The 144,179-nt window shown below is 42.9% G+C and overlaps 1 protein-coding gene across 6 annotated transcripts; it reads right to left on the bottom strand.

The window, feature by feature from the left end:
- Positions 1 to 70,630: 70,630 nt before the first annotated feature.
- trub1 (TruB pseudouridine (psi) synthase family member 1) lies at positions 70,631 to 132,469 on the bottom strand. 6 transcript variants are annotated; one of them, XM_072239592.1, is made up of 11 exons: positions 132,316 to 132,402; positions 128,588 to 128,664; positions 127,269 to 127,364; positions 125,704 to 125,759; positions 103,959 to 104,089; positions 92,763 to 92,855; positions 88,702 to 88,794; positions 87,403 to 87,475; positions 77,659 to 77,798; positions 72,869 to 72,925; positions 70,631 to 72,769 (listed from the first exon to the last, which is right to left on the bottom strand). In XM_072239592.1, exons 3-11 carry the CDS (start codon positions 127,305 to 127,307, stop codon positions 72,564 to 72,566), a joined length of 888 nt encoding a protein of 295 aa, XP_072095693.1. In that variant the 5' UTR covers positions 127,308 to 127,364; positions 128,588 to 128,664; positions 132,316 to 132,402; the 3' UTR covers positions 70,631 to 72,563. The 6 variants fall into 6 exon arrangements, with proteins under 6 accessions (XP_072095693.1, XP_072095694.1, XP_072095691.1 ...); XM_072239593.1 differs by having other exon boundaries at positions 127,269 to 127,361; XM_072239590.1 differs by lacking the exon at positions 128,588 to 128,664 and having other exon boundaries at positions 132,316 to 132,404.
- Between the last annotated feature and the right edge of the window lie 11,710 nt (positions 132,470 to 144,179).

The following is a 144,179-nucleotide window of genomic DNA, read 5'->3' as shown; positions in this document are numbered from 1 at the left end:
CATCTCCTTTTTCCAGTACCCTATATGGTATACCCTGCTTGATTAACATAGCACAACCCCCTCCTCCCCCTAGATTTCTATCTTTCCTTATCATTGTATACCCATATACCACAAAGTCTAAAGTTGGTTTCAACCAAGTTTCCTGAATACACACTACATCCGGTTTTACAACCATTTCTTTAATAAAGTGCTTGAATTCCTGGCTATTGGCCAGTAAGCTCCTTGCATTCCATTGTAAAAGAATCACCATAATTAGTATTAACCAACACATGACACTTCCTGGCTTGACTGATTACTGAGGTTCTCCCTCACTTCCTCCCATGTCAGTCCTACTAACCCTAAATGGTTTACTGCTGTTTTTACCACCAGCTGAATTTTGTCACTTTTTGACTTTACCTCAGCCATACTATTAATCACTCCTGCAATGAATGTTACTAAAGCCTTTTTGTCTACATAAATCCTGTCATTTGTTCTCTGTTGCATCTCTCGTATCCCTATTGCTCCCTGTTCATTAGGAACATTATTCTGTTCTCTTGACATTCTTACAGCTTCTGCATAAGTGATCTTTCTTTTCGCTCTTATTTCTTGAATTTTAGTCTCCCGTCTCACAACCTCACACCCACTATATGCAACATTATGAGCTCCTCCACAATTGCAGCATTTTGGTTGAGCTCCTGTTCCGCACTTTCCATATTCATGATCACCCCCACATCTAGCACATCTCCTCTGCCTTTTACAGTTTTTAGCCACGTGTCCAAACCTTTGAAAATTATAGCACCTCAATGGCTTTGACACATACACCCTTACTGGGTAACTCATGAAACCCAGGAACACCTTCCTTGGCACTCTTTCTTCTTCAAATTCAATCAATACAGATTCACTTTCCTTTTTCATTCCCTCCTTTGTTGTTTTCAGTCTTTGAACATTCATTACTTTCCCTCCTTTGATATTCCTCTTTATCTCCTCCATATTTATACTCATTGGTATCCCCGTGATCACTCCTTTACAACCACTGTTTCGTGCTCCCACCCTCCCAGTGTATTCCACCTTGCATTTTCCTATCTCTTTTAGCTTGAGTGCTTTCTCAAGTTGTTCCTCATTCGCACATCTTACCAATAAGTTGCCATCATTAAGGACTTTTGCAAATACTATTTCCCCTATCTTATTTGTCAGAGTTGTTAGCACAAACGGGTTAATTTTCTTCATATGTCCCTGAGCCTTCTCATTAAACCTAATTATGACAACACCTCCTCTCTGAGCTTGTTCATCTTCCTCACTTTCAGAGCTTTCTCCACTATCATTTCTTATTCTTTTATTCCCTTTGTCTTGGTTTTTATTCATCCGACCCCTCACTACCTCCTCATTCCCTTTATTTCTCCCTTCACAATAATCCACCTCTCCCCAGCTGCCTACCTCTGGTCCGAAGTCTCTATCCCTCTCCTTCTCCACTTTCTTTCCCTCAACCCCGCCTCTTATCTTGTCCGCCATTACCAGACCCACACGACCCCCTCCCAGCAATTTCCATTCCTTCTCCACTCTCCTTCCCTCAACAGGTTCCAAAACACACTCACGCATCAAGCAAAACACAGCCAGCTTCCAGTCAAGCCAACTCCAGTCTGCTGAAGCTATTTCCGTCTGTCCTCCATTATGTCTGGAGTCAACATGGTAACTCAAAGGTTAAGTAGCCATTACAGGACAATTGGGAATCAGGCAGAGCACTGTGCTCAGCAGTCATGCATAAGCATTGCAGGTTTACTTCCTTAACAGACATACCCAACCGTATTTATAAAAATCCAATAGTTCTATCACCATTTTGACATTCGTTTAATTCTTAAGATTTAATTAACTGAATTTAAATTCCCAATGCTATGGTGAAATAGAAATTATTTATCCCAATTATTATTCCAGGCCTTAGGGTCATTACCCAATAATATTATTATTACTGCCACCACAGTGCTTCTTTATTCCAAGAAAGTACCAAGGAAAATCACTTGCATCGTACTGGGAAAAGGTATTCTACCTGATAGAATAGGTGTAATGCAATGACTGGTAAAATATTAAAATAAATTTAAAAGTTCAAAGCACATTTATTACTAATGTATGTACTGTTACTGTGTACAACCTTTAGATTGTCTCCTTACGGACAGCCACAAAACAAAGAAACCCAATAGAACCCATTAATGATAAGAAGCCTGTCAAACACCCAATGTGCAGAAATGAAAATTGTGCAAACAATGAAAGTTAGCAAATAACATTCAGAACTGAAGTTCACAAGCCTGATTCTACAGCCAAGAAGCCAGTCCCTCTGCATTCCTCACCTGCCTGCCACCTCCCCCTGATGCCCTTCCTCCTTCAGATTCCTTCTTCTCCGGCCCTGTGTTTTCCCAATTATCACATCCCCGCTTCTTATTTCATTCCCACTCGCCCACCCACGTGGCTTCACCTATCACCTTCTAGTTTGTCCTCCTTCCCCTTCCCTCAACTTCTTATTCCGACATCTTTCCCCTTCCTTCTGATGAAGGATCTCAGCCTGAAAAGTCAACTGATGATTCATTTCCATAGATGCTGCCTGACCTGCTGAGTTCCTCCAGCATTTTGTGTGTGATGACTTAGAATCAGATGTTTCAGGCATCCATCTTAATGCACATATTTCAACTAGACATTGTGTAGGTTATCAATTATTGGGAAGGGCATATTTTTGCCCAAGTCTTCACATAAATGTGTATCTGTCTGCTGACCATTATAGATAGCAACCTACTTAGTTAGGTTATCTGGTAATTATGTGTTTCTAGTAACTAAATGTTCAAAACAATCACAGTGTTTGACCGTAGCAATACCAAAACAGACAGAATGTAGGAGAGTATTCAAAATTAATAGGGCCAAGAAATTATGTCATATCATGTATGAATGATATCTATAGAAAAGAATAACTGCAGTTACTGATTGTTGGAAAATGTTGTTCATTCTGCCTGCATTATTCTGATCTGTAATGGCTACATGCCAGGTTCTGACAGCACTATGAAAACTTGATGAATTTACCCCTATACTTCAAGTAACATGCCCAGAAATGGCCACAACTATCATAATAACCACTGAATCAGGAGAGAAAGAAACCTAGATATTGGTACAGAATTTGACACTGTAATGACAGTGAACAAGCCTCACCATAATTGTTCTGTAATGCTGATATCAACTTCAGGCACCTGCACGAGTGCGTTTAAACAGGGAAATCCAGAAGTTGCTTTCAGTAATACCTTTGTGGATGTAGATGCAATCAACACACACACAAAAATTGTGTTTTAATGCTTACTTTAAAATTAGAATATTTTTCACCGTAAAGACTACTTAATTTATTAACCTTCAATGAAAGAAATGCAGATTAATTTATTTCAAGGTAAGTTTATTATCGAAGTACTTACACATTCTCCAACGTTGGGATTCATCTCCTGATAGGCAGTCATGAAACAAAGAAACGCAAAAAAAATTTTAAAAAGAAGACCATCAAACTGTGCAGAGAGAAAAAAAACAAATCATGCAAACAATAAACGCAAGCATCGTCTAAACATCGTGTTCAGTGGCTCCAGAGTGCCCCAAAGTAACTAAACCCAAGTCTGGATGACGACTTAGGAGCCAGGCCAGATTAAAAAGGTCAGGGTGCCGGGGCCCGAGGTGGTTCAGCCCTCTGCTCCACTCTGTGCCAAACTAAAGGTCTCTGGACAGACTTCCCTTGTGTTGGGCACGTGGCCAAGTGGTTAAGATGTTTGTCTAGTGATCTGAAGGTCGCTAGTTCAAGCCTCAGCTGTGTCCTTGAGCAAGGCACTTAACCACACATTGCTCTAGTGTCTGTGCGAGGAGCGGTACCCCACACAGACTTCCAATCTGCACCTTGTAAAGCATGAAAATACCTGACGCAGGCCTCTCATGGTCTGAGTCGACGTTTCCCAACCCCCCCCCACCCCCGCACCGGTCAAAGAACACTGAGGCTGTCTACAAGAAGGGTCAGAGCCGTCTCTATTTCCTGAGGAGACTGGGGTCCTTTAACATTTGTCGGATGATGCTGAGGATGTTCTATGAGTCTGTGGTGGCCAGTGCTATCATGTTTGCTGTTGTGTGCTGGGGCAACAGGCTGCGGGTAGCAGACACCAACAGAATCAACAAACTCATTCGTAAGGCCAGTGATGTTGTGGGGATGGAACTGGACTCTCTGACGGTGGAGTCTGAAAAGTGGATGCTGTCTAAGTTGCATGCCATCTTGGTCAATGTCTCCCATCCACTACATAATGTACTGGTTGGGCACAGGAGTACATTCAGCCAGAGACTCATTCCTCCAAGATGCAGCACAGAGCGTCATAGGAAGTCATTCCTGCCTGTGGCCATCAAACTTTACAACTCCTCCCTTGGAGGGTCAGACACCCTGAGCCAATAGGCTGGTCCTGGACTTATTTCATAATTTACTGGCATAATTTACATATTACTATTTAACTATTTATGGTTCTATTACTATTTATTATTTATGGTGCAACTGTAACGAAAACCAGTTTCCCCCTGAGATCAATAAAGTATGACTATGACTTTGTGGACTTCAGTTCAGAACACTATTAAGATATTATTATTGCAGAAGTGCTGGAGAAACTCAGACCAGGCAGCATCTATGGAGAGGTATAAATAGTCAATGTTTTGGGCTGAGGTCTTGAAGGGTCTCGACCCAAACATTGACTCTTTATTCCTGTCCATAGATGCTGCCTGGCCTGCTGAGTTCCTCCTGCATTTTGAATGTGTTACTCCGGATTTCCAGTATCTGTAGAATATCTTGAGCTATTAATGAATAAGCCCCCCTGTCCTGAAAACTGATTTTATATGTTTTGTTAATATACATTTCTACAAGCTCAGGCCACATTATCAAATTCTTAAAAAATCTTCTGCAGTTTCTGTCTTATTGTCATGTGTACTTCCCAATCTTTATTGCATTTTCTGTAAAATGTTTAAGAAGTCAATACAATTGCCGTTTTTCACTTTTGGGTTTGATGAGCAGTGAGAATTTTGCTCTCTGACTGCTAAGTTTAACTGATGTCATCACTATTGCAGGATGCAAGGCATATTTTAGCAGTGATGTAATGGCACAACACCAGCTTAAAGTTTGTTGGACGTGCTTCACAAATGTTATCAGTAAATAACATTAACCAGTAAACTTTCACCATGGGCAGAATTATAAAGGTAAACTGCGTTTTTGCACAGTAAATACAGAGATCGAAGGTTGTGTATTAAACTAGTCCATAAAGATATTTTAATGAAAATGAACAAGAAAACAATTACTGATCATGGGAATCATAGTCTATTTGGCTCATTGAGCCGAGATCATTTCATTTTGGTTCCTTTAATATCAGGGAATGTGTACAGTAGACAACCTGAAATTCATACTCTTCACAGACATTCATGAAACAAGAGACCCCATAGAATGAATGTTAAAACATCGAAGCCCTAAAGGTCTCCCCTCCCCCCACCCTCCCCACAGGCAGATGTTTCATGGATGAACTGGAAGAAGTCACCCGGGTCTGCAAAAACCACTGGCGCCATCTTTCCTCGCTCCTCCCCACTCCCTGACAGGTATACTCTCATACATCCCTATTAACCTTCAACGTACTACACTGGACTTTTTTTTGTTCAAGTTTGTTCTTTCTTGTCCCATTTTGCCTAATTGATACTTTTCTTGTGAATGTTGTATCTCTAATGCAGGGGTTCCCAAACTGGGGTCCACAGCACAGACCCCTGGGTTAATGGTAGGTGCCCATGGCATAGAAAAGGTTGGGAACCCCTGCTCTAATGCTATGCATCCGAGATGGTGCTGAAAGCAAGCTTTTCATCGTACCTGTACACGTGCAGATAGCGATAAACTTGACCTTGATCGATTACCCAGTTCACTCAGGGCTATTTATAGCAGCAGCCAATTGGCATATTCTGCACTGTGGGAGAAACCTGGAGTACCCCAGGTAACCCATGTGGTCATAGGGAAAATCAGCAAACTCCACACAGACAGCACCAGAGGTCAGCATTGAAATTGGTTCACTGGAGCTGTTATACAGTTGACCTACCTGCATCAGCACAGCTCTGCCAAGTGACATCTACGCATAACAAGGAATGAACTAAGACATCTTAAGTTCAAAATCAATTTATTATCAAAGTACATATCTGTTACCATATACAAACCTGAAATTTATTTTATTGTAGGCATACCCAATAAATCCATAGGATAATAACCATAACAGAATCAATGAAACACCTCATCAACTTGGGCATTCAAACAGTATGCAAAAGACAACAGATTATGCAAACACAAAAAAGAAATAAACAATAAATAAGCAATACATTGTTATGGTTGTTATTCTATAGATTTACTGAGTATGCCTGCAAGAAATAAATCTCAGGGTTGTAGATTATGATATATAATTACATTGATAAAAAAATTACAGTACTTTGAACTTTGAACCAGTTGACTTGCAACTTTGATATCCTATAACATCGCATGGTGCCTTGTAAACTCACTGATTGTCTCCGTAACAAAGGAATTTACTTTCTGCAAATTGAAATATTTTGACATTGTCTGCCAAAGGCAGCTTCCTGGTTCGATTGCAACAAAGCGTTTCTCCCCAAGATGGTTTACTGTGCTGTCGAACCTCTGAAAAGAGACAATGGCACTGACTTTTCCATTGCTGAGAGAGAGTTCTGGTTTTGCAAGATGGTGAAAGAACCTGAATGCTATAGGAGCATAGATGTCCCTGAGCCTCATGGTGTGAGCGATTCTCTTCCTTTACTATAAAGAGGTGTTGTGTTGATTGTTATTCTTATTCATCTCTGTGCCTTGTGGCGCATCGGGCGGTAAAAATGTTGATTCTTTAGCAGTTGTCTGTATTTTGATGAGGTCGAGTTGCTAACTTGATGCTCAACCTGGCACACATGGAAAGCGAACAAGGAGCTGGTTAGATTCAAACCTGGGAACCACTCGCCTTGACCTCTCGTTCGGATGCTGCTATACCACTGGCTGAATGTGTTCATTGCACTATCCCAGTAGTACCAAAAGAGATAAATAACAGACTTTATGCAGTTTGAAATAATGAACAATATTAATATTTGACTGATGTGTATGTAATCTCAATCCAATTCAATTGAAATGCGATCTCCATTACTCTGCTTGGCTGCATAATCTTGGTTGATATCCTGTTCCACTCCTAAGGGGAGTATGTTCTGTTTTTGTTCTGTTCATGAATCAGAATCAGGTTTAATTTCACCGGCAACTGTCATGAAATTTGTTGTTCTGCGGCAGAAGTCTATTCCGAATGATAATAATAAAAACTAAATTACAATATATAAAACTAAATCAGTAGCGAGAAGAGTGAGGAAAAATACTGAGGTAGTGTTCACGGGTTCATTGTTAATTCAAAAAACTAAAGGGGAAGGAGAAGAAGATGTTCCTGAAACATCGTGTGTGTGACTTCAGGCTCATGTACCACCTCCTGATGGTAGAAACAAGAAGAGGGCATGCCCTGGGTGATGTCCTGGAAGTTGTGTTATGATTATATTGATTATCTGCTGGAGGAGGCACTTCACTGTCCAACACCAAAATGATGGGTTGGTGTAAGACCATAAGATACAGTAGCAAAGCTAGCCTATTTGACCCATCGAGTCTGCTCTGCCATTTCATCATGGCTGATCCATTTTTCCCCTCAGTCCCAATCTCCTGCCTTCTCCCTGTATCCCTTCATGCCCTGACCAATCAAGAATCTATCAACCTCTGCCTTAGGTATACATAAAGATTTGGCTTCCACAGCTGCCTGTGGCAAAGAATTCCACAGATTCACCATGTTCTGGCTAAAGAAATTCCTCTTCATCTCTGTTCTAAAAGGACTTCCCTCTATTCTGTGCTGTGTCCTCAGATCTTAGACTCTTTCACCATAGGAAACATCCTCTCCTCATCCACTTTATTAAGGCCTTTCACCATTCGATAAATTTCAATGTGGCCACCCCTCATTCTTCTGAATTCTAGTGGACACAGACCCAGAGCCATCAAACACTCCTCATATGACAAGCCATTCAGTACTGGTATCATTATTGTGAAGCTCCTTTGCACCCTCTCCAGTCTCAGCATATCCTTTCCAAGACAGAGGGCCTAAAACTGCTCACAATACTCCAAGTGAGGCCTTAACTGTCCTTTGTAAAGCCTCAACAATACATCCTTGCTTTTATATTCTAGTCCTCTTGAAATGGATGCTAACATTGCACTTGCCTTCCTCACCACTAACTCAACCTGCAAATTAATCTTTAGGGAATCCAGAACAAGGACTCTCAACTTCCTTTGTTCCTCAGTTTTTTGTATTTTCTCTCCATTTAGAAAATAGTCAACACTTTCATTTTTTCTACCAAAGTGCATGACTATACATTTCCCAAATTGTATTCCATCTGCCAGTTCTTTGCCCATTCTCCTAATTTGTCTAAGTCCTTCTGTATCCTCTCTGCTTCCTCAAAACTAGCTGCCCCTCTACCTAATCTGCAAATTTGGCAACAAAGCCGTCAATTCCATCATCCAAATCATTGACATGTACCGTGAAAAGAATTGGTCCCAAGACAGGCCCCTGAGGAACACCACTAGTCAATGGCAGACAGCCAGAAAAGGTTCCCTTTATTCCCACTCTTTGCCTCCTGCCGATCAGCCACTGCTTTATCCATGCTAGAATCTTTCCTGTGATTCCATGGACTCATAGCTTGTTAAGCAGCCTTATGTGTGTCACCTTGTCAAAGGTCTTCTGAAAATCCAAGTACACAAAATAAACCTATTCTCCTTTGTCGATTGTGTTTGTTATTTCTTTAAAGAATTCCAACAGATATGTCAGGCAAGATTTTCCCTTGAGGAAATCATGCTGACTACAGCCTATTTTATCATGTACCCTGAGAACTTATCCTTAATAATTAATTCCAACATCTTCCCAACCACTGAGGTCAGACTAACTAGCCTAGAGCTTCCTTTATTCTGCCTCTCTCCTTTCTTGAAGAGTGGAGTGACACTGCAATTTTCCAGACTTAAGGCAGAGATTGATAGGTTCTTGATTAGTCAGGGCATGAAGGGATACGGGGAGAAGGCAGGAGATTGGGACTGAGATGGAAATGAATCAGCTGTGATGAAATGGTGGAGCTGATTTGATTGACCAAATGGCTTAATTCTGCTTCTATATCTTATGGTCTAATCAATGCTAGGCAACCATGAGGCACTACAAGCCTCATACTGTTTCCATGACGATTGATAACTTTGTAGCACAGCTATCGTACCCTCTACCTGTCTATAGGCTTGTGGAACTGCCTTGACTCAGTGAAGAGTACAGAATGGCTGGCCAGAACAGTATCCAAAGGAAAGATGACAGCTTGATGAAGGTTTGATACTGGATAACATTCATGCAAAAGAGTGAGCTGCTGATGAAGTTAAGTCTGCTGACTGAGTCATAACTTTCCAGTATTGCTGCACCCCCTCACGAATGTAGGTGATAAGTTAAGTAACTGAAAGGAAAATGCTCAATTAATATTGTCTTTCTTGTTTTATTTTTTATTTAGAAATATACATGGTAGCAGACACTTCCAGCTCAATGAGCCCGCACCACCTGATTACAATTAACTGATAACTAGTATGTCTTTGGAATTTGGGCGGAAACTGGAGCACCCTAAGGAACACACACAGTCATGGGGAGAATGTACAGACTCCTTACAGACCGCACTGGAACTGTTTGTAGCGAACCTTGGAAGTGAATGCAGGAGGCGAGGCTAAACCTTTTGCAACCAGCTTTAGTCTTAAGTTTGAGGCAGCTGACCCATTTAGGCTTTCAGCTGAGGTTCCCGTCATCACAGCAGTCTGTCTTTGATAAATTAGGTACTCCAGGTAATATTAAGAATAGATTAGCACAGTGATTCTTGCAGAACCTTGGAAAACGCTCCAGTTGTACAGCTGGAGAAGGAATAAGTGATGGCTCTTGCCAACCTATTCCAGTGTCGCTAACACGATGACATAATGTGGAAAATCACATTTGGTGCATCTTGTTGATGAAACTCATGAAAAATACATTTTGCACCTTGAATTCACTGTCAATCTTCAACAGAGTGATGGAAGATATAATTAATTACCCAGCTATTGACCAGTTTCTTTCTCACTGATGATCTGTTTGCCTTTTGACAGGCCCATGTACCTCCAGACCTTTTTATAATTGAACAAATGTATTTTGTAGGTGAATTGAGAATAGCTACTCTTTCATTCAGGTCGCGGGTTCAAGTCTCGGCCAAGGCAGTGTGTTGTGTCTTTGAGCAAGGCACTGAACCACACGCTGCTCCAGTCCACCCAGCTGAAAATAGGTACCGGTAAATGCTGGGGGTTAACCTCGCGATAGACTGGCATCCTATCCGGGGGTGGTGGGGGGAGTCTCGCACTCTCAGTCGCTTCACGCCACAGACACTGACATAAGCACCAGCGTGATGGGCCACAAGGCTCGAGACAGACTTTCACTTTAACTAAAACTCTTTCATTCAGGCATTAAGATAAGAACTGGAAAGTTATTTTGCAGTCATCTACTGTATTGTGCAAAAGTCATAGGCACATATATATAATTTTATGTATTATTATTTTATGTATTAAACTCAAGTCATATATATAATTTTATGTGTTGCATTGTACTGCTGCCACAAAACAAAAATCAGATTTCATAACATTGTTTGGAATATATGACAGATGATATACGTGATTCTGATATGGGTCTCTATTGTGGACTGAAAGTGGAAAGGGAGCAGGGAGAGAGGAATCATGGTTGGGAAAAAGGGGAAGGGAGAGGGGAGGGAGTGTGAATCACCAGAGGAACATTCTGTAATGATCAATAAGCCAATTGTTTGGAATCAAATGACCTTGCCTGGTGTCTCAGGGCAGCGTGTGTCTGCACCCTCGCCATCTCCACCCCTGCTACCTTCACCTGGTTTAGCTGCCTGTAGAAGTGGTGTGCCTGGGTGAGGCCACAGCCACATGCCAACAGCTACTTGGAGCCTTAGGTGAGAGCTGAGTGTCCAGTAGAGTCCAAAGGTGAGTGAGCTGCCCCAGAATGGACATGATAAGCCCCTTCACCAGAGATGCTGCCCCTTCCTGGACACCCCATACAACCAGGATATGGGTGAAGGCAAATGGATTAGGGCAGACATGGACAAGTTTGGCCAGAGGCCCTGTTTTCCTGCTCTATGATTTCATGATAGCAAGTAGCACTTGACCAAATTTGGCATCAATGTTACCACATAACATTGAAGGCCATTGGAATCCATGGGGAAACAATTAACTCACTGGGTTTAGCCAAGGAATGTGGTTGTGTTCTTGGAGGCCAATATTCTCAAGCTAAGACATTGCTGTCTTTAATGGAAAATAATACTGGGAGACTGTTACTAGCTGCGCCAAGTGTGAATGGTATTTATGCTTGTTATGTTGTGTAACTTCAGCCAGAAAAAAAATCCCATCCTCGTCGCCAACATTATGTTTTATAACTTCGAAACATTAAACTAATTCAAAGGAAGACACAGGAGTCTAAAATGTGAGTCTAACCTTGTGGTTTACATTAAATGAGGCACGCGTGTATCATGTGAAGACATATGCAATTCACATATTTATACATATAACCATAATGAATTACTTAAATGAACAAAAATGCTTAATCAAGCAATATATACACAAGACTACTCAAATATTGAATGCACAACACTGTTTAATGTTGTTCCACATTGAGTTCTTCCAGGCAATGAACTCCTGAGGTGATAAAAAACACTTACAGCAGGACGTCACCCATGGAAACATACAGTGACTTCAATCTCTCTTCCTGAAGACACACCACCACAATGCAGACCTGTGAATCCATTTACTCCCCTCTGTCTTTTCCTAGAAACTCAATCTCAGGGCCACACTTTCATAATTTTGATTGCAACAACCGAAATTATGGGGTATTGCTTCATTTGCTAAACACACATGCTGCAGGGGACGACGCTCTGGGCCTGGTCATTTATCCTATTCAATGATACAACACAATAACTTCACTTTGTCAGAATAGTTTTATGCTTTCCATTCTCACCAGGGGTGTTGTCCAAGAGCTACAGCCTGTCAACTAATTGATAATATTTTTTTTACACAGTCAATAACGAAGCGTTTCTATGTTTTCCTTTGGAAATGTTAAAATCTTTTCAACTTGACCTTTCTTCAGAAATGTGTAGCTGACTTTGTTTCAAGTTGGCAGAAATATCGTTTAATCCGTTTATGACACCAAGCACTGAAACTAATTGAATCTGAGCTGTCTTAATCTAAGTTGCTGTGGAAACAGTAATTCATGCTTGATAGCACATGAACTGTACTTCTGTGGCTGTTGCTGTACATCTGTTGAAAATTCATTCAGAAATATATTAACTAGTGACATCCCACTCACATTGTCAGAATAGAGGAAATTGCAATGAAGATTTTTGTCATCTTATTTGATGAGGATGCTTCAGAAATTCCATTTGTTCATGTTATTTATGCCAGGTCAGATTATATTCACATCAGTCAAATATTAATATTGTTCATTATTTCAAACTGCATAAATCCTGTTATTTATCTCTTTTGGTACTATTGGGATAGTATAATGAACATAGTCAGCCAGTGGTATAGCGCCTCTTTCGCCTCAGACGGTTGAAGAAGTTTGGTATGGTCCCCTAAATCCCAAGAACTTTCTACAGGAGCACAATTGAGAGCATCCTGACTGGCTGCATCACTGCCTGGTATGGGAACTGTACTTCACTCAATCGCAGGACTCTGCAGAGAGTGGTGCGGACAGCCCAGCGCGTCTGTAGATGTGAACTTCCCACGATTGAGGACTTTTACAAAGGCAGGTGTGTAAAATGGTCCAAAGGATCATTGGGAACCCGAGTCACCACAATCACAATCTATTCCAGCTGTTACCATCGGGAATGCATACCGCAGCATAAAAGCCAGGACCAACAGGCTCCAGGACAGCCTCTTCCACCAGGTCATCAGACTGATTAATTCATGCTGACACAACTGTATTTCTATGTTATATTGACTATCCTGTTGTACATAATATTTATTATAAATTACTATAAATTGCACATTGTACATTTGAATGGAATGAAATTAATATTTCAGATTGTTGAGCCTTTGTCACAATGGTCAATCACTCATTTATTTTATTACTGAGTAAAACGCTTACTTGAAATTCCTTGGAGTTGCTGTTTGCACCTTTATAGTTGCCTGATTTGTTAACTAACCTATTTGTAATGAAAAGTTGGGTGGCAGGGTGGAGATATGTTTCTACCAAAGGAGGTGTAAATTGCTCCTTCCCTCCGCTAGCCTGCAGGTCACCCTTGGACAAGGTGTTGTACCTGCTTAGCCCCTGATCGGGGTCACATGAAGCCTTGGGAGCAGGTGGTGGATGGTCGTTTGAGCTGTGGGTGCATATCACAAGTCCCGGTTATGTGACCACTGACACCAGGCAGACCATCTCTGAAGAGAATTGATAATGGCTGGGGTAACCCATCTTGTAAAGACACTGGCCAGAAGAAGGCAATGGCAAACCACTTCTGTAGAAAAATTTTCCAGGAACAATCATGGTCATGGAAAGACCACGATCACCCACGTCATATGACATGGCTCAGAATAATGATGATATGAAAAGAACCATAATGCTTGGTAACAGCAATTATTTTTACAGTTATAATTGTGTCTTCAACAATACGTAGCAGAAAAATTTAAAAAAACACAGTAACATGACAATCAGCAGATAATCAGGTTTTGCGAGGTAGTTTGAGGAATAAGACTACTATAGGGCAAAAGGTTTAATATAACAAATTCAGAAGCTTTAAGACCCATTGTTATAGTAGAATATTTTATCATCCATTAGTAATTGTGTGAATAAAATACTCAAGAAACTTAGAAAACCCTAAAACTTTCAAAGTACTTTGAACTTTGAATCCCAAAATCCTGTTTGGTATTATAGACAATAGACAATAGACAATAGGTGCAGGAGTAGGCCATTCAGCTCTTCGAGCCAGCACCGCCATTCACTGTGATCATGGCTGATCATCCACAATCAGTATCCAGTTCCTGCCTTATCCCTATAACCTTTGATTCCGCTATCTTTAAGAGCTCTATCCATCTCTTTCTTGAAAGCATCCAGAGACTTGGCCTCCACAGTCTTCTGGGGCAGAGCATTCCATATATCCACCACTCTCTGGGTGAAAAAGTTTTTCCTCAACTCCATTCTAAATGGCCTACCCCTAATTCTTAAACTGTGGCCTCTGGTTCTGGACTCACCCATCAGCGGGACCATGCTTCCTGCCTCCAGCGTGTCCAATCCCTTAGTAATCTTATATGTTTCAATAAGATAAAATTACTGATTCAAACATTTCCATTGGGAAAATAAACACCAATATCATCATCAGTTTGTGCTGTGCTGTATGATGTGGGTGATCATGATCTTCCATCTGTCTTTCCATATGCGGTTTTTATTCTTTTCTCTATCCATAACCACGATTGTTCTTGCTAAATTTTTCTACTGAAGTGGTTTGCCATTGCCATCTTCTGGGCAGTGTCTTTACAAGACGGGTGACCCCAGCCATTATCAATACTCTTCAGAGATGGTCTGCCTGGTGTCAGTGACCACATAACTAGGACTTGTGATATGCACCAGCTGCTCATATAACCAGCCACACCTGTTCCCATGGCTTCACGGGACCCTGACCGGGGTGGATAAGCAGGTGCTCCACCTTGTCCAGGGGTGAGCTGCAGGCTAGTGGAGTGAAGGAGTGCCTTCCACCTCCTTGAGTGGAGATGAATCTCCACCCCACCACCCAACAATAAACTCCATTAGTATTTAAAAATTACCATCTTTTTTTAACTGCCATTTTTTAGAAACTCTGCCAGGGACGGTCCCCAGCCCAGCTGTGAAAAGAGGATGGTTGGGCACTGGGCTAGAAACCCCATCCCATAAAAACCCAGAGCTACAAAAACACCAACGGAAGCTCCAAGACCTCATCCCTGGGAGAGGAAGGATCTTCACCTGCAAGATGTATGAAACTGTGCGGTGAAAACAGAAGCCACAGGGCCGATCAATCTTCTTTTGGACCAGGAGAGAGAACTCTGGTGAGATACTTCAGCAGTCTATGCTCCAGTGGGGTAAAGGGCTTTAGCAAGCAAACACTTTTGAAAAGCTTAGATCATAAGCCACTTTTCTGTCATGTATAATTTTAAACTGCATTTTGCTCAATTTGAAGATCTTTATACTAGATCTCTAGAAAGAGTGAGCAATTTCACTCCCGAGTGTCAATATCTCTAAAGATCTATCTTGGACCCAACATATTGATGCAGCTACAAATAAGGCACAACAGTCGTCATATTTCATCAGGAGCTTTAAGAGAAACGGTCTGTCACCAAAGACACTTGCAAATTTCTACAGATGTATTGTGGAGAGCATTCTAACTGGCTGCATCACCATCTGGTATGGTGGTGGAGGGGAGTGCTACTGCACAGGATCAAAATAAGCAAATAAGCTGCAGAGAGTTGTAAACTCGGTCAGCTCCATCATGGGCGCTAGCTTCCGTAGTATCCAGGACACTTCAAGGAGTGATGTCTGAAAAAGGCGGCATCCATCAATCCACCATTAGGGACTCCCATCACCCTAGTCATGCTTTGTTCTGATTGCTGCCATCAGGAAGGAGGTACAGAAGCCTGAAGGTACACACTGAACGATTCAGGAACAGCTTCTTCCACCCTACCATCCGTTTCCTGAACGGACATTGAACCCAGGAAATCTACCTCACTATTTCTGTTTTTCCTATTATTTTGTACTGCTTTGTATCGCTTGTCGCAAAGGCAACAAATTTCATGACTGATGCCAGTGATATTAAACCTGATTCTGATTCCTTTGAAGAGGTATCCGGGTTCATTCAAATTTCAGCACCCACCTCATATAAAAACAATAATGATTTCTACCAATGTGAGTGAAACAGCGGGAAGATGAATTGTGCACAAAGTGATGGTGTTCGCAAACAGAAAGCAAGTGGTTCCAGCACCATATCATTTCGGGAGATTTTAGCTGGGTGAAGCAGCCTTCAGTTAAAGCAATCAGACTGAACCACACGCATGTGAGTTTTATTGCTTGGAGAAAAATTAGATTTTCAACAATCTGGGCTGTTTATTTGCATTGTTCAGATCTTAGGTTAATAGAGTTTGAATTAATGAACCAGCTGTCAGAATTCCATTAGCCATCACTGGTTTGGTATTTTAATTTAAGTAAATTGAATGGCATTCTGAATTTAAGAGGCAATTAAGATTCTTATCACACTGGCCATGCAGTCATCCATTCCAGCCACACATTTTCTGTTTCCTGGGTACGATTGCTGTTGGGTTCAGAAACCCCATATTCCTCATTCAGAAACTCCACTAAGCAAATGGTGCTGCTGGAGCTGACAGTCCCATGGGAAGATCGCTTGGAAAAGGCCTTTGAAAGGAAGCTGTCCAAGTACGCAGGACTGGTCAGCAACTGTCAGCAGGCTGGATGGAGAGCGAGGTGTCTCCCAGTGGAGGGTGGTTATAGGGGATTCGTAGCCCGTTCTTTAGTTAGAGCCTTCATCATTTTGGGCATCGAGGGAGAGAGGAAGAGGAGAGCCATCTGCAGTACCACCGATGCAGCAGAGAGGGCCTCAAGATGGCTGTGGCTCAAAAGAGGGGAGCCATGGAGTTATAAGTAGCTAGCCATCTGGACACAAGCTGGGGTCTGATCAGCCCCGGCTGGGTCACCTGGAGGAGGTTGTATGATGTTGAAAGACCCGAAACACCCGATGATTCCAGGAACATCACTGAAGATGTGTCCAGAAGCATCAGTAGATGTATGTACACAGCTGTTTCCTGGGTACGATTGCTGGTGGGTTCAGAAACCCCATATTCCTCATTCAGAAACTGTGGAATTTCTTACTCAATTGGCATTTACACACCAGGTCCCCTGTGGTAATGGGCAAGGTTTGGCCATTTCACTCAGGTCTCTGTAAAAGACCAAGAATTCCTTCCCAGACGAATAATATGAAATTCTTGAAAAAAATACTAAAGGATTCAACTGAAAAAGATACAGTGACACCGGCAATTCAGTTCAAGGAGAATGGTATGACTGCCAGGAGTTTGCCAGATGGGATGAATCATCACTGTTTGGTACGGGAATTGTGAGGCATCTGATCGCAACTCCCAACAAAGGATTGTGAGGACTGCTGAGAAGATCAGAGGGCCTTCCTTCCATCCATCAGGGATATTTATCAGGAGCACTGTGTATGCAGGGCTTTTGGCATTATCAGTGATACCTCCCATCTGTCTAACAATCTCTTTGACCCCCCACCGTCAGGCAGGAAGTACTGTAGCGTTAGGATAAGAACTGTCAGGATGGCGAACAATTTCTTCACCCAGGCTGTGAGAGTACTGAACTCCCTGCCACCACCCAGGTCTCATCATGCCTGAAGTGCCAGTAGTGTTATACTGTTTAGTTTTTTAACTTGTGTCATAAAAGGGTGCAGCTTAGGAGGACGATGGTGCCCAGCGGTGACTCCTTTGCTTGCAATCTTTGGGAACAGCTCTATTTCTGTCTTTAATAGCTCTATTTTTCCCTTTCAGGGTTCTTTTGAAGACCCTGACCTGGAGTTACACGCCGACTTTGGTTCTTGGCGGGAACGGGACCCGTTCTCGGGGTCTCACGACTGGCCACGATTCGATATACCAAGGACGCGGCCTAGAAGACCAGCGGGCCTTCAGAGCGCCGGATTCTTGTGGCTCTGGAGACGGGTGGATTTGTGGTCGGTGTCTCCGCAGAAAATCGGTGCATCGTGGGAGATGGAGATCGAAAGCAGCAAGCTACCTGCTAGCTGTGTGCCCAGAGACCTGAGTTCTTTGGGCACAGAACTCAGAAAATTCGACGCAACAGACTTTTAACATCATAAGTCAGTGAGTTGTTTGTTATGTCTCCCCTCTCGCTATGAAACAGGGACACCTCTTTTTCCCTTATTAGGGAGAGAGAGAGAGCCTTTGATATTTCAAATTACCGGGTGAACAAGTAGTCTTTGGCGTACTGCAAGTCTGTGTCTTTATTGATGCTTTGCTGCATGCTTGAGTGTTTGGTGGGGGGTGCCGATGCTCTTTTCGCTGGTGGGGGGGGTTGTTGCTTTGCTGCTGCTTATGTGTGGGAGGGGGAAGCTGGGGGGGGCTTTGGGGGTCTAACATTTAACTGTCATTCATTCTTTGGGGCACTCGTCTGTTTTTGTGGATGTTTACAAAGAAAAAGAATAATTTCAGGATGTATATTGTATACATTTCTCTGACATTAAATGTACCTTTGAATCTTTGAATATGCACCTTATTAATTGTTAATTTACTAGTGGGAATGTTGCTTTATGTGGTCTATGTGTGAGTTATATGTTCTGTGTTGGCCTGGAGGACTGTTGTTTCGATTGGCCATATACACATGTTTGATTGAATGACAATAAACTGGACATTGAACTTGAGATGGTTGTCAGCACTCACCTGCATCAGTGCTGTACCTTATTTGCAACCACAGAATTCTTTACTCTCGTCCCTGAAACAAGATCTACTTTGCCAGGCCTCTTACACTGCTGTCCTCACAGCTTCCTCTAAATCCCACATCCACACTTGGACCTTCCTTAATTGTTCGAGTGCTCCAGTACCTGGCATCTCCTCTATAATATTAACCACAGACAAATCCCTTCAAATTGTCTCCCAGCCTGCAACGTCCTTCTCAGCCCAGTGCACACAGATTGAAATGGGCCATTGATCCACCAAACCTCCAGTTCATCTTTCAGTCCTTCATGAGGTGGCTCTGGCAGCTCTCTGTGATCAGCTTCAGGCATATAAACTCAAAAGGGTTAACCTTCCACTACTTCTCCTCACTTGCTTCAGGAAGTTCACTGGCCACAACATTGCATGTACTTCTGGTAAGTACTAGGACTCAAAGGCTCTTGCGTTTGCTCCTAAAATATCTGTCCCCCTCTTCTCTCTCCTTTCTCTACTTTAAGATGATCCTGGCTTTGGTCCCCTTGCCCTAACCCAATTCGCTGTCGTAGCCTGTCTGATAACAATCCTGTGAGACCGTTACATTTGAAGCTGCTGACAGAAATGCAAATTGCTCATTGATGAAGAAAAATAGAAATGACATTCCCAGGTTCCCAACACCCTATCAACAAGAGCCAAAATATTCCCTCACCGGCCAATAAAGAACTGACGGAAAATTAAATTTGTCAACTGTGACAAATTGGACTGAAAACATATTCATCAACTTCCAGAAGGATAAAAAACATGTCACCGAAAATATACAGGTAAACACGTGTAACATTACAGTATAACCAGAAGTTAGCAACTAAACATGATTATAAAAAACTTAAAAGATATTTAGCTCACAGTGAAATGCAAGTGACAGCATATAATAGGCATAGCTTTAGATAATTTCAGTCTTCATTGAAAGTGATATGATAAACAGTATTGTTATCTTAACCTGGCTTGACAAGAAATGATGCTGCTTTAAATAGCCAGCTGTCACCAACCTGAAAAGTTGAATTTATTAATTAATGGCAGTCACAAAAGGCATGTGCTCATTGCAATGTGAATTTAAATGGAGGCCAAGAGCCCCTTCTGTCAATAGTCAGTGAAGGACACCTGCTGTGTAAAATGCACAGTGAAGTTAATTCATTTGCATTAAAGCTGCAACAGAGCTCTCCTTGAACAAGCTATCACTGGCGAAAATGAACTGATATCATATTCATTTTTCAAAAGAGTAATGCTTCAGTATGAAGTGCAGAACATTTTTCTCTGTAATATTAATCGTTAAACTTTGAAATTGAAAGTAAAATCAGCTTTAATTCAGGATTATTTTATTGTTATGAAATACAGTATCTTAAAGTCAAATTACCCATAATGATTACAAGACGGGTTCATATAACCATTTAATTATCTGATATAGAGAGAAGACACTTTGCCTATCATTCTTGTGTAAGGTCTCTTGGGAAAAATTACCAATTAGACCAGTCCTGAAGAAGGCTTTTGGACCGAAACCTCGACTGTTTACCCTTTTCCATAGATGCTGCCTGACCTGCTGAATTCCTCCACTGTTTTGTGTGTTTTGCTTTGGATTTCCAGCATCTGCAGAATCTCTGGTGTTTGCAATTAGACCAGTTCCTTTATTTTTCCCCATTTCCCAACAAAGGATTAACTCAATTTCCTTTTACAAGTTAATGGGCTGGAATGTGCTCCACTTCTCACACTTTGACTTTAAGATGATCTTTCAATTCTAGCTCTTTGATCAAGCTTTCGGTTTTGGTCTCTTGCCCTAATATTACTGGCATGACATGTTGTCTGATAATAACCCTTGATTTTAATGACATGATATAAATACAGATTTGCTGTTTGTAGAAAATAATATAGAAATTGCAATCTCAGATTCTTAGCAGCCCGTGAAAATATTCAGTGATAGATTTCTGCCACTGTGGGGAAGCAGGGGATGCACTGGAGGTGTAATTGGGTCCAATATGGAGACTGCTTCCTCCTAGTCTTTAAAACAAGTCACTGTATTTTTTATATGAAAAAGGTTCTCCTAACTTCCCCTCACCTCTAGCAGCCTGCTATTTATGTCATTTGTCTTTAAGCCACAGCCTATGGTTACCAGCGGTCCTCCAGTGAAAAATAAATTTGGACCTCAGCAGGTCAGACTGCAGCTGTGGAGACTAAGGGATGTTCTGGACATTTCAGACAGAAACCCTGTACCAGGACAGAGAGTGGAGAGGGAAGACAGCCTGTACATACTGTAGAAGTGAAAGGGAGGGATAGAATGTCAGGAAGAGCAAAGCAGCAGCTCACAGAACATAGAACAACACAGCACAGGAACAGGCCCTTTGGTTCGCACTGCTGTGCTGAACTAATTAAGCTCATAACGCTTAATCGCGTTTGCCTACACTTAGCCCACCTCCCTCAACTATGTGCCTAACTAAGAGCTTCTATTATACCTGCCTCCTCCACCAGCCAGGCAGTGCATGGCAGGCATTCACCACCCTACACAAAAAAAACTGCCCCTCACATCTCCAGATTGGACCTAACCAGAATCTTATAAAGCTGCAACGTAACTTCCTGATTCTGAACTCAATGCCTCTTCTAATAAAGGCACCGGCTGGCAGGGTTGGAGATAAGTCTCTACCAAAGGAGGTGTGAGGTGCTCCTTCCCTCCACTGGCCTGCAGGTCCCCCTTGGGCAAGGTGTAGCACCTGCTGAGTCCCCAGTCAGGGTCACATGAAGCCATGGGAGCAGGTGGTGAGTGGTCGTATGAGCAGCTGGTGCATATCACAAGATCCTGGTTATACAATCACTGACACCAGACAAACAACCTCTGATAATGGCTGGGGTCACCTGTCTTGTAAAGACACTGCTCAGAAGAAGGTAATGGCAAATCACTTCTGTAGAAATAAAATTGCCCAAAATAATCATGGTCATGGGACCATGATTACCCACATCATACAACATGGCACATGATGATGATGTCATATGACATGGCACATGATGATGATGTCATAAGATACGGCACATAACGATGATGATGATGAATAAAAGTAAGCATGTCATACATCTTCTTTACCACACTATCAACTCAAGCAGCCATTTTGGGGAGTTATGCACTTGGACCCCCAAAATTCCTCCCAAGTCTCTACTGCAATCTTTAGAAAGAGTCTGGGAGAACAATGAGAGAGCAACTCACTGAAGAGGATTTCAAGAACTTCTCCAAGCACACATGTCTTGAAGGAAATTCTTTGTGTAGAAGCAAAATGGAGACACAAGAGACATCAGATGCTGTAGTCAGGAACAAAAAAAATAAGCTGCTGGATGAACTCAATATTCAGGCAGTGTTCATAGAGGCAAGGAGATGGTTAACGTTTTGGTTCTCATTCTTCCCTCTCACCTCTTTATATTGGTTCTCTTCCTTCTGCACGTTCAGTCCTGAAACAGGGTCTTATCCTGCAATGTCAACTATTGTGGTAGTTCATAGTGTCATTCCTAAACCACTCCCACATGGGAGGAGTTCACAAGCTAGGTTATCAGTCCTCAGTAACAAACGCAACATCGACCACCCCTTTTCCTCCACAGATGCTGCTTGACCCAGAAAGTTCCATCACGCAATGCAGCAGTTCGATTTTATCTTCTAGATTCCAGCATCTGCAGTTCACACTGTCTCTACATTGTCAATGAAAACTGTTCTTCTCGATTCTGAATGTCTCCAGAGTGAGCCATTATCAGTCTGAAGGAGGAATCATTTGTGTCAACAGAAGTCTTATGAGGAGAAATCTTTTGGATTACAGGGAGAAGGCAGGAGAATGAGTTCAGTGGGGCAGGAGCAAGCTGAGACAATAGGTCTACTAGGACAGGCAGATTTGTGGATCTTGGGTTAGGAGGCAGAAACGGGAAGTGCGGGGTGTCGGAACTATGAGGTTGGTAGCAGTGGATGGGAGATCTCCTGAGTGGATAAAGTGGGTGATGGTGTGGGAGACGATGGCCTGGTGCTCCTTAGTGGGGTCACGATCGAGGGGTAAATAAGAGGGGGTATCCGCGAGTTGTCGCTGTGCCTCGGCAAGGTAGAGGTCAGTACACCAGACTATAACAGCACCCCTCTTATCAGCGGATTTTATAGTAAGGTTAGGATTAGTGCGGAGGGAATGGAGAGCAGAGCGTTCCGAAGGAGTGAGGTTGGAATGGGAACAAGGTGTGGTGAAGTCGAGACGTTGATGTCCCATCGACAGTTAGCCCACTGCTCTGCTCTCTCTACACCCATGTCTGTGTGGCTAGGCACAGCTCAAACGCCATCTATAAATTTGTTGACAATACAGCCATTGTTGGCAGAATTTCAGATGGTGAAACCTTCCTGTACCTAGGAAGTCTTCCTGTGAGATTTCCTGTACCTCCTTCCTGATGGTGGCAATGGGAAGAGAGCATGTCTTCATGATGAACGGCACCTTTTTGAGGCATCACTCCTTGAAGATATCCTGGATGCTGGGGAGGCTGGTGCCCATGATGGAGCTGACTAATTTTACAACTCTCTGCAGTTACTTCAATCCTGTGCAGTAGCAACTCCCCCTCCCCCACTCCATACTAGATGGTGATGCAGCCAGTTAAAATGCTCTCTACGGTACATCTGTAGAAATTTGGGAGTGTTTTAGGTGATATACCAAATCTCCTCAAACTCCTAATGAAAAATAGCCACTGCCAGTCTTTCTTTGTAGCTGCATTGATATGTTGGGACCAGGTTAGATCCTCAGAGACGTTGACATTCAGGAACTTGAGATATCTTATCTTTTCCACTTGTGATCCCCCTATGAGGACTGGTGTGTGATCCCTCGTCTTACCCTTTCTGGGGTCCACAATCAGTTCTTTGGTTTTACTGAAGTTGAGTGCAAGGTTGATGCTGATATATCTCACTCTTGTACACCTTCTCATCACCATCTGAAATTCTGCCAACAATAGCTGTATTGTCAGCAAATTTACAGATGGCATTCGAGCTGTGCCTAGCCACACGGTTATGGGTGCAGAGAGAGCAGAGCAGTGGGCTAAGCACACACCCCTGAGGTGTGCCAGTGTTAACTGTCAGTGAGGTGGAGATCTTATTTCGATCCACACAGATTGTGGTCTTCTGGTTAGAAAGTCGAGGATACAGTTGCAGAGGAAGGTACAGAAGCCCAGCTTCTGATCAGAACTGTAGGAATGATTGTGTTAAACGCTGAGCTGTCATCAATAAACAGCATTCTAGCATGGATATTTGTATTGTCCAGGTGATCAAAGGCTGCATGGAGAGCCATTGAGATTGTATCTGCCATTGACTTATTGTGGCGATGGGCAAATTGCAGTGGGTCCAGGTCCTTGCTGAGACAAGAGTTAATTCTAGCCATAAGCAACCTCTCTAAGCATTTCATCACCGTAATTGTGAGTGTAGAGCAGACTTGATGGGCCAAATAGCTTCATTCTGTTCCTATGCTTTATGGTCTTATATTCTTATTTTTCTCTTCTATATCTGTTGAAAATGATGTCGGTCTATAATTGCTGCAGTTCATCGTTTACTCCTGTATCATGATAATCCCTGCTACTGCATGTGGGTTGACTACAACAGATTGATGTAAGTAACACATAAATCTACACTTAAAGTGCTTGTTGATGTCACTCACAGTGCATCGTTTAGCAACCTGAATATTTATATGGAGTAGTCCTGGTCTGTTAGAGACCAGGCAAAAGCCTTAAAATAAGGTGAGCAGCTGAACCTAGACTCATTAAATATTTAGCTACTTCCTACAGTTATTACAAATCCAAGATATACATTTTAAAAGCTTTTGAATGTACTTTTTGGTTGAAGTTACTAAGGAGCACTATAAACATCATTCCACAATTTTTTTAAATAGAATTATAAAACATTAACATAGGTTATTCAGAAATGACCGCTTAAAGTTATTTTATGTTAACAGTATATTTTTCTGCTCTCAGAATAATGTGCAGTGTCCGCTGCGTGTGACTGTGGTCTGCGGTTTGCTGCTTTGTTTGGCTGTATTCATGTGTCTGACCATTAAACTTGAACTTGACACCATTATTAAAATTGCCTATAGTTTTGGAAAAACTTAATTTCAGTTGTTTTAAATCAACCAGTCCACTCTTAAAAATGAAGGACCTATTTTTAAAGCAAATTCCTTTGTTAAAATAAACATGTCCAATCACTTATTTAATTGCCTCAGTTGCTGGCAGACTTTGAATTTGGTGATATGATTTGAAAGAAAGCTGAGAAGAAAAGAAATTTTGTTAACATGGTCAGAGTTTTGATTGCAATTTGTCCTGCATCAAAACTGAAAAGACCCAGGACGTTGAGTGTGGAACCAACCCACTAAGGTTATCAACCCACAAGCCCCAACCTTGAAGGTTATGAATACAACCAAGGACAACTTCTAATCCAACCAGGGAAGAATGTCCTAGCCTGCATTCTATAATTTATTTGTTTATTTTAATTAGAGATACCGTGTGGCTTAGATGCTTCCAGCAACTCCACCGTCAACCCTGATTTAATCCTAACCTAATCATAGGACAATTTACAATGACCTATTAACTTACCCGGTGCGTTCTTGGACTGTGAGAGGAATCCAAAGGACCCAGAGAAAGCTTGTGTATTCTTCGTGGAGGATGTACACAGTCTATTTACAGAGGACTCCAGGATTGAACTCTGAATTCCAATGCCCCGAGCTACAATAGTGTCACGCTAACCATTCAGCTACTGTAGCGAACTAATTCACTTGGAAGTTTTAATGCCAGGATAGGAAGAGACACAATCCTCTTGATCAGCAGAAGCTAATCGGAAGGATCCTCCAGACAAAATGCTTGTCATCTCAGAAGTTGTTTCAATAGAGAGACAAACACACAGGACTAATAGCAACACACTCGATGAGACCTGTTAGTTTGTCAGACTGTCTGACTGGAAGACTGCAAGTTTGACTGCATTACTCACGCCAAGTCAGACAGCAGTAATCACTGGGCTGGCCTGCTCATTTGTTCAGGTAGCACTGCCAGACTGGCTCCAAAGGCAGCAATAGAATATGTTATCATAAGAAACATGGATGGTGGGGTGGAGATACATAGGAGGTGTAAGTCACTCCTTCCCTCCGCTAGCCTGCACCTGCTTAGCCCCCCAGTCAGGGTCATGTGAAGCCATGGGAGCAGGTGGTGGATGGTCGTATGAGCAGCTGGTGTATATCACAAGTCCTGTTTATGTGACCACTGACACCAGGCAGACAATCTCTGAAGAGTATTGATAATGGCTGGGGTCACCTGTCAAGTAAAGACACTGCCCAGAAGAAGCCAATGACAAACCACTTTTGCAGAAAAATTTGCCAAGAGCAATCATGGCTATTGAAAGACAATGATTGTCCATGTCATATGACACGGCACTTAACGAACCTGAAGAAAATCAATGTTGTGGGTTTTAAGGACCCAGCAGAAAGAGCTCTACTCAGACAACAGTTCTGAGTCTCAGCAGAGAAAAGCTTCCGTTGCAACCACATTTCCCGCATTTGGAAAGAGGAAGAAACGTTGGGACAGTTCAGTGACTCTGAAATCCAGATTATGTTCATGAAAGGAAGCAAATCCAAATGTGTAAGTGCAAAGGGACCTTATGGTTCCCTACAGCAATAAATATAACCACCAGTGTCCTTTCGCAGCCACTTAAACCACAATGTTGATTCTGCTCATCCACGGTGCTTCTGCTCATCAGAGGCACCGTGGATCAAATCTTCAATGTGCATTACATTTGAGTGAAATGCAGGGAGCAGCATTAATCATACCTGTTTCAGCCTCACAAAACCTGACTCCATCGGTCAAGAGAGGCTGTGGACTAATTCTCCCCAAGTTGGTAGGCCACAGAAATTCAACTCTATCTTACGTTTGTTTCATGTTAGCCTGCAGTCTGTGACTTTAATCCATGGATCCATAATGGAACATAGAACATGGGACATCACAACACAGTATAGGTGTTGTGCTGACCTTTTAACCTACTCCAAGATCAATCTAACCCTTCCCTCCCACATTGCCCTACATTTCTCTTTCATCCATGTGTCTATCTAAAGGTCTCTAAAATGTCCTTAACGTATCTGCCTCTACTACCACCCTCCCTGGCAGTGTGCTCCCGTGCAAATCGGTATCAAACCCCATGCAAGGCTTATTGAGAAAGTACGGAGGCATGGGATCCAAGGGGACATTGCTTTGTGGATCCAGAACTGGCTTGCCCACAGAAGGCAAAGAGTGGTTGTAGATGGGTCATATTCTGCATGGTGGTCGGTCACCAGTGGTGTGCCTAAGGGATCTTTTCTGAGACCCCTACTCTTTGTGGTTTTTATAAATGACCTGGATGAGGAAGTGGAGGGATGGGTCAGTAAATCTGCTGATGACACAAAGGTTGGGGATGTTGTGGATAGTGTGGAGGGCTGTCAGAGGTTACAGTGGGATATTGATAGGATGCAAAATTGGGCTGAGAAGTGGCAGATGGAGTTCAACCCAGATAAGTGTGAGGTGGTTCATTTTGGTAGGTCAAATATGATGGCAGAATATAGTATTAATGATATAATAATATACTATATTATTATATAATAATAATGTAGTAAGACTCTTGGCAATGTGGAGGATCAGAGAGATCTTGGGGTCCGAGTCCATAGGACACTCAAAGCAGCTGCACAGGTTGACTGTGTGGTTAAGAAGGCATACGGTGTATTGGCCTTTATCAATCATGGGATTGAGTTTAAGAGCTGAGAGGTAACGTTGCAGCTATATACGAGGGGTAATTGATAAGTTTGTGGCCTAAGGTAGAAGGAATCAATTTTAGAAAACCTCCCACATTTATTTTTCCTACATTTTCATACTTAGTCCAGCGGTCGTGGATCATACGGATCCCTTCTTTGTAGAGGTCGGCGTCTTGGACCTCCAGAAGTGGTCCACAGCAGGGGTGATTCATAAGTTCATGGCCTAAGGTAGAAGGAGATGAGTTATTAACTTCAAGCCTTCTGCATTTTCAGTCAAGGAGTTGATCTGCACGTGCATGTAACAATAGCTGTATAACTTGTAGGACGCTGGTCAGACCCCACTTGGAGTACTGTGCTCAATTATGGTCGCCTCACTACAGGAAGGACATGGAAATCATAGAAAGGGTACAGAGGAGATTTACAAGGATGTTGCCTGGATTGGGGAGCAAGCCTTGTGAGAATAGGTTGAGTGAACCCAGCCTTTTCTCCTTTGAGCAACGGAGGTTGAGAGGTGACCTGATAGAGATGTACAAGATAATGAAAGGCATTGATCGTGTGGATAGTCAGAGGCTTTTTCCCGGGGCTGAAATGGCTAGCACGAGAGGGCGTAGTTTTAAGGTGCTTGAAAGTAGGTACAGAGGAGATGTCATGGGTAAGTTTTTTACGCAGAGAGTGGTGAGTGTGTGGAATGGGCTGCTGGCGACGGTGGTGGAGGCAGAAACGATAGAGTCTTTTAAGAGACTCCTGGATAGATACATGGAGCTCAGAAAAATAGGGGGCTATGGGTAAGTCTAGGTAGTTCTAAGGTAGGGACATGTTTGGCACAGCTTTGTGGGCCAAAGGGCCTGTATTGTGCTGTAGGTTTTCTATGTTTCTATGTTTCAAACAAACTGTGTTATCACCCAAACACTTCTATCAACCTTGCCATATGCAATGTTGCATCTTACGTCCAATAAGATTTCCTCTAGAGTGGAACTAATCTGCACAACAAAAGAAAAACTGTTCGAAGTATAGTATTGTGCTAAAGTCTGAGGTACAAATGTATAGTCAGGCTGCCTAAGGCATTTGTACAGTACTGTACTTGTCAATGTGGAGTGGGGAGTGAGTTTGTAAATCTGGCAGCAGCAAAGGATGTTGGGAATGGTGAGGTGGAGTGCCACGGGAGGGTGTGGACAGGTGGTAGAGATCTAGTACCAAGGGTGGGGTGTGGTGTGGGCGCAGACACACCCCTCCCTGAGACACCAGGTAAGGTCATTTGATTCCAAACAATTGGTTTATTGATCATTGCAGAATGTCTCTCTGGTGCTTCCCACTCCCTCCCTTCTCCGTTTCCCCTCTCCCTGCCCACTTCCCCCTCTCAGTCCACAATAGAGACCCATATCAGAATCAGGTTTATCATCACTCACATACGTCATGAAATCTGTTTTTTTTTGCGCGGCAGTGGTACAGTGCAGTTCATAAAATCACTACAGAACTGTGCAAAAGTCTCGGACACCCTAGTGATATATATGTGTCTGGGAGTTTTGCACAGTACCAGACTAAGAGAATCATCATCAATTCATTTACTGAAATATCTGAGAGTTGTCGGAAGGAAGGGCTAGAATGATCGTGGCATAGGTTAAAGTGTCAGCACAACATTGTGGGCCGAAGGGCCTGTACTGTTCTATGTTCTATGAACACATTGCCACTACGTGCAACATCCAGAGAACAGCTGCATTGTATTAACTTACCGCTGCTGGGCAACATTGCTATCCAACAATAAAGTCCATGAGACCCAAAGAAATGTTGTCCATCGCCCCATACCTCAGAATCCACCTCTCTATCAAAGGAAATAGTGATACAGAAAATTACTGTCACTTTAAAACTGTCTGAGGAAAAGAGTTCTTAAAAATTAAACCTCCAGCCTAACACAAAGCTAACATAAATGGCCTTCCCCCTTCGGTATCCTTTTGTGACCTGGACTGCCTACAGTGAATGCACTGGAAAGATAACACCCAGTAAGATCCTTCAAACTGAATGGCAGGAAACGAGTCCTCGCCCAGGTGTGCGTCTTCAGCATTAAGCCCTTCATTGCTCTCACTCAGCATCAGTGAGCACAGTATTTGCATGTGTGACATCAGACATCAGATACCTGAAACCAATGCTCTATTACGAATTCTGGTACAGCTCCCCCACAGAGATGAGGAGATCCTCAGCCCATGCTGGCTCAAAATGGAGAAGGGATATTTGGAATGATAATGGGAACTGAATCGATCCTTTGTGTGAATAAGGAAATCCAGCCTGAACAGTGGAAGGAGTGCATCACCTCACAAACAACGCAACTGCTCAACCAATTAAATACCTCCTGTAACACGGACTCTGGGCTCCATATTGCCCATATTGACCACATGATGAATGGGTAACACTTCCTAGGTTCTCAGAAACCACAGAACTGGAGTAGAATCAAAGGATGGAGTTGGTGGTGAGGAAGTCAAATGCGATGTTAGCATTCATTTCAAGAGAACTAGAATATAAAAGCAAGTTTGTAATGGTGAGGCTTTTTAAAAGCACCGGTGAGGCCTCACTTGGAGTAGTGTGAGCAGTTTTGGGCTCCTTATCTTAGAAAGGATTTGCTGACATTGGAGAGGGTTCAAATGAGGCTTATGAAAATGATTTTGGGGTTGAAAGGCTTGTCAAATGAAGACTGTTTGAAAGCTCAGGGCCTGTATTCACTGGAATTCAGAAGAATGAGGGGTGACCTAATGAATATTGAAACCTAATGAATATTGAAAGTCCTTGATAGAGTGGATATGGACAGGATGTTTCCTATGACAGGGGAGTCTAAGATCAGAGGACACAGCCTCAGAATAGAGGAGCGCTCTTTTAGAGCAGAGATGAGGAGGAATTTCTTCAGCCAAAGAGGATGAATCTGTGGAATTCATTGCTGCAGGCAGCTGTGGAAACCAAATCACTGGGTATATTAAGGCAGAGCTTAACAGATTCTTGATTAATCAGGGAATGAAGGGATACGGGGAGAAGGCAGGAGATTGGGGCTGAGAGGGAAAATGGACCAGCCATAATGAAATGGTGGAGCAGACTCAATGGGCCAACTGGCCTAATTCTGCTCCTATATCTTATAGTCTTACAGATTGCTCATCGTGGGTCAACTTTTCACACAGAGAAGAGTCATTATATTTTTAATGGTTTTCCTGCAACTTGAGCATATTTAGGCATGACATCTCATTAACACTCTACATCAATGCAATAACTCAGCGTGCTGCACCAGACCAGTTATCTGCCTCTCTCCTTAATCACCAACAGGAAGCAAACCTTAGCATGGGATGATGAAAGGATTCTTCGTGTGTTTTCACATTTCACCCTCCCAGCTGAAGAATACACTGTAAAAACAGAACACCAGTTGGATGTTAAAAATAAATAAGATATATCAAATTAATTTTTAGTATTTTTTAGGGCTGACAGGATCAGTAATTGCTTACCATTCTAAAGCAGGCACCACTTCCAACATATAAAACCCAATGAGTACATTAATATTTACTCACCACAGCATGACCGACTGCTGTTGAAAAGAAGACACTTTTTTCTTTTTACAACAATGGGGGGGGGGGGGGAGAGCTCATTGAACCTATAGAATATTGAAAGGGCTGGATGAAGTGGATGTGGAGATGAAGCTTCCTAGAGGGGGTGAGTCTAGGGCCAGAGGTCGCAGCCTCAGAATAGAGGGACATCCCATTAGAACAGAGAAGAGGAGGAATTTCCTTCACCAGAGGATGGTGAATCTGTGGAATTCATTGCGTCGGACGGCTGCTGAGGCCAAGTCATTGAGAATATTTCAAGCAGAGGTTGATAGGTTCTTGATTAGTCAGGGCATCAAAAGTTGCAGGGAGAAGGCAGAAGAATGGGGTTGTGACAGGTAATAAATCAGCTGTGATGGAACGGCAGAGCAGAATCGATGGGCCAAATGATCTAAATCTGCTCCTACACCTTATGGTTTGTTGTCCCTTTTGGAAAAAATAACTCAGTGCCAATTTATCTGCAGATCCTGGCTGATAGCTCTTGTAGTAATGACGCCTAAAATGAATATTGTTGGAAGAATATGGTTGCTATGATATCCTCTAAGTTCCATGAAAGTCAACTTAAAATAGTGATTTTGAAAAAATAATGCTTAGAAAAATGACCTGAGATCACATGCAATACTGTATATTGGCTGTATAAATATTAAAGAAATATTTAATATTCAGTTAATGTATGATAGCTGAGTGGTACAGAGCATAATTTTTAAATGTTTCTTCTTAAGTGCAAAATCAAAAACACATAGACCTCAGCAAACCACTTGCGGTGTCCTATCCTGAAAAAGGGTCTCAGCCCAAAACGTTGACTGTGTATTCGTTTCCATAGATGCTGCCTGACCTGCTGAGTTCCTCCAGCATTTTGTGTGTGTTGCTGTGGGGTTGCTTGCAGGCTGGATTTTAAATATTCTTGGAGGTGCTAATTGTACCAAAGGCTACATGGTCAATGGTCCAAGCATTCAAATACTTCAATCATTCCCAGGGATCCACTTCTTGTACAGCTCAGGATCAAAGAGAATGCCTGGTTTTATCTTGCACTTTGATTGTTTCTTTGTATCGCTGATCTCCAGGGAGTTACACATTCTGGACTTATTAAATTGCCTGCTGCTTTACTCACGGGTGGTTTCACATCCACGGCTTTGCCATTCAACAAAAATGGGGCTATGTCACAATTGTTCCCGGGACCAAGTTGGAACTACACACAGAGGTCAGTTTATTAGCTACACTTGCTCATTAATGCAAATCAAGATTCAAGGTTCATTTAATATCAAAGACTGTATAAATTACACAGCCTTGAGATTTGCTTGCTCACAGGTAGCCACAAAGCAAGAAACCTGAAAGAACCCAATTAAAGAAAAAGAATAAAAATAAAAATGAAAGACCAACACTCAATGAGCAAGAGAAAGAAAAAGTAAACAAATAAAGATCAAGGAAATAATCGAAGCGGACAACAACCCAACCAAAGTTGAGACCTCAGATTTGAATCCCAGAGCAGCCCAAAGTCTCGCTCGTCATATTAGAGGGCACGGAGCACAGCTGCCAGGGCAGTCTTCACGGCCTCAGCACCATACAGATGACCATCGCAGGGAGCGAGTGAAATCAGCTCTTATCCCGACTGACACCCCGTCTTTTCAGCCTATCTGGGCTGGCGTTGAAATGGCCCTAACGACGGAACAGCGAGAGGCTCGCGCCCTGGTGAAAGGAGTGAGGATCGTGGAGAACGAGCAAAGTTAGCTCTCACCTCCGATCTGGGCCAGTGTTTAAATTATCTAAACACTAGGACCAGGGCACCACTGCTGCAAAAGGCTCCAGGCCAAGACCACGCTGTCCAACAACTCACTCTCGGCCCAGGTTCCATCACCCAGTCCTAAGCTGCTCTCAAGCTCTTCAGGTCAATTCAGGGCCCAGAGTGATCCAACCTCACACCCGGGCCAGTTGAATGAGCATTGGAACTTCTGTCTGGGTCCCAACTTCTTTCAGCACCCAGAGCGAGCCAGCCTTGCACCCGGCCAGTCGTACAGGCATCGGAACACCGTCTGCAATGATTCTGCAACACCCCATGAACTCACCTTGCCACCGCTTGCCCCTTCACTGTTTGTGGTGATAATTTTACATAATTTACCACAGAAAAGCTATTTTTTTAGTGATTTTTAGTCATATTTCTTAACTTTTTGATTACCAGAAGCTGTGACACACTTTCAGTAGCGCCATCTTAACCAGAATATCTACTCAGCCAATCATATGGCAGCAACTCAATACATAAAAGCATGCAGACATGGTCAAGAGGTTCAGATGATGTTCAGACCAAACGTCAGAATGGGGAAGAAATGTGATCTAAATGACTTGGTCCATGGAATGATTGTTAGTGCTAGAAGCGGTGCTTTGAGAATCTTAGAAACTGCTTATCTCCTGGGATTTTCTTGCACAACAGTGTCTAGATTTTAGAGAATGGTGCAAAAAAAGTCCAATCAGAGGCGGTTCTGTGGGCGAAAATGCCCTGTTAGTGAGAGAGTTCAGACGAGAATGGCCAGACTGATTCAAGATGACAGTAACTCAAATAACCATGTGTTACAACAGTGGTGTGCAGAAGAGCATCTCTGAATTGACAATGCATCAAACCTTGAAGTGGATGGGCTACAGCAGCAGAAGACAACAGACATACACTCAGTGTCACTTTACTAGGTACGGGAGATTTCTAATAACGAGGCCACTGAGGGTAGATCACTACAGAAAAGAAAGGTCTGCTGAACAAATAAAGAAGAAATAAAGACGAAGACTATTTTCTAAATGGGGACAAAGTGCAAAAATCAGAGGTGCAAAGGGACTTGGGAGCCCTCCTGCAGGATTCCCTAAAGGCTAAGTTGCAGGCTGAGTCAGTGGTGAGGAAGGCAAATGCAATGTTAGCATTCATTTTGAGAGGACTAAAATATGAAGGCAAGAACGTAATACTGAGACTTTATTCACTGGTGAGGCCTCACTTGGAGTATTGTGAGCAGTTTTGGTCCCCTTATCTAAGAAAAGATGCATTGGCATTAGAGAGGGTCCAGAGGAGGAATGAAAAGGTTAACATATGAGGAGCATTAGATGGCTCTGGGCCTGTGACTCACTGGAGTTCAGAAGAATGAGAGGGGATCTCATTGAAATCTATCGTATATTGAATGGCCTAGATAGAGTGGATGTTTCCTGTAATGGGGGAGTCAAAGACCAGAGGGCACACCCTCAGAATAGCAAGACGTCCATTAAGAACAGAGATGAGGAGGAATTTCTTTAGCCCAGAGGGTAGTTAATCTGTGGAATCATTGCCACAGACAGTTGCAGAGGCCACATCACTGAGTATATTTAAAGCAGAGGTTGATAGGTTCTTGAATAGTTAGGGCATTGAAGATTACGGGGAACTGGGACTGAGAGAGATAGTAAATTATTCATGATGGAATTGAAGAACACACACGATGGGCTGAATGGCCTAATTCTGCTCTTGTATTTTATGGTCTTATGAACAAAATACCTAGACTGCTGGAGGCATCAGATTTTATTTGTTTACCAGGCAGTCTGTAAAACAATATGACCATATGCTGAGCTGTTAAAACAAAGCAATAATTATGCATTCCATTGCTGGATGGAAATTCACAACGGCCGTTACATTTCAAGATTCATTCACTGTGAGGTATTTTAGAATATCCCAAGGGATTAAAGTTTTTTTGTTATCAATTTAGGGTCTGCGCCATGTATTATTTCAGGATGCAGTCAGTAAAGAAGGCATCAAAAAGCCTAGCGGAGAAGGAAGCTGAGGTGACTTGATAAAGGTGTATGGGGAAGTCAGAGTGAGCACCTTTATCCTATGACAGAAACGGCTAAAGCAAGCAGTTATAATTTTAAGATGACTGGAGGAAAGTATAGGGGGGATGGCAGAGGTAGGTGCTGTTTTTACACAGAGTGGTGGGTGCATAGATGGGGTGGTGGTAGAGGCCAATATGTTAGGGGCAATTGAGATGCTCTCAGATTGGCACACAGATTACAGGAATGTGCAGGGTGATGTGGGAGGAAAGAGTTAGATTGATCATGGAGTAAATCATAAAGCTGGCACAACATTGTGGGCTGAAGGGCCTGTACTATGCTGTATTATTCAATGTTCAATTAAAAACAGATAGCTACATTTCCCTTCATTCGATTGCTTCACCTCATTAAGAAATTTATTCAAATTTATTCAAGATCTCTTTACCTCATTATAAAATCTGATGTGTTCACACAGTACTACAATTTCACAAATTAATCACGTCTATTTCTTGGTGCAAATTCTGGAGACAAAGGAAAAAGTTTTTTTAATATTTCTATATGTTTGTGATAGGGATATTGCTGGCAAAGTCCCTAAATGCCATGAGCCATCTTTTCCAACCATTACATGGCCTGTGGTGAAAGAATTCTCACGATACTGTTGGGGAGAAAATTTCAAGATTAGAAACATCAATAATGAGGAAGTGGAGATATATTTTCATATGTCGGGAACCGGAAACCAGAAACCTGACACAAAACAGCAGTCACAGAGATTTCCATGAAATGTAACTTAATCTCTTGCAATGCAGAGCACACATGTACAGTTCCAAATGCAGATTTGGTCTTCACTTGCTAGGAGCATTAATCTTTCAGCTAACTTGTTCTAATCTCAAAAAGGATTTCCTCCTTGAGAATGTTTCCACTGCTACTTTGCGTCTACTGGCTCCCTCCCTTGTGCATTTCTGCATATTCTCTCTTAGCTGGAAAGGAAGCCAAAATCTTTGTTCACCTTTCAAAAGAACGCTGATCGGTTTGTGCTTATTTAATACAAGATTCCATGGTGAACTGACATGAGTGAAACAATCACATCACCAAATGTTTGCGTTGAGTTGTTCTCCAATCTGGCAATCCATTTGCAGATGTTTTGTCACCATATGAGATAATATCATCGAATGGTGATGAAATATTTGCAAATGGATTGCTAAAATCAGAGAACAACTCAACCTAACCACCAACCACCCAAGCTACACGTTTTCCGAGTTATTTCCAACATCATCAAATCTTTCTCCCTGTGAGAAAAGAAATCTGTTCAGAACGTGACAGAGGAGAAATACTACTTGACCTATAGTTAGGGGCGAGCCTTGCTCGATTTTCGTTCCCTGGAGAGCAGGTGAATGAAGGGTAACATCAGAGTCAGGATCAGGTTCAATATCTCTGGCATATGTCGTGAAAATTGTTGTTCTGCGGCAGCCAACAAGAATAAGATCCCCCCAACCATTGAGCACATCTATATGAAATGCTGTCGCAGGATCTCCCACTCCCACCACCCACGACAAGCTCTCTTCTCTCTGCTGCCATCAGAAAGAAGCTACAAGGGCCTTAAGACTCACACCAATATGTTCAGGAACAGCTATTACCCCTCAGTCATCAGGCTCTTGAACCAAAGGAGATTACTTCACTTAAATACTTACTGTAATTCGCAGTTTTCTTTTCCCCTCTATTGTCATGTATTGCATTGTACTACTGCTGCAAAGTCAACAGTTTCACAACATATTAAACCTGATTCTGATTCTGATCAACTTCACTTGCCACATCATTGTTGTGTTCCCACAACCAACGGACTCACTGTCAGGGACTCTTCATCTCATGTTCTTGATATTTATGCTTTTTTATTTATTATTATTTCATAGAAAAGTTCTTCCAGGAGAACGCCTTTGACCACAGGGCCATCAGGCAGTGGTCGGCATGTAATGTCCTGCAGGCACTGCAGGAGAAGGACGTGATGGACACAGTAGGGTGGTTCCCTGAGCAGACTGTCCAGTTTATCTGGCAAAATGCCTCATCGCCAAATCTCACCAACAGGCACCAGGACCTCGCCTGGCTGGCGGTGAGAGGGGCCCTCCCAGTCAGATCCCTCCTGTATGCCCGGAACGTCGTCTCCGCACCCCACTGCCCACGGGAGGACTGCAGTGAGGAGGAGTCTGTGACCCCCCTCTTTGCACACTGTCTGTTCGCAGAGAGGGTGTGGAGGAGGATGGATGGGCTAGTGTCACATCTCATCCCCAGCAGCTGTGTAACAGAGGACTCTCTGATCTACGGCTGTTCCCGGGGACGCACTCGGAGACCAACATCCGATGCTGCTGGCAGATCATCAACTCGGTGAAAGACGCTCTTTGGTCGGCCCGAAACTTGATGATCTACCAGCACATGGAGATGTCCGTGGGAGAATGCTGCCGACTGGCACATTCTCGGCTGCAGGAGTACGTGCTGAGGGACGCACTGAAACTCGGCGCAGCCACCACAAGGGCCCGGTGGGAAAGGACCACGGTGTAGGGTTCTTCTCCCGCAGGAGTGGGAAGGGTCGGGTGGCGGGGAGTATCCCCCTCAACAATGGTGTGGTAAGGTGAACAACTGGAGGGCCATGTGTGGATATGTACAGACCAGAATGGAAACGAATGTAAAGGATGGAAAGTTATTGAATGGTTTATTGTATATAATTTTACTTTTGAATAAAGTGTATTTTGAAATTTAAAAAAAATTTCTTCTGCACTCTGATTGAACACCCTAGTCGGGCGGTCTTTCATTGATTCTGTTATGATTATTATTCTACAGATTTATTAAATATGCCCACAAGAAAATTAATGTCAGGGTTGTATATGGTGATATATATGTACTTTGTTAATAAATTTACTTTTAATTTTGAACTATATATATATACATAAATAAAAAGATAAATTAAACAAGTAGTGCAGATAGAGAGGAAAAATAATGAGGTAGTGTACAGAAATCCAATGGCAGAGGGGAAGAAGCTGTACCTGAATCACTGAGTGTGTGTCTTCAGCTCCTGTACCTCCTCCTTGACGGTAACGATGAGTACAGGACATGTCCTGGGTGACGGGGTTCCTTAATGGCGGATGCCATCTTTTTGAGGGATCGCCTTTTGAAGGTGTTCTAGATACTGATGGTGGAGCTGGCTTTCAACTTTCTGCAGCTGTTTCTGATCCTACGCCTCATAAAAGTTTATAAGCACCTCAAAAAAGTTGATAAAATTGTGAGTGGTACGGATTACGTGGACGATCATAGGGCTGGGAGCACAAATACAACAGGGGAGAGCTTTACCAGACCTGAGAGTTAACTTCTTTCAATAGAAGGCAGTTATTACCTGGAAAGAGTGGCCACGCGAGGTAGTTAAGGTGGCATAATTGCAACATTTAAGAGGCATTTGGATAGGAACATGGAGGGAAAGGGCTTGGAGGGTTATGGGTTGAACGTGGGCAACGGAAATTAGAAGTGAGGGTGCTGTTGTGGCCATGGACAATCGAACCAAAGAGACGGCTTTCATTCTGTATTCCTCCACTGTATGACGCTATACTGTGGATAAACAATTTCACTGGATCATGATGACCTCTGATCCTCAATCACAATGCCGTTTGCTGTGCATTTATAGTAAGTCAGGCTAACTGCCCTTACTTGAAGGTCGCCAAGGTTTGATAGTCTGAAATAAAGAAACCGTTTCAGATATATGCACAGAACTTTAATGTGAAATATTAATTATTTTATTTCCAACCCACAGCTTAGGGCATTGGAGATCAAAGTTCAATTCCAAAGTTGTCTGTAACAAGTTTGTACGTCCTTCCCATGAGCACATGGGTTTCCTCCTGACCCCAAAGACACACTGGTTAATAGGTTAATTGGTCATTGTAAGTTGTCTCGTGATTAGGCTAGGATTAAATCGGTGTGTTACAGCGTGATGTGGCTCTCCGCTGTATCTCTAAATAAATCAAATAAAATAAATCACCAGTTTTATTCAGTCTCCGTCTTTTAGTCATCTGCATTCAGCACCTTTAGATTTAATGGGGCGGACCACACTTACAATTGCTGACGGCTCCAAACTTCACCACTTAAATAGAGGCACTTAAATCAAGGTCCAGAATACTCACAGATCTGATCCACCAGACACAGAATTTGCAGACTGGCTGCCAGGTTTAAAACATCAAATGTGTCAATTTGCTCTACCACTTGTCTTTCCATGGGATGGGGGTTGAGAACGGGTGGTGTAGGTGTCACATCTGACACAGGAACAAACACCCCACTGGGAATTTGTTTGTTTACTTAGAGATAGACAACACCGAATAGGCCTTTCCGGCCCTTTCAACTGTACCATTCAGCAACCCCGCCACAACCCCTGACTTAACCCTAACCTAATCACGGAACAATTTACAATGACCAATTAACCAATGAACTGATACATTTTTGCACTGTGGGAAGAAACTTAAGCACCCGGAGAAAACCCGCTAATTCCATGGGAGGACTTACAGACTCTCACAGAGGAAACCGGGATTGAACTCCAATCCCCAACGCCCCAAGCTGTAACAGCGCCACGCTAACTGATAATTGTAGGGCAAGGAGAATGTCAAATCCCTTTTAATAGTCATAGTCATAGTCATACTTTATTGGTCCCAGGGGGAAACTGGTTTTCGTTACAGTTGCACCATAAATAATAAATAGTAATAGACCATAAATAGTTAAATAGTAATATGTAAATTATGCCAGTAAATGGAGGGAGGAATTGTAAAGTTTGATGGCCACAGGCAGGAATGACTTCCTATGACGCTCTGTGCTGCATCTCGGTGGAATGAGTCTCTGGCTGAATGTACTCCTGTGCCCACCCAGTACAATATGTAGTGGATGGGAGACATTGTCCAAGATGGCATGCAACTTGGACAGCATCCTCTTTTCAGACACCACCGTCAGAGAGTTCAGTTCCATCTCCACAACATCACTGGCCTTAAGAATAAGTTTGTTGATTCTGTTGGTGTCTGCTACCCTCAGCTTGCTGCCCCAGCACACAACAGCAAATATGATAGCACTGGCCACCACAGACTCGTAGAACATCCTCAGCATCGTCCGGCAGATGTTAAGGACCTCAGTCTCCTCAGGAAATAGAGACAGCTCTGACCCTTCTTGTAGACAGCCTCAGTGTTCTTTGACCAGTCCAGTTTATTGTCAATACGTATCCCCAGGTATTTGTAATCCTCCACCATGTCCACACTGACCCCCTGGATGGAAACAGGGGTCACCGGTGCCTTAGCTCTCCTCAGGTCGACCACCAGCTCCTTAGTCTTTTTCACATTAAGCTGCAGATAATTCTGCTCACACCATGTGACAAAGTTTCCTACAGTAGCCCTGTACTCGACTTCATCTCCCTTGCTGATGCATCCAACTATGGCAGAGTCATCCGAAAACTTCTGAAGATGACAAGACTCTGTGCAGTAGTTGAAGTCCGAGGTGTAAATGGTGAAGAGAAAGGGAGACAAGACAGTCCCCTGTGGAGCGCCAGTGCTGCTGATCACTCTGTCGGACACACAGTATTGCAAGCACACGTACTGTGGTCTGCCAGTCAGGTAATCAAGACTCCATGACACCAGGAAAGCATCCACCTGCATTGCGGTCAGCTTCTCCCAGCAGAGCAGGGCAGATGGTGTTGAACGCACTGGAGAAGTCAAAAAACATGACCCTCACTGTGCTCGCTGGCTTGTCCAGGTGGGCGTAGACACGGTTCAGCAGGTAGACGATGGCATCCTCAACTCCTAGTCGGGGCTGGTAGGTGAACTGGAGGGGATCTAAGTGTGGCCTGACCATAGGCAGGAGCAGCTCCAAAACAAGTCTGTCCAGGGTCTTCATGGTGTGGGAGGTCAATGCCACCGGTCTGTAGTCATTGAGGCCGCTGGGGCGCGGCGTCTTCGGCACAGGGACGAGGCAGGACATTTTCCACAGTACATCATGATATAACTAGTATAATTTAACATTTCAATTAAAAAACTTCTAGTTATTTAATTCCATGTGATATATTTGAATGCCTGGCCTTACTAAGTGTGCAGCCAGACCTGACTCTACCTAGCCCACACTTTATGAAGCTGGAACTCTGCAAGGAAGTTACTGAACCCCTCTACTCTTGCAACAATTAAAAAAAAGGCACTTGAACTCCAACAGCAACATTTGAGCCTTCCCAATGGAAGCTCAGCTTGACTCAGTTCTCTTGTCTTGGACGCAGGATAAGTGTGCGATTTAAGGCTCACTTTAGGGGGCTATGCATATCACTAATACAGCGGGAAAATGTTCCGCAACCAGAGACACTATCCATGGATATGATGCTAAACCATAAGTAGGGAGTAAAAAAGTCTATTGTACAATTTAGAATTATAATCAAGTTTAATATCACCTGCAAATGCCGACAAAATTGTTGTTTTGCGGCAGCAGAATATTGCAATACGTAGAAATAAAAACATACATATGCATACATTAAATTAGTTCATAAAGAGGGTGAAAAACACTGAGGCAGTGTTCATGGGTTCATGGTCCATTCAGAAACCTGATGGTTGAGGGGAAGAGGCTGTTTCTGAAATGTTGAATGTGTGTCTTCAGGCTCCTGTACCTCCTCACTGATGGCAACAATGAGAAGAGGACCTGTCTTGGACGATATGGGTCCTTAATAATGGATGCTGCCTTTCTGAGACATCATCTTTTGAAGGTGTCCTGGATGCTGGGGAGATTAGTGCCCATGGTGGAGCTGGCTGTCATAGTCCCTTCTGGCAATCCCCCACCTTGCCATTTGCCTCAAGAATTGGGCCTCAATCACCTCATTTAGATTCCAATCATTCCCAGGTTCCATTAACTGCACACACCTGCTTCCCATCAGAAACGGCAGGATAAAAACCCTGGGACCACAGCAAGAAGCTGCTAGTTCATTGGTTGACTCTTGTGAGAGTAAACCTTGTTTCTTATTCCTGAGAACTGTTAGTTCTAAGCTTTGCATCATCTCCTGGATATTGGCTCCCTGTTTGTGGTGGTGCTATGCCTAATGACTCTGCCTCAGCATCTGTGTCCTGCACTTGGGTTTGTCCCTAGCCACATCCTTGCAACACTGGCTGAGTTGACAACTTTCTACAGCTTTTTCTGATTGTGACTGGTGGCCCCTCCACACCAGATGGTAAGGCAGATAGTCAGAATGCTGATGCATCTGTAGAAATCTGGCAGTTTCAAGCAAGGACTGTGTTTATTTTCATTCCTGTCCACTTAGGCAAGTTTCTGTTCATGTTCACAATCCCATACCCCACTGTTTAAAAAAGATTGTTGCTACTTCACATTGGACTGTTGTAGCATATCAACTGTGTTATCTGTATGTTCTTCAAATGACTTCAATCTCTTACTCAAGCTAATATCCTAACTGTTCATTTTTTCACATTGTATCACCTGCAGGATATTTTGCTTTAAATACTATTCACTTACTGCTCATTACATCACTAGTACTTAGGGCAGCAATGAAGGTCCTCTTATCTCTGTCTGTCCTTGACCATCTTGTCTATTGTGGCCTGGGTGTGGTTGAGTCCTCATTTCTGCCTCTATGGGTACAGTGCTAAGTTGCCTTTGGTCTCTCTCATCTCCTCTGCCCCTTCAGGGGTCTAAATACTGTTGCACATGGATATAGAAGGATTCATTGTTGCTGTTTCTGTAACATCATCTTTCTTTGACCTGTTGGGGTTGTTAGCCCTGAGCTGAAGCCCTGAAACTGGGAGGACTGGTGGACCACTCAGTCTGGCCTCTGCCCTTTGACCTGTTTGGCATGGGTGACTACTGAGCCAGTAGTACAAGCAGGTCCTGGACTGCTTTAAGGCAGGCAATCTGACAAGGTAGTGTAAAGTTACAACAAATTTTATTAACAAGTTTTGTTAAAAATGTTGTATATGGAGGAGAAAATCAAGCAAATAAAATACAGGTCCTGAGTTATTAGAGTGCATAAAGTGTGAGGTAAAATTACTACATCAGTACTGTATAACTTCAGGTTCAGCTGGAGATCTAAGACCAGCCATATACATACTACAAACTCAAGTTAAGCAAAATGCACTAAATGAACTGGCTAAATCAGTGACTCACATAAAGACCTACACAATCCTGCAATATAGAAAAGGAGCTCATGTGGGTGCACATGGTCACTAAAATAAATCAACCAAAAGGATCAGCCTTGCTGCCTCACCTCCCCTTACGGATTTGACACTGGCCCAAGTATGTGTGGGAGGGTGCTTTTAAGGCCTCTTGGGAGGAAGATCCCATGCTATTTCTTCTCTTCCCCACCACCACTAAAATGACAGGTACAATCCTCTGCTCTGCCTGGCTACACATGGGTGACCTTACCAAGAGCTAAAGCACAAGGCCCTGACTCCATCCAACATAGCTTTCCATGCAAGTCTCCAATTGCTATGGCAAGTTTGTGTCCTCTTGGAGGATTCACTTTAACTGCTGTTTCATTTCTCTTGCACCTTATCTCCCCTTAGTTTAAAGACTCCATGTCTGTTGTTAGCCTTGTAACATAGCTTTCACTTACCCCCACAACTGAGGATCTATTGAAAGAAAAATTCTACACTGACATGATTTTCAGACTGATATTAAGCTCTTTTGATTTACTGTTTATCATTATTGGAAACTAACCACTCAAGTTCTCTTCCTAAAGATAATTAACACCAAAGTTCTTTTTTAATATATCGCTGAACCTTCCTATCCTCATCTGGTTCAATCTTCATACTGCCAGCATGTCTGCATAAAGACAGCTCCACTCATGAAATTTTGAGGGAATCTTTACTGTTAAGATCTTTTTTTTTCCATTTCAACAACCTGTATACAGATCAAGGAATGTTGCTACCCAGCATCACTCATCTTTGATTAAATGCAGCTTCAAGGATATAAAAAAACAAATCATTTATCAGTCTTGAGTGCTAAAAAAACACACAAGTTTGTTCCCCATGCAATTCAAAGTTCAAAGTACATTTATTATCAAAGTATACACAACCTTGAGATTCATCTTCTTGCAGGAAGCCACAAAACAAAGAAACACCAGAGAACCTGTTAAAAAGTGCCCACAACAAAGATTGTCAAACACCTGATGTGTGATTAAAAGAACAAATTGTGCAAACAATAAACATGTAAACAAATAACACACCAAACATGAAATGGGGAGTTCCTGAAAGTGAGTCCACAGCCACAGAACACACACAAAATACTAGAGGAACTCAGCAAGCCAGGCAGCATCTATGGGAAAGAGTACAGTTGGTGTTTTGGGCCGAGACCTGATAAAGGGTCTTGGCCTGAAATGTCAGGTGTTTCCTCTTTTCTATAGATGTTGCCTGGCCTTCTGAGTTCCTCCAGAATTTTGCGTGTGTTTCTTGGATTTCCAGCATCTGCAGATTTTCCCTTATTTGTGATTGGACCACAGCCACAGAGCCAGTTTGGTGCATAGGTGAGTGAATCTGGCCCAGGAGCCCAATGGCTGCTGGCCACAACCACAGAGCCAGTTCAGCACTGAGGCGTGTGCATCCATTCCAGGAGCCTGGAGCTCCACTGTATCATGAACATCTCGGGCTCACTCTTGAATAATTTACATCTGAATTGAACTCAAATGGATTGTCTCGAACATAAATGATATGAAATTGGTTGTGAGGCAGTGTTATAGTGCTAAGACATAAACTCACTATAAATTACAAAAATCAATTAAATGGGCAGAGAAAGGAATAACTAAGTTGTGTTCATGGACCATTCAGAAATATGATGATGGAGGGGAAGAATCTGTTCCTGAATATTTGAGTTTTGGTCTTTAGGTTCCTGTACCTCCACCTCCATGGTAATCGTGAGAAGCCATGGTAACATAGTGGTAGCTGTGTTGCTAATACAACTTGAGGTGTCAGAGTTCAAAGTTCAGCCCCGGTGTCCTCTGTAAAGAGTGTTTGATTCTCCCCATGGAAGGCATGTGTTTTCTACGGGTACTCCAGTTTCCTCCCACAATCCAGTTAATAGGTTAAAAACGCAAACACGAGGGAATCTGCAGATGCTGGAAATTCAAGCAACACACATCAAAGTTGCTGGTGAACGCAGCAGGCCAGGCAGCATCTCTAGGAAGAGGTACAGTCAACGTTTCGGGCCGAGACCCTTCGTCAGGACCAACTGAAAGAAGAGGTAGTAAGAGATTTGGGAGGGGGAGGGGGAGGGGGAGATCTGAAACGATAGGAGAAGACAGGAAGGGGAGGGATGGAGCCAAGAGCTGGAAAGTTGATTGGCAAAAGGGAAACGAGGCTGGAGAAGGGAGAGGACCATGGGACAGGAGGCCTAGGGAGAAAGAAAGATGGGGGGAGCCCAGAGGATGGGCGAGGAGTTATAGTGAGAGGGACAGAGGGAGAAGAAAGAGAGAATGAATGAATAAATAAATAAGGGCTGGGGTACGAAGGGGAGGTGGGGCATTAGCGGAAGTTTGAGAAGTCAATGTTCATGCCATCAGGTTGGAGGCTACCCAGACGGAATATAAGGTGTTGTTCCTCCAACCTGGGTGTGGCTTCATCTTTACAGTAGAGGAGGCCGTGGACAGACATATCAGAATGGGAATGGGATGTGGAATTAAAATGTGTGGCCACTGGGAGATCCTGCTTTCTCTGGCGGACAGAGCGTAGGTGTTCAGCGAAATGGTCTCCCAGCCTGCGTCGTGTCTTGCCAATATATAGAAGGCCGCATCAGGAGCACTGGACAGAGTATATCACCTCAGCCGACTCACAGGTGAAGTGTCGCCTCACCTGGAAGGACCATCTGGGGCCCTGAATGGTGGTGAGGGAGTGACGAAAGGTCTCGGCCCAAAACGTCGACTGTACCTCTTCCTATAGATGCTGCCTGGCCTGCTGCGTTCACCAGCATTTTTTATGTGTGTTGCCAGTTAATAGGTTAATTGGTCATTGTAAATACTCCCGTAATTAGGCTGTTAAAATTGGGGGTGCCGGGTGCGCAGCTTGAGGGGCTATTCCACACTGTATCTCAATCTCAATAAAGTAAGATATAGAGGACATGGTGTAGGTGGTGAGAATTCTTAGTGATGGATACCACCTTCTTGAGGTACCACCCCTTGAAGAGGTCTTCGTTGGTAGGGGAGGTTGTGCCTGTGATGGAGCTGGCTGAATCCACAGCCAGCGGAAGCTTCCGGCGATCCGATACATTGAGCCTCCCCGCCAGGCAGTCAGAACGCTCCCTACTGTTATGGACCATTCAACGGTGGACTGAGATCTTTCTAACAAAATGATTTGATGAAATGAAGGAGAAATGTTGACCTGTGGCAGATTGCTCGGTAACCTGGAGACAAATTTAGGAAGTAGAAGAAGCAGGAGACATATAAATAGTTTTTTTATTATTATGCAGACTGATACTATGACCTGGACAGGGACAAAGTGGATTCAATAACAATTTTCAAGTCAGAATTAGTTGCATAATTTATAAGAACAATTGCGGGTCTGAAGAGAAAGAGAAAGGAAGTTTTGTTAATCTTTGAAAATAAAGGCAGAGACATAAAGTGGGACAAGAGTCTTCACTGTGTTGAATCATTTGATAATTTTAAGTGAGCCTTTGGATGAGTTTTTCCTGAATGCAGCATTGCTGCCATACTCATTTGGCAAAACAAATAATCCGATGTACTGAGTGAAAGTTTGCCAATCTAGGGTAGGCTTTGTTTTGAATTGACATTGGCTCCAGACAGAACAGTGTGTATTTGCTTAATCCATACACCATCTCGCCCACACATCAACAGAGTAAAGCCAGGCTAATGCTTCAGAAAGCAATAAATGGACAGTTGTCTTTCATTTTATTTGTTCACTTGCAGAATGTTACTAACACAACGCTGGCGTTTATTGCCCATCCACAAGTGCCCTGCTCTGCGAAGGCAGTTTTGAGTCAAACACATCGGTGAGTCTACAGCTACATATCAGCCAGACTAGGTAGTAATAGAACATAGAGCACCACAGCACAGTACAGACCCTTCAGCCCATAATGTTGTGCTAACCTTATAATCTAAGATCAACTTAACCCTTCCTTCCTATGTAGCCCTCCATTTTCTATCATCCTTGTGCCTATCTACGAGTTTCTTAAATGTCCCTAACGTATCTGCCTACATTCATTATTATTGCGCATGGCTTTTTAACATTTCTTAACTATTTAAAAAATCTAACCATTTGAATTGAAGTTCTCGGCTGACTCAGTTCAATGGCACTGAACTGAGGCTGTTGATCCAGTAATTTAGTGTCGGATTACCACACCTGCCAAAGGAAACAAATGGGGAGAGCCAAAGAGACTTCAAATGGCCTTTTGTAGAAACCGGAAGACAGAAAATCAATGCGTGTGCATGTAAATGAGAGTGAGCGTGTACGTATCAGAGCGTAACTCCGTCTGTAATAGAATTGAAACTCAGAGCTTCATGTAATTTCCTGCTCTCCCATTGACTCCATGAAAGGACTGGCAGAACACTTCATTTAAATCTGTAAGTCCATAAGACAGAGGATCAGAATGAGGCCATTTAGCCCTTTGAGTCTGCTCCAGCATTTCATCATGGCTGATCCATTTCCCTCTCAACCCAGTTTCCTGCCTTCTCCCTGTAAACTTTCATGCCCTGAATTATCAAGAACCCATCAACCTCCACCTTAAACACAACCCGATGACTTGGCCTCCACAGCCACCTGTGGCAACAAATTCCACAGATTCATCACCCTCTGACTAAAGAAATTCCTCAACACTGTTCTAAATGGACCTCCCTCTATTCTGAGGTTGTGCCCTCTGGTCCTAGACTTCCCTATAGAAAACCTCCTCTCCACATCCACTTTATCGAGGTCTTTCAGCATTCGATAGATTTCAATGAGATACCCCCTCATTCTTCTGAATTCCAGTGAGTACAGGTCCAGAGTGACCAAAGACTCCTCATATGACAAGCCTTTCAATCCTGGAATCATTTTCATGAACTTCCATCGAACACTCTCCAATGTCAACTCATCCTTTCTTAGATAAGGGGCCCGAAGCTGCTCACAATGCTCCAAGTGAGGCCTCCCCAGTGCCACTTAAAACACTGGGAAGCATTATGGGAATTTCCTACTCACCCATTCATTCCATGAGAGGACTTGCAAAGAGTGCTTGAAAAATAAGTGCCACTGCTTTAAGATCAATGCATTGACCAGTAGGAGCAGATAATGAAAGCTATTATCAGGCATGAAAATTCAGCAGCTCACATTGCCCTGAACCTGGGAATGAGAATAGGAACTGGTTAGGTTACTTTCGCTCTTGTTCAACTGTGAACACTCCTTCCCCAAGTTAAAAGTTGGCCTTGATCTGGGTGTTCAACAAACTCAGGGGTTTCCTGCCTGTTTAGGTTTTGAAGCAGCATTAAGTATTCATTCAAATTTCAAGTTTAATTATCATTTAACCATACATGAACATAGCCAAATGAAACAGAGTTCCTCTGGGACCAAAGGTGCAAAACACATTACCAACAGCACACAGCACACTGCACATAACACAAATTGCACAACTGGTTGTAATTCCAGAATAAAATACACAGTCACAAAAAGACAAATGTATATACCCCAAGTCTCTGAGTTGTCCTAATCCAGCTTGTTCTTCCACCAAGAAAATCAGCGCAACAGGAAGCACAGACATCATTACAATAGTATAGAGTGGGAGTGGCTTCCTGTTCAAAGTACATTTATTATCGAAGTAGGTATACTGTATACAACCTTGAGATTCACCTCCTTACAGGTAGCCACAAAACACAGAGATCCCCAAAAAAAAGACTTTCAAACACCCAATGTGCAGAAAAAAATCAAAACATGCTAACAATAGAAGTAAGCTAATAACATTCAAAACTGAAATTCACAAAAGTGAGTGCACAGCCTGTCATCAGAAACAAGAGAAAGTGTGCAGGTGATGGAAATCCAAGGAAGACCCACAAAATGCTGGAGGAACTGAGCAGGTCGGGCAGAATGCTCTTTTCCACAGATGCTGCCTGGCCTGCTGAGCCTGTCTCCATTGCAGCTGGCTCAAGAGCCCATCTCTTGCAGGCCACAGCCTCTGATCTTCAACACCACAAAACGTGGGATGAGTCCTGCTGAGCTCAAATGCTTCAAAAGGAACCCAACACCAGTCCATCTGGGTGTCAGACCCTCTGTAACCTATAGACTACAGTGATATGCCACAGACTGATGATCACCGCCTCACTTGTAGAACATTTCGGAGGGGATTGCAAGTATGAGTGATGTAGTGCAGGGGATGGAGTGAAGAAAGTGAGAAAATACTTTGAATCAGAAACAGGATTGGGTTTATTATCACTGATAAATGTCATGAAGTGTGTCGTTTTACCGCAGCAATACACACAATAAATTACTAAGTTGCAATTAGAAATATAAAAACAAGTCATGCAAAAAGAGAGCAAACAGTGAGGTAGTGTTCATGTGTTCAACATCCGTGCAGAAACCTTAGTTTGAAGAGAATTTGAGAAAGAAAACTATGCTACAAGCAATTTAAAGTGGAAAGACTGAGTGAGCTGGTTAAAACTGGAATTCCTGAACTTTTGTCTTTGGTAGTTGAAGGCACAACCGTCAAAGATTGGGCAATTAAAATCGGGGATGTGCAAAAGGGCAGAATTAGAGGCTTACAGATATGCACAGCATAGTGACTGCAGGGAACAATGAGTTAAAGGTAAAAATCTTTGATAGATTAGAACAAGCGGCTAATGGAAAAAGTGAAGACAAAAATGAGTGTCAATATCTGTCAATCATTGGGAATTATTGTCAATATCTATTTTCCTGAGAAAATGACCAAAGATTAGGACCATAGGTTGTTGGACTCGTGCTGTGCACTCTGCCATATCCACATTTCTTTTCTTTTCCTCCACTTAGTTTGCTGGTTGTGAATTTGCTGAAAAGCAGTTAACAGTTTTCTGGTTGTGAAGCATATTGACCTGAAACATTAACTCTGTTTAACCACAATATTGTCAGCACCAATTAAAAAGAGAATCGATCTCCTCATTGAATAAGGACATAAGATAAAATTGAAAGCTGTTAGTAAAATGATATTTTATAAAATTGTAGAGCTGCATAATTTCGATGCAGGCTGAGGTTAAGTGTCATTTTTCTTGCTTGATCAGCTGCAAACACTGATATTAACCTTAAATAGATAAACACCACATAAAAATAACTTGTAATTAAAATACCTGGACATTACAACATGATTAGATTAGATTCAATTTATTGTGCTGAGTACAGATACAAAGCCTGTGAAATGCAGTTAGCATTTAACCTGAAATGCAAAGAATACTCTCCCTATAGACTCACCAGGACCACATGCCCACTCTCCCTTTAAACAAACCAGGATAACATTCCTACTCTCCCTATAAACTCACCAGGACCACATTCCCACTCTCCCTTCAGACTCATTGGGAGCACATTCCCACTCTCCCTTCAGACTCACCGGGACCACGTTCCCACTCTCCCATTAAACTCACTGGGACTACATTCCCACTCTCCCATTAAACTCACCAGGGCCACATTCCCACTCTCCCTTTAAACTCACCAGGACCACATTCCCACTCTCCCTTTAAACTCACCAGGACCACATTCCCACCTCCCTTTAAACACATCAGGGCCACATTCCCACCTCCCTTTAAACTCACCAGGACCACATACATTCCCACTCTCCCTTTAAACTCACCGGGACCACATTCCCACTCTCCCTTTAAACTCACCGGGACCACATTCCCACTCTCCCTTTAAACTCACTGAGACCACGTTCCCACTCTCCCTTTAAACTCACCGGGACCACATTCCCACTCTCCCTTTAAACTCACTGAGACCACGTTCCCACTCTCCCATTAAACTCACCAGGACCACATACATTCCCACTCTCCCTTTAAACTCACCGGGACCACATTCCCACTCTCCCTTTAAACTCACCGGGACCACATTCCCACTCTCCCTTTAAACTCACTGAGACCACGTTCCCACTATCTCTTTAAATGCACTGGGGCCACATTCCCACACTCCTTGTTTAAACTCACCGGGGCCCTGTTTCCATGCACTCTTCAAACCCACTGTGACTCTGTTTCCTGTGTTTCCTTGAACTTACTGAATCCTTGCTTTTTGTACTCTTTATAAACTCACCAGGATCTCATTTTGTGCACTATCTTTAAAACTCAAAAGGTCTGTATTTCCTTTCCTTCACTGAAACTCACCTGGGCCCAGTTACTCTTGCTCTCTAGAAAAATCTCTAGGTTTTATTTCCCACAGTCTCCCAAAACTCAACTGGCCCTCTGGAAAATTTATCGTGCTATGGTGTAAAACCTTGATAAAAATATTTAACTGTTTCTTCAAAGTAAATTTATTATCAAAGTACACATTTTTCATCATATACACCCCGAAATTCATTTTCTTGCAGGCATTCACAAGTAAAAACTAGAAACAACAGAATCAGTGAGAGACTGCACCCGACAGGACGGACAAACAACTAATGTGCAAAAGACAACAAGTTGTGCAAATACAAAAAGAAAGATAGAATGAATCAATAAATAAATAAATATTGAGAACATGAGATGAATATGGAAGCGAGTCCATGGTTTGTGGTAACAGCTCAGTAACTGGACAAGTGAGGTTTTCCCCTCTGGTTCAAGAGCCTGATACTTGAGGGAGTAATAACTGTTCCTGAGCCTGGTCGTGCGAGTTGGTGTATTGATAGAAGTTGTGCCTAATTCGTCCCAAGAAACTGTCTGTCCTCGGAGTGCTGTATTATGGTCGCTTACCTGTGGTTGCTGACGGAATAGAGTGAGTGAATAGAACATGAGTGGATATTTGTGGCTTTTCATGGCTTTTATAAAGAGGCAGTACAGACCATCCCAGATTGTGAATGGACACTCCCTACAAATGAATGAACTCCCAAAATATGATATTCAAAAGTCCAACCTATGTACACTCAATGGCCACTTGATTAGTTGTAGGAGTGGAACCGATCGTGTTTTTTTGCTGCTGTAGCCCATCCACTTCAAGGCTTGATATGTTGTGCATTCAAAGATGCTCTTCTGCTCACCACTGTTAAAATGTGTGGTTGTTTGGGTTACTGTTGCCTTCCTGTCAACTAGAAACAGTCTGGCCATTCTCCTCTGACCTCTCTCATTAACAAGGCATTTTCACCCACAGACCTGCTACTCACTGGATGTTTTTTGTTTCTCACACCATTTTTATAAACTCTAGAGACTGTTGTGAGTGAAAATCCCGGATCAGTTTCTGAGATATTCAAACCACCCTTTCTGGAACCAACAATCATTCCATAGTCAAAGTCACATTTCTTCTCCATCTGATGTTTAGTCTAAACAACAGATGAACCTCTTGACCATGTCTGCATGCTTTTATGCATTGAGTTGCTACATAAATGGGTGATTAAATATTTGCAGTAACAGTCAAGAGTACAGATGTACCTAATAAAGTGGCCTCTAAGTGTACTGAGTATTGTACAGCAGACAGGAGAAGATGGTGGCGTGATGCAATGCGCAGCGGCCACTCCGGTGATTACTATCTGTTATCTGTTAAGTAGGGTGCCGTGCACAATCCTGATTTGATGAAGACAGACGTGAGAGCACGGAGGAACAAATGGGGAAACTTCTGAAATGCCATCTCCGGAGGGGAAGGCCCTGAGTCCCTGGCTTTGCTTGTCGCTCGGCGGCCTGGGTGGGAGTCGAAGCGCTCGGCAGAGATGGTGCTCGGTGCTCGGTATCGGAGGGCTGGACAGAGGCTCGAAGTTTTCGGACGGACTCAGAGTCGGCTGTGGTTGGGTGCTTCCAGGGTGCTGCATCGGCAAGTTTGCGGCGCTGGAGGTTCGTGGCAGGAAGGGTTTCTCCCTTCTACCATCTGCGTGAGATGATGGGCTGTCGGGACTTTGAGACTTTTTTTTACCGTGCCCGTGGTCTGCTCTTTATCAAATTACGGTATTGCTTTGCACTGTTGTAACTATATGTTATAATTATGTGGGTTTTGTCAGTTTAGTCTTGGTCTGTCTTGTGTTTCTGTGATATCATACTGGAGGAACATTGTATCATTTCTTAATGCTTGCATTTCTAAATGACAATAAACGAGGATTGAGTAGTCTCATAATCTAATCTAATCTAATCTAATTTACATATGTACATTCCTACAAAGGGGAGTACTAGTAACTTTACTCTCTTCACTTCTAGTAAATGTTCTTTCTTACCAGTCTTCTGTACTTTGGATGCCATTTGTTACAGTATCCTAGAGGTGTGGTTACCACATCAAGTGATTTTTATGTATTTTCCGGTATGGTCATGCTTAGACAGAAGAGTGCCACTGCTGTATGCTTTTCTAAAGTTGCTGCAGACTTTCCAGGAATAATTCTGGAGCATGGATGACAAGATTGAACTCATTTCCTGGTTTGTTTGAAAATTTTAAACCAGATTATGCATTGCTGCTTTGTATCCTAGAGTGGGAAGCCTCATCATTTCAAAGCAGATAGGTAACTTTTCTTTCTTTAATGGTGAATGGATGGGTATGCAAGGTTTTAAAATAAAACCACAAATTATGCTTGCAGAGTGGAGTGTCTTTGAAGTACCAAAGTAGTGGTAACATTTCCTTTTCCACGCTTTCAGAGAATCTGAAGTTTGAAGTTTTCTGAATTATGCTGATGAATGTTGAGTGTAATAGTTCTCCACACCAAAGGCAGCTCTGCCATGGACCATCCCAACCTGGCTGTGAAAATAGGAGCGTAGGATGTGGGACTATCAAGCCTATTCATTAAAAGACCTAGAGCAACAGAAGCTCCAGAGACCTCATCCCAGGTAGAGGAAGGATCTTCACCTCAAAGATGTATAATGGGCTACACCTAGGGACAACTTGAAACACTGGCCCAGTTGAGAGAACTCTGGCGAGCTGCTTTCGGCAGCCTATGCCCCAGTATGGGTGATAGGCTTAAGAAAAGAAAGACATCAATAACAGAAAGCCTGCAAGTACTCCAAGGAGAATGGGAAGTAACTAGTTTTCCTGGATAGAGAGTAAGGTCTAAAGAATGTGGATAGCCATGCATTTGAACAATAACCTTTCAGAGCAATCAGGGACTGAACCAAATAAGGGAGACTTATGATTAATAATAATAATAATAATATCTTCATTGTCATTGTTGTGGAGCAATAAAACACAGTTCAGCAGCTCAACGTTTTGCAGCATGACAAAGAATATATACATAAAATAAACTCTAAAACCTCAGGAATGCAGTCCAAAATTAATAATATATGGATGGGGGGGCGGGGTAGGACTATTGCACACCTGCCATTCCTGGAAGTGTGATGTGTTTAGCTGCCGTTGTCTTAGGAGGGGGGCAGGAGAAGGGAAGGGGGTGTTATACATTTCACTGCTTGTGGGTAGAAGCTGTTAAGGAGTCTCTTTGTTTTCGTCCTTAATGCTCTGTATCTCTTCCCAGAAGGTAGAGGGGAAAACAGGTGATGTCCAGGATGAGTGGGATCCTTTGAAATACAAGTAGCCTTCTTTTGAAGTCTGCCAGTATAAATGTCTCTGAGGGAGGGTAATGTGCCAATAACCCGCTCTGCTACCCTCACCACCCGCTGCAAGTCCTTCCTGTTCTGTTCTGTGCAGCTGGCAAACCACACTGCACAGCAATATGTCAGGAGGCTCTCTATAGTTGTCCGATAGAAATTGATCAGCAGGTGATGAGGGAGGAGAGCGTGCTTTAGCTTCCTTAGGAAGTAGAGCCTCTGTTGGGCCTTCCCCACCTGATAGATTTGAGCAGTCCAGGTGAGGTCAGCCGAGATGTGGACGCTGAGGAACTTGAAACTCTCTACTCTCTCCACCTCTTTCCCGTATATGTGCAGAGCAGAGTGCTCAACGCGCTTTGATTTCCTGAAGTCTACTATCAGCTCCCTGATTTTTGTGATGTTCAAGTCCAGGTTATTATGACAACACCATTCTGTCAAATGCTGTACCTCCTCCCTATAGGCTGTCTCATCACAGTCTGATATGATACCTGTTAGGGTGGTATCGTCAGCAAATTTGACAATGGTGTTGGTGGAGTGAATGGTAGAGCAGTCATGGGTGAAAAGAGAATAGAGGATGGGGCTGAGAACACACCCCTGTGGTGTACCGGTATTCAGGATGAGAGTAGATGATATGTGTTCTCCCATCCTGACACTTTGGGGTCCGTTACTCAGAAAATCCAGTATCCATGAGCACAGTGAACTGCCAAGGCCCAGGTTGCTCAATTTCTGCACCAGTTTGTAGGGGATGACTGTATTAAAAGCTGAGCTGTAGTCCACAAACAGCATTCTTATATAGGTGTTATCCTGATCCAGGTTTGTAAGGGCTGTGTGGAGAGCTATGATGACTGCATCCTCTGTCGATCTGTTTGCACGATATGCAAACTGGTATTTATCAAGGTCAGCAGGTATGGCAGACTTAATATAAGACAGTATGAGTCTCTCAAAACATTTCATGATGATAGAAGTTAGAGCAACTGGGTGATAGTCATTAAGGCAGTTCACTGTACTTTTCTTTGGTATGGGTATTATTGTGGCTGACTTAAAGCAGGTGGGGACTACAGACTGTAGTAGCGAGAGGTTGAAGATGGTAGTAGGTACTCCCGCTAGTTGATCTGCGCAGTTCTTAACAATCCTTCCGGTGACTCCATCTGGGCCAGCTGCTTTCCGCGCAAGGTGGATCTGACCTGGTGTTGGTGTAATTGTTTAGGGTCGTCCTTCTCTGTCAGTGCTGACTGGATGCCAACTTCTCCATTCTGACTGTCAAAGCGAGAAAAGAACTGGTTCAGTGTGTCTGGCAGTGTCCTGTCTGAGGAGTTTGTGACTGTATATCTGTCCTTGTAGCCAGTAAGAGTCTTTATCCCCTGCCACATACATCTGGAGTTGTTATGGTAAAGTGCTCCTCTATATGCTGTTTCTATCTGCGCTTGGCCTCTCTGATGCCGCTTTTCAGGGCTCTTCTTGCCTGCCCATAGGCCTGTAGATCCCCAGATTTAAAAGCAGCATCCCGTGTTCTTAGCAAGATCCTCACCATGCTATTGAACCAAGGTTTTTGGTTGGGGAACACCTTAACAGACTTTGTGTCCATGACATTCTCAGCACAAAAGTTTATATATGAAAGAACAGCTGATGTGTGCCCTTCCAGATCTTCCCCTTCATCAAAAACTTCCCAGTCTGTGTTATCGAAGCAGTCTTGAAGGGCAGAGGTAGCCTCCTTAGTCCATACTTTGACTGTCTTCATATATGGTCTTTGTCTACAGCTGAGTGGTTTATATGCCAGGATCAGGGACAGAGACAGATGGTCTGAGAGTCCCAAATGTGGCAGAGGGCTGGCTTTATATGCATGAGGAAGATTGCAGTAGACTTGATCCAAGGTGTTCTTTTCCCTTGTCGGGAAGTTCACATACTGATGGAATTTAGGTAAAACAGACTTCAAGTTGGTATGATTGAAGTCCCCAGCTGCTATAACAATGCTGTCTGGTTGTGCTGATAGATACTGGCTAATGGAGTGATGTAACTTCTCCATAGCTAGCTCAGCGTTAGCCTGCGGTGGTATGTAAACAGCTGCTATAACAACCGACGTAAACTCTCTCGGCAAGTAAAATGGTCTGCACTGCAACATCAGGTATTCAGTGTCCGGGAACAGTGAGTTATCTATAACTGTAACTTCTGTACACCAACTGTTATGTATATAAATACAAAGTCCCCCTTCTCAGATTTTGCCTGAGTGACTAGTCCTGTCCGCCCTGAAAACGGCGCAGCCCGCCAACTCGATAGCCGCATCCGGAATATACTGGTCGAGCCACGTCTCCGTTATTATCATCACACAATGATTCAAACTGTGCAAAGTAATCCGCAGTCGCAGCTCGTCCATCTTATTATTTAGTGACCAGGTGTTGGCGAGAAAAAGGCTTGGGATGGCCGGTTTATAGGGGTTAGCTTTTAGCCTAGCCTGTAGACCTCCTCTCTTACCCCCTTTCTGCTTCCTGTGTCGCCGCCGTCTGCGCCATCTCAGCGGTGATCCCTTCGCTCGCAGGGTAGCGCCGTATCTCCGGAGGAATAAAGCTCCAGCTGTTAAAGTCCAGACTGCGGTAGTCCGCCATCGCTAGACTCTCAGCCCTACTGCAATGTACATGTACATGTGCTATTACACAAATAAAAACACATAGAAACACTATGAAAATAAAATAGCTGCCAAAACTCGGAGAGCGCTGGGCCGCTCATCTGGGGGCGGCGCCATCTTCATTTGCCAATAAGTTGCTCAAATGCTCAAGTTTGCAAAATTATTTTATGCTGAAACTCTCAAGTAATTTTGCTAGCACGGATGAAGGAAACTGATTCAAGGAATTGGAAGATTTGGTAAAAAAAATTGTAGTTTGGGTTTCAGTGGTGAAATTGTTTCATATGTGGTGTGGCTGTGCCACAGTACAAGTTACCGGATAAGATTTCTGAAATTAGTACTACACCAGACACAAATGCATAAAGATGAACATAAGTGACAGAAATATTTCAAACGTCATTAGAAACGGGGATGGGGCCGGAGGATTGGCGTATTGCTAATGTGATTCCATTGTCTAAAAAGGGTTCTAAGAGTAAACCTAGCAATTATCGGCCTGTGAGTTTGACGTCAGTGGTGGGTAAATTGATGGAAAGTATTCTCAGAGATGGTATATATAATTATCTGGATAGACAGCGTCTGATTAGGAACAGTAAACATGGACTTGTGTGTGGAAGGTCATGTTTGACAAATCTTATTGAATTTTTTGATGAGGTTACTAGGAAAGTTGACGAGGGTAAAGCGGTGGATGTTGTCTATATGGACTTCAATAAGACCTTTGACAAGGTTCCACACAGAAGGTTAGTTAGGAAGGTTCAATCGTTAGGCATTAATATTGAAGTAGTAAAATTGATTCAGCAGTGGCTGGATGGGAGATGCCAGAGAGTAGTGGTGGATAACTTGTGTCAGATTGGAGGACGATGTGTAACTGATGTGCCTCAGGGATCTGTACTGGGTCCAATGTTGTTTGTTATATATATTAATGATCTGGATGATGGGGTGGTAAATTGGTTTAGTAAGTATGCAGATGATACTAAGATAGGTGGCGTTGTAGATAATGAAGTAGGTTTTCAAAGCTTGCAGAGAGATTTAGGCCAGTTAGAAGAGTGGGCTGAAAGATGGCAGATGGAGTTTAATGCTGAAAAGTGTGAGGTGCTACATTTTGGTAGGACTAGTCAAACTAGGACATACATGGTAAATGGTCGGGCATTGAAGAATGCTGTAGAACAGAGGGATCTAGGAATAATCGTGCATAGTTCCCTGAAGGTGGAATCTCATGTGGATAGGGTGGTGAAGAAAGCTTTTGGTATGCTGGCCTTTATTAATCAGAGCATTGAGTATAGGAGTTGGGATGTAATGTTGAAATTGTATAAGGCATTGGTGAGGCCAAATTTGGAGTATTGTCTACAGTTCTGGTCACCGAATTATAGGAAAGATGTCAACAAAATTGAGAGAGTACAGAGGAGATTTAGTAAAATGTTGCCTGGGTTTCATCTCCTAAGTTACAGAGAAAGGTTGAGCAAGTTAGGTCTTTATTCTTTGGAGCGTAGAAGGTTGAGGGGGGGACTTGATAGAGGTGTTTAAAATTATGAGGGGGATTGATAGAGTTGACGTGGATAGGCTTTTTCCATTGAGAATGGGGGAGATTCAAACAAGAGGACATGAGTTGAGAGTTAAAGGGCAAAAGTTTAGGGGTAACATGAGGGGTAACTTCTTTACTCAGAGAGTGGTAGCTGTGTGGAACGAGCTTCCAGCAGAAGTAGTTGAGGCAGGTTCGATGTTGTCATTTAAAGTTAAATTGGATAGATATATGGACAGGAAAGGAATGGAGGGTTATGGGCTGAGTGCAGGTCGGTGGGACTAGGTGAGAGTAAGAGTTCGGCACGGACTAGAAGGGCCGAGACGGCCTGTTTCCATGCTGTAATTGTTACATGGTTATATGGTTATAAGTGTGGATGCAGCAGAATTTGGGTTATGTTCACCAAGTGTGAAATTGTTTCCTGACAAATTATCCTCTGCTGCTATTGAAGACTCTTACAGTTTACTAAACTCTCAGTGTAGTTTTGAGGAAGCACTTCAATCATTTGCTGACGTGGATTAATTATAGGTCTCAAGTTGCACCTGCAGGATAGATTTTACCCTCCATATAAATAGAAATGGTGAAAGATCTTCATATTTTAAATGGAATAATTAGAATGAACATTTCCAGCCAAAATCTCAATAGTCTCTTCAGTGGTGTTAATATATTAATTTAGATTAATTTGAATAAGGCATCTTGATTAAAATCAGCATTCTGGTTTCTTTACCATCTTGATCTATTTAATGCTTGTAAATTGCCCCATACCCTTAGAGAATACACTCCTGATCCCTCAGTTTCTATACTCTTACCAGTTGCATGTAAGAGAATTCATGCTTTTGATCTGATCATGCATTAAAATCTAATACAATCTTAAGTGGAAAGTATCAAAAATTAAATTATAAAGTAATTACTTAATTATATAGTCAGCCTGAATGGGGTGTTGGGGGGGGGGGGGTGCGCGGGGTGACATTTTTTTTTAAGGGACTTGTGTCCATTCCGGGCAACTCACTCTCCTTTGGTCACTAGCAGACACTCAGCTTCACCTGCGTCTCCAGTTAGTTGGTCGCATGTGACAGCGGCCACACCCTGATACACTGCTTCGGCAGGCAGGCTAGGCCAGCGGCCTCATACCCCAGTGAATTAGGGACATGCCTGTCCTAGCATGTGAAATCAGCTCTGGCATACTGCACTGGGCAGATGAGATCTACGAGATCTAATGATCAGGAAGGCAGTTCTGCAATACCCCGTGGGCAGTGTAAAGCATGACAAGACACAGGAGACATCGTGATCATACACTGCAACCAAGGAAGACCCCAGTTTGTGACGCCTCCTCGTACCACTAAACTCGGACTTCCATAAGACATAGAAGCAGAAATAGGCCATTTGCCCCATTGATTCTGCCCCACCATTCAATCGTGGCTGGTCGCTTTTTTCCACTCCCCAGCTTTCTCTTAGCAAGCTCTACCTTAAATACCCCCAGTGACCCAGTCTCCACAACTGCCTGTGGTAACAAAACTTCACAAGTTCACCACCCTTTAGCTAAAGAAATTTCTTTGCAACTCTGTTTTAAATAGACACCCCTCTATCCTGAGGTTGTGTCCGCTTGTCCTAGACTCCCCCACCATGGAAAACGTCCTTCCCACATCTACTCTGTCTCCACCTTTCAACATTCAAAAGGTTTCAATGAGATCCCTCCTTATCCTTCTAAATTCCAGCAAGTACAGGGACAGAGCTATCAAATGTGCCTCGTATGATAACCCTTTCATCCCTGGAATCATCCTTGTGAACCTCCTCTGAACCCTCTCCAATGCCAGCACATCTTTTCTTAAATGAGTAGCCTAAAACTGTTCAAAATAATCAAGGTACTCAAGGTGAGGCCTCACTAGTGCCTTATAAAGCCTCAGTATTGCATCCCTGCTCTTGTATTCTAGATCTCTTAAAATGAATGCTAATATTGCATTTGCCTTCCTCACCACCAACTCCACCTGCAAGTTAACCATTAGGATGTCTGCACAAGGACTCCCAAGTCACTTTGCATCTCAGATTTTTGGATTTTCTCCGTTTAGAAAATGGTTTGCACATTTATTTCTACTACCAAAGTGCATTACCATGCATTTTCCAACATTGTATTTCACTTGCCACTTTCTTGCCCATTCTCCTAATCTGTCTAAGTCCTTCTGCATCCTACCAGTTTCCTCAACACTACCTGCCCCACCACCAACCTTCATATCATCCGCAAACTTGGCAACAAAGCCATCTATTCCATCATCTAAATCATTTAAATACAGCATAAAAAAAAGCTGCCCCAACACCGACCACTGCAGAACACCACTACTCACTGGCAGCCAACGAGAAAAGGATCTTTTTATTCCCACTCACTGTCTCCTACCCATCAGCCAATGCTCTAACCATGTTAGTAACTTTTCTGTAATACCATGGGCTCTTAACTTGGTAAGCAGCCTCATGTGTGGCACCTAGTCAGAGGTCTTCTGAAAGTCCAAATATACAATATCCACTGTATCCCCTTTATCTATCCTACTTGTGTAGCCCCCCGGCCAACCTCAGGGTCGCTCGGCTCGCTGTCGTCTAGGGAAACAGCTCTCGGCCCTGCCAAACTGGGTAATTAGTTTGTGTGGATGCTGTGTGATGTACCCCACCCCGCCCAAATAACAGACAATACACCAGATATGATTAAATGATTTACAGTTTATAGATATTACTGGAACTATATAATTAATAGAGAATCAAATATAAAGGGAAAATAAAAGGCGCCACACTTATCAAAGTTCAATATCTTCGTGCACAAACAGTTGGAGATCAGGACCCTTCTTCCTCACCCTGCAACCCCTCGGACCACCTCGACCGACCGCCTGGGACCAACAACGGTGGTCGACCAGACACTCCACACGAGTCCGTCTCCGTCTCCTCGCCGAACGCCCTCTTTGGGGTCCGACCCCGTTAGCAGACATCACAGCACCTGGTCCATCCTCTGTCTCTCTCTCCCGCCTTCTGCCTCCAAAACCGCGCACATACAAATCTTCCAGATACACCAAAATCATAACAACTATCCCAATTGGTTCGTAACATCTTCTTATCACTGCCTAACCCAAAACAAGCTGCTAGCACAAAAACTTTCTCAGCGTTTAACATAACAAAGAAGCATTCCCAAGTATAACATAACAAAGAAGCCATTTTAATTAGCGTACGCAGAAACATAAGAGACGAAACCCCCTTAACACTTGTAATTTCCATGAAGAATCCAAACGTTCGTCAGGCAAGATTTTCCCTTAAGGAAACCATACTGACTTTGTCCTATCTTGTCCTGTGTCACTAAATACTCCATAACCTCATCCTTAACAATTCCCAACTACTGAGGTCAGGCTAACTGGTCTATAATTTCCCTTCTGCTGCCTTCCTCCTTTCTTAAAGAATGGAGTGACGTTTGCAATTTTCCAGTCTTCTGACACCATGCCCAAGTTCAATGATTTTTGAAAAATCATTACTCATGCCTCCACAATCCCCACTGCTACCTCTTTCAGAACCCTAGGGTGGAGTTCATCTGTTCTGGGTGACTCAGGTCTTTCAGCTTTTCGAACACCTTCTTTCCTGTAATAGTAACTGCACTCACTTCTCTTTTCTCACACCCTTCAACATCTGGCACACTGCTAGTGTCTTCTACAGTGAAGACTGGTGCAAAATACTCATTTAGTTCATCTGCCATCTCCTTGTCCTCTGTTATTATATCTTTGACCTCATTTTCTAGCGGTCCTATATCCACTCTCATCTCTATTTTTTACATACTTGAAAAAGCTTTTATTATGCAATTTGATATCATTTGCTGGCTTGCTTTCATAGTTCATCTTTTCCCTCCTAATCGTTCTTTTAGTTGCTCTCAGTAGGTTTTTAGATGCTTCCTAATCCTCTATCTTCCCACTAATTTTTGCTTTGTTGTATGCCCTTTCTTTTGCTTTTACATGATCTTTGACTTCCCTTGTCAACCACAATTGTACTATTTTGCCATTTGAGTATTTCTTCATTTTTGGAATACATCCATCCTGCACCTTCCTTATTTTTCCCAGAAACTCACACCATTGCTGCCCTGCTGTCACCCCTGCCAGCAGGGCAGCAATTTACCTTGGCAAACTCCTCTCTCATATCACTGTAACTTCCTTTACTCCTCTGAAATACTGCTACATCAGACGTTACTTTCCCCCTATCAAATTTCAAGTTGAACTCAGTCGTAATGTGATTACTGTCTCCCAAGGGTTCTTTTACCTCAAGCTCCCTAATCACTTTCAGTTCATTACGTAATGCCCAATGCAGTATAGCTCATCCCCAATGACAAAACTGTTCTTAAAAAAGCCATTCAACAAGCTCACTCTCTTGAGATCCATTGCCAACCTGATTTTCCCAATTGACCTGCACATTGAAATCTCCCATGACTATCATAACATTGCCCTTCTGACATGCCTTTTCTATTTCCCATTGTAATCTGTGGTCCACATCCCAGCTACTGTTGGGAGGCCTGTATATAACTGCCTTCAAGCTCCTTTTACCCTTGCAGTTTCTTAACTCAACCCACAAAGATTCAACATCTTCCAATTCTTTGTCACATCTTTCTTCTGATTTGATGCGCTCTTTACCAGTAGGACCACACCACCCCCTCTCCCGACCTTCCTATCCCTCCAATATAACTTAAGGTCTTCAACATTCCAAGGTCGAGAGAGTAGGACTGCCCCAGTGCAATGACAGTTCCACTTTAAAACTCTACTGCACAGGTTTCCTGTCATTGTTGAACATGACGGACAACCACGACAGTCAGACACACAGCACCAAATTCACTGTTACTACCAAAATAAACCAGGTTAACGTGCTGGGTGGCGAGGTGGAGATACGTCTCTATCACAGGAGGTGTAAGATACTCCTTCACTCTGCTGGCCTGCAGGTCACCCTTGGGCAAGACGTAGCACCTGCTTAGCCCCCCCACCACCCCCGATCAGGGTCACGTGAAGCCATGGAAAAAGGTGGATGGTCACATGAGCAGCCAGTGCATATCACAAGTCCTGGTTCAGTGACCACTGATGCTAGGCAGACAATCTCTGAAGAGTATTAATAATGGCTGGGGTCATTATTGATAAAGGCAATGGCAAACCATACCTGTTGAAAAATTTGCCAAGAACAACCATTTTCACAATAGTATCAGGGCAATTCTACGTGTATTTTGGGTAACTGCAGGATAAAGTAACTTCACAGCTTCAACTTCATGATGCAGCAACAGACTGCTCATCTATATTTTCAATAATTTATTGTCAAAACTCCTGTGGTCACAGTTGAGCATGGGTGTTGCATTCAGGGTGACTAGATATTCAGGCCCGGGCAGTACAATATGGAGAGCAAGGTGCTGCCCATGTGCAAGTTCCCCCTCCCCACACATCTGATGAACCCAAAAGAATGGCAGACACTGATACAGTTTGGCACCAGTAGCACGGCAGGAGCTGTTAGTCAGCGTTGACCTCAACATAGGGCTAACTTGGCGACTCCGGCTCAAGACTTATCACTCGAAGTTTACTCCCGAAGCCTTCCACATGAATGGGCACAGCCGCAAGGGAGCGGAGGTTGAGATTAGGATCTTCCTTCTCCCCGATGAGCTGCTGACCCTCATGTGCTTGAAGCAGCTGGTTTTAAGTTTCCAATAACCCCCCTTTGTCACTTCTCCTGTCAGTAGAAATGGTTCCACTGGACTTAGTAGCTAAGCTTCGCATGAAGGCCAGGAGCTGGACCTGGTTGTAAGAGGTACCTGCCATTGGGAGCATTTAATAGGTTGCAACTGCCTGAATGAATATCAAATCTCCAAGATAGTGGATGGTGTAAAAATTCACAAAATGTCACTGAGATTTATTTTAAATCGCTTTACTGGTAATCTGTATATATATACATATACACACACACACACACACACACACAGGAGAGATTGTTTGCCATCCCATTTGACAACGCTCAAAAGCTACAATATATAAATAGGCATGACTTCAAAAATGCAAAACAAACCCAGACAGAAAAAAAGACATCTGATGGCCCAGCACGCAGCTGAGACAGATAGAATATCAGCTTCTTACTTCAATAACCCCATCTGTGCCTTGTTGTTTGATTTCACCGACAATAACAGCTCAGGGGGCGCAGAAACTGACTCTTGCCAAAGCTCACTGGGCGATGGGGAGGAAGACGGGATGCAACAGTTAAATCAGCCAATTTCTTTCCTCTAGAGCAGCTGAAGTGTGCATGCCTGGATGTCAAATGATGAAAGGATTAGCCTGATTGAAGATGCACAAGTGGTTGAATTACCCAGTATATAGAAATAATTGCCAATGGGGAAGGCACTATAAGTAGCTGGGGCTTGAAGGAAACAGCAGTGAAAATGGGAGACGACTGATGGAAAATTAGAAATTTAAAGAAATACAATAGCATTGCTCATGTTTTCTCATTGGTAAAGTATTTGGATGCAATGCTTATCTTTAACATTCAAACAATTATTGCAATGTGCTGTACATGACACAGCAGACTGGTTTTAATGGTTGCCTAATATGGATGCATCATAATACTGTGGAAATATAATAATTACATCATTGGTCTTAGTGGGAAAATGAAATACTTAAAAATAGGAAATAGGGGAAATAGTAATCCATAAATAGCTAACTTGCACAACATAACTCTCTTCAAGGATGCATTTATTAAAGTAACATTAAACTGAATCACAAAAAACTGTTTCTCTTATCATGGTTTCCTATTATTGAACTAATTAGATTTAAAATATACCTAATCATAAAGACAAAAGTATTATGAGAGGTTCTGCAAGGGACAGGGATTCAGATTTCTGGATCATCGGGACCTCTTTTGGGGCAGGTGTGACCTATACCAAAAGGACGGGTTGCACTTGAAACCGAGGGGGATCAACATCCTGGCAAAAAGGTTTGCTAAGGCTTTTGGGGAGGAGTTTAAACTACAACTGCTGGGGGGTGGGAACTGAACTGAAGAGACAGAGGAAGGGGCGGTTGGCTCACAAATAGAGAAAGCTTGGAGACAGTGCAAGAGGGAGGATAGGCAGGTGATAGAGAAGGGATGTGCTCAGACCGATGGTTTGAGATGTGTCTGTTTTAATGCAAGAAGCATCATGAACAAAGCAGATGAGCTCAGAGCGTGGATCAGTACTTTGAGCTATGATGTTGTGGCCATTACAGACTTGGATGGCTCAGGGGCAGGAATGGTTACCTAGAGTGCCAGGCTTTAGATATTTCAGAAAGGACAGGGAGGGAAGCAAAAAGAGGTGGGGACATGGCAGTGCTGATCAGAGATAGTATCACGGCTGCAGAAAATGAGGGTCATGGAGAGATTGTCTATGGAGTCTCTGTGGGTGGAAGTTAGAAACAGGTAGGTGTCAGTAACCCTCCTGGGTGATTTTTATAGACCACCCAATAGTAACAGGGACATCGAGGAGCAGATAGGGAGACAGATTCTGGTAAGGTGTAATAACAGGGTTGCCTGGTGGAAGATTTTAATTTCCCAAATATTGATTGGTGTCTCCCTAGAGCAAGGGGGTTAGATGGAGTGGAGTTTATTGGATGTGGTCAGGAAGGTTCCCTGACACAATATGTAGATAAGCCTACAAGAGGAGAGGCTGTACTTGATCTGGTATTGGGAAATGAACCTGGTCGGGTGTCAGGTCTCTCAGTGGGAGAGCATTTTGGAGATTGTGATCACAATTCTATCTCCTTTACCATAGCATTGGAGAGGGATAGAAACATACAAGTTAGGAAAGCATTTAATTGGAGTAAGGGGAAATATGAAGTTATCAGGCAGGAACCTAGAAGCATAAATTGGGAACAGATGTTCTCAGGGAAATGTATGGCAGAAATGTGGCAAATGTTCAGGGGATATTTGCGTGGTGTTCTGCATAGGTATGTTCCAATGAGACAGGGAAAGGATGGTAAGGTACAGGAACCGTGGTGCACAAAGGCCGTTGAAAATCTTGTCAAGAAGAAAAGAAAAGCTTACGAAAGGTTCAAAAAACTAGGTATTGATAGAGAACTAGAAGATTATAAGGCTAGCAGGAAGGAGCTTAAGAATGAAATTAGGAGAGTCAGAAGGGTCCAGGAGAAGGCCTTATGGATTAAAGAAAACCCCAAGGCTTTTGACAAGTATTTGAAGAGGAAGAGGATAAGACATGAGAGAAAAGGATCAATCAAAGGTGACAGTGGAAAAGTGTGTATGGAACCAGAGGAGATAGCAGAGGTACTTAATGAATACTTTGCTTCAGTATTCACTATGGAAAAGGACCTTGGCGATTGTAGGGATGACTTACAGTGGATTGAAAAGCTTGACTATATAGACATTAAGAAAGAGTATGTGCTGGAGCTTTTGGAAAGCATCAAGTTGGCTAAGTCTGGGGAATGGACAAAATGTACTCCAGGCTACTGTGGGAGGCGAGGGAGGAGATTGCTGAGCCCCTGGCAATGATCTTTGTATCATCAATGGGAACGAGAGAGGTTCCGGAGGATTGGGGGTTTGCAGATGTTGCTCCCTTATTCAAGAAAGGGAGCAGAGATAGTCCAGGAAATTATAGACCAGTGAGTCGTACTTCAGTGGTTGGTAAGTTGATGGAAAAGATCTTGACAGGCAGGACTTATGAACATAATGTGATAAGGAACAGTCAGCATGGCTTTGTCAAAGGCAGGTTGTGCCTTATGAGCCTGATTGAATTTTTTGAGGATGTGACTAAACATGTTGATGAAGGTACAGCAGTAGGTATAGTGTGTATGGATTTTAGCAAGGTATTTGATAAGGTACCCCATGCAAGGCTTATTGAGAAAGTAAGGAGGCATGGGATCCATGGGGACCTTACTTTGTAGATCCAGAATTGGCTTGCTTACAGAAGGTAAGAGTTAGTTGTAGACGGGTCATATTCTGCATGGAGGTCAGTGACCAGTGGTGTACCTCTGTTCTGGGACCTCTTCTCTTCGTGATTTTTATAAATGATCTGGATGAGGAAATGGAGGGATGGGTTAGTAAATTTGCTGATGACACAAAGGTTGGGGGTGTTGTGGATAGTGTGGAGGGCTGTCAGAGGTAACAGCGGGTCATCAACAGGATGCAAAACTGGCTGAGAAGTGGCAGATGGAGTTCAACCCAGTTAAGCGTGAAGTGGTTCATTTTACTTTATACCTTATTGCCGCCAAACCATTGATACTAGAACATACAATCATCACAACAATATTTGATTCTGCGCTTCCTACTTCTTGGATTACAAATATTAAATATTAAAAACAGTAAAAATTAGTCAATATTAAAAATTTAAATTATAAATCATAAATAGAAAATAGAAAAATGCAAAGTAAGGTAGTGCAAAAAAACCGAGAGGCAGGTCCAGATATTTGGAGGGTACGGCCCATATCCAGGTCAGGATCCGTTCAGCAGTCTTATCACAGTTGGAAAGAAGCTGTTCCCAAATCTGGCTGTACAAGTCTTCAAGCTCCTGAGCCTTCTCCCGGAGGGAAGAGGGACGAAAAGTGTGTTGGCTGGGTAGGTCAAATATGATGACAGAGTATAGTATTAATGGTAAGGCTCTTGGCAGTGTGGAGGATCAGAGGGATCTTGAGGTCCGAGTCCATAGGATGCTCAAAGCTGCAGTGCAGGTTGACTGTGTGGTTAAGAAGGCATACGGTGCATTGGCCTTCATCAACCTTGGGATTGAGTTTAAGAGCCGAGAGGTAATGTTACAGCTATATAGGACCCTGGTCAGACCCCACTTGGAGTAATGTGCTCAGTTCTGGTCACCTCACTACAGGAAGGATGTGGAAACAATAGAAAGGGTGCAGAGGATGTTGCCTGGATTGGGGAGCATGCCTTATGAGAATAGTTTGAGTGAACTCAGCCTTTTCTCCTTGGAGCTGCAGAGGATGAGAGGTGACCTGATAGAGGTGTATAAGACGATGAGAGGCATTGATCACGTGGATAAGTCAGAGGCTTTTTCCCCAGGGCTGAAATGGCTAACACGAGAGGGCACAGTTTTATGGTGCTTGGAAGTAGGTACAGAGGAGATGTCGGGGGTAAATTTTTTTTTATACAGAGTGGTGAGTGCATTCCAGCAATTGTGGTGGAGGCACATACAATAGGGTCTTTTAAGAGACTTCTGGATAGGTACATGGAGTTTAGAAAAATAGAGGGCTATGGGTAACCCTAGGTAATTTCTACAGTAAGTACATGTTCGGCACTGCATTGTGGGCCAAAGGACCTGTATTGTGCTGTAGGTTTTCTATGTTTCTATGTGCTGCTGGAACTGGAGGACCTGAGCTATAAGAAATGGTTGAATACGTTAGGACTTGGTTCCCTAGAATGTAGGAGACTGAGAGGAGATTTAACAGAGGTATGCAAAATCATGAGGGGCATAGATAGGGAGAATGCAAGCAGGTTTTTTCCACTGAGGTTGGGTGAGACAACTAGAGGTCATGGGTAAAGGGTGAAAGGTGAAATATTTAAGAGGAATATGAAGGAAAACTTCCTCACTCATGGCGGTGAGAGTGTGGAATGAACTCCCAGCACAAGTGGTGGAAGCAATTTTGATTTCAACATTTAAGTGAAGTTTGGATAGGTACATGGATGGTAGGGGTATGGAGGGCTATAGTCCGAGTGCAGGTCAATGGGGGTAGGCAGTTTAAATAATTTGGCACGGACTAGAAGAGCCAAAGGACCTGTGTCTGTGCTTTAGTTTTCTACGACTACGACTCAGGCAGTCACGACAAGTATAGGGTAAAACTTAGAGCAGCAAAAGTAAAACATTCTTCAGGGAGTCAGATCACCTGATGAGTCAGGCACACCAAGACCTTGCCATAGAGTTGTTAATTTTTCTTGATCATAACTTGGATCTTGTAGAAACAAAGGTCTTTCACATCGAGGCAACTGGAGATCGGATACAGTAAGCAGGCAGATACCTTGGAGTAATCTGTCATTACCGAGATGCAACACAGACCGTCATAGGAAGTCATTCCTGCCGGTGGCCATCAAACTTTACAACTCCTCTCTTGGAGAGTCAGACACCCTGAGCCAATAGGCTGGTCCTGGACTTATTTCCTGGCATAATTTACATATTACTATTTAACTATTTATGGTTTTATTACTATTTATTTATGGTGCAACTGTAATGAAAACCAATTTCTCCCGGGATCAATAAAGTATGACTATGACTACAATTTGAAGAGGATATCAGAAACAAATAATATACATTTATTTGAAATTAGTTCACTGAATTAATTGTTTCATTCTCCTACTGTTTTTTTTTATCAGTGAGGCCTACCGCAGTGGGACAGGGTCGACCAGGGATGCTGCGCCCTAGCTGTCTATGTGCAAGCCAGGGCAGTACGATATGGAGAGCAAGCTGTTCTCCGTGCAGCAGGCTCCCCCTCTCCATGTAGCTGATAAATCCAAAGGAACAGCAAAGACCGATACAGTTTGGCATCAGTGACTTTGCAGGAGTTGCCAGTCAGTGTTGAGCTCAATGTAGGATTGCCTTAGGGGCTCCAGCTCTGTAGTTTTCCCTCGGAGATTACTCTCGAAGGCTTCCCCACGAGTGGGTACAGCCACAAGGCAGCAGAGGGTTGAGATCAGAGTTTTCCTTCTCCTAGACGAGTTACCAACCACAGCTGACGGGCCCCATCTGTCCAAACCAACTGATTTAAGATGCCAGTAACCCATCCTTGCCCCTTCTCCTGTCAGTAGAAACAGTTCCACTGGACTTAGTAGTTAACCCACATGTAAAGGCCAGGAGCTGGACATGGTTGTCAGAGGCTATTTGAGATACACACCATTGGGAGCATTTAATAGGTAGTAGGAGCTCCTCCCACTATCCCCCATCCCCATCTCCCAGCTATGACAACCTTAAGGAACTGATTATTCATAAAATTAAGTAAGTGGATAACATTTACTTTACAGCATCTGTGGGGAGAAACCCTAAAACAGAAATTGAAAAAAGTGAAGAGAAGATAGATGGGGTGGTGGCAGTGATGATAGGCAGACTGAAGTGAGGTGAAGGATGATAGGCAGATCAATTTAGGTAGGAAAGGAGATGAGGCAGGTAGAATATAGACAGAGACAGACAAAAAGATTAGATTATGAAGACACGCAGTCCTCTTTTATTGTCATTTAGTAATGCATGCATTAAGAAATGATACAATATTTCCTCCGGTGTGATATCACAAAACCCAGGACAGACCAAGACTGAAAAATCTAACAAAACCACATAATTATAACATATAGTTACAACAGTGCAACAATACCATAACTTGATGAAGAAGTCCATGAGCACAGTAAAAAGTTCAAAGTCTCTCAAATGTCCCACATCTCACGCAGATGGGAGAAGGAAGAAAAACTCTCCCTGCCATGCCTGACCACAGTCCGACTCGGAGTCATCCGAAAACTTCGAGCCTCCGATCAGCTCTCCGACAGCAAGTACTGAACGTCATCTCTGTCCAAACGATTCAACCTCAGCCTCGGTCACCAGCAGCAGGCAAAGCCCGCGCAGTAACAACAGCAGCGAACCGGCGTTTCAGAAGTTTCTCCAGATGTTCCTCTGTGCTTTCATGACTATCTCCATCAAATCAGAATTATCCACAGCCCCTATTTAACGGATACGATATCATTTTTCACCGGAGGGCTGCGTACGCACGGCGCGCTGCTCTCTCTCCTCCCGCAGATGGAACCAGGTGGGGGAGGAGAGAGAGTTGAATGAGAGAGTGAAGATGGAGATAGGTAGGAGCATGTTGGGCAGAAATGAAGAGGCTACCAGAGCTGCAATCTGATGACAGGAAAATAATCAGGGGAACCATTAGGAGACAGGAGTAGAGCAGATGAAATCAGAACCAGATAGGGGAGGAGAGAGTGAAAGCAGGTGGATAAAAGATGTGGAACCCAAAGAGGGAGATGAAAATGTGTGATGAGGGGGCTGGGGGCTGGTGGGGTGGGGGAGGGTGTGGTATTATAAAAAAATGGGAAGGTGATAGAAAGGGGGGGGGTTCAGAAACACAACTGAGATTAGAGTTGCCTGAAATCAGATAATTCAACTTTCATTCAGTTGAGACTACCCAGGCTACAAATCAATTACCTAGTTTGCTCCAGATCAGGCCTCCTCTATATCAGTGAGACCAAGCACAGGCGAGGTGACTGGTTTGCAGGGTACCCTGTCTGCATTAGCCTTCCAAAGCTCCCAGTTAACAAGCCATTTTAATTCCCCTTCCCATTCGCACATTGACCTCAATCGGCAGCCTTTTTCACTGCCACTATGAGGCCCAATGCAAACAGGAGAAGCAACACCTCATAATATATCTTGTGTCAATAAATTGGCTGAGGTGTTCATTTACATCAAATCAAGATCATTACTGATAATGAAAAAGCAATTGCAACATACAACTCACACCTGAGGTACAAATTTAGGGAAAAAATCCTGTACGCTCTGACAAAAAACATAAATTGCGTGCCAAGGTTATTAAATGACAATGAACAACAACAAAAAAAAACCCATTTATTAGATCAGCTTTGATGAAAGAATGTGTGCTGAATTTTTTTATGAGTTACTTCCTAATTATACAAGCATTATTAACATCTTTCATCAGGAGAAAATCTATGCATCATTAAAATGTCAGTAAAACAAAGTTGCTAGGACGTTGACTGGATTACTCTATACAACAGCACAGTTATGATGTGCAAAAGGTGCTGGCAGCTTAATTGGACAACAATGGAAGTTAACAGTTCTAATTTTCAGTGATTATATTCTTAATCAGAACTGTTTAAAGCTCTGAATGTGTTGAGATACACAAGATTACTCCAGTAAAATTCAAATTATAGTACTCTGACCAACATTTATCATTCAAACATCAACAGTATTTGGTCACCATACATTGATTTGTGAAAGATTGATGTGCTGAATCTCCTGCATGGCATCACCTCATGTCTTTCTAAAGAAATGCACTGGCTGTGAAGTGCCTCAGGACACCCAGACAAAGGCACTGTATAGTCACAAGTCTTTGTTCACCTATGGAGAAATGCACTGCAGTATCAATCGATTTCTTTTTCCTGTTCAGAGATTTCACTCTTTAATTTCTTGTAACCTCCTTCATTTTTTACCAACTGTGTGCAATTCTCAATGGCTTTTACTACTTCATTGATTGTCCACTTCTCCTCCTGAAGTGCATGTTCATCCAACGTGAAAGGTCCCTGTTTGGTTCTGATCAACTCCTTAACAAAGGCACAGGAAGAAAGCTCTAGCAAAAATAAAATGTGTGTTATGTCATTGAATTTCAAAAACAAAAATTGCTACCATAAAAAGGTATGAATTCAAAATAGATTTATTTCTTCCCTACCTTTGCCAAGGTCATTCACCAAACTACGAACGTAAAAGCCACCTCCACATTCAATATCTGAAACAGATACACACCATTCCACGGAGCATGAAAGATCTTCAATTCTTTAATATTTTTATTATGTAATAATAGCCTCAGCAATTTGAATGATTTCACAGAATTTAAGAACGTAATAAAATAGGAGAATTGGGCCAATTTTTTCTATACCTATCTGCTCTACGATCGACAAACGAGAAAATCTGCTGATGCTGGAAATCCAAGCAACATACACAAAATGCTGGAGGAACTCAGCAGACCCGGCAACATCTGTGGAAAAGAGTATAGTCGACGCTTCGCACCAAGACTCTTCCATCGGGACTGGAGAAAACAAGATGAGACGTTAGAAGGTGGGGAGAGGGGACGAAGAAACACAAGGTGATAGGTGAAACTGGGAGGGAAAGAGGGGTGAAGTAAGGAGTTGGGAAGTTGATTGGTGAAAGAGATACAGGGCTAGAGAAGGGGGAATCTGACAGGAGAGGACAGAAGGCCATGGTAAAAAGAAAAGGGGAGCTGCACCAGAGGGAGGTGAAGGGCAGGTAAAGAAATAAGGTGAAAGAGGGAAAAGGGAACTGGGGAATGGTGAAGGGGAGAGGGCATTACCGGAAAGTTTAAGAAATCGATGTTCATGCCATCAGCTTGGAGGCTACCCAGTCAGAATACATGATGTTGCTCATCCAACCTGAGTGCGGCCTCATTGCAACAGTGGAAGAGGCTGTGGCCTGGCATGTCAGAATGGAATGGGAAGTGGAATTAAAATGGGTGGCCACTGAGGAGATCCCACTTTTTCTGGCGGATGGAGCGTAGGTGCTTGGCAAAGTGGTCTTCCAATCTATGTCTGGTCTCACCGATATACAGGAGGCCACACTGGGAGCACTGAATGCAGTAGATGACCCCAACAGACTCACAGGTGAAGTGTCGCCTCACATGGAAGGACTGTTTGGGGCCCTGAATGGTAGCGAGGGAGGTGGTGTAGGGACAGGTGTAGCACTTGTTCCGCTTACAAGGATAAGTGCCAGGAGGGAGATCAGTGGGAAGGTACAAATGGGCAAGAGCATCGCATAGGAAGCAATCTCTGCGTAAAGCAGAAAGTGTAGGGGAGGTGCGGGGGGAGTGAAAGATGTGTTAGGTGGTGGGAGATGGAGGAAATTACAGAGAATTATGTGCTGGACGCAGAGACTGGTGAGGTGGTAGGTGACGACAAGAGGAACCCTATCTTAGGTCCCAGGTGGGGTGGTGGGAGGATAGGGTGAAGGAAGACGAACATGAAATGGAAGCAATGTGGTTGAGGGCAGTGTTGATGTTGGAGAAAGAAAAGCCACTTCTGTTCTGGAATGAAAAGCCCCTTTTTCCACCCTGTTACTTGTAAAAATGCCACCCCCTTCTCTCAATTCCTCTGTCTCCACTGCATCTGCTCCCAGGATGAAGCTTTTCATTCCCCTTCCCCTCTTTCACCTCATCTCCTTACCTGCCCATCACCTCCCTCTGGTGTTCCACCACCTCTTCATTCTTCCATGGCCTTCTGTCCTCTCCAGTCAGATGCCCCCTTCTCCAGCCCAGTATCTCTTTCAACAATCAACTTCCCTGCTCTTTAACTCAGCTCTACCCCCCTCCAGGTTTTACCTATCACCGTGTGTTTCTTCCTTCCCTTCCCCCACCATCTTATACTGACTCATCCTTTTTCCTCCAGCCCTCATGAAGGGGCTCAGCCTGAAACGTCATCTCTACTCTTTTCCATAAATGTTGCCTGGCCTGCTGAGTTCCTCCAGTATTTTGTGCGTGTTGTTCCACAATCGATCACCGTTTACCCACCTGCACTTTAAAGGTGTCGAATTATCCAGCTTTCTCCATTATCTGGGCAGAGGGTTTCAGAGTTTTACCAGCAACAATGGAAAGATATTCCTATATATCTCGGTTTTAAGCGACAGGCCCCCACCTTGTAGTTAAGTCCTCTTGTTTCAGATTGCCCCATTAGTGAAAACAACCCCATATCTACCTTGTTATGTCCCCTATACAATCTTGTTTATTTGAATTTATCTCTTCTCATTCTGAGATAATAGACCCAGACATATTGCAGGATGAGCAACAGTAGAATCTGGTTAACTGGGCCACCAGTTCATTGGGGTAGCCACTTATTTGGACAACTCTTAAAGAACAAAAACTAATCAAGAAAATTGCTGGGATTCCCTTCTTTTATTTGGGACACTATGCTGCTTAACTGGGACAGGAGACGGTCACTGAACAGCTTCTAACCAGCATCATTCATGTGCACTTGTTGGACACTACACTGTGCTTAGAGTGAACAGTTTTTAAATAGCGTCAGTTGGATGTGTTTGTGTTCAAAAGGCAGTGATTTTGGTCACTAATTGTTGGCAACAAATACGTAGTAATACAGTTCAAAACTGTTTTGCTCACCGGGGTTTCAAGCATTCAGGCTTGGAGATGCCAGAAACAGCTGAGAGTGAAAATGAAATGATTTCACTACTTCAACATGTTAGGAACTATGAAGAATTTGAAGGTATCAACAATCATCCTGAATGGTACAAAGAAAATGAAGATTTGCAGGACGCAATTGTCAAAGGTACTGTATAAAGGCAACACACACAAAATGTTGAAGGAACTCAGCAGGCCAGGCAGCATCTATGGAAAAGAGTAAACAGTCGATGCTTCAGGCCAAGACCCTACTTCAGGATTTGTCTGGGTCCTGAAGAAGGGTCTCAGCCCGAAACATCAACTGTTTACTCTTCTCCATAGATGCTGCCTGGCCCGCAGAATTCTTCCAACATTTGTGTGTTACTGTGGTAGTATATAGTGTTCTAATTTGTTCTGTATTTCACTTAAATATATAATTTGTTACTGTTAAATGGTAGTTGTCTTTTTTTTTTTATACCTTTATAACTATTTCCATGAACCTACGGCTAATTGGCGCAGCTACTTAACTGGGCCAAAGTATACTGGTCCTGATCCGTACCAACTAACTAGAATTCGCTGCATTTCCAAATCAGTTTAGTGCGTAGTTTGGATAGAAATGTGCATTTGCTGACTTTTCCACGTGCCTATTGAGTTCCGAAGCTGTGGATTAGGGAGACGCCATGGACAGACCCGGGGAGTAACGGTAGGTGGTGCAGCATGGTGGGAATGAGCACTGCTAGATAGGGTGCCGATTTTCGTCGATTGTTCACCCATCATGAAGTATCAAGAGTTGAGTCACTTGCTGCTCATATACCCATCTTTGTCTTGCGTGCATTTGCATTTTTGGTAATTAAACTGGTTGTTATCTCTATACCTCTAATAAATTCGAAGCAGCAGAACCGAGCGGGCAGAGCTTGACCCTGAGAACGAGGAACAATCCAAGGTTTGACTGAGTTAAGTGCCGGGCCAGATTGAGAAGCTTGGGTATGGTCCAAATTAAACCAGTGGAGCCCAGGAACAAGAGCAGATTGAAGTGGCAGGGACCTGGGTCCGAGATAGAGGAACGACTCGAGGTTTGGCCGATTTAAGTGCCGGGCCAGACTGAGAAAGTCAGGTACAGGCCGAATTAAGAGTGTATTGAAGTGGCAGGGACCTGGGTCCGAGAGCGAGGAATGATCCAAGGTTTGGCCGCTTTAAGCGCTGGCCAGATTGAGAAGGTCAAGGCGTTGGGGCTGGCAGCAAGGGACAGAGTGGTGTTCAGCTTGCTGCTCCACAAGGATTACTTGTCTGTGGGCTGAACTGAGGCTCTGGCCTGCAGCTACCATGTTCCAAAGAATACAGTACTAACCTATTCAATTTTCCTTATAACTCAGGTTCTCTAATCCCTGAAAAATCCTTGTAAAGTTTCTCTGTACTCTTTCAACCTTAATATTCTGGAGTTTGGAGTTCAATTCTGGCATCATTCTGTAATGAGCCTGTACTCTTTCCCATGGAATGAATGAGTTTCTCCGGGTGCTCCAGTTTCCTCCCACAGTCCAAAGATGTACCGGTTAGTAGGCTAATTGGTCATTGTAAAATGTCCCATGATTAGGCTCTGGTTTAATCGGGTGTTGCTGGGGCAGTGAGACTCAAAGGGCTGTTAGGGCCTACCCTGATCTGTATTTCTAAATAAATAAATAAAACATTAGCTCATTTTCGTTTCCAACAGTAACAACCTGATCTGCTGATTACTTCCAACATTTTTACGTTTTGTTTCAGTCTGGAAGCATCCACAGTATTGTTTACTTCCAACATGTTTTTGCCTATCTAGTTGAGCCTGAGTTTCAGCTACTCTCTCAGCTGGGCTGCCATCCTGAATGGTCTCCAGACCCCACGGTTCCTGAGCAATAGTATCATTAAGTTTATATTCTTCTTCATCCATTTCAACTACAATCTCACTTGTTTATGCATGAGGAAGCAAAACAAAAGCATAAAAATTACAATATTAATGCCTTTCATTCCAGGCAATGACTCCATCAGCAGCTGTTATTTCCACATTCAGTGAATTAATCCTCCCTCTTGTCTGCCCAGTTTAAGTGAAACTCTATCTTTGTAGGAATGAACTGCAAGTACTGAATTTGCACCGCATCTTGTTGAAATATCTTTGAAACATGGAAGATAATATTCCAACATATTCTAGGAAAACCCTTTGTGATAATACACTCAGGAAAAGACAGCAGTGCTTTATGCACAAGGGTAGGAGGAAAGGAAAGGATTTAACTTTGCTAGGTATACTGCCTGACTATTACAATAAGAGAATAAGTGAATTTATTATGAAATATTGAAAGCATTTACTTTCTTACCAAGAGTAAAGTGAGGAGGACTGTAATCCTGTACGGAAAGGTCATACACCATTACACATCTAGCAGGTTTAGATTCTACCGCTTCTCCTTTCTTCACCAAACAAGAAAGCCTTTGCCCATTCTGCTTCAAAGCAGAATATCTGAAAATAAGAATAGCATATATATATATATATATATATTAGACATGGGTGGTACAGTGGATAGCATAATGCGCCAGCGACATGGGTTCAGTTCTGCCGCCGTCTGAAAGGAATTTGTATGTTCTCCCCGGGACTGTGTGGGTTTCCTCCGAATGATCGGGTTTCCTCCCACATTCCAAAGATTAGTAGATTAATTGGTCACATACATGTAGTGATTAGGTGGCGCAGGCTCGTTCGTCTGGAAAGGTCTGTGACCCTGCTGTATCTCTAAATCTTTAAAACACAACATTGCCAAATGTAAAAGGATTTCTGTAATTCCCACAAGGTTCTGGAAAGATTCATTAACAAACAAGTGTTAATTGATACAATTAATTGAATCATTTTATTGATACAAAATATTCTCAGCACAGGTTACATTCTCAGATTCAGATTAGATTAGTTTCTGTGCTTCTGCCTCCAAGTCTAATCATCATCACCAAAGACTCGAACTTAACAGCATCCAGGCGTATTTTGCTTTCCAGTGTTCAGCAAGTATTTGCTCTCCGTCGTACCAAAGAAGTTTAATATTTTACAAGGGGATCATTAGGGAGGAGGCTAAGTAGCATCCACGCCAGGACCACAGACTCAGGACCAGTGCCGTTGATCAACACCTCCACCCACTAACCCACCCCTCCACACTCCCAACCACCACTATTTTATCATTTCCTGTCAGTCACCTTATGTACTTACGCCCTTGTACCTAACGTCACTTTATGGACATACTATCAGTGTCTGCATATAAGCTATCTTACACGTTTATATTTATTGAGTTTTATTATAATTATTGTTGTGTTCTTTGTCTTTTGGTTAATTTTTGTGCTACATTGGATCAGAAGCAATTATTTTGCGCTTCTTTATGCCTGTGTACTGGAAACAATCTTGAAATGTTTAATTTTATCCTTTTAACTTCATTATCTTACAAAGACCGTAAGCAGCTCTTTAAAGAAATTTAATTATTTGGGTCAAATTTAATACAAGATGCATTACTAGCCCACAGTTGCAATGCAGCTGTCAATGTGTATGAAAATCTTTTCATATTCATCGACAGCTATACCCAGCAGTGTTTTTCGCCCCATGGATTCTGCACAATATGCTGACTATTACTAATCTTTTCTGTTTTATTAAGGGAAGAGACTGCTTTGAAATAAATAACTTGGAGCATATTAAAAACTTGCAGAATTATTACAGCACAGAAGGGTGCAGTAAGGCAGTTGCTAATAGAAACAATTGCAGATGCTGAAATCTGCAGCAGCAAACAATTTGCTGGAGGAATTTCGTGGGTTGAGCAGCATCTATGAGGGAAAGAAACTGTCGGTGTTTCGTGTTGAAATCCTGCAGCAGTCCCGAGAATGGAGAGGAGAAACAGCCTGTGATGGTGACATCCATTACCCAACACCCAAAGTGATTGGTGAAACTGAGGTGGCAGGCAAGTCGAACAAAGTAGAGGAATGGGTGACGGGGGGAGTGGTAAAGTTGGGAGAGTGGCAGATGGAAGATAGATGGAGGCAAACAAGAGAAGGACAGGCAGATGTAAAAAGGTGGGAGAAGGGGAAGGTAACAGAGACAACTATTGGAGGGTGAGAAAGTACAGAGGATCTCGGCCAAAATATTGACTGTTCATTTCCCTCTACCGACGCTGCCTGCCTGCTGAGTTCTTCCAGCAATTTTGTATGTGTTGCTCGAGATATTCAGCATCTGCAGTTTCTCTTGTGTCTATTCCATGAAAACTTACATTTTTTTAAAATGAGTTTTTTGTGATACTTTGCCAATTTCTTTCTCAACCATCTTGATAAGCAATATCCAATTTCAACTTCTCTGTTAGTTCAAAAACTTTAATCAGTAAATGGGAAACAAAGTATTCAAATCTATAAAAATCAAACCTGACTGTAATTGGTCCCACATTGCCATTACCATCAGTTTATTATTTTACAGGCCAGAAGAACATCAAATTTCTTTAAAGTTATTTGCTATTTTATTCTCACTTAGCCTTACTGTTCTCTTCAGGCTCTCCCAACTTACTGCATTTAGCCTAGTCTTTGCCTGAAGAATTAATTTACCTGACAAGTATATGTCACCATTTTACCATATTATGCCTCCCTTGCTATCCAAGAAGCCTTGGCTTTGGTTACCTAAACATTTCCTCTTTTGGGAATATACACAGTCTGCACTTGAAACATCTCTCCTTTAAAGAGGCCCGTCCAATGGTCGGGGTGAACCATGGATGTTGGGTCACAGCTGTCTACATGATATGCAAGGCAGGGCAGTATGATATTGAGAGCAAGCTGTTGCTCATGCAGCATGCTCCCTCTTTCCACACAGCAGATGAATCCAAAGCAGCAGGAGATCCCAATACAGTTTGGCACCAGCAGCATCGCTGGAGTTGCCAGTCAGCATTTAACCCAACGTAGGACTGCCTTAGGGACTCCAGCTCCAGATTTTTCCTCGGGGTTTACTCCCACAGCTTCACCCATGAGTGGGTATAGCCACAAGGCAATAGAGGTTTGAGATCAGAGTTTACCTTTTCTTAGGTGAGCTGCCAACCTCAGCTGATGAGCCCCATCTGCCTGAAGTGACTGGTTTTAAGGTGCCACCTCTGCCCCTTTTCCTGTCAGTAGAAATGGTTTCATCGGGCTTAGGAGCCAAGCCACACATGACGGCCAGGTGGTGTATTTGGTTGTCAAAGGCTATTTGAGATATATGACATTCTGAGCATTTAATAGGTAGTGAGAGCTTTTCCCCATTATACCCCTGGCTATAACAACCTGAAAGAACCTCTTCTTTAAAGAGCTCCCAGAAATCTGTTGTGTCTCTCCTGTTAACTTTTGGTTCTATTTTATGTTTCCCAAATCCCCCTCACGTCATTTAAGTTAATCCTCTTCCAGTCAAGCAGCTCTATTTTAGATTGTTCCTAGCTCTCCTCTATTAGTAAGTTAAACCCTTTGATACAATAAGCACCCCCCCCCCCCCGCCAGTGTTCTCCAGTTGACAACTGGTCTAACTGGCCCACTTCATTCCCAGGCACCAGAAATACCTCCTTCCCAGTTGGACATTCCAGAAATCCTCTCCTACCTTTCCCTTTACCCTAAAATGACCCTAATCAATGTTCAGTAATTAAAGCACCTTCGCTGTTTCTCCATTCCACATGCCCACATCACCCACCAATATCATCTCTTCACAGTTTTTGCACATCTTGTTAATTCCCTGCAGGTTGGCCATCATCCTTTCATCAACTGAAAGTGTACTTTTTAAACATTCGTGTTAGCTTTTCAAGTTCTGATCATATGATCCATTCTAATGATATTGAAGTGTACCACAGCTGCAAACTCACCCCCTTCCCTAAGCAGAGTATTCTGCACTCTTTCCATGCCACCTATTACCACGACAGCAGGGAGGCAACACACAATTTGGAGCTCACAATGAAGGCTACAGAGAAGCTATCTGTCCCTGTAACCAAGGAACCTGGCAAAGTGACTGCATTGTCATTTTTTGACAGTTAGTAATTTTTTGAGCTTCTCTCATGCTTTTACAAACGTACATCTTAACTTTAAAAATAAATGAGTTGTGATTGTTACTGCAAGTCCATTTTTCCAACACTAATTCACTCTAATCTTCAAGTTCTGTAGTGTATTACATGGTGTTTTATCCAAAGAAATGTCATGTGGCCTTTGTTATATATTCTTTGCATCCCCTTAAAGTCATAAAACTAAAAACCATGCCTTTGGCTTCCAACTGTTTGTCCAAGTTCTGTAAATTGCATTGTAGTCCTATTGTAAGGAGTACTGTTTCTACAGACTACCCATCATGAGGTTTGGTAAGTAGGAAATTAAAGGTGATGAGGGAAGAAAGGCTATTCTGCTGTTTTATAAATGAATAGTCTGAAAAAGAGAACAAGAACTGGAATGTGTCCTCAGTCATGGTTTCTGAGTTTGAGGACCGGTTATTGTCATTGCAGACTGCTGAAGAGGATTCTCCCTCTTCTTCTATCAGATTCCTTCTTCGCCGCCCTTTGCCTTTTCCAGCCATCACATCCTAGATTCTTACTTCGCGCCCCCCCCCCACCCCCCTGGCTTCACTCACCACCTTCCAGCTTGTCCACCTTCCCCTGTCCACCTTCTTATTCTGGCTTCTTCCCCTTCCTTTCCAGTCCTGATGAAGGGTCTCAGCCCGAAAAGTTGAATATTTATTAATTTCCATAATGCTGTCTGACCTGATGAGCTCCCCCAGCATTTTGTGTGTGTTACTGATCATGGAAGGGTTCCAGATCATAGAATCCGTAAGTTCAAGTCAAGTCACTTTTTATTGTCATTTTAACCATAACTGCTAGTACAGTACACAGTAAAAACGAGATGACGTTTTTCAGGACCATGGTGCGCTGAACTACGTAAAAACAACACAAAAACTACACTAGACTACAGACCTACCCAGGACTGCATAAAGTGCACAAGACAGTGCAGGCATTACAATAAATAATAAACAAGACAATAGGCACAGTAGAGGGCAGTAGGTTGGTGTCAGTCCAGGCTCTGAGTATTGAGGAGTCTGATGGCTTGGGGGAAGAAACTGCTACATAGTCTGGTCGTGAGAGCCCGAATACTTCGGTGCCTTTTGCCAGATGGCAGGTGGGAGAAGAATTTGTATGAGGGGTGCGTGGGGTCCTTCATAATGCTGTTTGCTTTATGGATGCAGTGTATGGTGTAAATGTCTGTAATGGCAGGAAGAGAGATCCCGATGATCTTCTCAGCTGACCTCACTATCCACTGCAGGGTCTTGCGATCTCAGATGGTGCAATTTTCGAACCAGACAGTGATGCAGCTGCTCAGGATGCTCTCAATACAACCTCTGTAGAATGTGGTGAGGATGGGGGGTGGGAGATGGACTTTTCTCAGCCTTCGCAGAAAATAGAGATGCTGCTGGGCTTTCTTTGCTATGGAGCTGATGTTGAGGGACCAGGTAAGATTCTCCGCCAGGTGAACACCAAGAAATTTGGTGCTCCTAACGATCTCTACGGAGGAGACGTCGATGTTCAGCAGAGAGTGGTCGCTCCGTGTTCTCCTGAAGTCAACGAACATTTCTTTTGTTTTGTTCACATTCAGAGACAGATTGTTGGCTCTGCACCAGTCTGTTAGCCGCTGCACCTCCTCTCTGTATGCTGACTCATCGTTCTTGCTGATGAGACCCACCACGGTCGTGTCATCGGCGAAATCGATGATGTGGTTTGAGCTGTGTGTTGCAGCACAGTCGTGGGTCAGCAGAGGGAACAGCAGTGGACTGAGCATACAGCCTTGGGGGGCCCCCGTGCTCAGTGTGACAGTGTTGGAGATGCTGCTTCCAATCCAGACTGACTGAGGTCTCCCAGTCAGGAAGTCTAGGATCCAGTTGCAGAGGGAGGTGTTCAGGCCCAGTAGGCTCAGCTTTCCAGTCAGTTTCTGAGGAATGATTGTGTTGAATGCTGAACTGAAGTCTACAAACAGCATTCGAACATATATGACTATTTTGTCCGGGTGGGTGAGGGCCAGGTGGAGGGTGATGGCAATGGCATCGTCTGTTGAATGGTTAGGACGGTACGCGAACTGCAGGGGGTCCAATGAGGGGGGCAGCAGGGTCTTGATGTGCCTCATGGCGAGCCTCTTGAAACACTTCATGATGATGGATGTGAGTGCGACGGGACGATAGTCGTTGAGGCAGGACACTGAAGACTTCTTCGGCACAGGAACAATGGTGGCGGCCTTGAAGCACGTAGGAACGACGGCGCTGCTCAGGGAGATGTTGAAGATGTCAGTGAGAATCTCTGCTAGCTGGTCTGCACATCCTCTAAGCACTTTGCCAGGAATATTGTCTGGTCCAGCAGCCTTCCGTGGGTTGACCCTGCACAGGGATCTCCTCACATCGGCCACGGTAAGACACAGCACCTGAGTCATTTGGAGGAGGGGTGGTCTTCCTCGCCACCATGTCATTTTCCACCTCAAACCGAGCGTAGAAGTTGTTCAACACATCTGGGAGGGAGGCGTCACCTGCACAGACAGGTGGTGTTGTGTTGTAGTTGGTGATGTCCTGAATGCCCTTCCACATGCGCCATGTGTCTCCGCTGTCCTGGAAGTGGCTGTGGATTCGCTGAGCATGTGCACGCTTTGCCTCTCTGATGGCCCGGGACAGTTTGGCCCTCACTGTTGTTAGGGCTGCCTTGTCACCTGCTCTGAAGGCAGAGTCACGGGTCCTCAGCAGCGCACGCACCTCTGCGGTCATCCATGGCTTCTGGTTAGCACGTGTAGTGATGGTCTTGGCCATCGATGCACTTGCTGATGTAGCTAGTCACTGATGCCGTGTACTCCTCTAAGTTGGTAGAGTCACCATCGGTTGCAGCCTCCCTGAACATGTGCCAATCAGTGTAATCAAAGCAGTCTTGAAGAGCAGAGATGGCTCCTGCTGGCCAGGTTTTCACCTGCTTCTGAACTGGTCTGGAGCGTCTGACGAGCGGTCTGTATGCTGGGATTAGCATAACAGAGATGTGGTCTGAGTAACCGAGGTGGGGGCGGGGCTCCGCCTGGTACACGTCGGGAATGTTTGTGTAAACAAGATCCAACGCATTCTCTCCTCTCGTTGCAAAGTCCACGTTCTGATGGAATCTGGGGAGCACTGACTTAAGGTTCGTATGGTTAAGATCTCCGGTGACAATAAACAGTCCATCAGGGTGTGCGTTCTGCAGTTCGCTAATAGCCCCGTACAGTTCACAGAGCACCTCCTTAGCATTATTGCTGGGGGAATGTTCACACCAACTATAGGGACAGTGGTGAATTCCCGTGGTAAATAAAATGGTCTGCATCTAACAGTCACAAACTCCACTAGCGATGAGCAGTGTCTGGAAACCAGCACAGAGTTCTTGCACCATTCCGTATTGATGTAAACAAACAAGCCACCACCGCGAGTCTTACCGGAGAGAGCTACATCTCTGTCTGCTTGAAACAGGACGAGCCTGTCCAGCTGAACGGTGGCGTCTGGGATTCCGTCGGTGAGCCATGCTTCCGTGAAAACATACGCACAGCAGACTCTGTACTCCCGCCGAGTATTTTGTTGGAGTCGGATGTAGTCCAATTTATTGTCCAGGGAGCGGACACTGGAGAGCAGAATGGACGGGAAAGCCGGCTGGCTAGGGTTTGCTTTTTGCCTGGCATGGACTCCTGCCCGCTTTCCTCGCTTCTGCTTCCTCGCACATCACTTACGACGTCCCCACCTCCGGCCACTGGCATCAGGCGACTGCGAGGACTGTAGGCCCGATCTGAGGTCGTGTAATTTAACCAGCAGATCTTCATGAAGGTTCGTTTTTGGGCGATCTCTGTATTGTAGCAGTATCTGGCGATGGTAGATAGTCGCTCTATTATCCATGTGCCCTAATCAAAAATTGTGCCTTAAAATTAAACTAACACCAGATCCAAAAGGCCACTGCTGCCGTGCCGTGCCGCCTGCCTGTCTATATAGTAGTCTACAGGACTCTACTCTACAGTCTACAGTTGGACTCTATGGGTAGAGAGAATACAAGATAGCAAATAGGTTGCTGTCCTGAAGAGTGGAAAGATGAAGGAAGCACAGGAGTCTCAGAGTGTGTGTCACTCTCGTGTTGGTACTTAATGTGGAAAAGTTTGGGGAGAAATCTCTCCTGAAAGAGTGTATCCTAAAATGAGACCAATAGACAAGGGATTGTACAAGAGGGAAAAGGATTAGTGTATAAATGCAGTCATTATGCCAGGTTCCTTTGTTACAAGGACAAACAGACTTTTCTGCAGCCTCATTGTGAGCCCACATTGTGCATTGCCTCCCTGCTGTCGCAGTAATAGATGGCATGGAAAGAGTGCAGAATAGTCTGCTAAGGAAGGGGGAGGCGGGTTGACAATTACCATGTCATGTACAGATGTACATAATAACTTCTACAGATGTACCGTGGAGAGCATTGACAGGCTGCATCTCTGTCGGGTATGGGGGAGGCTGCTGCACAGGACCAAAAGAAGATAAAGAAAGTTGTAAAATTTGTCATTTCCACCTTGGGTACTAGTTTCCATAGTATCCAAGACACCTTCAAGAAGCAGTGCCTCAGAAAGGCGACGTCCATTACTAAGGACCCCCATCACTTAGAACATGCCGTCTTCTCATTGCTACCGTCAGGAAGGAGGTACAGAAGCCTGAAGGCACACACTCAGCCATCCTTTCCCTCTGCCATCAGATTTCTGAATGGACACTGAACACAGGAATCTCTCTACTTTTTCCTTATTTATGTGTTTTTTTTGCACTACTTATTTTACCTTTAACTATTTTATATACACAAATACACTTACTGTAATTATTTTTTCTATATAATCATGCATTTTCCTGCTGCGTTAACAAATTTCACGACATACCAGTGATATTAAATCTGATTCTGATGTTTTTATACCTACTTTAAAAATGACAAAAATTTGTGATTTAATGTTTGGATTTGTTTATTTATTTAGATACAGAATGAAGTAAGTCCATCAAGCCATGCCACCCAGCAACCTGCCAATTTAATCCTAGCCTAGTCACAGGACAATTTACAGCCTACCAACTGGCATGTCTTTGGATTGTGGGAGGAAATCAGAGCACTTGGAGGAAACCCACGTGGTCATATCAGGAGAGAACATAGAAACTCCTTTTGTACAGTATTGTATTTGTCAATGTGGACCAGAGAGCGAGTTTGTAAATCTGGCAAGAGCAAAAGATGTTGGAAATGGTGAGTGTGGAGCACCGTGAGAGGGGTGAGGGACAGGTAGAAGAGAAGGAATGCTGGGGTGGGGGTGGTACAAGTGTAGACACTCCCAGCCCTGAGACCAGGCAAGGTCATTTGATTCCAAACAATTGGTTTGTTTGATCATTAGTGGTTGGCTTGATCATTAAAGAATGTCCCTCTGGTGCTTCCCACTACCTCCCCTCTCCTTCCCCCTTCTCCCAACACCTTCCCATTCTCAGTCCACAATATGGACCCATATTAGAATCAGGTTCATTATCACACACATACGTCATGAAATTTTTGCACCAGCATGACAGTGCAATACATACAATTACTACACTATTATGCAAAAATCCTAGGCACCCCAGCTATATACATGTGCCGAAAACTTTTGCACAGTTCATTCATTATGTGCTATGTCGTATAACGTGGGTGATCAACGGTCTTTCCATGACCATGATTGTTCTTGGCAAACCTTTCTACAGAAGTGGTTTGCCATTGCCTTCTTCTTTCCAAGACGGGTGACCCAGCTATTATCAATACTCCTCAGAGATTGCTTGGCATCAGCGGTCGCTTAACCAGGACATGTGATATGCACCATTTGCTCATACAGGGAGACTAAGCAGGTACTACACCTTGTCCAAGGGTGGCCTGCAGGCTAGTGGAAGGAAGGAACGCCTTACACTTACTTTGGTGGAGATGTATCTCCACCTCACCTCCCAACTGTACAGTACTATCTAATTGATCAACAAACTGATGAATGCAAAATATTCATAACAGTCATCTTCTATCAGTCCCACACGGTCAAAGTACATAGAAAAAATAACTTACAATGGTGGAGTCTGCATAATGCTTCCTGTAAATTTCTTCAGAGTCCTTTCCAGATCATCCTTCGTTATGTGATCTAATTAACAGAAAAAATAAATAAACACTTAAGCTCTTGCTCTCACGCCAAAAAACTGCAATACATTTGTATCGAAAATATTCAAGGTAGCATCAAATTTTAAAATATACTGGATTCCATTTAATCATGACCACTCTATTTTGGCCCAATTAAGTGGCTGCTCCAATTAGCTGCAGTTTTATGGAAATGGTTAAAAGATATAAAAAAAGGCAAACTACCATTTAACTGAGTAACAATTTATGTATTTAAATGAAATACAAAACAAATTAGAACACTACCAATACTTCTACAATGCCATAAATTTGTGTATTAGTTCAAATCAGGTTTATTATCACCGGCATATGTCGTGAAATTTGTTAACTTAGCAGCAGCAGTTCAATGCAATACATAATATAGAAGGAAAAAAAAGTAAAAATAAATAAATCAATTACAGTATACATATATCAAATAGATTAAAATTTTACAAAAACAGAAATATGTATTAAAAAAGTGAGGTGGTATTCATGGATTCAATGTTCATTTAGGAATTGGATGGCAGAGGGGAAGAAGCTGTTCCTGAATCACTGAGTGTGTGCCTTCAGGCTTCTATACCTCCTAAACGACGGTAGCAATGAGAAAGAGGTATGCCTTGGGTGCTGGGGGCTCTTAATAATGGATGCTGCTTTTCTGAGACAATGCTCCTTGAAGATGACCTGGGTACTTTGTAGGCTTGTACCCAAGATGGAGCCAACTAAACTTACAACACTCTGTAGCTTCCTTCAGTCCCACCCCACCCCCATACCAGACAGCCTATAAGAATGCTCTCCACAGTACATCTATAGAAGTTTTTGAGTATTTTTGTTCACATACCAAATCTCTTCAAACTCCTAATGAAGTATAGTAACTGTCTTGCCTTCTTTATAGCTGCATATATCAATATGTTGGGACCAGGTTAGGTCCTCAGAGATCTTGACACCAGGAATTTGAAACTGCTCACCCTCTCCCCTTCTGATCTATCTTTGAGAATTGGTATGTGTTCCTTCATCTTACCCTTCCTGAAGTCCACAATCAGCTCTAATAGTTATCGATGGAAGAATTTATCTGCCATGTTTTTTGATTGACTGTAAATGAACAAAATGAGCATAGACACCTAGTGCAGATGATGGACTTCCTTCATACAATGCTTTCGATGATTGCATCCTCCAAATCTTCATTTTCATTGTAACATTCAAGGTGATTGTCAATACCTTCAAATTCTTCATAATTCCTAACTTGATGAAGTAGTGAAATTGTTTCGTTTTCACTCCCAGCTGTTTCTGGAAATGTCTGAATGCTTGAAACTGCAGTGAGCAAAACAGTCCTGAATTATATTACTACTTAGTTCTCCACACATCAGTGACAAAAATTGCTGCTTTTTGATTACAAGCACACAGAACTGATGCTATTTGAAAACTGTGCATTCTAAGCACAGTGTGGTATCTAGTAGTGCACAAGTTCACATCACTGACACTAGTTAGAATGTTCGGCAAAAGTCTCCTGTTTTGATTAAGCCATATAGTGTCCCAAATAAAAAATGGAATCCTGTCTATTTTCTTGGTTTCGTTTTTATTCTTTAAGAGTTGGCCCAAATAAGTGGCTAACCCAATTAACCGATGGCCCTATTAATTGGAATCCACTGTACCTCATAATAAATTACTAAGTTTAACAAGTATCTCGGCACGGACTAGAAGGGCTGAGATGGCCTGCTTCCCTGCTGTAATTGTTATATTTGAATCAACTTCACCACAACCTGGATGCTAATAGCAGAAAGATAACATCTCCACAGCTTTCTCTGTCTATTTTATTTACATCAGTTTGAGTTCCTACCACATTTACAATTGGAGAGTGGGTAAATGCCCTTGAAATTTTTTTGCCCAATATGCAATGTTGAACGAAGTCTTTCAAAAATAGGAAGGGTCTTAATTTTAATATCAGTCACTGCAACGTCGGCAGATTTCAATGGTAGTAAAGACAACTCAACTGGACTGAACACAATTCTCCAGTTGCCTAGCAAAGATCAACTGAGACTTTCCACATCAGAATACTCTCTTCAAGTTTAAGTTTAATTGTCATTCAACCATACAGATGAATGTAGCAAAACAAAATAGCTCCTCTGGGCCAAGGTGCAAAACACAGTACCAAAAGTCACTCAGCACATATAACATATCTAATTTCGATAGCAGAAAAGCATACAGTCACAAAAAAAAACGTGGATTCCGGTTAACTGAGACACATTGGGCCAGCAGGTTTTGGCCCAACTATGCAGCTGCCCTAGTTAGCAAAAGTGTCAAAAAAATAGTTTAAAAAACTAAAATAGACAAACTACCATTTAACTGAGTAACAAATTATGTATGCAAATGAAATACAGAAAAAATTAGAACATTATCAAAACTACTACAGTGCTATAAGACTGTGTATTAATTCCTAATAGTTATCGACAAAGGAATTCACTCTGTGTGCTGCTTGTACTTCTGATTGACTGTGAATGAACAAAGTCAGCCCAGTCACCTAGTGTAGATAATGGACTGCCTTCACATAATGTTTCCAATGTTTCCTTTGAATCTTCAGTTTTATTATAACCGCAATCCAGCAACTGCAGTACCTTGATGTTCTTAATATCCAACAGTGTTTTGTGATTGTAAAAACGATGTAAAGGACAAAGAATTACATCTTTGTTTGGATCCACTTAAAACTCATCAAGGACTAAAGAGTACTTACACACAAGGTTCAGGCTACTGTTGTCAGTGTTGAAGAGAAGAGAATGAAAGGTATAATGCAGGATCAGTCAAATTAAGACAGACTTAAGAAAACAATAGATCTGAATTCTGAAGGACATTCACAATATAACTCCGGCAAAATATTCTCATCACATAGGTATATTAGTTTCTTCATTTTATGAACTCACTGTACCTTTCAGGGGAAAATGCTCCGGTATCCACAGGTTCTGCCTAGTACACAACTAACTCAAGCATCAAAAGAACCCTACCTCCAGCAATTGGTTGGGAGATTGGTGGAACCTCAACATCACTTTAAACTCAAAATGTGTGTAACGCCCTGGTTAAGGTTTTTACTGCTATGCTGTAAGTATTTCGTTTTAGCAGTTCTCTAAGACTAGTCTGTTTTGCTTTCAGCCTGTTTGGGTTTGAGCTGAACTAAGACCTTTGTTGTTCAACTTAGGAAAGTGGTGTCAACCAATCAGGACGGTGGATTGGGAGAAGACAGGTGGGAAAGACGGCCGAGGACGCCATCCCTGTCGCACAAGGAGATTTGTGCAGATAAATGGTTTCATGGAGGAAGGACCAATACTCCCATGGGAGAGCCAGTTTGTTCGAGACAGATTTCGAGCAACATTCAGAAGCTGCAGTATGTACATTGAAGACAACAGTGTCTGGAAGATCTGAGCTCCACCGTGCACAGGCGACTTTTTATATTTTTTCTTTCTTTCCTTTAATAACTGGTTGCTTAAATTAACATTCTTAAATATACTTCTGTATAATTGTATGTAGTGTATGATCTGTTATTTCTTGCCGACGGGTGATTGTCGGGGGCAGTAAATTACACAGCATTCACACAAACCAGGGTTTAGGTGGGGGAGACATCCCAACCTCAGTGATTTGGTGAGACCAAAGTCCCATGATTAGGTTAGAGTTAAATCGGAGCTATCGGGGATGCTGGACAGTGTGGCTTGAAGTGCCGGAAGGGCCTATTCCGTACTGTACGGCTAAATAAAATAAATAAATAAATAACCAGAAGCCAGAAGATCAGTAATCACAGGCTTCAATGATGAAAGAACCAGGCTCAAGTCTGGAAATGAAAAACAGACATTTCAGTGTGATCAAGTTTACAAAGCTGTACAGAGAGAAGGAGCCAGATGTGTATCTGAGTTGTCAAAGAGGGCTAACAAGGACATATCTGAATTTCAGTGACAGACAAGCTGAGCTAAGGACAAGGTAAGGCAACTTTGTGATGCAGCCTTACAGGTGACATGGATATAAGGCTCAAGAATAAAGTTGACTCAGATGTCAAACTTTCATGAATGTCAGTTTCACTGGCATAGAGAAGAATGGTATTAGTGCCAAGAGAATGGGGCTTCTGTTAGGAGTCAAAAACAATTGCTTCAATTTTACCCAATATTTACTGAGAGAATTTTCAGTTCACCAAGTTCTGAAAAAAAAATCTTAATAATGCAATGACAATGCAGGGTTCACACATGATCAAACAACTTGTACAACTTTAGTCTACATTGGACACTATTTCCCCGATTACTAATTTGACAATTTCATTTGCTAAGTGCTTTCTAATCCATTGCCAAGATTAAGTACGGAAATACTGAACAGCTGTATTATATCTGAGTCAGACAGAAAGTCTATGTAAAATTATCATTTTGTACTTCTCTCCCTACTCAAATTCAGAAGCAGCACTTTTCAAACAAAACAGAGGTTAGTGATTATCTGTGGCTGAACAAGACAGAAAGTGTTCTACCCTTTTCATAGCAACCACTTCATCTATAAACAAATACAGTGTCCAACCACCCAAGCAAAGATCCATAGAAAGGAATGAAGTAATTCATCAATAGATCCACTTCAACTGCAGAGTTGAGGAACATTTGCAACTCACTTAAAAGAGTGCTAGAAATTTTTAATAATTACCTTAGTAGGTAATTTATTATCTCAACTATAGGGCTACTCCTCATATCAAAGTCATTCAGTGCTGTACTGAGATGGCTGCCAGGTTATTTACTCAGGTAAAATGAAGCATACCTCGAACCCATAGTTTTCTGCCTTAAAAGCATAAAATGTTTACCAGAGAGTAGATTTCTAAACATCCGTGCAGAGCACTTCGGAAATACAGAACTAACCAAACCTATTGAAGTTTTAAAAATACAGGTATAGGTAACATTGGAAAGTATTCAAAATTATGAGGGCATTGATATGGTGATTCAAGAGAAACCTTTCTCTCATAATTCAGGCATCCAAAATGATAACAGTATTGATTTAAGGTGTGTCAGAAGTGATTTAAATAATCATCTTTTCACCTGGAGGGTGGTTGCAATCTGGAATCCAATGCCCCAAAAGGCAGTGGAGCCAGGGAAAAATGTTGAAAAATATCTGAATGAGCATTTGAATAAACAAGATATAGAAAACACTCTGGGCTGCTCATCAATTGTATAGATGGGCAACTGATGGTTGGTGTGGACATGGTGTTTCTATACAGTATTACTTTACCTGTCTTAATTGATAATTAAAGTGACTTACTGAAACTTTCTTACCATATGATTGTTCTTCTGTTACCATTCCTATGGCATCAAATGTGTCTGTTGCCTTTCCAAATTCTCCAACAGTTGTGTATTTCTGAAAATAAACTGAACAGTTAAATTGCAGAAGCTTGAAACTGTTTTGACACAACTATCTTCACTATCTATTTTTCTTTGTAGTGTGTGTTTTTACATGCTTGCTCATTGCTCACATGTAATTCTAAAACTTGCACGGAGACAGGCCGAGAAATGTTGATCAAGAACATGAATGCAATGAGACCCTTTGTCCCGCTTACTTGAGTTCTGCCTTTTTCAGCTTAAACCACTATTTGATTTGGCAAAGGCAGTTAAGAAAAAAAAGTAGAAAGATAACAAATTAACAAAACTAAATTCATAAATTCTCCAACTTAATTCAGTGCACTACATTGTGAAGATGAGTTAGCAAGGTACCACTAATTTGAAGAATGAAAGGACAATTTCCTTCATGCAGCAAATAGTTACCACATGAAACAAGGTTAAAATAAATACATTTAACAATGTGCAATCTGATTTATTATTGGTCCTCTAAGTTTTCAATTGCCTTATCCAGGACCTAACCACTGAATAAATTGACATTCATGAATAATTTTCTTGTTTCCAGTAGTTTGAAGTCAGTAAGACCTGAAATGTGATTCAAGGTGAATTTATGTAAATTTCCCGATATTAGTTGAGCTTCTGTCTCTTTGAAAGATGTCGAGTCTGATAGGCATTCAACTGGCAGATAGCCATCTGCAAAATTAGTGAAGTCTGGGTCAGACTGCTGTCCTAATGGAATACAGCCTGCTAATAGACCTTGCCAGTGACTACACAGAGTGGCAAGACATTTCATTTATTAATATACAGTACCTATAAAAAGTATTCACCCCCCCCCCTCCCGGAAGTTTTCATGTTTTATTATTTTACAATATTGAATCACAGTAGATTAAATTTGGCTTTTGACACTGATCAACAGAAAAAAACTTTTGTGTCAAAGTGAAATAGATCGCTACAAAGTGATCTAAATTAATTACAAATATAAAACACAAAAAAATTGATAGCTTAAGTATTCACCCCTTTAATATGACACACCAAATCATCACTGGTTTTAGAAGTCACAGAATTAGTTAAATGGAGATCACCAGTGTGCAGTCAAGGTGTTTCAATGATTGTAGTGACACCCCCTCCCCCACCAATTTCTTCCCGGGCAGGAAATAACAAATCGCACATTGCATACAGCTAAAAGTATACTTATGAATATTAACTAAAGAATTAGTAGAGAAAAGAAAAAAAAAGGGCCTATTATAATTAAACAGTCAAATGCGCACAGGTTGGAGCCTCAAATCTTCCAAAAGTCATATTCACTGACCCCCAGTAGATTTCCACATCTTGGCTCCATCAAATCACGGTCCCCACTGGATCAAATTCTAGGAGCGGTTCTCTCCAGCATCTTCACTCTTCATCTCCCGCCAAACAAAGACAAAGACTGCCACCGGTGTCAGACACAAAAAAAAAACCTGTCCCCCATCCTGATTGGATGGCTCACATTCCTAAGCACTCCTTATCTCTAACAATAACCTAAACATTGCTTCTACAGAAAGACCATGAAATACCCTACACCGTTCGCAGTGAAACCTTTACCAGGGCGTTACAGTAGTAAAATACACCTGTGTCTGTTCTTAAGTTGGAAACTATCCTATCCCTCAATGAAAAGGAAAAAAAGTTCTATAGACACCTGAAGGCTGAGGAACAATACGAAAAATTCACAATCCAAACAACAGAGGGAAGGTGCAAAGAACACAGGAGATCCAGTGATGTGCTGATAATCATGACATCCTTCAGTGCTGTCAGTACCATTTACATCATAAACACCAAGGGTCCTACCCTACCACGTGCCAAGAGCAGACAAAGGTTTATCAAGGCTAATGAGACAGTCATCAGGGAATGCAGCTGCTGGAAAAGTCACTCGTAGAACTCTTTTCTACTGTGAATTTACACTGACTTGAATAACCAGGTCTAATCTCACTGGCACCACATTGAAAAGAAGTCAAAAATTCCATAAATAAAACAAGTCCTTGCAACCAGATGATGTGATATTCCCATTGAAATTCAGGGGAGAGGAACTGTAGGCAGAAATCCACAGCCTCATTCCTACATATTGGAAGAGGAAGACATTACAGGGACCACCAAGAGATCCAAGAAAGGATACTGGGACACAGAAAAACTGCAGTAACTACAATGAACCTTCTTGCTATGTGCTACTATCAAACTACATAAAAAAGACTTCCCCAAGGATCGCCACGTTGTGGTGGAGAGGCTAGTGAGTTCCTGAGATTCCAAGAGCAAAGCTATCTAGATGCCGTGGGTCTCCCAAGGCAGTAAGATCAAGGGAGAAGTTCCAGGCGAAAAGCTATTCAACCAATTCCTCAATGGTGGAGTTGGCGGCAGATGATAACACATCACAATGGCAGTGAAGGTGAAGGAAGTCTGGATCAGTGAACGATCCCCAGTCATCTTGCATTCTATGCCACTGGACTTGACCTTGATCTGTCAAGGACCGTGTGGTGGCTACCTGTGCATCGGCCTCCACACATTAAATAAAGTCACGCATAGGCGCTCTCCATTGAATGAATGACCCTTAACGTCCTTACACATCTGGAGCTTATGTGAGAATTCTGTTCTTCAACTACAGTTCAGCATTCACCACCACAACTCCCTCCAGGCTGACAAGAAGCTCAGAGACCTCAACCTTCACCTGCCTTGTGCAGCTGGATCCTGGACTTCCTGTCAGATCACCGGCAGGTGGTAAGAGTGGGCCTCCTCACCTCCGCCCCTCAACGCAGGTGCTCCTCAGGGCTGTGTCCTAAGCCCCCCACCTTTACTCTCCGTATACCCATGACTGTGTCATCACCCACAGCTCCAATCTGCTAATTAAATTTGCTGACAATACTACATTGATTGGCCTAATCTCAAATAATAACGAAGCAGTCTAGAGAAGAAGTCATCACCCTAACGGTGGTGTCAAGAAAACAACTCTCCCTCAATGTCATAAAAAAAAAAGGAGCTGGCTATGGACTGCAGAAGGAATGGAGAAAAACTAACGCCAATGGATCTGCGATTGAGAGGGTAAACAGCTTCAAGTTCCTTGGCATACATATCACCAAGGATCTCACGTTGAGTGGTGAAAAAAAGCACAATGGCGCTTCGTTCACCTCAGACAGTTGAATAATTTTGGTACGGGCCCCCAAATCTTAAGGACTTTCTACAGGGGCACAATTGAGAGCATCATCACTGCCTGGTATGGGAACTGTACTTCCTTCAATCGTAGAATTCTGCAGAGAGTGATGCGGACAGCCCAGTGCATCTGTAGTTGTGAACTTCCCACTATTCAGCACATTTACAATGACAGGTGTATAAAAAGGGCCCGAAGTCAGCTGAGTCACCCCAACCACAAACTGTTCTAGCTGCTACCATCCAGGAAACAGTACTGCAGCATAAAAGCCAGGACCAACAGTCTCCGGGACAGCTTCTTCCACCAGGCCATCAGACTAATTAATTCATGCTGATACAATTGTATTTCTATATTATATTGACTGTCCTGTTGTACATACTATTTATTGTAAATTGTTATAAATTGCACATTGCACATATAGATGGATACGTAAAGATTTTTACTCCTTATGTATGTGAAGAATGTAAGTAATAAAGTCAATTCAATTCAGTATTGAAGTGCCAGGGCCTGGGTCTGAGAGGAAGGAACAACCCAGGTTTGATCGATTTAAGCACCAGGCCAAATTGAAAAGGTCAGAGTGTTGGGTCAGGAAGCAGGGGATGGGCTAGTTCAGCTCACTGCTCCACAGGTTTACTCATATCTGCACTGAACGAAGGCCATGGCGTGCAACAAATGAACTCCTGAATACGGCTACAATGGTGACTGGCTTCGTGGCTGCAGACTCGTTTTTGTGAACTTCAGTTCTGAATGTTATTTGCTTACTTTTATTGCTTGCACAGTTTGTTTTATTCTGCACATTTGGGTGCTTGACAGTCTTTTTTTAAAAATGGGTTCTATTGGGTTTCTTTGTTTTGTGGCTGCCTTAAAGGGATGAATTTCAAGATAGTATAATGTATACATACTTCGATAATAAATGTATTTTGAACTTTCATTTCTCCCCAATGATCTCAAATCTTTCCCTCTTTTTAAACAGCTCAATTATATTACTCTTAAAACAAGAAAATAAATGCTTGGCTCATGTAGTCTGGCTTCATAATTTTACTTTCACACCCCAGGATCATTTTGATAAGTCTCCACTGTCCCACTGCATCAAACATTCAACTACCACAGCTCAAACACCAACTATAAGTACACTGATGGCACTAGTATTGTTGGCAGAATCTCAGATCGTGATAAAGAAGGATATAGGAGTGAGAAAGATTGTCCAGTTGATTGGAGCTGAAGCCACAACCTTGCACTCACTGTAAGCAAGACCAAGGAATTGACTGTGGACTTCAGGAAGGGTAAGTCAGGAGAACACCTGATTGAGGATTCAGTGGAAGAAAGGGAAAGCAGTTTCAAGTTCCTGTACGTCAACATCTCAGAGGATCTATCCTGGCAACAACACATTGATACAATCATGAAAATGGCACACCAGCAGCTCAACTTCATTGTAAGTTTGAGAAGATTTGATATGTCACCAGATAATCTAGGAAACTTCTACAAGTGTACAATGGAAAACATTTTGACTGTTTGCATCAAGGCCTGGTATGCAGCCTCCAATGCAGAGTCGCAAGAGACTACAGAGAGTTGTAGGCTATCCAGTTCCACCACGAGCAAAACTCTCCCCAACACTGAGGAAATCTTCAAGAGGCAGTACTTCATGAAGACAACATCCATTATTAAAGAATCCTCACCATCTGGAACATACCCTCTTTGCATTACTATTATCGGGAGAAGGTACAGAAGCCTGAAGACCCACACTCATAGTTTTAGGGACAGCTTTTCCCCTCTGCCATCATATTTTTAAATAGTCCATGAACACTACTTTGTTATTCATTGTTCTTTGAGTAATTTCTTAATGTCTGGCATTGTACTGCCGTTGCAAGATAACAAATTTTGCGACATACATCAGTGATAATAATCCAGATTCCAATTCTGACTCAAGTATGGCACTTTAAAATTACAGGACCTAGAAATGAATGGAGTTCTCTAGATGAGTTCCAGTTAATTGAAATGGAACTTCACAATAACCAATTCACCTGATAGTTATCAACTGTGTCCCATCCAGGATCTGGTCATCTGTCACATTCTTAGGAATCAGGGGCAGAAAATTGTCCAGCTCCCTTTGTGATTCCCTTGCCCACTAATCTCCCTCCAAGCACTTATCCCTGCAGGTGGCCTAAGTGCTACATCTGCTCATACACCTCCTCTCTCACTGCCATTCAGGGCCCCAAACAGCCCTTCGGGTGAGGTAACACTTCACCTGCAAATCTGCTGGGGTTGTCTACTGTGTCCGGTGCTGCTGATGCGACCTCCTCTACACTGGCGAGACCCATTGTAAATTGAGGACTGCTTCGTTGAGCACCTCCACACCATCTGCCACAAGCGGGACTTTCCAGTGGCCAAACATTTTAATTCTGATTACTATTCCCGTTCCAACATGTTGGTCCACAGCCTCCTCTTGTGCCAAGATGAGGACACCCTCAGAGTGGAGGAGCAACACTTATATTCCATCTGGGTACCCTCCGACCTGATGGTTTGAATACTGATTTCTACTTCTGGTGAACAAAATTCCCACCCCTCCATTTCCCTACTCTGACCTTTTATTTATCCTCACTTGCCTATTACTTACTCCTGAGTCCCCTCCTTCCCTTTCCCCTACAGCCCACTCTCCTCTCCTAGCAGATTCTTTCTTCTCTGGCCCTTGACCCTTCCCACCCACCTGGTTTCACCTATCACTTTCCAGCTAGCCTCTTGCCCCTCTGCCCAACTTTTAATTTGGGCATCTCCACCCTTTCTTCTCAGTCCTGATGAAGTCTCAGCCCAAAACATCAACTGTTTACTCTTTTCCATACGTGCCTCCTGACCTTCTGAGTTCTGTCAGCATTTTGTGTGTGTTGCTTTGATTTCCAGTATCGGCAGATTTTGTCGTGTTGGTGCCATATAATGTTATTTTCACAGTTAGTCGAGGAATTAAAAATTTATACCATTGCATTCTGTGGAGTATCTACTCTTCTGTCATTCTTCAAATTTACAATTTCAACTTTTTCACAATTGATCCAAGTCATACATGTTAAAATCAATAACCACTTCAACTAGTAATTTATTTTAATATGTTCACCTCCTTTGTTGGTGATAGGGAAAACATGGGAAATAGAGATCTTTCCATTTCTATTTAACTGAATTCAATTAGAAGTTGTACTCATGGCATCACACTTTCATTGGTATCATCAAATTCTTTAAACTATCTGCTTAGGTCTGCAACGGTAGCGCAGTGGTCACAACAACACTAGGGATTCGGAGTTTGGAATTCCATCTCAGTGGCCTCTGTAAGGAGTTTGTACATCCTTCTTGTGTGCACATGGGTATCCTTCAGTTTTCTCCCACAGACCAAAGGTGTACCGGTTAGTTGGTTAACTGGTCATTGTAATTTGTCCTGTGATTAGTCTAGGGTTAAATCGGGAGTTGCTGGAGGTGTGGCTCGAAGGGCCGGAAGGGAGTTTTCCACACTGTATCGCTAAATCAGGGTTCCCAACGTGGAGTCCATGTGCCCCTCAGTTAATAGTAGGAGTCCATGGTATAAATAAAGTTACCGTTCAATAAAATCACAGCTGATCAGTGCACTTTTTTGTACTAACCCTACTTCCCTCAAATTTCTTAGCATTATAATTCCGTTTATCTGTCTTGTATTTACTGAATGATTGAACCAACAAAATCATCATGGGTAATAAAAGAATTTTACAGAATTACTACATTATGGGTGAAGAAATTTCTTCTGAGCTATGTCCCGAGCGGCTGGCCCCTTACTTTGAATTGTGGCCCTTGATTCCATGTGCCCCTGTCAAGGAAAACATCACTGAGGGAGATCAACTCTGAACCGTTTCACAACCTATTGACTCACTTTCAAGGACTCTACAGCTCATGTTTTCAGTATTAATTATTTACTTATTTTTCCATTTACACAGCTTGCCTTCTTTTGTACATTGGTTGTTTGTCAGTCTTTGTGTGTAGTGTTTCATTGATTCTGTTGTATTTCTCTGTTCTACTGTGATTGTCAGTGAGAAAATGAACTTCAGGGTAGTATTTGGTGACATATACATACTTTGATAATAAAATTACTTTGAACTTTGATCATCTCAGCCACCTAGACAAGTTGCATAGAATTTTGTATATTTCTTTTCTATTCTTTGAACCTCTATAGCAGAACTCTAGTCTACTTATTCCTCATATGATAAATCCACCATTCCAGGAATCCACTGATCAACTTTTACTGCCCTCTCTTCGTCTCAATTATCTCAGAATCATATTACTATTGACATATGTCATGAAATAAGCTGCTTTACCAAGTACCTTCACTCCATCTGCAACAAGCAAGACTTCATCCACTGGTACTGTCAAAAAGATTCAAAGGTTCAAAGGCCCAGTTTAAGAGAAATGTATACAATATACATCCTGAAACGCTTTTTCTTCGCAAACATCCACAAAAACAGAGAAGTGCCCCAAAGAATGAATGACAGTTAAACATAAGAACCCCAAAGTCCCCCGCGGCTCCCTTCCCTCCTGCGCGTCGGCGGCAGCAAGCAACAATCCCCCCCTCCCCACCAGCAAAAAAAAACAAGCACTGGCACCGCCACCAAGCACGAGCAAAGACACAGACTTGCAATTACCTCAAAGACTTCGCGTTTCACACGGCATTCGACATACTGCAGGCTTTCTCTCTCCTTAATAAGGGAGAAGGAGGTGTCTCCACTTATCCATCCAGCAGGGAGACATAACAACTTGCTAGCTTACGATGTTAAAAGTCCATTACGTCACTTTTTCTCGAGCTCGGTGCCTGAAGATAGCAAAGATCCCAGGTTTTCGGGCCCACAGCAGTAGGTTTTCTGATCCCCCTGACGACACACGGGTCTCCTGCCGTGACACCAACCCTCGATCCACCCATCTCCAGAGCCCCGAGATATTAGGCTTCCAAGTCCAAGCTGGACTCTCAGGGCGAACTCCTGGTGTGCTGAAGATGGACATTCCCAGCAGTTTTAGCTTCTTCATCCACTGGTAGTCATCACCCACTGGTACTGTCAAAATAATGAATACTCCCAGGAGATTTAGTTTCTTCATCCACTGGTACTGTCAAAATGATGAATATTCCCAGAAGATAAAGTTTCTTCATCCATTGGTACTGTCAAAATGATGAACATTCCCAGCAGTTATTGTTTCGTCATCTACTGGGACTGTCAAAATGATGAATAGTCCCAGCAGTTATTGTTTCACATACTGAGGAACCGTCCACGCACCTATTTTCAAGATAGAAATTCCAGTGACATGGTAAAAGGTGAAAGGATCCATCCATCATTAATGTGACTTGTGCAAGATGCAAGATCTGCAAAGTGGAAGCCAGAAGTTCCACCCTGTATTAAAATCAGTTACAGAAGGCGGGTAAAACGCCACCAGAAGCTTTGCAGACATATAGTGCAACTACTCAAACAAATCTCAGTGGAGTGAACAGTCTGCCTGGTCATCAGCCCAACTGAGAGGGCGTAGGACAGCAAATGCGACTCATGGTATCTTGGAATACGAACACGACAATCATCAATAGTTTCATCAGAGCTTAGTAAGATCATAAAAAAATCAATCCAAATGTAAGGGCTTATTTCAGGGAGAGACCTGACAAATAGAGAAATAACTCAGAACCTTGGTCAAACTACACTTAGAACACATACAGTTTAAGTCACCATGTCATAAAACAGAGAGGCAATGGTAAGGATGCAGAAAAGATTCAGAAGGATAAACCAGAAATATAGTTGCAAATACCAGGAAACAACAAACATGGTTGCTCTTGGGAACAGAAGGCTGAGCAATAACCCTTAGCTGCAAGGAAACCAGACAAACAAAAGAACATCTGCAGATGCTGGAAACCGTCTTGGCCTGGAACATTGACTATTTACTTTTTTCCATAGATGCTGCTTGGCCTGCTGAGATCCTCCAGCATTTTGTGAAGGAAACCAGACAAACTTCTTCATCCTAAGAGTTGCTATTTCAAGGAGTGTATGAAGTCAATGGATACATTTAAAGCAGGGGTTCCAAACCTGTTTTATGCTGTGGAACTATACCATTAAGCAAGGGGACCATGGACCCTAGGTTGGGAACCTCTGATTTAACAGAAGGCTGGACAAACATGAGAAGGAGAGAAAAGGACAGAAGTAGTGATAGTTATAGGTGAAAGAATATATGAGCAAGCTCAGCTGTTGCATAAACATCAGCACAGACTGATTTAGTTGAATAGTCTGATTCTACCTCACCCTATGTCTATAAGCAGAGTTTCTTGGAGGTGGAGGGAGGGGAGGTGGTGATAGGTCTTGTTCTAGCTATTTGCACATCAAGCAGGTACAGGCAGCCCACTGTGCACTTTGTTAATCACATACCATTAGGAAACAATAACATACAAGATCAACTTTGGTTCCTTAAGGTTGTCGTAGCCAGACATGGTAGTGGAGATAAGCTCCCACTACCTATTAAGTGCCCCCAGTGGCATGTGTCTCAAATATCCTCTGACAACCAAGTCCAACTCCTGGCCCTCACATGTGGATTAGCCACAAAGTCCGGAACCATTTCTACTGACAGAAGGGCAAAGGTGGGTTACTGTCCCTTAAAACCAGTCACCGGGCAGATACGGTTCATCAGTCGTGGTTGGCAGCTCATCTAGAAGGAAAACTCTGATCTCAAATCTCTACTGCCTTGCGGCTACAGCCACTCGTGAGAAAGCTTCAGGAAAAAACCAAAGGAAAAACTGGAGCTGAAGTCGCTAGGCAGTCCTAAACTGAGTTCAACGCTGACGGGCAACTCCTGTAACGCCACTGGTGCCAAACTGTATCAGCCTCTGCCATTCCTTTGGATTCATCAGCTGCGTGGAGAGGGGGAACCTGCTCTCCAAATCGTGCTGCCCTAACCTGCGTATCATGTAGATAGCTAGGACGCAATATCCATGCCTGACCCCGGCCAAAGGAGAGCCTCATACAAGATGGCCAATCTCGTGTAAACAACTATGGGAAACTGAAAGATTGAGAAGTGGTTAAAAAATGATCAACTGCAAATCACAAGTCATGGAGGTACAATGTTGGCAGCAGAGGTTGTTATTAAACTTTTCGTTAACGCACTACATTCTAACACTGGAAAGTATTACCCACCATATCTTAATTTATTAATCTGTTATTCTGATCAGTGGTAGAAGAGACAGAATGAACTGAATATGTCCTGGGAAAGTAAGAAAATCCTCCCAGTGTCCCCATCTCTCTATACTGTATACAAAGTTTTTAACCATAAATAGCTATATGTCACCATATTGTATCTTTATTTCAAAATCAGAATAATTAAATGCTAAGCTCCATTCTGAATTTGTCTGAGATGTCTATCAACATCTTATCCTATTATAGACACGCAGTTCAATATGGCCAATTATCGTTTTCTAAGTTTATTCATTCATGGCTCTCACTGGCTTATAACTGAACTGAGAAGGCAGTTGAGAATCAATCATACTGTTGTATAGAAGTCACATATTGTCCAGACTCATTAAGGATGACTGATTTCCTTCCCCAAAGGATATGAGTGAACCAGCTGGTTTTTTATGACAGTCCAGTATCGCGAAGTTCCACACAGTTACTGAGACTTTGACACTTATTGATTCACAGTGGATTCTAGTTAACTGGTTCACATTAGGACCAGTACATTTTAGCTCAATTAAGCATCTGCCCCAATTTGCTGGTTTCATGGAAATAGTTAAAAATGTATAAAAAAGGCAAACGAGCATTTAACTGAATAACAAATTATATCTTTAAATGAGGTACAAAAAAATTAGAACACTCCCAAAACTACTACAATACTATAAAACTGTGCAATAGCTCCGAATAGTTATCGACAGAGGAATTCATCCAGTGTAGGCTGCTGTGTTCTTTTGATTGACTGTAAATGAACAAAATTGGCACAGGCACCTCGAGCGGACAATGGACTGCCTTCTGTGATTTTCCATGATTGCATCCTCCAAATCTTCATTTTCATTGTAACATTCAAGTTGATTGTTGATACTTTCAAATTCTTTGTAGTTCCGAACTTATTTAGTAATCTGTTGAAGTAGTAAAATCATTTTATCTTCACACCTGAATGCTTGAAACCACTGTAAGCAAAACAGTTCTGAATTGTCTTACTGCTTATTACTCGCCAACTATCAGTGAAAAGATTACTGTATCTTAAACACAATCACACGCAAGTGTCGCTAATTAAAAACTGTTTGCTCTTAGCATGGTGTAGTATCAAACAGCCAAGTGATGTGCACATGACTGACTCTAGTTAGAATATTCAGCAACAGTTTCCTGTCCCAATTAAGTAGTATATTGTCCCAAATAAACAGAAGGAATCCATGCTATTTTCTTCACAAACAAGAGAAAATCTGCAGGTGGTGGAAATCTGAGCAACACACACAAAATGCTGGAGGAACTCAGCAGGCCAGGCAGCATCTATGGAAAAAAGTACAGTCGACGTTTTGGACTGAAACCCTTCGGCAGGACTGGAGAAAAAAGCTAAGGAGTAGATTAAAAGGTGGAAGGAGGGGAGAGAGAAACACAAGGTGAGAGATGAAGCCTGGAGGGGGAAGGATGAAGTAAAGAGCTGGGAAGTTGATTGGTGAAAGAGACAGAAGGCCATGGAAGAAGGAAAAGGGGGGAGGAGCACCTGAGGGAGGCGATAGGCGGGCAAGGAGATAAAGTGAGAGAGGGAAAAGGGGATGGGAAATAGTGAAGGGGAGGGAAATTTGAGAAATCGATGTACATGTCATCTGGTTGGAGGCTACCCAAACGGAATACAAGGTGTTGTTCCTCCAACCTAAGTGTGGCCTCAGCACCACAGTGGAGGAGGACATGGATGGACATGACTGGAATGGGAATGGGAAGTGGAATTAAAATGGGATTGGGAATTAAAATCAACTTCCCAGCTCTTAACTTCATCCTCCACCTCCAGGCTTCATCTCTCACCTTGTGTTTCTCTCTTCCCTCCCCACCCCCCCTTTAAATCTACTCCACAGCTTTTTTCTCCAGTCCTGTCGAAGGGTTTCGGCCTGAAACATCGATTGTACTCTTTTGCTAGATGCTGCCTCACCTGCTGAGTTCCTGTGTATGTTGCCTGGCTATTTTCTTGATTTGTTTAAGTTCTTTAAGAGCTGTTCCAAATAAGCAATTGCCCAATTAACCAGAATCCACTGCATTTGAAGCCATAGTGAGTTGCCAACTCATATCCTTCCCTTCCTCTACACCATCAATGGAATCTAGGGATATTTCAAAGTTCTTTGGGTATTTAAAACTTTGAATTGATATACATTGGGGAAAAGAAGTCTAGTTGTGAACTAAGCAAATTTAAGTGTAGAGAAATCAGCATACAATGTAATCCTACTGTGACTGTGTAAAAAGAGATAAATGTGTTTCTAGCTTGTCACAGATGGAATGCGGGGCAGGCAGTCCAGTGTGTAGCTTGTTTATCACTTGCCATTAACACAAAAAATATATTTACATAAGAAAACATACAAGGTGGCCAATCTCTTATACACAACCATGGGGGAACTGAAAGATGAATCCAGGCAATCAACTATCTGTCATGAGCAGGACTCTAGGCTTTAAATGGTGTGATGCACACAATACACTGAAGTGAAACTGAAGATACCCATGAATGTACTTTGCACATTTAAAAGACAATAGTTGAAACGGTTTATTTATCCTTTGTAATTTTCCCAAGACAAATGACTTCAGAACACAAAGGCTGATCACATGCAAATGTAGTGAGAAACAGCAAGAGCTGTTTGCTTCTGACGTCAATAATCTCAAACCACAGCACGTGCAGTTTCCAATACATTATTAATTCTTTCCCATCCTTCCTGCAAAATGTCAAGGAATATTAATCCCCAATTGCAACAAAATGTGAAATTTAATTCAGGGTTTTTCCCAAGTATTTTTCCAACAATATATATTTTTAATGTTTAATACATGCATCTGCACTCAGATCAAAATAATTTGGTTAGAAATTTTGCACCATCATTACAACTGATCAATTCAACTGTATGATACTACAGCAAAACAAATCACAATGGAAGAGTAAATAGAATAAAAAGGAGGCAAACATTTAAGAAACTTAAGTCAAGACAAGCTTAACGAGGTTCTAAATTCTATCATTAGACAATGAAAAGAAATCAAAAATCTTGAAATATTTTAAGCAATACTTTGCATTACCTTCACTTATCTACTAGCTTGATTTACTGGTAGAAATACGATCTGTAACATAAAATACATTCACAGAGCCAGGCTCCAGAGGTATTATTTTAACAGCTTAATCTTGACCGATAAGGGTGCAACAACAATGTAGTGTCAAAAGGAAATCTAGATGTCCCAGATGCAAGGATAATATCCTGCAACCAGTCTTTCATAGGTTTCTTAATTGAGCTTTTGTCTTGTAACAAAGCAAAGATTGTACAAACTCCTGGATTTTTTGCCGCTCATGAAAAAACTGAAATAAATTTGCAAGTCACCAGAAATATGTAATGTTTTCATTAGAAAACTTGAAAAAGAATCAATTCCTATTACTCAGAAGTGATTTAAAGGAAGATAGTAATGAACAGGAGTATCCTATGTCATTTTTCATTGCACAGATGAGAACAATATCGCAAAGTTGCAAAGAGATTTTAGTAGTCAAACACACCAGCATTTAATTTCAACAGGACACTGATTCTAAAGCAACTTCCCCATAATAAGGATGACAAATTAAACCAGAAATATCCTATCTTATCCCAAAAAGGCATGACTGTGTCTGACAAAATGCAAAGATATTCTTCTATAGCTTATAGCAATTTTTAGTTTGGATATCAGCAATAGCCTAAACACAAGTAAAAACTACTACAGTCGTTTGTTTAAGGTATAAAAATCTAAGCTCTATTATATGCTCAACCCCTGTACGGACTCAAGATTAGTGACAATCCGGGAACTTGTCACAAAATAAATGGATTTAATGTTCAGGACTTGTAAGGAGTTTCAGTGACGAGCCAGTTTGAAGAAAAAGTTTTTGAAAACATTGCAGATTGGAAGCAAGGCAGTCGAAGAAGTGGTGGTGGGGCATGGGCCTGAAAGTGTATCAAACGGAGGGACCCAGGTCCAAGAACGAGGAATGACCCCAGGTTTGGTCGATTTAACTGCCAGGCCAGATTGAAAAGGTCAGGGGCCAGAGGTGAGGAACTGCTCTGCGAAGTTTACTCTTCGCTGCGCTGAACGGAAGTTGTAGCCTGCAATAAACAAGCTCCTGAATTGGCTGCAGTGATGACTGGCTTTGTGGCTGTTTACTCACTTTCAGGAACTTCAGGTCTGAATGTTATTTGCTTACTTTCATTGTTTACATGATTTTTTTCCTGCACATTGGGTGCGTGATGGTCTTCTTTTCTTTAATGGATTCTATTACTCCACTCTTTAAGAAAGGAAATTATAGACCAGTTAGCCTGACCTCAGTGGCTGGAAAGATGTTAGAGTCAATTGTTAAGGATGAGGTGATGGAGTACTTGGTGACACAGGACAAGATAGTACAAAGTCAGCATGGTTTCCTTCAGGGAAAATCTTGCCTGACGAACCTGTTGGAATTCTTTGAAGAGATTACAAGTAGGACAGAGAAAGAGGATGCAGTGGATGTTGTATATTTGGACTTTCAGAAGGCCTTTGACAAGCTGCCACACATGAGGCTGCTTACAAAGTTAAGCGCCCATGGAAAATTACTAACATGGTTAGAGCATTGGCTGATTGGTAGGAGGCAGTGAGTGGGAATAAAAGGATCCTTTTCTGGTAGGCAGTGAGTGGGAATAAAAGGATCCTTTTCTGGTTGGCTGCCGGTGACTGGTGGTGTTCTGCAGGGGTCAGTGTTGGGACCGCTTCGTTTTGTTCTGTATGTAAATGATTTAGATGATGGAATAGATGGCTTTCTTGCCAAGCTTGCAAGATGATACGGAGATTGGTGGAGGGCAGTTAGTGTTCAGGAAACAGGTAGGATGCAGAAGGACTTAGACAGATTAGGAGAATGGGCAAGAAGTGGCAAATGAAATACAATGTTGGAAAATGCATGGTCATGCATTTTGGTTGTAGAAATAAATGTGCGGACCATTTTCTAAACGGGGAGAAAATCCAAAAATGTGAGATGCAGAGGGACTTTGGAGTCCTAGTGCAGAACACCCTGACGATTAACTTGCAGGTTGAGTCAGTGGTGAGGAAGGCAAACGCTATGTTCACATTCATTTCAAGAGGTCTAGAATACAAGAGCAAAGATGTGATGCTGAGGCTTCACAAGGCACGACTGAGGCCTCACTTTGAGTATTATGAACAGTTTTGGGCCCCTCATGTTAGAAAAGATGTGCTGGCATTGGAGAGGGTCCAGAGGAGGTTCACAAGGATGATTCCAGGAATGAAAGGGTTATCATACGAGGAACATTTGATGGCTCTGAGTCTGTACTCACTGGAATTCAGAAGGATGAGGGGGGGATTTCATTGAAACCTTTCGAATGTTAAAAGGACTAGACAGAGTAGATGTGGAAAGAATGCTTCCCATTGTGGGACAGTCTAGGACAAGAGGGCACAGCCTCAGTTTAGAGGGGCGCCCCTTAAAACAGAGATGTGGAGGAAGTTCTTTAGCCAAAGAGTGGTGAACTTGTGGAATTTGTTGCCATTTGCAGCTGTGGAGGCCAGGTCTTTGGGTGTATTTAAGGCAGAGATTGATAGGTTCTTGATTGAACATGGCATCAAAGGTTACGGGGAGAAGGCCAGGAACTGGGGTTGAGGAGGAGATAGAAAAAAAGGATCACCCATGATTGAATGGCGGAGCACATTCAATGGGCCAGAGGGCCAAATTGTGCTCCTGTGTCTTATGGTCTTATAGTCCATTGGGTTTCTTTGCTTTGTAGCTGCCTGTAAAGAGAAAAATCTGAAGGTTGTATATAGTATACATACTTTGATAATAAATGTACTTTGAACTTTGATCAAAACTCAGAATTTAAAGACCAAAGAAAGGTTCATTTGTTAAATTACCACATTAGAGTGGTCTATGAATATGCAGCTCAGTTAAATTGACAGATCACTACATCAGCCAAGTGAGTGGCAAAAAACTGAATTCAGGCTCTCAAATGCAGCTTGATGCCACATCCCTGTGAAAACTTCTGAAACTGAGGGAACAAGGACTTTACACGTCAAATCTTATGGCTGGCAGATAGACTTGTTATTCATAATATGTACCAGAATGATCTCCATGCACTAACTAGTAACACAAGGAAGAAGTAGGACTTTCATCCTCTTGAGCCTGCTCTATCATTCAGAGTGACCACAACTGAAACAGTAATACAAGTCCTTCGTCCTTTGGCTCCGCAGCATACTAAAGACACTCATGTTTGAACAGGATTAACAGCTCTGAAAAAAGATCTTAAAATTCTCATCTGCATCAAATGATTCAAGCACTATACTGCAACTCTGCTCTCTCAATGAGATCTTTCATGCTTATTAAAATTGTGCTTTAGGACAATAAGCAATAGGTCTGCATAACATCAAACTTCACCGCATATATCTGTGATAATAAACCTGATTCTGATATTTGATTGACACTGTTGCTGACACTTCTGATCATGTGTGACACACATAAAATGCTGGTGGTACTCAGCAAGTCAGGCAGTATCCAGGGAGGGGAATTGTTGACAATTCGGGCCGAGTCCCTTCATCAGGACGGGGGGAGAACAGAAACCAGAATAAGAAGGTGGGGGAGGGGAAGAGTTACAGGCTGGCAGGTGAGAAGGTGAGACCAGGTGGGGGGAAAAGTGAGTGGGTGCGGAAGGCAGAATGAAGTAAGAAATTATAAACACAGGAGATTCTGTAGGTGCTGAGTAACACACACAAAATGCTGTAGGAACTCAGCAGGTCAGGCAGCATTTATGGAGAGGAATAAAGAGCCAATATTTTGGTTCAAAACCCTTCATCAGGACATCCACTGTCCCAATGAATGGTCTCAGCCCAAAATAGGCTCTTTATTCCTCTCCATAGATGCTGCCTGACCTGCTGACTTCCTCCAGCATTTTGTATAAGAAGCTGAAAGAGGATAGGTGGAAGAGATAAAGGGCTGAGGAAGTCCTTTTCACACCAGAGGAATATGCAGTGACATCAAACAGCAGAGAACATTAATTCATATCATTAACGATAATTGCCTAATGCAACTTTGGCCATAAACATCAAGTCCAAGACACAGTTTCCGCCATGCCGACTTCCAAATTAGTTGCTCCTTTCCTGCTGATGCTGTCGATCTCTGACTATACTCCTGCCTATAAAGTTTTATATTCTCTCTGAAGTTCCATGAGGTCTTTCGATCTCAACCCCACTAGCAATACTCATCCTATCCAACATCTCTGTGGATCTCAACTCTTTGGATGGGAAGACATCGTGGGCCTTGTACACAATAAGATATTTTGGCTTGTCCTATAAGAGGTGAAACCACAAGGTTCATTGCAGGCAATAGATGGGACTTCCTTGTTCTTAGTTCAAATAAGTAGAAAACAACTTATTCTCATCTGTCCATCACCTCCCCCGAGTCCTCTCCTCCTCCCCTTTCTCCTATGGTCCACTCTCCTCTCCTATCACATTCCTTCCTGTCCAGCTCTTAACCTTTCCCACCCACCAGGCTTCATTTATCACCTTTTAGCTATCCTCCTTCTCCTCCCTCCACATTTTCATTCTGCTGCCTTTCCCCTTTCTTTGAAGAACCTCGGCCGAAACATCGACTGTTCATTGACTTCCATAGATGCTGATGGAACTGCTGAGTTCCTCCAGTGTTCTGTGTGTGTTACTTATTTTCTCATCTCTGGAATTAATCAAGTGCTCTGCACTGCATTCACTCCAAAATTGGGATATTCCTCCTTGACATGTAGGTCACAACTGAACTGAGTAATACTATGAAGAAACTGTGCAGGAGGAAAGGACAAAAAGAATCAGTAGATTGTGTGACAGGAAATTCTAAATTCACACCAAGTACATTAACATCTGCTTTTCGTGTACCACATGCACATTAAATCTGATTTCCAACCAGAAGGCAGCTGTTCACAAGCTATGCAAATTTCCAAAAGTTCACAAAAATCAACTATCAATAGTTGTTTTGAAGGACCCCTTCAAAATGATCCCCACCCATAAACACAACAGCTTCAAATTGGGATATTCTGTAAAGGAGAGCAAATAGCCAGAAATGCCAATCACCCACTGTTAATGTGTTTTTCTGTGGGCTTGTCAAATACCTATCATGTACTTAAAATCCTGTACAGGTTTGGAAATTCTTTTGCTAATCAAAATAAATCATACACAGTTTTATAGGGGGCCAGATTCGGTTGTTTTTATTGCTGGGATTACTTTGTCTATCTGCAGAACTATCACTTATGAGAAAGAGAAAGAGAAAGAGAAAGTCACTGTTGAAAAAAACTCTTATGAAAACTCAGCTAGAGTTTGCCAGAAGGCACACGGAAGACTCTGAAGTCATCTGGAAGAAGGTTCTATGGTCTGATGGAACAAAAATTGAGCTTCTTGGCCATCAAACACTATATTTGGCGTAAGCCAAACACCGTGCATCTTCAAAAACACTCCATCCCTACCGTGAGGCATGGTAGTGGTTGCATCGTGCTGTGGAGCTGTTTCACTTCAGCAGACACTGGAAGGTTTGTGAAGGTAAAGGACAAGATGAATGAAGCTAAATACAGGGAGATCCTGGTGGAAAACCTGATGCAGTCTGCAAGGGAACTGTGACGTGGGAGAAGATTTGTTTTCCAACAAGACAATGACCCCAAGCATAAAACCAAAACTACACAGGAATGGCTTAAAAACAACAAAGTTAATGTCCTGGAATGGCCTAGTCAGAGTCCAGACCTCAATCCAATTGAGAATTTGTGGCTGGACGTGTAAAGGGCTGTTCACTCACGATCCCCATGCAATCTGACAGAGCTTGAGCAGTTTTGTAAAGAAGAATGGGGAAAAACTGAAGTATCCAGATGTGTAAAGCTGATAGAAACCTATCCACACAGACTGAAGGCTGTAATTGCTGCGAAAGCTGCATCTACTAAATACTGACTTGAAGGGGGTGAATACTTATGGAAACAATTATTTTGTGCTTAATAATTTTAATAAATTTCCAATTTGTAGAAATTTGTTTTCACTTTGACGTGAGTCTTTTCTCTTATTCAGTATCAAAAAAGCTAAATTAAATCCACTGTGATTCAATGTTGTAAAACAATAAAACATGAAAACTTCCAAGGGAGGGTGAGTACTTTTTATAGACACTGTAGACAACAGCTAGGGTGCCTGAGACTAGGATGCACAATACTGTATTCGTCAACATGGAGCGGAGGGAGAGTTTGTAAATCTGGTGGGAGTAAAGGATGTTGGGAATAGCGAGGGTGGAGCATCACCAGAAGGGCATGAGACAGGTGGCAGAGAAGGAGTGCCAGGGGCAGGGTGTGGCACAGATGCAGCCATACCTAGCCCTGAGACACCAGGCAAGCTAATTTGATTCCAAACGATTGGCTTATTGAACATTACAGAATGTCTCTTTGGTACTTCCTGCTCCCTCCCCTCTCCCTTCTCCTTTTCCCAACCATGATTCCCCTCTCCCTGCCCCCTTTCCACTCTCAGTCCACAATACAGACCCATATCGGAATCAGTTTTATCATCACTCACATATGCCATGAAACTTGTTTCTTTTTTCGCAGCAGCAGTACAGTGCAATACATAAAATTACTGCAGTATTGGCCAAAAGTCTTAGGTACCCTAGCTTTATAATAAGTGCATAAGACTTTTGCACAGTACTGAATATCTTTCATGTCCTCAGGAAATTACTTCTAAATTTCTTGGAACTGATATTATACAAGGCAAGCTGACAGAAAATTTACACATGACCCAGAATGCGTAAGATTCTAAGTAAACAAACATAAGAAATACAAGGAAGGCATCATTCTTGTGTAAGCAATGAAACATGCTTTGCAAAGATCTACAGTAATAAGCTAAATTAATGTGGGAGGATTTCAAACAAAAATGCATTTTTAGCCACTGATTTTTAAAAAAGTAGCTTTGGTGTGTCAGGTATCATTCATGACAGGAAATATATATTTGATTTCTTTGTCTGCACCATAATCTCTATGTTTAGCACATTTTAAAATAACGTAGTATTGAAGGTCCATGGAATACGTTCTATCTAAGATACACACCACAATAAATCAAAACTGAATTGACAGGATTTCTGCAAAGTAACTGCTTAGGGACATCAGAAAAAATTAGCTGCTAACTTTCTCAGTTAAATTAATTTGAAAATAAGTTCACAATGAGAACACTTTTTAAAAAATCTGGATATCATCTTAAGAATGGTGTTACCAGAAAACTTTCAAAAGATCTAGAACTTCAATTGACAAATATAAGAATGCCCATTTTGAACCTTAAAGTTCCAAAGTGAGCACTGATGATCAACGTTTTTCTGAAACAAAAAAAAGTCACCAATATACACCAGTGTTAATATAAATGTATACTACTGAGATTTACTGTCAGAGAAGACAGACATATAACTTCTGAAGTAGCACAAGACTCAATGAGTAGCATTCAGTACCTAACTCTGATGAGCTTTCATTTCCAAGACAGTACCCAAAGCAATGTTCATTACCATGTCTGTCTGAACACAACAAGTGATCACAAACAGATCTGACTACAATAAAAGTGGAATCAACTAAGGGACATTGTTTTAATATTATTACCTTTCCAATTACATTTCCTTAGGGTTTAAATTTTGAATTGTATTTGGATTAAAAAAGCTATCTTATTTGATGTTCAAAAGACTGATATAAATCAGGGCAACAAGTAATTTTTACATAATTTTTTTGCAGTATAACCATTGGATTTTAACAGAAATATTGTCTAATATCTCCAAGGTAACAAAGCAGTTGATTTTTCCTTTGTTCTCCTTTGAAGTGCACAGCTGAATTAGTTGGAAGTTAAAACAAGGAAGGTTTAGCTGCACAGACCTTCACCCACATACAGATCTAAAATGAAACAGAAAGCCAGCATCATTCCATCACTGAAAAGACAATCACAATGAAACCCTAAATATCACAGCACTTACTTTTGTGCACAAACTGAACTTAATATAAAAAATCAACCCAAACTGCTTCAGGAACGCAGCAAAGTCAAACAGCATGGGGGAGGGGGGAGGGAAGAAAAAGACAAAACAAAAACTGTCTCCACAGTCACTACCTTCACAACTCTCTCCATCCACTTTGCACTATATACCTTTCTTTTCCTGGTCTGTCTCAAACTATCACCCACCTGCCTGTTTCCCAACTCCATCCCACCACACCCGCCCCCCCCTCCCGGCTCCTTCCGCTACTCATCACCCTTTACTTTTCTTCAGTCTAACCAGCCGGTCTCAGCCCTTCGCCTTTCCTCTTTATACTGGGTAACTGCCCTCTCACTCTCAATCCTAATACAAGACCTTGACCCAAAATGCCAAAAATTCCTTTCCTTCTATTCACAGAATTCCTCCAGTAGTCTATTTTGTTCCAGATTACAGCATCTGAGGTCTTCTGTCACTGCTGAGCCTAATACCATAAGTTTGTTGATCAAATTGCAGAATAAATAATGGTTTAAATATATCCATGGTTCCTTGAAGTTGTCATAAGGGGGGGGGGGGAGTGCATAGGGAGGGTGCGGGTAGTGGGGATGAGCTCCCACTTACTAGGCACATGCCTCAAATAGCCTCTGACAACCAAGTCCAGCTGCGGGCCTTCAAGTAGCTCCTAAGCCGAGTAGAACTGTTTCTGCTGACAGAAGGGGAAAAGCGGGTTAAGGCGACCTTAAGATCAGTTGTTCCCAGCAGGAGGGGCTTGTCAGCCATAATTAGCAGCTCCCCTAAGAGGAGGAAAACTTAGATCTCAAACCTCCATTTATGGGGAAGGCTTTGGGCATAAACCCCAAGGGAAATCCAGACCTGGAGTCCCTAAGGCAGTTCATTGCTGACTGGCAACTGCTTTGCCACTGCTAGAACCAAACTGTTAGTGGTCTCTGCCATTCCTTTGAATTCATCAGCAGCATGGAGAGAGGGAGCCTGCTGCACGGCCAACAGCTTGCTTTCCATATCGTATTGTCCTAGTTTATGTACTGGCTTGCATATACATAGACAGCTAGGAGGCATCATCCATGGTTAATCAACAGAGGGCCTCAAATATATCCATCTTATTCCAGAGCACAGGATCATCAACACATACTTTGGAAAGACAAGGGCAGCGTAGAAACCAAAGTGCAAAATCCAGTGGATGTGATATAATCTGGGTCAAGCTGTCCTCTGATGAAATCCACAAAATGCCCTCTCCGATCTTTTTTATCTTCAACTTCCCAAGACTGAGGTCTAAGCATCAAATACAAATTGCATTCATTGTATTGACTTGAGCAGCAGAATGTCCTATTCATGGTTTTACCCCATCATTTTTTTCTTGTAGAGAAACTTCCCTCAACAGGAGTCCATCACAGTTGAGTAGTTAATGCTGAGATAAGCATCAGACTGATTTACAAACAGGCAATGTCGACACAGGATTCTGCAGATGTTGGAAACCTACAGCAACACACAAAATGCAGCAGAATCTCAGAAGGTCAAGCAGTATCTATAGGAATGAAAAAACTGTTGATGTTTCAGGCTGAGAACTTTCATCAGGACTGGAAAGGAAGGGGGAAAAAGTCAGAATGAGAAATGGGGAGAGGGGAATGAGTACCAGTGAGAAGCAGATAGGTGAAGCCGGGTGGGTGGGGTTGGGAGATGAAGCAAGAAGCTGGGTGGTGATAGGTGGGAAAGGTAAAGGGCTGGAGAAGGAATCTGATAGGAGTGGACCATAGGAGAAAGGAAAAGGGACACCAGGGGGAGGAGATAGGCAGGTGAGGAGAAGAGAAGAGGTAAGGGGGGGGGGGCCAGAGTGGGGAATTGAAGAAGCGGGAAAGTAGAGGGAGAAAAAATTACTGGAAGCTGGAGAAATCGCTGTTCATGCCATCGGGTTGGAGGCTACTCACGGCATATGAGGCGCTGCTCCTCCAACCTGAGAGTAGCCTTATTGTGGCAATAGAGGCTACAGAATGACATGTTGGAATGGGAATGGGGAATGGAATTAAAATGGTTGGCCACCCAGAAATCCTGCTTTTTAAGAGGTGCAAAGGTGCTTGGCACAGCAGTCCCATAATCTATGTCGGATCTCACCAATGAAGAGGATATAACAGATGACCCCCAACAGATTCGCAGGTGAAGTGCCAGAAGCGCGATTTGTGGGGACAGGTGAATGGACAAGAGAATCATGGAGAGAGCAATCCCTGCGTAAAACAGAGAATGGTGTGGGGTGGGGTAGGGATAGGTAAAGAAGTATTTGATGGTAGGGTCCTGTTGAAGGTGGGGGAACTTGCATTGAATGATGTGCTAATGAATTGATAATGGTTTAATACATTTGTCCTCTTAACCAACCCGCACCCTTCCTCACCACAACCGCCCCCCCCCATCACACACACAAATTGAAATGGTATATGGAAAGACACTGATGACATGAGCATAAAATCAAATAGGACAACTGCCCACAGTAAATGTTGAACTTTGTATTTTATGATCCCACAGGAAACCCCTGTATCTTTTTTAAAAATGAATAAATTAACCTTCCAAATAGAGATATTTATTCAAATACATCAAAAAATCCAATCTGTCTCAATTCAAGGTTACCTTCTGTGCATTAAAGATGGTAAAAAAAATTCAACATAAAGGTGCATCTAACAGTATGTCATTTTGATGCATGTTACAATCTGAATGATAATTATTCTGAAAATATATATTTTTGGATAACAAGATGGCTAACTCCTCCATTTCTCTTCCCCACTATCATATTGTAATAATGCACGGTAATTTTTATATCAAAACCTTCAATGACAGCAGAACAATCTTTAAGGAGATTCAAGAATTTCTTTTCTCTAGGGAGTTGTCCTATCAGTCACAATCCTCACTCCAGTATGGAAAATTTAATTTAAAATACTGCAGAATCTGAAGCAGTGGAATGGTAGATCACAGTTGCAGGCAGTGAGATGATATATATCTATTAATCCAGTGGGTACGCACACTGTACAAAGACTGCCCGAGGTAGTTTTCTCTTCACTTTATCAGTTACACTTGATTTACAACAAAGAGTACACATTAAGAAGGGAGATTAGAAAATTATTTCAGTACAGCATTTACTGGCTGGCTCAGTACATTTGAAGAGCCAAATGTGGTTGAATCCTAATCACGACATGGGCACCTGGTGCAATGCCAAGTGGTGAATTTCTGACTCTTGACAGTTCTTTCTAAAGCAAACATATTTGAAAAAGAGAACTTAACAAAGGAATACAGTGAATCGCAAATCACTATTAACAACCCCTGCATTGACACGAACTATTACTGCAAGCAATGAGCTAAACTTTACAAAAGGCACTTAAAAAAAAAGCACACCCTTATTCTGTGCAGCTTCAAATAAGCCTGTAAGATGCTGCAATACTGGGTGGTTGCAGTGATAATATGAAAATACAAATGCTTCTGGATGAATTTCTAAATCACAATGTCATTTATGTTGACATGATCAAAGTAGTGCTTAAAGAAAATCATCAGTGCATCGCAACCTTTCAACGTAGTGATATTTGCTGGTTAATTTTTGAGATCACTAAGACTAACGATAATGCCACAGGTTTTCAGAACAAAATGTGGAATACAGATATCTAACAAAGGCACAGCGGTGCTTGTCACTTCTACCTCGGTGGCCAGGACTCAAAATAAATTGAGATTGACAATCTTTATTCAGAGATAACTATACCAGAGACTTTTGAAAGTCTCTCTACAGAGTCTAGATTAAGCACCAGCTGCAGAAACATAGCTACAATTCTAAAGTAGCTGTCTCAAGGCACAGAAATCACCTTTGCAGAAAATTAGGTTACTGACAGAATCACAGGCACAGTAGTATAGCAGTTAGTGTGACATTATTACACCTTGGGGTTGGAGGGTTGTCAGAGTTCGGAGTTCAGAGGGTCGGCACAACATTGTGGGCCGAAGGGCCTGTACTGTGCTATACTATTCTATGTTCTATGTTCAATTCTGATGTCATCTGTAAGGAGTTTATACATGGAATGTGTGGGTTTTTTCCGGGTGCTCCAGTTTCCTTCCACAGTCCAAAGACACTCTATTTAGTAGGTCAACTGGTCATTGTAAATTGTCCTGTGATTAGGCTGGAGTTAAATCGGTTGCTTCTGGGCAGCATGGCTTGAAAGGCTGGAAAAGCCTATTCCATGCTATATCGCAATAAAAAAATACTCCTTCTCATTTAAATAATAAACCTGACTATTAATCCTGGACCTCCATTGATAACATCATTTTGGAAAAAGGACTTCATTGTTTAGTATATCAAGCTTCCTCATAAACTGAATAGACATTAAACTTTTGCAACATTAAAGTACTAACTTATTTGTACTGTGGAAGTAACTATTTTTCAGTGAGATGCGAATTAGGTTTCACATACTTCACTGTTGGCCCCAGAACAGCAGGCAGTGTCATTAATGTGTTACTTTATGGGCAGCACTGCAAAGGTCAGCATTGTGATGTATTGGCATTAATGCTTAGCAAATGCCATATTCCAATTGCAATCATCCTGTCAATTAAACAGCATGCAGGTAATTTTCTGCCTGGTACAAATCCAGACAGCACTCTCTACTTATTACGATGGCTGTGCTGGAAGATGTAATTGGAAAATTGGCCAACATCCATTGAAATTCAGTACAAAACTGTTTATTCTCTACGCACACTGGGTGTCTGACGGTCTTTTTTAATGGGATCTTTTGGGCTTCTTTGTTTTGTGGTTGTCTGTAAGGCGACAAATCTCTTCTTTGTATAATGTTTACTACTTTAATAATAAATGTACTTTGAAAAAAGGAAAAGAAATGCTGCATTGTGATGCTGTACTTGTGCAGCGTTCCTACCACCCGGGACATGATCCCTTCTCGCTGGGACCCCCATCACCCGGGGCATGTTCCCTTCTCACTGGGACCGTCGTCACCCAGGACATGTTCCCTTCTCACTGGGACCCTCATCACCCAGGGCATGCTCCCTTCTCACTGGGACCCTCATCACCCAGGACATGTCCCCTTCTCACTGGGACCCCCATCACCCAGGACATGTTCCCTTCTCACCGGGACACCCGTCACCCAGGACATGTTCCCTTCTCACTGGGACCGGCGTCACCCAGGACATGTTCCCTTCTCACCGGGACACCCGTCACCCAGGACATGTTCCCTTCTCACTGGGACCGGCGTCACCCAGGACATGTTCCCTTCACACTGGGACCATCATCACCCAGGACATGGTCCCTTCTCACTGGGACCCCAATCACCCGAGACATGTTCCGTTCTCACTGGGACCCTGGTCACCCAGGACATGTTCCCTTCTCACTGGGACCCTCATCACCCGGGGCATGCTCCCTTCTCACTGGGACCCTCATCACCCAGGACATGTCCCCTTCTCACTGGGACACCCATCACCCAGGACATGTTCCCTTCTCACCGGGACACCCGTCACCCAGGACATGTTCCCTTCTCACTGGGACCGGCGTCACCCAGGACATGTTCCCTTCACACTGGGACCATCATCACCCAGGACATGGTCCCTTCTCACTGGGACCCCAATCACCCGAGACATGTTCCCTTCTCACTGGGACCCTGGTCACCCAGGACATGTTCCCTTCTCACTGGGACCCTCATCACCCAGGACATGTCCCCTTCTCACTGGGACCACCATCACCCAGGACGTGTTCCCTTCTCACCGGGACACCCGTCACCCAGGACATGTTCCCTTCTCACTGGGACCGGCGTCATCCAGGACATGTCCCCTTCTCACTGGGACCCTCATCACCCAGGACATGCTCCCTTCTCACTGGGACCCTTCACTACCCAGGACATGTTCCCTTCTCGCTGAGACCCTCATCACCCAGGACATGTTCCCTTCTCACTGGGACCCCCATCACCCAGGACATGTTCCCTTCTCACTGGGACCCTCATCACCCAGGACATGTCCCCTTCTCACTGGGACCCCCATCACCCAGGACATGTTCCCTTCTCACCGGGACCCCCATCACCCAGGACATGTTCCCTTCTCACTGGGACCCTCATCACCCAGGACATGCTCCCTTCTCACTGGGACCCTTCACTACCCAGGACATGTTCCCTTCTCGCTGAGACCCTCATCACCCAGGACATGTTCCCTTCTCACTGGGACCCCCATCACCCGGGACAAGTTCCCTTCTCACTGGGACCCTCGACACCCAGGACATGTTCCCTTCTCACTGGAACCCTTCACTACCCAGGACATATTCTCTTCTCGCTGGGACCCTCATCACCCAGGACATGGTCCCTTCTCACTGAGTCCCCCATCACCCAGGACATGTTCCCTTTTCACTGGGACCCTGGTCACCCAGGACATGTTCCCTTCTCACTGGGACCCTCGTCACCCAGGACATGTTCCCTTCTCACTGGGACCCTCATCACCCAGGACATGTTCCCTTCTCACTGGGACCCTTCACTACCCAGGACATATTCCCTTCTCGCTGGGACCCTCATCACCCAGGACATGGTCCCTTCTCACTGGGACCCTTGTCACCCAGGACAAGTTCCCTTCTCACTGGGACCCTCGACACCCAGGACATGTTCCCTTCTCACGGGACCCCCATCACCCAGGATATGTTCCTTTCTCACTGGGACCCCCATCACCCAGGACATGTTCCCTTCTCACTGGGACCCCCATCACCTGGGACATGTTCCCTTCTCACTGGGAACCCCATCACCCGGGACAAGTTCCCTTCTCACTGGGACCCTCGACACCCAGGACATGTTCCCTTCTCACTGGGACCCTCATCACCCAGGACATGGTCCCTTCTCACTGGGACCCCCATCACCCGGGACATGTTCCCTTTTCACTGGGACCCTGGTCATCCAGGACATGTTCCCTTCTCACTGGGACCCTCGTCACCCAGGACATGTTCCCTTCTCACTGGGACCCTCGTCACCCAGGACATGTTCCCTTCTCACTGGGACCCTCGTCACCCAGGACATGTTCCCTTCTCGCTGGGACCCCCATCACCCGGGACATGTTCCCTTCTCACTGGACCCTCGTCACCCAGGACATGTTCCCTTCTCACTGGGACCTCCATCACCCAGGATTGTTCCCTTCTCACTGGGACCCTTCACTACCCAGGACATGTTCCCTTCTCACTGGGACCCCCGTCACCCAGAGCATGTTCCCTTCTCACTGGGACCCCCATCACCTGGGACATGTTCCCTTCTCACTGGGAACCCCATCACCCGGGACAAGTTCCCTTCTCACTGGGACCCTCGACACCCAGGACATGTTCCCTTCTCACTGGGACCCTCATCACCCAGGACATGGTCCCTTCTCACTGGGACCCCCATCACCCGGGACATGTTCCCTTTTCACTGGGACCCTGGTCATCCAGGACATGTTCCCTTCTCACTGGGACCCTCGTCACCCAGGACATGTTCCCTTCTCACTGGGACCCTCGTCACCCAGGACATGTTCCCTTCTCACTGGGACCCTCGTCACCCAGGACATGTTCCCTTCTCGCTGGGACCCCCATCACCCGGGACATGTTCCCTTCTCACTGGACCCTCGTCACCCAGGACATGTTCCCTTCTCACTGGGACCTCCATCACCCAGGATTGTTCCCTTCTCACTGGGACCCTTCACTACCCAGGACATGTTCCCTTCTCACTGGGACCCCCGTCACCCAGAGCATGTTCCCTTCTCACTGGGACCCCCATCACCTGGGACATGTTCCCTTCTCACTGGGAACCCCATCACCCGGGACAAGTTCCCTTCTCACTGGGACCCTCGACACCCAGGACATGTTCCCTTCTCACTGGGACCCTCATCACCCAGGACATGGTCCCTTCTCACTGGGACCCTTCACTACCCAGGACATATTCCCTTCTCGCTGGGACCCTCATCACCCAGGACATGGTCCCTTCTCACTGGGACCCTTGTCACCCAGGACAAGTTCCCTTCTCACTGGGACCCTCGACACCCAGGACATGTTCCCTTCTCACGGGACCCCCATCACCCAGGATATGTTCCTTTCTCACTGGGACCCCCATCACCCAGGACATGTTCCCTTCTCACTGGGACCCCCATCACCTGGGACATGTTCCCTTCTCACTGGGAACCCCATCACCCGGGACAAGTTCCCTTCTCACTGGGACCCTCGACACCCAGGACATGTTCCCTTCTCACTGGGACCCTCATCACCCAGGACATGGTCCCTTCTCACTGGGACCCCCATCACCCGGGACATGTTCCCTTTTCACTGGGACCCTGGTCATCCAGGACATGTTCCCTTCTCACTGGGACCCTCGTCACCCAGGACATGTTCCCTTCTCACTGGGACCCTCGTCACCCAGGACATGTTCCCTTCTCACTGGGACCCTCGTCACCCAGGACATGTTCCCTTCTCGCTGGGACCCCCATCACCCGGGACATGTTCCCTTCTCACTGGACCCTCGTCACCCAGGACATGTTCCCTTCTCACTGGGACCTCCATCACCCAGGATTGTTCCCTTCTCACTGGGACCCTTCACTACCCAGGACATGTTCCCTTCTCACTGGGACCCCCGTCACCCAGAGCATGTTCCCTTCTCACTGGGACCCCCATCACCTGGGACATGTTCCCTTCTCACTGGGAACCCCATCACCCGGGACAAGTTCCCTTCTCACTGGGACCCTCGACACCCAGGACATGTTCCCTTCTCACTGGGACCCTCATCACCCAGGACATGGTCCCTTCTCACTGGGACCCCCATCACCCGGGACATGTTCCCTTTTCACTGGGACCCTGGTCATCCAGGACATGTTCCCTTCTCACTGGGACCCTCGTCACCCAGGACATGTTCCCTTCTCACTGGGACCCTCGTCACCCAGGACATGTTCCCTTCTCACTGGGACCCTCGTCACCCAGGACATGTTCCCTTCTCGCTGGGACCCCCATCACCCGGGACATGTTCCCTTCTCACTGGACCCTCGTCACCCAGGACATGTTCCCTTCTCACTGGGACCTCCATCACCCAGGATTGTTCCCTTCTCACTGGGACCCTTCACTACCCAGGACATGTTCCCTTCTCACTGGGACCCCCGTCACCCAGAGCATGTTCCCTTCTCACTGGGACCCCCATCACCTGGGACATGTTCCCTTCTCACTGGGAACCCCATCACCCGGGACAAGTTCCCTTCTCACTGGGACCCTCGACACCCAGGACATGTTCCCTTCTCACTGGGACCCTCATCACCCAGGACATGGTCCCTTCTCACTGGGACCCCCATCACCCGGGACATGTTCCCTTTTCACTGGGACCCTGGTCATCCAGGACATGTTCCCTTCTCACTGGGACCCTCGTCACCCAGGACATGTTCCCTTCTCACTGGGACCCTCGTCACCCAGGACATGTTCCCTTCTCACTGGGACCCTCGTCACCCAGGACATGTTCCCTTCTCGCTGGGACCCCCATCACCCGGGACATGTTCCCTTCTCACTGGACCCTCGTCACCCAGGACATGTTCCCTTCTCACTGGGACCTCCATCACCCAGGATTGTTCCCTTCTCACTGGGACCCTTCACTACCCAGGACATGTTCCCTTCTCACTGGGACCCCCGTCACCCAGAGCATGTTCCCTTCTCACTGGGACCCTCGTCACCCAGGACATGTTCCCTTCTCACTGGGATCCCCGTCACCCAGGACATATTCCCTTCTCACTGGGACCCACGTCACCCAGGACATGTTCCCTTCTCACTGGGACCCTCGTCACCCAGGACATGTTCCCTTCTCACTGGGACCCAATCACCCAGGATATGTTCCTTTCTCACTGGGACCCCCATCACCCAGGACATGCTCCCTTCTCGCTGGGACCCCCATCACCCAGGACGTGTTCCCTTCTCACTGGGACCCCCATCACCCGGGACATGTTCCCTTCTCACTGGGACCCTCAGCACCCAGGACATGTTCCCTTCTCACTGGACCCTCGTCACCCAGGACATGTTCCCTTCTCACTGGGACCCCCATCACCCAGGAGATGTTCCCTTCTCACTGGGACCCCCATCACCCAGGATTGTTCCCTTCTCACTGGGACCCTTCACTACCCAGGACATGTTCCCTTCTCACTGGGACCCCCGTCACCCAGGACATGTTCCCTTCTCACTGGGACCCCCCCATCACCCAGGACAGGTTCCCTCTCACTGGGACCCCCATCACTCTGGACAGGTTCCCTCTCACTGGGACCCCCATCACCCAGTGCCCTGTGTCCTTTCACCTCATTAACCAAGTGTCAGCACAGTTAATATTATTGAAATATTCCCACAATCACTGGACTTACTTTAAAGAACGCGTTATCTCATGAACTCGATACTTATTGCTTATTTATTTATTAATTCTTTCTTTCTTTTTTTATTTGCACAACTTTTCGTATTTTGCACAATGGTTAAACAAAAGACAAATGGTTTTTCATTGATTCTATTACTGTTATAATTCTATTATGGATTTATTGAGTATGCCAGCAAGAAAATGAATCTCAGGGTTGTATATGGTGACACACATGTACTTTGAACTGTGAATTTTTTGTTCAGATTCTGTGGGACATTGCTGCGGAATACAAGCTCGTCATTGTCTCATCACTGCCTCTTTTACTGTTGCCAGCTCCAACTTTTCCACTGCTTTGCCACTTACTGGCTACAGTATTTCTGATCATGAGGAAGAACGAGGAGGTCAAGCAAAATGGAAAGATTATCTAAGAAAAGGTTTGCACATAATAAGGGATGCAAGGGGAAGATATCGAGGCTGACACTTGGTTAATGAGGTGAAAGGACACAGGGCTTGATTGGGAGAGATGAGTTACAGCATAGCTGTCAGGAAGAAATGGAGAAAGGGATAACAGAAAAATGAATGAGAAATGAATGAAAGTGGAGGAATATAATCAACTGCAAATGATACGTTAGGCAATTACAGCCATTCTGTAAGGACTGGAAACGACAGTTGCAAGGACAGGTGAACACCACTAGATTGATAGCACAGAGCAAAGATAAATTGAACGTGACAAGGAAAACAAATTATGTCCAAAATACCAAGCCTTAAGAGGCATCCAGACTGAATGATAGTCATTGCTGAAAGGATCGTGCAACCTAATAAAGCCTTCGTGATCTGATCTCATCCCATGTCTGCCAATCCCTCCCCAGTGCTCCTCCATCCATTAACCTGCAACCCTCGCTCCACAGGAGCTATCAAGGAAACAAAAAACAGACATATTCATCTATTTTTAATAACATACAATTCTATAATATGAACTATTTAAGTGAAGCATCAATAAATGTTACGCATTCATGTCAAAGTTTAATCAAAGTGTGAGTTAAATTGATACATTTACAATTAAATACAAATAGATTCTTTAAACAGGACACCCAAATGCACTTGATGTACAAACTAGTGTTGCAGAGAACATATTATAAGGTATTAAATATTGAATCCACAGACTCAGTGAAGTCAGAAACAAACTGTATCCTTCATATATATTCGCACCTACCTTAGAGCCTGACAACATTCCACTGAGCATTTTGGTCCCTTTTCCAATTCCAACCACTATAGTCAAATAATAAAGGAAAACAGTAAATATTGACATGCAAAGACAGAAACAAAAGAAACTAAATCTGAAATGGAAACAGGAATGGCTAGAAGTGTGGCGTGGCATGCTGATCAGGGAAAAGATCCTAGGACCAGAATGGATGATCATCAGCCCAAGGCTCAAGTGCAGTTACCAGAAAGCAGAAGTATGAATCAAAGGGAGTTGTGTTGTTGGTGTCTAACTCACCAACTGGCCCTCATCTGGATTACAGTGTGCAATTCAGGATTCAATTATGGAAAAATTGATTGAGAAGCAGCAGGCAATGCAGATGATCCTTTCAGTAACAAAAGTTAAATTCCAAGGAAAAGTTAAGCTTGAGGTTTTTAAAACCAGTTTTCAAAAATTCATCATGGTGTTGCAATAGAGAAAAATGTGATGGGGATAATCCTGGAAGAGAGGTAACCTCTGTATTCTGGCCTTTTGGGTAATGGAAGGTCTCCCTTTCAGAATTCACAAATCACTACCCAAAAAAATTCGCTCTCAAGAGAATTTGTGAAAAAATAAACACCTTTTCTCAGCTCACATTCCTTGAAGCATGCAGATGATATGGTTTCACATTAACAAAAAAAAACTGTTGCGTACTATTTTCTAGGAGCACAATGCTACCCCGTCTCCCCATTACATGAGTTCACCTATAAGGAACTCTCAGCCACAAGAATGGCCCCTGAACTAACTTTTCAGGAATTGAAAGAATTACAAACATTTTATAGATCATCATGTAGAGTTGTTTACAAGCAGAAAATATGTCAAATCAAGTACGACTGAAGACCAAACAACAGGAATTCTGCAGATGCTGGAAATTCAAGCAACACACATAGAAGTTGCTGGTGAACGCAGCAGGCCAGGCAGCATCTCTAGGAAGAGGTGCAGTCGACGTTTCAGGCCGAGACCCTTCGTCAGGACTCACGAAGGGTCTCGGCCTGAAACGTCGACTGCACCTCTTCCTAGAGATGCTGCCTGGCCTGCTGCGTTCACCAGCAACTTTTAAGTGTGACGACTGAAGATCAAGTATTTTTATCCAATTATAATGTAACTTCACTTAACCTAGTGATCTGGTTCACCAGCACTTCAGTAAGAACATACTGGCACATGACTGATTTTGGACACACACATAAACCAGATGTTTCCTGCTCACTTATCCAACCAGATCTACATAAATTTTAAATCTACAGAATGCGTCGTTCAGAGGCTTCAAAAAGGTAAAGGGAGTTAATCAGCCAGCACCACAACAGGTTGGTCTCATCAAGAGGTGGATCCTAACACACTCATGAATACTGCTTGCTATTAAAGCCTGAATAAAGATCAAGGGAACAAGCAAATATTGACAGCAAAAAGTTCATTGTAATGCATCTGAAATAGCACAAGGATAAGACCGTGCGTAGCAATGACACCTTAAACAAAAGTCTATCGAAACAACTAAAAATGATCACTTTCCTTCATTGTTAAGTACATTAGTCACCTCTTACCAAGTACTCCTGATGCTGCGCTATCAAGCGTTCCTCCATGGCCCATTTTCAGAACTTGTTTCTTTCTTTTCTTTGGATGTTGCTTAATGCCAGCTTCTGTTTAATGCAGAACAATTAAAATATCAGATTGCATAACTCCATACAGCACTTTGAAGATTTATTAAATTATGACTCACAAATGCCATAGATAGTTTTAACAACTTTGTAGGATAGGAGGTGGTCGTTCGTGCAGCTGGTGCACATCACAAGTCCTGGTTATGCAACCACTGACACCAGGAACACAATCTCCGAAGGGTATTGATAGTGGCTGGGTAGGGTCACCCATCTTGTAAAGAGACTATGCAGAAGGTGGCAATGATAAACCACTTCCGTGGAAAAACCTGTCCAAGACCATGATCACCCACATCATATGACACGGCACATAATGACCTAAGAAATAAATTGAAATTTTTTAAATGCCCACATTGGAAATCACTCAGCTTACCGTGCAGTGTTTCCTGCATTTTCTGTTTCTATTTCAACAATTTTGTAGTTTGTTCAAACTAATTTTTTTGGAAATAGTTGAATAAAAAAAGTTTTGCTTTCTGATGCAAATGTTATTCTATATTTTATGTCTTCTGAAAAGACCATATATAGAGGTGAAGCTTTTAATTATTGCATTAAAAGACAGCTTTTTTAAAATCATTCCTCCACATTTTTAAAACATACATATCTGAAAAGGTGAGATTCAAGGAAGAAAGGCATGTCACATCCTAACACTGAAATCTCAAAGGCAACTGTCATCTTGACCTGAAATCAGTAACAATCTGACAGCAGGGTCTTCTAATTATAGTGTGGCAATGGCCTCTCATTCTCCACATCTTCCAATTTCTGTGACACAATGGCAATACGAAATACCAAAAAAGCAGTTAACTGCAAATGCATCACACTCAAGTTTGCTCACGTCTTCCTGACATCCACATAAGGCACATCCCAAAATTCTTTTCAACCTTTTTTAGGTCAATCAATGAATGAAATAAGTAGCTCTCCTATCAGCTTACAGATTGCTGAAAATTCTAAAGGCTTCACTTTCACTACCTTAACAATTCAAGTGTCAATCACTGTGTGAAGGTCATCATGACATTTGCTCTAAATTATCTTTTCCAGTCAAACTTTCTCCCTCTCATTCCAGGAGTCTAGATTTCATGCCAATTAATGTCTATTGTAACGTTCACAGACACTGCCTCAGCCACATCAATTCAATCAGAGCCACGAATTTTCCAACTTCACACCAAAAACATAATTTCAAATTAGAAATTGGCTAGGGTATAAATATTTACCTTGTCTTCAGGAATCTAAAGCGTTGCATTCATTTCGGTTTTCTTTTGTGTTTATACATCATTACGCTAGTAGAATACTTAGCAAATAAGAAGAAAGGAACATGTAATTACATATCCTTTTGTTCTGTTCCAAAAAATTTCACACCCAATTAAATACTTCTGAATTGATGTAACACTGGGAAGTGAAGTAGCCAAATTATATTTAACAAGATTGCAGCAGTATTATAAATAAAATTATATGTAATTTTCTATCATATTCTTTGAAAACATATGCCCCACCACTCTACTTCCAAGTTCGGGTAATCAGATCAGGTGCTTATTTAGGACAAATCTTCGCAGAGAACAGAGTCATTGACCCTGACCCCGACCATATGTGCCCCCTGTTGGAACTCCCTCTTCCCAACACCCTCAGAGCCCTCAAGAACTAAAACAAATCAAGAGAAATGCTGGGATTCCCTTGGTTTATTTTGGATACTCTGCCACCTAATTGGGAGAGGAGACTGTCACTAATCATTTTCGTCACCAGTCCTGCGCACTTATGCGGCCGTTAGATACTACACTGTGTTTAGAGCGAACTGTCTTTAAATAGTCTCACTTGTGGGTGCTAATGTTCAAAAAGCAGTGATTTTTGTCACTGATAATTGATGCAAAATAAGCAGTAAGACCAAATCGGCCAAAAGTGAAAATGAAACAATTTCACTACATCAGCAAGGTAAGAACTATGAAGAATTTGAAGGTATCTACAATTTGAATGTTACAATGAAAATTAAGATTTGGGGGATGCAATCATCAAAAGCATCGTATGAAGGCAGTCCATTATCTGCACTAGGTGCCTGCACTGATTCTGTTCATTTACAGCCAATCAGAAGAACATGGCAGCATTCACTGGATGAATTCCTCTGTCGATAACCATTAGGAACTAATACACTGTCTTCTAATACTGTAATAGCATTGGTAGTGTTCTAATTTGCTCTGTATTTCATTTAAATACATAATTTGTTACTTGGTTAAATGGTAGTTTGTATTTTTATACCTTTTTAACTATTCCCTTGAAACTTCGGCTAATTGGGACAGCCACTTAATTGGGTCAAAATAACTGGAATTCACTGTATTCAGTTCATAAAAGATGTTTTATGAAGCAAGAAATGAAGTGCTGGAAGAGCTGAGTGGGACGAAGAGCAAAGGGGACAATGTTCGGATTGAGATCCTACATGAGGACTGAGTGTGTAAAGGGAAGTTAGCCAACAGACTCACTTTCAAGGACTCTTTCCAACTCAACTTCTCAGTATTATATGTATTTGTGCAGCTTGCATTCTTGTGTTCCTTGGTTGGTTGTCGGTTTTGTTTATGTATAGTTTTTTGTGTAAAATTCTATCGCATTTCCTTTTTTCTGTAAAAGCCTACAAGGAAAGTAATCTCAAGGTAATATATTTGTACTTTTATAATATATTAGCTTTAAATTCTGAACTTTGAACCAGTAAAGGCGACACTTGCTACTGAAGGTGAGGTGGATGAGTGGGAAGAGAGGGGGAAAATGCTCTGTAAAATGATTTTTCTAGATAGCAAAATTGCTTCATCTGCACACATGGCAAGAAATGTGACATGAAAAGATAATTTAGTGTTTATTTATTTATTTTCTTTCCTCTCTCTCTCTCTCTCTCCCCCCCCCCATTATTTTCAGTCCTCAATTTTTTTATTGATTTTATTTTAGAGATGCAGCGTGGAACTGGCCCTTCTGGCCCAGCAAATCTTGATTTCATCCCGGCCTAATCACAGGCTAATTTACAATGACCAATCGACCTACTGACCAGTACGTTTCTAGACTGTGGCAGGGAACTGAATCACCCAGGGAAAACCCCTCACAGCCGACAGGGAGGATGTACAGACGACGCCCCGAGCTGTAATAGCATCACGCTGACTGCTTTGCTACCGTGGCCTAACAGGAAGATTGTACAAACATTTTTTCCCTAGAGAATGCTGGAACAGAACTCCCACATCCTCTGTAAGAAAGTTTGTATCTATGTGTTTCTTCTCCCTAGATCAGCTTTCCTATCCCATCACAACCTGGCTCAATCTAGCCTTTATTATGTTTCTACCTATCACTGCTAGCCTCTGTCCCTGTCTCATCAAGCTCTACCCCCGCCAACCTCACTCCATGTCCATTATTTGCACCCCCCACACACACCATATCCTTATCTGCCTCCAGCTGTGAGCTACCAGCCTGTCTCATCTCTCCCTCTCACTTCTATATACTGGTCATCTTCCCTTTAAACTCTCAGTCCTGATGCAGGGTCTCAAAATGCAACATTCAGCCATTCCTCTACCTAGACAGATGCCACAATGACCTGCTGAATTCTTCCAGCAATTTATTTTATGCCCTAGTTTCCCACTAACCTGAAATACATTGCGCTTGAATGAAACAAGTTGCAATATTCCTGCCAAATAGTCTTGACCCAAAACATCGACTGTACTTTTTTCATAGTTATTACCTGGCCTGCTGAGTTGCTCCAGCATTTTGAGCGTGTGGCTTGGATTTCCAGCATCTGCAGATTTTCTCTTGTTTGCAATATTAGTTACCCGTTTACATCTTCAATATCAATAATGACTAATACAATCAAACTCAGTATTTGAACAACTGAAACCAAAAGGTAGATGTTGTTCTGTTACTTGATGAAAATTAGCTCGCTAATCAACCTGAGGTATTCTGGTTTGCACAAATCACTGTCACATTATGCAGTGGATTTCTGCACGTCTTCACCAGTTTAGAAATTAATATGAATAATGATTTTTAAAATATCAATTCTCTTTCATGGGGGCACAATGCAATATCTTCCACAATATATTTAAAATAAAGCAAACTGCTTATAATGAAAAGAGTAACATATGCATTGGGTGGGTCCTCGCTATCAAAGGAGGTGTATGGCACTTCTTTCCTGCTGCAGGTCACCCTTGGGCAAGGTGTGGCACCTGTTTAGCAAACCCACCGCCCCCCCCCCAACCCCATCCCCAATCAGGGACATGTGAAGCCACAGGAGCAAGTGGTGGATGGTCGTATGAACAGCTGATGCACATCACAAGTCCTAGTTATGCGACCACTGACAGTATTGATAATGGCCACTCTTGTAAAGGCACTGCCCAGAAGAAGGCAATGGCAAACCACTTCTGCAGAAACATTTGCCAAGAATAATCGTGGTCAAAGACCATGATCACCTACGTCATACAACACAGCACATAATGAACCAACAAACGTATGCAACTCATCCCATTAAGAGCTAAAATATTAAAACAAGAGCCAGCCAATTCCTAAATTTATTAAATAACTAATCATAAACTCAATCTGTTTCTCTAAGAACCTTCAACCTGACACGTTATCTCAATTCATTTCTCCACAGACGCTGCCTGACCTGTTGAGTCTTTCGCAGCACTTTCTGTTTCCATCAACCAAGGTATTCCGCACATGCTGGAAATCTTGACCAACCCACACAAAATTCTGAGGGAACTCGACAACAGGAAGCATCTTTGGAGTGGATTTTCAGGGTCCCGGCCCGAAATGTTTATTGGCCTCCAGAGATGCTGCCTGATTTGCTGAGTTCCAACAGTACTTTCTGTTTTCGCTTCAGGTTTTGCAGCATCTGCAGCTGCTCCATTTGCCCCTTTGCACTGCCGATCACTCGAGGCCGGGGCAACACTGACAATTTACAACAAGGACTTCACTGAAACGCGTATACCTTCCAAAAGCTTGGATTTCAGGAGATTTAGCACGTCTGCTGAAGTAGGGCCTTTCTTTTTGTGAATTGCAAAGAGTCCGTTGAGACCCTGCAGCTTCTCGGCCAGTCCGATCTGCCAAGCACTCCCCGCCATGTTGCCCGGACTCTGCCCACAGGACCGCCTACGGTCATGATGTCATCAACGAGAGCGGGCCGCGTTGCCTTCTGGATCTTGTAGTCCAGGGCGGGAGACGCTGTTCGCTTGGGATTTGGAGAGCGATCGTGTCCCTGTGCTCTGCAGTTTAAAATTCAAATTCCGTGGTGAATTAAGTATTTAAAGGCAATCGTCAGAAATCTGAAATAAAAGCACAAAAATTGCTGGAAAACTCGCAGAGCAACTTTCAGCTCTGGGAATCTTCATCAGTGAGAAGGGATTATATGTCTAATTAATTGAACTATTAAAGGCAAATATTTCCACAGTGTGAAGAACAAATTTACAGGAAGATTTGGCATGTAAAAATACCAGGTTAGTATTCACAGGGGATTTCAATTATCCTCGTATTAACTGGGTAAGGTAAATGAGAATAATTGGAATCTGTAAGTACAGTACCATGCTCATCAAGAAGTGGGATACACTGAAGAATTGTTTTAGGAAATGGATATGAGCAGGCGGAATAGAACATTTTTGTCATTGTTATTATAATTAGGATCTCAAAATACATTGCAGTATGTATCCTATTCACAACTTTGAGATTCGTCTCCTTACAGGTAGATGCAAAACAGAGAAACCCAATAGAACCCATTTAAAAAAGAGCATTGAACACCCAATAGTCAGAAAAAAAACAAATCGTGCACACAATAAACGCAAGCAAATAATGTTCCGAACTGAAGTTCACGAAAGTGAATCCACAGCCACAAAGCCGGTTATCATTACAGGAGCTTGTTAGTTGTAGGCCGCAGACTCAGTTCAGCGCAGAGATGAGTAAACCTTGCACAGCAGCAAGTTAAGCTGACCCGTCTTTCGTCTCTGGCCCCCGCACTTAAATTGTCTAAAGCTCTGGTCATTTCTCACTCACGGATCCAGGTCTTGCTGCTTCAATATGCTCTCGGGCCCAGGCCTGGGCCCACCACCTCAATTTGACACATGCCTGACTTTTCCAGTTCGGCCCGACACTGAGACAGGTTTACCATAATGACGAAAATGTACAAACATTAAATAGGACGAAAGGTTCTACAATTGAGATGAGGCCATTTTTATGAAACTGAGAAGTGATTTGACAGAAGGGAACTTGAACAACTTCTTGAAGGTAAAGCATTCAAGAGACTATGGAAACAGGAGAAGGAGCAGGTCAACAGAACCTTGAAGCCTGCCCGCCAGTCAATATGGATGCATAGAGTAACACAGCATGGAAAAGACCTTCAGCTCAGCTTATCAATGCTGATCAAGATGTCCATTTGCCCACATTTCCCCATCCCTTTAAACATTTCCCATCCATGTACCTGCGCAAGAGTCTTTTAAATATGATCTTGGCTGGTCAAGTTCAAGTACGATTTTAATTGTCATTCAACCATTCACATGTATACAACTCAATGAAACACTATTCTTCTGAAGCCAAGGTGCAAAGCACAGTGCATTTAGTCACACAGAGCACAGATAGTTACAATAACACATACAGACACAAAGTCCCCGAATGACATAGCCTAAAGATTGATGGTGCATGGGATGTTGTCCTGAAGCCATGTTGCTGCAAGAATAAGCATGCAGCAGTTCCTCATCTCATGCTGGATCAGCTGCAGACAACAGCAATCCAGGTTGTCATCCGGGGAGCGAACACTGGAGAGCAACACCGAAGGGAGAGCCAGCCTGTAGGGACCAGTCTCCAACCCAGCACCGGGCCCAGCAAGCTCATCCCACTTCTGTCCTCTCCAACGCTGCCTCTAGTGCCTCCTCCACAGGTGGCTGAAACAGGCAATGCTGTGGCATGAGCTCCTGGTCCGTGCAACAACCGAGGCCATGTAGTTCCCTCGTTAGTCTCGCCAATGAACCAGACCTGCGGTATTTTGTATCACTATTGTCCAACAGGGTTTTGTGCTCACCAGAAAATGTTTAAGACAAACATCCTTGCACCTTTTTTGCACACCGAGAGGCCGCTACGACCAAGCACACAGCCATCCTATCGGAAGCTCTATGCTTGTCTCAATTTCTCAACAGTGTCAGTTCCATATAATCCTCAATTCCTTAATATTTCAAATACTTATCTGTCTCCACCATAACTATGTCCAATGATGTGGCCTCCACCTGAAGAACAGAAAATTTCAGAAACGACTACCCTCTGAGAAGAAATATCTGAGCATTGCAGTTTTAAGTGTCTGGTCCATTATTTTACAGCTATGTCCCCTTGTTCAGGGCCCTTACACTTGTGAAAACACCTCAATATCTGGGCTGTGAAACCTTCTTGGGATCTTACGAAGTCCTGACGAAGGGTCTCGGCCTGAAACGTCAACTGCACCCCTCTGGCCTGCTGCGTTCACCAGCAACTTTTATGTGTGTTGCTTGAATTTCCAGCATCTGCAGAATTCCTGTTGTTTGGGATCTTATGTTTGAATAAGGTCATTCTTTGCTTGGCTAAACTCCAAGGAATCATAATAGAACCAATTGGTTCGGTCTTTCATTGATTCTTTCATGGTTATTATCCCATTATGGATTTATTGAGCATGCCTGCAAGAAAACGAACCTCAGGGTTGGTCATAAATTTACTTTGATCTTCTGAACTTTGAATACAGGACAAACCAACTAATCTCTCTTGATTGAAGACTCCTCTCATCCCAGGAATTAGTCTGGTGAATCTCTTATGGACTGCCTCCATTGCTTCTGTATCATCTTTAGGTAAGGGAATCAAAATAATGCAGGGTATTCCAGGTGTGGCCTTGCCAACATTTTGAAGATTGAATCAGGACCCTCTATTCGAAAACTCATTTTTCTTTGCAATAAGGCCAACATACATTTTCCTTCTGATTACTTTTTGGAACTGCTTGCTAGCTTTTTGTGATTACATCCTCATCAGGTTCACACCACCAGCTTCAGAGAAAGTCATATCCCCTCAATCATCAGGCTCCTGAAGCAAAGGGAGTAACTTTACTTGCCCCGTCACTGAGCTGTTCCCATAACCTACTGACTTAATTTCAAGAACTCTTCACATTATGTTCTCACTATCTATTGCTTATTTATTTATTATTCTTTCTTTTTTTGTATTTGGACAGTTTGGTGTATTTTACACACTGATTGAACAAAAGACCAATGGTCTTTCATTGATTCTATTATGGTTATTATTCTATCATGGAGATATTCAGTATAGCCACAAGAAAATAAATCTCGGGGTTAAATATGGTGAGATGTATGTACTTTGATAATAAATTACTTTGAACTTTAAATTTAATACACAGTACATCTAGATTTTTCTGAACTTCACTCTACTTAGATAACAATTCACATGTTACTATATCTTACTAAATTGTGAGACCTTAGACCTCCCCACATTAAACTCCGTTTGCCAGATGTTTACCAAATCAGTTATTTCATCAATATTCTTTTGTTTAATCACAGTATCCTCAGTACAAGATGTCCTTCCACCTATTTTCATATCACCCATTATCCAACTAAAGACATCCCTCCAACCTGATAATGACCAATTTATTCCTACTACCTGCTTTCTCCATAAGACCATAAAGGACATAGCAGGAGAATTTTCCAATTTGGCCCATTGAGTCTGCTCCGCTAATCATGGCTAATTTATTATCCTCCTCAACCCTGTTCCCCGCTTTCTCCCTGTAACCTTCGTCAACCTGACCAATCAATAACCTATTAACCTCCACTTTAAAAGACTTGGCCTCCACAGATTCACCACACCTTGGCTAAAGAAATTGTGCCTCCTCTCTATTTTAAATGGTCTAAAGCTGTGCCCTTTGGTCCTCATCTCCCCCAATATAGAAAGCCGCCTCCTCACATCCACTCCATGTAGGCCTTTTGAGATTCCACCCTCCGCCATTCTTCTAAACTCCAGCAAGTACAGGCCCAGAGCCATTAAACACTAATCATATGACAACCGTTTTTCATTCCATGTTAATGCACATTCTCCAATTTGTTGGGCTATAATTTATTCACAGCCTCACATATTTCATTCTGTCAAATGTCCTTTGTGAGTATAATTGTGGAGACCATGGTGATCCATTTTAATGCTCTTTGCCGTAAGACTGGTGACAGAGAATTCTAGGACTGCTAACATTTTGCTAAAGTTTAAGTTCAAGTTTATTATCATTCAACTCTGCACAAGTGAAACAACTTTCCTCTGGACCCAGGTACACAACACAGTACATATAACGCACACACATAACACAAAGTAATATTACAAAAATAAATTAACAAATAATAAGGTGCATATACTTTACAAGTTAAAAAGTAAACAGTATAACACTACTGGTTCCTCGTGGAGTTCAGTAGTCTTACAGCCTGGGGGAAGAAGCTATTTCCCATCCTATCAGTTCTTGTCCTAATGGTATGGTATGTCCTGCCTGATGATTGAGGGTGGAGGGGGTCAAAGAGATTGTTGAATGGGTTGGAGGGATCATTGACAATGCTTAGGACCCAGTGCATACGGCATTCCTGATAAATATTTTTAATGGATGGAAGAAAAGAAAAACTCTCAGCAGTACAGCTGGTCAGGACACTCTCGATGGTGCTCCTGTAAAAATTGATTGGAATGAGAGAAATTAATAAATCAAGTATGTTAACTAAACTTTGATAGTGAACAAGTTACTGCAATTAATTCTGAAGGACAATATAACTCTTGAACTAGACAGAAATTGATTTATTAAGGTCATTGTAGATTCAGTATGCGAAAGCTGCACATGATTCATTATTGAATTTTTTCAAAGAGATGATAAGATTAATATGGTGATGTATTTGGTGCAATCTACTTGGATTTTAGCATGGGATTTGATTAAGTCTTATCTGGCTGGCATAAAAACCAAAGCCAAATGGGCCAACATCATGAAGGATCTTACCCAGCTTGCTTATGGACTGTTTGTCCCACTCCTATTAGGGAAGAGGGTACACGGTGTCCTCGTCAGGACGACGAGACTCAAAAACAGTCCCTTCCCCCAAGATGTCCAGCTAATCAAAACTTCCACCCATTAACCCATCCCACCAACATTACATGCACATCACCTGTGTCACCTTACGTACTTACAATCCCACTATGTATCTAACAGTTACTTGTACATGGTGTTTTATAGGATTAATTTTATATTTATTGTGGGTTTTTTGTTTTCTTTTATTGTGTTCTTTATAATTATTGTGTTTTTAATGCTGTATCAGATCCGGAGTAATAATCGATTTATTCTCCTTTACACTTGAGTATTGAAGAATGACAATAAACATAGAAAACATAGAAACATAGAAAATCTTTAGCACATTACAGGCTCTTCGGCCCACAATGTTGTGCCGACCATGTAACCTGCTCTAGAGACTGCCTAGAATTTCCCTAGCGCACTGCCCTCTATTTTTCTAATCTCCTACTAAGAGTCGCATAAAAGACCCTATTGTATCCACCTCTACCACCTTCACTAACAGTGCATTCCATGCACTCACCAATCTCTGTGTGGAAAAACTTACCTCTGACGTCCCCCTTGTACCTGCTTCTAAGCACCTTAAAATTATGCCCGTTCGTGTTAGCCATTTCAGCCCTGGCAAAAAGCCTTTGGCTATCGACACAATCAATGCCCCTCACCATCTTGTACACTTCTATCAGATCATCTCTCATCCCCCGTCACTCCAAGGAGAAAAGGCTAAGTTCATTCAACCTATTCTCATAAGGCCTGCTCTCCAATCCAGGCAACATCCTTGTAAATCTCCTCTGCACTCTGTCTATAACGTCCACATCCTTCTTGTAATGAGGTGACCAGAACCGAACACAGTACTCCAAGTGGAGTCTAACTAAGGTCTTATATAGCTGTAACATTACCTCACGGCTCTTGAACTCATTCCCACGGTTGATGAATGCCAACACACCGTATGCCTTCTTAACAACACTGTCAACCTACACACTAGCTTGAGTGTCCTATGGACATGGACCCCAGGATCTCACTGATCCTCCACACTTCCAAGAATCTTACTATTAATATTATATTCTGTCTTCAAATTTGACCAACTGAAATGAACCACTTCACGCTTATCAGGGTTCAACTCCATCTGCCACTTCTCAGCCCAGTTCTGCATCCTATCGATGTTCCGCTGTAACCTCTGACAACCCTCCAAACTATCCACAACACCACCAACTATTTGGGATTTTGAAAGAATGAAAAACAAGACCTAAAATTGGCTCAGTGGAAGAGTTGTTGAGAGGTGATTCTGCAGTTAAATAGCCCTGTTCTCTTGTTTTGAGTTCAGGAAGGCGGGAGGAGAAGATGGCAGCGCGACGCAGCTCGCAGCAGCCACTCCGGTGGTGATGTCTGTTATTTATCAAGTAGGATGCCGTGCACAATCCTGATTTGATGGAGACAGACGTGAGAGCACAGAGGAACATCTGGTGAAACTTCTGAAATGCCTGTTTTGCTGCCGCTGCTACTGTGTGGTCCAGAGTCTCCAGAGGGGAAGGCCCCGAGTCCTCGGCTTTGCTTGTTGCTGGGCGGCCGGGGCAGGGTCAAAGCGCTCGGCAGAGATGGTGCTTGGTGCTTGGTGTCGGAGGGCTGGTCGGAGGCTCGAAGTTTTCGGACGGACTCAGAGTCTGCTGCGATCAGGTGCTTCCAATGGTGCTGCATCGGCAAGTTTGCGGCGCTTGGAAGTTCATGGCAGGGAGAGTTTCTCCCTTCTACTGTCTGCATGAAATAATGGGGCTATCGGGACTTTGAGACTTTTTTATACCATGCCCATGGTCTGCTCTTTATCAAATTACGGTATTGCTTTGCACTGTTGTAACTATATGTTATAATTATGTGATTTTGTCAGTTTTAGTCTTGGTTTGTCCTGTGTTTCTTGTGATATCATTCTGGATATCAGAATATATTTTTTCTGATATCATTTTTTAATGCATGCATTTCTAAATGACAATAAACGAGGACTGAGTGTCCTCATAATCTAATAATCTAATCTAATCTAATATACACTTGTACTTTTGGCTTAAATATAGAGGATATGATAAAGCTGTTGGAAGATTGTACAAAAATTAGATGCGTTTTGACTACAAGGACATAAAATAGAACATAAAACAAAGAACCGTGCAGCAAAACACAGGACATTGAGCCCATGATGTTCTGCTAACCTTTTAACCTCCTCTAAAATCAATCTAATGCTTTCTTCCTGTATAGCTCTCCACTTTTCTTTCATCCATTTGGCTATCCAAGAGTCTCTTAAATGTCCCAAATGTGACTGCCTCCACATCCCCCCTACACTTCTCTCTAATCACCTTAAACTATTCCCTCTCGTATTAGTCACTTCTGTCCTGGGAAGAAGTCTCTGACTGTCCATTCTCTTGTACGCCTCTATCAACTCTATTGTCATCCTCCTTCACTCCGAAGAGGAAAACTCTAATTTGGTTCACCTTTTCTCATTAGTCATGCTCCTTTTCCAGGTAGCATCCAGCTAAATTTAGTTTGTGTCCTCTCTAATGCTTCCACATCTTTCCATAAGACCATAAGATATAGGAGCAGAATTAGGTCATTTAACCCATTGAGTCTGCTCTGCTATTTCATCACAGCTGATCCAATTTTCCTCTCAACCCCAGTCTCCTGCCTTCTACCCATATCACTTCATGCCCTGACCAATCAAGAATCTATCAACCTCTGCCTTAAATGTAAAGGCTTGGCCTCCACAGCTGCCTGTGACAAAGAATTCCACAGATTCACCACTCTCCGGCTAAAGAAATTCCTCCTCATCTCCATTTTATAAAGCCACCCCTTTATTCTGAGGCTGTGTCCTCTGGTCTCAGGCTCCCCCACCATGGGAAACATCCTCTCCAAATCCTCTATCACGTCTTTTCACCACTCAATAGGTTTCAATTAGGTCACCCCTCATTCTTCTGAATTCTAGTGAATACAGGCCCAGAGCCATCAAACATTCTTCATATAACAAGACATTCAATCCTGGAATCATTTTGATGAACCTCCTTTGGACCTTCTCCAGTTTTAGCACATCCTTTCTAAAACAAGGGGCACAGATTCTTCCTATAATGAGTCAATCAGAACTGAACACAAAATATCTGAAATCCTTGGGAAACAAAAGGATGTAGATGATCGAGATATTTGGGCAGAAAAGTGACAAATTAACTCATTATACTATATGCACAAATTGGTGAACTCTGCCACGGCTGGTCCCAAGTCCAACTGTAAAAGGAGGAAGGCTGTGAATGGGGCTAGCAACCACAACCTGCAAAAATCCACTGATCCAGAAATGCCAGCAGAAGCTCCAAAGACCTTATCCCTGGGAGAGAAAGTATATTTAATGGGCTACACCTGGGAATGACTGAAAGACTGAGGACTCTGGCAAGACAGCTTCTACCCCAGTAAGGGTGATGGGCTGAAGAAGAGGAAGAGGGCAAATATGGTGAGCTACGGGTACAATGGAATCAGTGTGTGGAAGTGTGAGGTAATGCATCTGAGCAAGTGCAGTGAAACAGAAAGTTACTTGGAAATAGTGAGCAGCTTGAAGGAACAGGATAAATACAGTACTGTGCAAATGTCTTAGGTGTCTATATATATGCAAAATAACTGAAACCTTTGGGAAACAAAATTTTGCAAAATTGTGTATTGTACTGTACTGCAGCCACAAAAAAAATCATGACATATGTGAGTGATGATAAACCTGATTCTGATCTGGGTCTCTATTTTGGACTGAGAGTGCGAAGGGGGCAGGGAGAGGGGAATCATGGTTGGGAAAAGGGGAAGGGAGAGTGGAGGGAACAGGAAGCACCAGAGAGACATTCTGTAATGATCAATAAACCAATTGTTTGGAATCAAATTACCTTGCCTGGTGTCTCAGGGTTGGGTGTGTTTGCACCCATACCACCCCCTAGCACTCCTTCTCTGCCATTTGTCCCACTCCCTCCCATGATGCTTCACCCTCACCATTCCCAACATCCTTTGCTCCCGTCAGATTTACAAACTCGCTCTCCACTCCACGTTGACAAAAACTGCACATCTGCCTAAGACTTTTGCACAGTGCTGTATACGATGACATGTCTGTGATGCTGCTGCAAATAAGTTTTTCATTACACCTGCTGTTGTGTTCTTTATATTAATACGTACCATGGGGTAACAATAAAGAATCATATTCTGGAAGAATTAGAACTTTCATTTACAGCAACAAAACCAAACCACAATTTAAGTTTATTTATCACACGTACTTCGAAACGTACAGTATGTTGTGTTCTTTATATTAATACGTACCGTGGGTTACTAATAAAGAAACCTCTTCTAGAAGACATAGAACTTTTATTTAACAGCAACAACCACATGTGTCTTACAGCGCCATGCTTCCCAGATCTTTCTATCATTTCTGCGCATGCTCAGAGCTCTCTCCAATCATGTTCTGACACGTCATATCACCACATCTTTCTTTCCTTGAAAAGAAAAACAATTAGCAACATTGACCAAAGCAAATGCATAATTTAACATGTCTCTATCAGTCTCTCTGGGGGTTTACGAACACGAGTAGACCTTCTAAGCGGTTCACACAGTTCTTTTGTTTCGTTGTTATTTCCATGTTTCGTCTGGTCTGCATCAGTTAACTGAAACTCAGAAGTTGGCTCTTTCTTGAGGTCTTTGCGATTTCTTCTTAACACTGCTCCTTCTCCTGTTTGGACCATGTATGATCTGGGTTGTACTTCTTCGAGTACTGTAGCTTTCTTAATTCCTTCCACTTCCATTTGTAATGAAATACGAATCTTCTTTTCTTCATCTAATTCATTCATTAACTGTGTGATCTCTTTTTTTATGCTGAGACTTCATCATTTCAATAAAACTTCTCAACTCCTTCACTTGTGCTTTCACTTCTTCAATTGGATCCTGATTCTTGTCACTCCTTGGCTTCAGATCAGTATTGTACTGTACCGGCAAGTTTGGCCTCTGTCCTCCTGCAGAGTGAGATTGTGATGGAATGCATGGCCCATTGATGCATGTGCGTTACTTCCAGAGGACAAAATTGCAACTCCTGGTTTTGGTGGCAATGCTTTGTCAGATGCTGGTAACAAAGGGATGGAGCTGGGAGCTTTCTTTATGACTTCTAGCCATTCTATTCTGTCACTGTATTCTGACTCTGTGTCACTGTCCAGGACTAATACTCTTTTAACCAAATTCAGTCTCTCACAGGCAGATAGACCCAGTATTGACTGTACATTCTTCGGCACCACCACAAATGACAGTGTGTGCACAATATTTTTGTGTGATACTTTTGCCACACAAATGAAACTGAAATGTCTGCACCTGAATACCCAGTCACTTTATATTTGTCTTATCCAGGAGCAGATAGGGAAACAGATCCTGGAAAAGTGTAATAATAACAGAGTTGTTGTGATGGGAGATTTTAATTTCCTAAATATCAATTGGCATCTCCTTAGAGCAAGGGGTTTAGATGGGGTGGAGTTTGATAGGTGTGTTCAGGAAGGTTTCTTGACACAATATGTAGATAAGCCTATGAGAGGAGAGGCTGAACTTGATCTGGTATTGGGAAATGAACCTGGTCAGGTGTCAGATCTCTCAGTGGGAGAGCATTTTGGAGATAGTGATCATAATTCTATCTCCATTACAATAACATTGGAGAGAGATAGGAACAGACAAGTTAGAAAAGCGTTTAATTGGAGTAAGGGAAATTACGAGACTATCAGGCAGGAAATTGGAAGCTTAAATTGGAAATATATGCTCTCAGGGAAAAGCACAGAAGAAATGTGGCAAATTTTCAGGGGATATTTGTGTGGAGTTCTGCATAGATACGTTCCAATGAGATAGGGAAGTTATGGTAGGGTACAGGAACCGTGGTGTACAAAGGCTGTAATAAATCTAGTCAAGAAGAAAAGAAAAGCTTACAAAAGGTTCAGAGAGCTAAGTAATGTTGGAGATCTAGAAGATTATAAGGCTAATAGGAAGGAGCTTAAGAAGGAAATTAGGAGAGCCAAAAGGGGCCATGAGAAGGCCTTGGCAGGCAGGATTAAGGAAAACCCCAAGGCATTCTACATGTATGTGAAGAGCAAGAGGATAAGACGTGAAAGAATAGGACCTATCAAGTGTGACAGTGGGAAAGTATGTATGGAACCGGAGGAAATAGCAGAGGTACTTAATGAATATTTTACTTCACTATGAAAAAGGATCTTGGTGATTGTAGTGATGACTTGCAGCAGACTGAAAAGCTTGAGCATGTAGATATTAAGAAAGAGGATGTGCAAGAGCTTTTGGAAAGCATCAATTTGGATAAGTCGCCAGGACCGGATGGGATGTACCCCAGGCTACTGTAGGAGGCGAGGGAGGAGATTGCTGAGCCTCTGGCGATGATCTTTGCATCATCAATGGGGATGAGAGAGGTTTTGGAGGATTGGAGGGTTGCAGATGTTGTTCCTTTATTCAAGACAGGGAGTAGAAATAGCCCAGGAAATTATAGGCCAGTGAGTCTTACCACAGTGGTTGGTAAGTTGATGGAGAAGATCCTGACAGGCAGGATTTATGAACATTTGGAGAGGTATAATATGATTAGGAATAGTCAGCATGGCTTTGTCAAGGGCAGGTTGTGCCTTACGAGCCTGATTGAATTTTTTGAGGATGTGACTAAACACATTGATGAAGGTAGAGCAGTAGATGTAGTATATATGGATTTCAGCAAGACATTTGATAAGGTACCCCATGCA

This window comes from Mobula birostris, chromosome 21, assembly GCF_030028105.1.
Source record: "Mobula birostris isolate sMobBir1 chromosome 21, sMobBir1.hap1, whole genome shotgun sequence".
NCBI lineage: Eukaryota > Metazoa > Chordata > Chondrichthyes > Myliobatiformes > Myliobatidae > Mobula > Mobula birostris.
The sequence above is the reverse complement of the archived record's forward strand: the minus strand, read 5'-3'. Positions and strand labels throughout refer to the sequence as shown.

Coding starts and splice junctions, on each gene's coding strand:
- trub1 (XM_072239590.1), bottom strand. CDS start 127,307: ATGGAGGAACGCTTGATAGCGCAGCATCAGGAGTACTTG. Junction 88,795..92,762: donor AACAGAAGAACAATCATATG/GTAAGAAAGTTT, acceptor TGCTCACTGCAG/TTTCAAGCATTCAGACATTT. Junction 72,770..72,868: donor GGTGAATGACCTTGGCAAAG/GTAGGGAAGAAA, acceptor TATTTTTGCTAG/AGCTTTCTTCCTGTGCCTTT.